The sequence below is a fragment of the Vombatus ursinus genome, unplaced genomic scaffold (assembly GCF_900497805.2).
Source record: "Vombatus ursinus unplaced genomic scaffold, bare-nosed wombat genome assembly UNPS02014812.1, whole genome shotgun sequence".
Taxonomy (NCBI): domain Eukaryota; kingdom Metazoa; phylum Chordata; class Mammalia; order Diprotodontia; family Vombatidae; genus Vombatus; species Vombatus ursinus.
In genome coordinates this window covers 16,975,712-17,119,890 of record NW_020954590.1, presented here as the reverse complement: position 1 = coordinate 17,119,890, position 144,179 = coordinate 16,975,712, and the positions used below count along the sequence as shown (strand labels likewise).

Here is a 144,179-nt window from a genome sequence, read left to right as displayed (position 1 = left end):
AATGTGTTTATGGTCCCCTGAGGCATGTTGGTCCAGGATGGCCTCAAAAAAGAACCATATCTCACTTTCCCACACATATCTGGAAGAAAGAAGCAGCCTCAGCAGACAACAGCCCTAGAAGGTAGTAGCAGCAGCCTGGTAGGGCAGCATCAAATAGCACCTTTTCAAGGCAGTCAGCAGCATAGATAGTGGAGCATCGTGGATTAGCAAAAGGAGCTCTGGGATGGGATCTCTCCTGGTGGAGCTGAGAAGCAGTAAGACAGTCATGGCTTATTGCCAGGAGATGGCGCCATGAGAAATATTCCAGCATTTAGGTAATCCTCCACTTTGGAGTTAAGTTTGTTGCCCCTTCATATATCTGAGAATAATTCTACTAGTTGAGTTTCCCTTGTAATTACCTTGTTATTTTTTCCCAAGAGAAAAAAATAATTTGAATAACATTCAATGTTCATGATTAGCTGGAGTTAATACAAAAAAGTAGTCATACTTCCAAAATTAATCCAGTGACTTAAAGCTATCCCAATCAAAATGCCAAAAACAAACTTTATAGAATTAGACAAAATAATAACAAAACTCAGATAAAAGAAAAAATTGTTAAGACTATCAAAGGAAAATTTTCAAAGGAAGAAGAGGGATTGGCACTCAAAGATTTTAAATTATACCATAAAGTAGTAATTATCAAAACCATCTGGTACTGGATTTAAAAAAAAAAATCAAATAAGCCAATGGGATAGGTCAGATAATAATGAAAAAGAACTAAATGCATACAGTACTTCAGTGTTGGATAATCCTAGGATCACAAAATAGATTGTATAAGTATTAACTATTCAACAAAAGTTGTTGAGTAAACTGGATAGCAATTTGGGGGTGGGGGTGGGCGGGGGAATGAGAACAGATCAAGATTTCATACCATAAACCACCTTACGTCCAAAATGGATCAGAATCTATTAAATATGTAAGTATATGTATGTATATATGTATTCAATTCAATAAACATTTATTAAGCTCCTACTGTGTACCAGCCACCATGCTAAACACTGGGGATACAAAAAGGGAAAAGATAGTCTCTGCCTTCAAGGAGTTTACAATCTAATGAGGAAGACAACATGCAAACAAATATATACAAAGCAAGTTATAAACAGGATAAATAGGAAATAAAAGAGGGGGAAAGACTGGAATTAAAAGAGAAAATATCTAAAGCCACCACGAAACATTAGCGGAATTATATCTTTCACAACTCTAATGAGGAAACAATTCATTAATGCTCCTTGCCTCCTCAAATTGCTTTGTATTGTTCTCATCTTAATAAATGCTATTTCTCTGAATAGAATGTAAGCTCTTTGAGGACAGGAAAAGTTTGGGTTCTTTTTTTCCCTTTGTATTTACAGTTTCCTGTAGAAATTAAATTAAATTGACTTTTCCTAACTCTGCCCTAACATGTCTCAAATTACTTTGAGGGTAATTGATAAGCTACCCTCAATTGTGTTGTGCATTTTTTTATCTTCTTTTTCTGTTCCTATGAAATAGATGGGGTAGGAGGAGAGCATAAAATGAAATACCAAATTATATCTTCAAAAGGCTTCGAAGGTCTGATGTAAAACTCAAACTCTAGACAATTCAGATATACAACACTGTCTTTAGCTCATTCATCACTTTGGTCATTCATAGAAAGAATTGCGGAGATTACAAAAGTAGGCAATTGTTATAAATTCCAATTCTTGGACACAGGTCCAGATCAATTAAATGTTTAATGTTCTCCCTGCCATCCCTAGAGGGATCATAGAATCATTAATCCACCAGGAGTCTCAAGAAACAATCTGATCCAGCCCCTAGACTGGCTTCTGAGAAACTATCCAGACCGGATGAAGGGGTCTGTAAATGTGTAACATGCTCCAGGGAAGCCTATTCCACATTCTTCCAATAACCCCCACAATCAGTAAAATCTTCCTTATTTCTATGGATCCTGCCTCGATTCAAAGTCATTTTCATTTATTGCCCTAAAGAGCATATGCCATGTGCCATTTCTCCCCTTAAGTGAAGTCTCCTCCCTCCCAACCCTCTCCATGCCACCTAATTCCAGTTCCTTTAACATTTCCCTGTACAGTCTCCCTTCCACTAGTTTAATCGTTATCTGTTAAGCTTTTCCAAATTTTCTGCATCTCTTTGGAACCAAGCTTCTACTTTTTCCTCCAGTGGGGAAAAAAAAATCAATACTTAAATCTCATTGAATTATTAAAATCCCTAGGCATTTAGGAAAACATAAAGTCTGCTATCATTTGGGAATTGTACATTCATTTGCCCTTGTTTTGCACAGAAGAATTATGCATATGTAATACCCTCTAAGAATAAGCACACAGAAGAGTGGGGAGATGCATATATTCATTTATAGGAAGACAACTGTGCCCTGGATACATGATTTTTATATCAGGGAATAGATGGCTATCAAACTAAAGTAAACCTCCTAAATTTCATTTTTATGTGTAAGTGAAGCTCTGCAGAATGATCCAGGGATGAAATGAAGTTTATGGGGATTGCAATCAAGAAGTGCATTTACAACTTGGAAACATATGGAAGGTTGCTCCCAGTATCATAACAGGTGCGAGGAGGAGGGGATGCAAGTGCCTCTATCCCGACTAAGAAATCTAAGACATCAAAACTTTTGAATTTCAAATTCTCCTAAGTAAAATCATGATATCCTAGAACATTACCACTTGACATGAAGTTCCTAAAAAGTCACTTGGTGTACTATATCTTGCTATATCAAGCTATACCTTGCAACCATACTTCCCAAGTCACCTTCATCTAGTAACATGCAGATTGTAACAAAGTTGAGTCCCAGAATTGTGTGCCATCACTTCAGTATCTATTGCTATGTGGGAGGGAAACTATGATATGATTATCAGTAGCAAGACTTCAAGACTAAGATACTTCCCTAAACTCCCTGACGCCCTGTCCCCATAACTGGCTTCTCAACAAAATTTCTTAGTCTACTGGACACCAGAAATTGGCCGAAATTATACTAGGTGTCCAGAGTCTTAAGAAAAATTACTTTAAAATAAAACAAAGCAATGACCCAGATTCACATCCCACCAATACAATAACATCAATCAAAAGTCAAGGTGTTTCTTGATATTTTTTTGTAGTGCACCAAATTCAGTTCAATTTGGTCAATTCCTTCAAAAATATATAGAATAATTGTGAAATTCAAAGTAGCTGGATAGAAATAAAGACCCTACCTGTATTATTCCATCAATGATTCCTATTACAGTATCATTGTGATGACTCGTATGTTGCTGTCATTGTTAACAAAGCAATTGATAGACAAAAGACACTATTTAAAGTATTAAATAATTTGATTTACAAATACCTTTATGTGTGTGTGTGTGTGTGTGTGTATGCAGAACCAAAACTAGCACAACCAAATAGAGTTGTACCCTAGATAGCAACATTCAGGTGAAAGGGAAGATTCCTCCACTCTCAGCAGGACTTGCTTCCTACCTTTTCCCACCATCTCCAGTTGCCCAACTAGCCTTCTTCCTTGCCCAGTCTCCAAGTATGCCCCTTAGCGTCCTGTGCCATCTAATCCATGCCCAAGGGGACCTTACCTGTGCAGGTGACTGAATACTCCCACCTACCCAACTGTTGAGCCATAGGAAGCTGCTGATCAATTCAGGATTCCCTGGAGGTGAGGGAGGGGGAGAATTCAGCTCTTAAGGCTCATTAATTCTCGGTTAATTATCATATGTATATATGCATATATGTATACATGTATACATACATACATACATACATATCTTATTTATACATAGTTGTTTACATGTTTGCTTTGGCCAACTGCTTTTTACCTTTTTTGTATCCCCAGCACTTAGCACACGGTGCCTGACACATAGTAGGCACTTAATAAATGCTTTCTGATTGACTGATTGTCTGGCCTCTCCATGAGCCCCTGTCCTCCATAATAAACTTAGCACCACCACTTTTCCTGTTGCTCTCCTCTACTACCACCCTTCTGTTTCCACCATATCCTCTAGAACCTTCTTTTTTTATGGTGCAATGAAAAGATTCACTGGATTGAAAGTCAGAGAACATGAATTTGATGAATCCTTGCTCTTTCACTTAGTACCTGTGTGATCTTAGACAAGTCATTTCACTTCTCTTTGGGACCAAATAATCTCCAAGGTCCCTCTTCCAGTTCTAAATCCATAATCCTACAACGGATCTGATGATTGATTTTTTCCTCTCCCATTCCTTCCAGCTTGGGTGCTTACTGAAACCTAATGTCACTATTTCCTGGCACCCGCTCCAAGTCTGGCGACTCCTTAGTTCACATTAAGGGGCAAAAGGGAGATATGTCACTCTCCTTTCCTCCTCACTGCTATTTTTAGATGCTCCCTCTGCCACTATTGCTCAGCAACCACCTCTCTTCCTTTAAATAATGCCATCTTCATGGAACCCCTGGCTTCCCAGTTCCTAAAACCTCTTCAACTCTCTTGATTTCTCTACTTCTAATCTCCCTAACTCAATCACCTGCAGGCCCATCCGGACTCCTTCCCTCACCACACGCATGCCTCACCTGAATTTGTTCCACATCCTATAATTCCCACTTATAACTCTGTGTGCGTGTATTATATGTCTTCCTCTTCAGCCTATCAGGAAAATAAAAACAGGACCACATACTTAGAACGTATTGAAAAATATTAATGCCATATAAGGCAGTATGGCAGTAGATAGAGGGCTGGCCTTGGAATCAGAAAGACCTGGGTTGCAGTTTTGCCTTGGGCACATGTTAGCTGGGTGACCATGGGAAAGTCACTTAGCCTTTCAGTGTCTCAGGCAAATGTTTAAGTTTCTAAGTTTCTAAATTACAGATGAGTTGCTGATAGGCATCAATAGGCATGTGTGGAAGGTGCTTCCCCACCACAAGTTCCCTATAATCATAGTTCTGGATTAAAAAAAAAATCATGTAATACACAAATGGGAAACTCAGTATAAATGTGTCATGCTTTGTATGTAGTAGGCATGTTTAAAGAATGATAAATTTCAAGTTAAAAGGAACCTTAGAGAGAATCTAATCCAGTCATCTTCATTTTACAGGTAGGGAAACTGAGGCCCAGAAGGTTAAGTAATCTGCCCAAAGTCACAGAGGTAGAAAATGACAGAAGCGAGATTTGAACTCAGGTCCTCTGACTCCAATTCCAGTCCTCTTTTCCAAACAACAATAATTATTATTATTACCCAGCATTTATATAGTACCTGCCATGTACCAGGCACTGTTCTATTTTTTATTACAAAATAAATAAAATTTACAAATATTATCTCATTTGATCCTCACAAAAACCCCATTTTACAATTGAGGAAACTAAAGCAAATAGAGATTAAGTGACTTGCCCACAGTCACACAACTAGAAATTGTCAAAGGCTAAATTTCCTCAGGTTTTCCTGACTCCAGGCCCAGACAGGCCTATCCACTGCACCATCTAGCTGCCTCATAATGTAATAAATATTTGTTGAATTAAATGGAATTGATGGGGTTCTTTTACTTTAACAATTGTATTATTAACTTAATATTGAACATCATTACAACTAACCTTGCTTAATAACCATTTAAATTTCAATTAATTTCAATGTATAAAAATATCAGAAGTTTCCAATAAGTCACTCTAAGTATCCCTTGGGATTTTTTATCCGTTCATTCCCACTCGTGTTTCCTCTTACTCGGTTGCAGGTAGTGGGTACTCTGTTCTTCAAGGCCCACTCTTTCCCCCTTTGCCTTCTTTCAGAAAGCTCTTTCCGGTTTTCTATATTTCCCATACTTGAACTTTGATTTTGCAGTTAAGTATTTTGTGTGTATCCCATCTGAAACCTCTGCTTGGTTGGTATATTTTCATTACTCCAGCTTTGTGGAAGCGACCTCTTTTCCCCTTCAGTAAATCCATTCATCAACGGTGCCGACATTTCTTTGGATCTTCCTGAAGCTGCCAGAGATTTTTTGGCTTTTTACAAGAGGTCTAATTGCAGCACATGTGACTCCCAAGGAATGAGCTCCTCTGCCTGTAAACGAGTGACTGTGAAAACCAGAGTGACATGCCCACTGATCCCGGGGCCTGAAAAGAAGCTTAAGGAAACTTTTCAGGGACACAAAGCCCAGCTGAATGACTCTTTCAGCTTCACAAAGAGTTTTCCAAACTGTTCATCTTCCTTTTGTTCCTATGAATCTGTAGAGAAGGCAGAGGGGAGGAGGGGTAAAATGAATAGAGCACTCTCTTGGGACCTGTTAACATCCAGGTTTGACTCAATCCAGCTATGCTGCTGTTCCTTTGTGCCTATTAGTTCCCTAAGAACAGAATTTTATGACTATTTATGAAAACAAACAATACTAGTCATATACTTTTTAAAAATTCATGGAACTAATATTCCATCAAAGAGACTTCTGAGTTTCCAAGAGGCAGGTCTCATATGACTTATATGGTATCATGTTTAAAACCAGGGCACAGTCCGTTTTTATAGTAGATTTACTCAATCACAGTCCCTAATCAGATTAGCGCTGCTTTTATGTCAGACAGATTTTAAAAGTTGTTGGGAGTGTGGCCATTAGAGAAGTTGTGGGTTATGAGCCTGTAGCCTTGATTATGGTTTATGGGTTAATTTTTTCATTTTAACAATTGGCTCCAGGGGCAGCTAGGTGGCTCAGTAGATAGAGCACCAGCCCTGAAGTCAGAAGGACCTGAGTTCAAATCCAGTCTCAGACCAAATATTTGACACTTACTATCTGTGTGACCTTGGGCAAGTCACTTAACCCAATTGCCTAAAAAAAGAAAAAAACTGGGGTCCTTGAAATAACCTCTTCAAGCAGTATATTTTTGTTACTACTTCTAGGATAATTCAGGAATCTAGTGCTTTATAGGGGAATAGGAGCATGGCTCTAGAGTTGGAAGGGACATTTAAAGCCATCTAAACTAGTGGTATCAAACTGAAATAGAAATAAATCCCTGAGGGCTACCTATTGACTTTGAAAACCACAAATTAACATTATCTATGTTGCATTATATTTTTATTTATTTTGTTAAACACTTCCCAATCACATTTTAGTCTGATTCAGCTTACACTCTAGTTTGTTTGTTTTGTTGTTGTTGTTTTTGCTTGGCAATGGGGTTAAGTGACTTGCCTGGGGGTCACAGAGCTAGTAAGAGTTATGTGGCTGAGGCTGGATTTGAACTCCGGTCCTCCTGAATCCGGGAGTAGTGCTCTATCCACTGCACCACCTAGCTGCCCCAATACTCTAGTTTTTTCAGGTCACTTGAGGTCAGTGGCCTGAAAGCTTAACCACTCTCATGTTAGACCAACCTCTTAATTTTAGAGATGAGAAAACTGAAACCCAAAAAAAAATCAAGTGACTTGCTCAAGGTCACATAGGGAGAAGTGGCAGAGCCAGGATTTAAATCCAGATCCTCTAACTCCAGAACAGTTAGGTGGTACAGTGGTTAGGGTTTTGAGCTTGGAATCAGGAAGTTCAAATCCCGCCTCAGACACTTATTAGTGTGACCCTGGCCAAGTCACTTAACTCTGCCTCAGTTTCCTGATCTGTAAAATGAAGAAGGAAATGTAACGTCCTTACAAGAACGTTCTATGCACACATTGAGAGTGTCCTTGAAGAGATGAGAAGGAAACAGGTCAGCTTTCACACATGAATCTTGTCAGGGTACAATTATTAGGAGTAACAAGGCTTCACAGAAGAATCTGACAAGCCCATCAATGCTGAAAGCAATAGGCCCTGTCATTTGACTCATTTAAGGACAGGTTATGTGAAACAACTGGAGACACCCAAAGGAACACCGAGGAAGAGGTAGAGACAACAAGAAGAAGGGTCCTAAGATAGGCAATGAAACTATCATACTGGGAACAGGACTGAAAGCTTCCAAATGAGTCTAGGAAAGGGCAGGGAAAGCATACAACCAGCCCAAGGAGTCTTTGGCATGATAGTCTTCAAACCATAGTATGAGGAGAGGGTCCATGGTAGATGCATATTCATTCCATTCTTCCTGCAGCTTAAAGCAGCTTCTGGAATCAGGGATGGTTCGGGTGTTTTACAGCAAGGTGAGATGTGCTACCCAGACAAATATGATTGGTTTCCCAGTTTTGAGGTCATAGGCATGGCAGTACCAGTATACTAAGGTTTCAGAGAAGGTATAAGGCAGAAAGGAGGGAATACCAGCTGAGAAAAATACCAGATATAGAGTTTGTTGGATTGAGATAAACGAGATCTGAAAGCTTTTCTTTTTTTCTGTACTACAGAAATTCTGAACAGGAGAACATGTCTTCCCAGTTATACAATTGACAGTGAAGAGGAGCAAAGAACACATAGGACCATAGATTGAGTGCTAGAAGGACCTTAGAGGGAATATAGACCAACCCCCTCATTTTACAGATGAGGAAACTGAGTCCCAGAGAAGTGAAGTGACTGATCAAAGATAAAAAGTAGTAGAGCTAGGATTCAGATTCCCATCCATGACTCCAATCAGTGTTCTTCCCACATAAATACACCTCTTTATTTTTTTAAAGGCCCAAAAAGTCAAAGACCTTTAAAAAAAATAAATAAAGAGGTAAGCATCATCCTGCTTCAAAGGAGTGTCTACCTTCTTTTGGAAGAAAAGCTCCTTAGATATAATTCATCTTTTTAAATCTCCTTTGCCTGTTACAACAGTTGGATCAAGCAAAATTTTTCATTATCCATTGTGTCTGTGGACACTAATGTCAGGGCCATAGGAATTATCCTGGAACATCTCTTAGAAAGAGCAGAGGAGATAAGATGTAGTTGGTGACTTTTGTCCCCATCCCTGCAGCTGCACCTAAATAATTTCTCTCCTATTTGTTTAACCCTTAGTGACCACAATGCTCTATACATAGTTCTAAATGTCTTTAGATAGATAAATAAATGGATTTGCATAGAAAATTATAAACAGCCTGAGCTAAATCAATAACAGCTTGGTTATAGTCATTTATTTAGACCAATTATTTTAGCCTGTTTGGTTCCTCTTTAAACTGGTGGCTTTCTCCCAAAAAAGAAGTAGCCCAGAAAACCCGAGAGTAACAAGATTAGGACAAAAATTAGATGGATTTCAATGAAAGGAAACAGCACTAAAGAAGGTATACAGCTACATTTAGACCACCTGGTTTGAACTGTGATGAATGGTAAACAAAAAGATACCCCAGACACTAATGCATTGTTGGTGGAGTTGTAAACTGATCCAAACATTCTGGAGAGCAGTTTGAAACCATTCCCAAACAGCAACCAAACTGTGCATACCTTTTGATCCAGCAATACCACTACTAGGTCTATATCCCAAAGACTTCATAAAAAAGGGAAAAGGACCTACATGTACAAAAAATATTTATAGCAGTTCTTTTTGTGATGACAAAGAACTGGAAATTGAGGAAATGCCCATCAATTGGGGAATGACTGAACAAGTTGGGGTATGTGAATGTGATGGAATACAATTATGCTGTAAGAAATGATGAGCAGGTAGATTTCAGAAATACCTGGAAAGACTTACATGAATTGATGCTGGATGAAGTGAGTAGAACCAGGAGACCATTGTAAACCGTAACAGTAACATTGTGCAATGATCAACCACAATTGACTTAGCTCTTCTCAGCAATACAATGATCCAAAACAAATTCCAAAAAAACTCATGACGGAAAATGCTGTCCACAGCCAGAAAAAAAAAAAACTATGGAATCTGAATTTTTGTTTTTGATGGCTTCTCCCTTTTGTTCTGCTTCTTCTCTTACATCATGACTAATGTGGAAATATGTTTACATGATTGCACATGTATAACATATCAGATTGCTTACCATCTTGGGGGGAAGGGGAGGAAAGAGGGAGAAAAAAATTGGAACTCAAAATCTTATAAAAAATAAATGTTGAAAACTATCTTTACATGTAATTGGAAAAAATAAAATACTGTTTACAAAAAAAAGATATGCAGGTCAGAAGGAGGGCTGGTTTACATGATTTATTCATTCTCCCTTTGGTTTATACTTCAGCCATGGAAAGTCTACTACGGAAAGTCTAGAATTACAATTTGGAAAATTGTGCTTGGAGTAAATAGAATTGCTTTCAAGGTCCAGCTTTGACACTAAATTAGATATGTGACTTTGAGCAAAGTCATCCAAGCTCTGGAGGTGTTAGTTCTCTCTCCTGTGACATGAGGGGAGGAGGAGGAACCTGGACTCTGATCTCCAGGGTCCCTTCCAGCTCTAAGAGTCATAGAACGATATACTTAGAGCTGAAAATGACCTCAGAACTCATCAAGTGCAACGTCCTCCCTCCCCATTTTATAGTTAAAGAAAATCTATAATTATATACTAGGAAAACAACAAAATACATATCACAATGTGCTGAAACTTCTTATTGAATTGTAGACGTTGCACCCTTGGGATATGAGAAGATGAGGAGAAACATCCTTTCCTTTCTATCCAGGATGTCAGGTAGCCCCAGAGCATTGCTTAACTACCATTATTGTTGCTTTGTCCTTCTTTTTCAAAGAGGACTAATGACATCACAGGATGAGTTCTTGACTTGTGCATGAATTAGGCTTAACTGAGGCAGAGCTGCAAAAAGTTATCAGTCTCACTTTCTCTTCCAGAGTCACTGAAGTCCAGTGGCAAGGCAAAAGTCAAGACTGGCAATGGGTCCCTGGATACAGTGGATATCTTTGGCATCTTCGATGCCTGACCAAGCCCTCAGCTCTCCACAGCACCTTCTTCAGCAGCCTTCATGGTCTTTGGAACAAATTGTTCTCATCTGCCCATTCTGCCAGGCGAAGCCTTCACATGCTTGGAGTAGACATCCCCCTAAGTCACCTTTGGATTTGATCACCCTCAATCTGGTTTATTTCATCTGCTGAGAATGTTGGGATGTAGCCACTGCCCATGCTACAGCTTCTCGGAGCCACGGGTGAGAGTTGAGTGCCAGGCAGACACCAAAGGCAGATGAGCAGCCCTGAAAAGGACTCAGCAAGCCCTCACACCAGAGGTGCTAGTCCTCCTTGAACACCACATACACCATTATACAGATTCATGAAAGGTATAGAGGGTCCATTCTACATACTGATTTGAGCAAATGTGCTCAAAACTCAGTTCTGGAGAGCACATACTGGGGTCAGGCAGCACAGCACTAAGATGCACTTGCCATCACTGCATACACCTAAGCTTCACCCCTTTCCTCACACTAGACCACCCTTGACACAACATTCCAAACGTGGCAGGGATAGAACAAATAGTCATATAACAATAATAGCTAACATTTATATGACACTTACCATGTGTCAGACACTATGCTAAGACCTTTACAATTATTATCTTATTTGATCCTCACAACAGAGGGAGGTACTGTTATGATTTCCATTTTATAGATGAGGAATCTGAGGCAAACAAAGGTTAAGTGACTTACCAAGGGTCATACAGCACTATGTCCATTTTGCTGCCTAACAGCCCTATCTACTTCATGTAATGTGACAAATTACTTCAAAATATTGCTTGACAAAAACAAACAAAAAAACAAAAAAAAAAACTCCTCCCCTATAAGTTTATCATTATGCTGCCATTATCCTCCTACCTGACCTAAAATTCCTACTGCTAGTCACCCTTTAGGGCATCAGACCCAGAGTGGTGGGTCTGAAATCTAGAAGACTCATCTTCCTGAGCTCAAATCTGGCCTCAGACACTTACTAGCTACATGGCCCTGGGCAAGTCACTAAACTCTGTTTGCCTCAGTTTTCTCATCTGTAAAATGAAGAGAATCTGGAGATTCTGGAGAAGGAAATGGCAAACCACTCCAGCATCTTGGCCAAAGAAACCCCAAATGTGGGCACAAAGAGTCAGCCACAACTGAACAGCAGTCTCTCGTTAGCTTTAGACAAAGCCCTAATATTGTTTCCAATGTTAAAATGTATTCATTACCAGGAGTCCTAGAAGCCTCCCCTCAGACAACACGATGTATCGAAACTAGGCAGGTAATCTGCCATCAGTAAACCCAAAAAATGTAACACTGGCCCAAAATAAAATAATAAGAGCTAGGTAGAAGTATTTATGTTCTCTTTAGAGAAAATGTGTGTGTGTGGGTGTGTGTGTGTGTGTGTGTGTGTGTGTGTGTGTGTGTGTGTGTGTGAGAAAGAGAGAGAGAGAGAGAGAGGGAATGATGAGCAACATCTACCCCAAACTAGAGTCTCTCCAAATGAGAGAAATTGGAATCTGCTTTATGCACCATCCTGCAAACTCTTAGAAGTGTATTCTTATCTTTCTAAATTTCCTAGATGTCACTATCTCAGCCCTTTAAAAAGAGAAACAGGGCCCATCTCAACTTTCCACCTCCACAGCTCCTAACTCAGAGACCTCTGTGAGTATCCTGATGGTGAGATAGCTGAGGCAGGCAAGATGGAGGGCCTAACAGACAAATGGGGAAATCTGTTCCCACATGGTGCTAAGCAAACAGCTCAAGGGGGTAAGAGAATAAATCCAGGCAGCGGTTGGTTACCCAGCCTGCTCTCTTTCTGGTGTAAGTCTTTGCCGGTGAGTGGTGTTATGAAATGGTGTGATTTTAATCAGCTTTGACTGCACCTCATTCTAATGGTTTACTCAGTGAAGTCCTTGGAGGCACATTACCAATAGGCCCCATTCCAGGGTTGAAGTCTGTTCTTCATCAGCTAGGATAGACAGGAGAGCTTTTGTCTCCCAGCTCCAGAACGAAAGGAGAACCTAAGACCCAGATGGACTTTAGCCATGGCCTCTGTCTTGCCAAACTACAACCGCAGCCATATATTAAGTAGGCCAATCTGTGACCCAAGTCTACAGCAATGACTTAGCTGAGGCAAGTCAAAATTCCAAGTCCTGGGGGCACTCTGACCACCAGCCCTTCATCCTGTAGCTTCGTAATACAGCCAAAAGTGGAAGAATATCCAGCACTCTCATAGCTCAGCACAAATAGAATCACAAAATGTCAGAACTGGAAAAGACTTTAGAAATCATTTTGTCTAAGCCCGCTTTTTTTTTTTACAGATGAGGAAGACTGAGGCACAGAGAGGTAATCTGCTATTTATTAATGAGTCATTGAAATTTTTTTTTGCTCCCAGAGATGTTAATTTCTATATGCCTAGCTTTAAAAATGACAGGTAACTATAATTTTTTAGCTATTTATCCCTTCCCCCTCCTCTGCCCTCTCCCCGGCTACTTCTGGTTAGATATACAGACAGGCTTTAGAAATTTTTTAAGGAGTTAACCAACGTTCCTCTATGCCTATATATATTCTTCCCTGAGACAATCATTCTGACTCTTCTTGTTTTCATCATAGAAAGTACTCAAGGTAAGTGGTTTGGATGAATAGGAAGGACTGTTTTACAAGGTGCTAGAGAGAGAGATGGAGGCTAAAAGTGATTGACAAACTGAATAGGTATTAGGGCAGAGTTATAAGTAGGATTTTTTTTTAATCTGGGGAAAAACAAATGAGCACAACAGGGAAAGTGGCAGTGGTGGTAGCAGCAGTGGCGACCACAGAGAACAGTCTGACCAAGGAAGAGGGGAGTCCATTCCATGGTCCTCATCCCCAAGGAGTTTGGGATGGAAGCTGCCCAGAGAGGAAGATTCCATGACAAAAGGCCCTTGGGGCCATGACCACATAGTGGTCCAGACCTACAGAGTACTGTAGGCAAAACACAGGGACAGCAGTTACTCCAGGGAGGCAGTGTACCATCATCCCAAAAGAAAGCTCCCTCCTGGATGTCAGCCCCATGAGAAAAAGTCCCATTCACCCCGGGCTAGATATGGTGCTGGATTATAGGAAGACAATCCTATATGAAATAGGCCTTGGAAGGAAAAGGGGATTTAAATAAACATACTGAGAAAGGAACTGAAAGAAATTTTTAATTCATCAATTCATTTCTCCTCCTTTCTCTGCTTTAACAATGTGCATGACAAGCAACAATAACTTATATGCTAATGAATATAATGCTAATGAACAATACCAAAAGAAAGATCCTACCACCCTACTTCTTGATCGACCCTAAGAGTTCTCAAAAGCCTTTTGTTCTGGTTGCTTAATTTCAAGGATTCTCAGTGGCTGCAGGGGTTATCCTGAAACCATCTTTGTTCCTTCCATCTCCCCTCATCAATCAATCTACAGTTTTTTTAAGCTCCTCCTATGTTCCAGCTACTGAACTAGGAACTAGGGATCCAAAAATCCCTGGGGAGGAAAAAAGTCTTTGCTCTCAGGAAGCTTACATTCTATCTTCTAAAAACCCATCCTCTAACTATCACAGAACCTTTCATAAAAGACTGAAATTATTTTATACATTCAGAGAGCATCCAGGTTGTCAGAACTGATCCTGTAATTGGGTGGACCCTTCTCCCTCTCCCCTGCCTGCCCCGCAGAACAAATTACTTCCCTAAACCTATTACAAAACTTCCCCACCCACTAACTTGAGGATGTAAACCAAAGCAAAACTGCCATGGTCAATACAAACATGGTCACGAGCTGCTTCTCCATCCTTTGCTTCCATAATGGCCACATCCTGGAAAAACTGGTGCCCAAAGAGGGCATCTAATTGCTATAGAGTAAACTTTACCTGTGGGTAGCTAGGTATCATAGTGGGTAGAATGCCAGGCCTGGAGTCAGGAAGACTAGTCTTCCTGAATTAAAATCTGACCTCAGACATTTACTAGCTGTGTAACCCTAGGCGAGTCACTTACCCTGTTTGCCTCAGTTTACTAATCTGTAAAATGACCTGGAGAAGGAAATGGCAAACCACTCCAGTATCTTAGCCAAGAAAGCCCCAAAAGGGGTCACAAAGAGTCTGAAATGACTGAAAAAGAACAACAACAAACTAACGTGTAACAATAATAATTAATAATAATAATAAATGACTTTAATATAACACTTTAAGGTTTGGGAAGGGTTTTGTATACATTATCGCATTTAAACTTCACAAGAGGCCCATGAATTAGGCACAATAGATATTATTGCTCTCATTTTACAAATGTGGAAACTGAGGCTCTGAGAGGTTAAATGACTTGCCTATAATCAAATAGCCAGCAAAAAAAACCGGATTCAAGATTTGAACCAAGGTCTTCCTGATTCCTGGTTTAGCATTCTATCCCTTACACTCTGTCCAACCACTAGATAATACCGTTGTAGTAGGAATACAACACAGCATGTTCTGGCTCCACTCTCTTGGTGCCAGGCTTGCCACATTTCCCCTCATAGGTCTCAGTTACCTCAGGTTCGGTGAAGAACTTGGACGTAACTCTCTTCTCTGCTGCCATTGCTTCAGTCCCCATTGCCTTTGTTTCCCATCCCCCCCCACATACACACCTTGCCCCCATTTTATTAGGAGCCCAGTAACTAGCACTTCTAGTTCCATTCAACCACTTAACACCAGGTAACTTTTACAAAGGTAAAATATTTTTTTAAAAAATTGTACAAATACTTTCCCTAATACCCCCAAGGCATCCTCTCCCCTCTACTCCCCTCCTACTCTCTGAGGAAGCAGGCTCCAAATTTAGCTCATGTCCTACATAACATATGTCCCAACAAGTTCATGACCAAAGTCAGCATTGCTTCTGGAGGAGATCTTCACTGGGCTAATGTCCTAAAGATCTGTCCCACAGAGAGCTGCAGTCAAGATACTATTAGGAGATACCCTGTTTTCCAGAGCCAAGGTCCAACAAGCAAGCTGTGCCCTAAGCTTGGCATAACAACAATCCTTTGCTCTCACCTTCTGGAACTGATGGTCCCTGAGCTCAGGCAAGCACCAGCAGACCCAGAAATGAAGCCCTGCTATGAAGGTACTTTTTGTCACTAGACAACCTTGCCTCACAGTTGCTGTTGCTACACTACACTGTTTGACTCTTTGTCTAGCCTAAAGTATATACATCAACGTTCAGCCCCACTGCCTCGGGTTCCCTCACTGGGATGGGGGCGGGGGTAAGGGTGGAGGTGGAGGGATATGTGTCTAGATCCCCTCCTGGCTTGCAAGCCATTTCCCTCACTTTTAAATTAAACTTCAGACTGATTCCTGTCTCTAACCTGCTCTGTTTGGCTCTGGCCATCCACAGGTTAGAGGTCAATTCTGTTTGTAGATTGACACTGCTTACTGTTTCCTCAGTGTTGGGGTAGCTGCAAAACCTGGCCTGGATTACAACTCCCAGATTCCTGTGGCTTGGAAAAGTATAAACCAAAAGACCAAGGAGACCCCATTTCTCTGGGTCTAGTGGAAGAAGGCTCAGAAGGCCCACACAAGTGAATTTTCCAGATAACTGGAATTAATGCCTTTAAGTGCCAACACTTCTTTTATTTCAACTAGTTTAAATGGAAATTTTCCTAAAATGTATTAAACATTTCCCTACTGTCTTAAGCAGTGTTTTGAACACAATTTAACCTGTTATTAATGAGTTATGGCCACCATCATTTCTCGCCTGCTGTTATAATGCTGTGTTTTTTCATGACCCACTGAGACATTAGAGCTCTTTTCCCCTACTCAAAAAGCCTTTCTCCACTGCCTCCTTCTCACCTACCTTTTCTTGACCTCCTTAATGCATCCAGCTACCATCTCATCTCTTCCTCCCCTTAACTACTAAACTTCCTGAAAAACTAGTCTATAGCCAATGTTTCTACTTCCTTACTCCATTTTCTATCCTTAATCCCTTGTAATCACCATTCTGCTCTCACCACTCTACAGAAACTGGGTTCTTAAATTAGATAATATTTATGAAGTGTTTAGCACAATGCCTGGCATATAGTAGGTACTTAATAAATGTTTGTTCCTTTCCCCTCATTCCCATTCTTAACCTGGGATCTATTACCTTGGTTCAGTTAAGGGTGTTTTTTTTTTAATTTTGATAATTGTCTTTGACCTGAATGGACACATTAAAAAACATATACTTCAGCACCACATGGTAAATTTTCAGAAATAAATTATCTGCTTTAGCACAGAGAAATTATAAATTGATGTTTTAAAAAAAGAAAGAAATACTACTCATATTCTTTGGAAACTATGGCACAGCAAAAATAGCAATTATCTCTGGAAGCATGCATTAACAAAATAAAAAGAGGGTTAACAAACTTAAAATACAATTTACAAAACTAGAAAATCAAACAATTAAATTTAAAATACGTACAAAATAATCAAATCAGAAATTAGAGGACAAAAGTAAAATGAAAAAGAAAAAAAAACCCTAAAGAAATGATCATCAAAATGAAAAACTAGTTTTCTGAAAAGAGTAACAAAATTATACTTTGACCTGAAAAAGCAAAAATCAAATTACCAAAAGAAAAATGAAAAAATGTGAAATCATAACTGAAATAAAAAATTATCCAGACTATATTTAATTATAAACTAGCAAGATCAAGAATTTAAAGAAAAAGAAATAAGTACCCACAAAAATATAAAATATTTTTTCAAATTAACAGGTCATTAAATATTTTTTTTCAAATTAACAGGTCATTAAATATTTTTTTCAAATTAACAGTTTATTAAATAGACCTCTCAAAATACTCAACCTTAGAAAATGAAATTGAACAGGCCATAAAGAAGCTACCAAAAGTCGAAGAAAAAAATGGGTCCAGACAAATTTTATCAAATATTTCAAAACAAAATAATGCCCTTACTACACAAATTATTCCCAAAAATTGAGGAAAAAAAAAGTCTACAAAAAGTCTACTTTTTCAGAAAATAAATATTGCCCCAATGTCCAAGTCAAGGCAGAACAAAATGAGGAAAAAAGACCTCTAGACCAATATTTTGTTTTTTATTGAAGCAAAAATTTAAATAAAATGCTAAAAAAAAAAATACTAAAAATGTCCCCCAAAATTCACCTGGCTGAATTGAATTTACATCAGGGATGAAAAAATGATTCAACATTATGAGAAATTAATATAATTAATCATATTAAAAGCAAAACAGTCCAAAAAACATCATTATATCAACTGATGCTTTTTCTGCCATTAACAAAATATACAGCTCATTTATGCTTGTAACAAAAGCAAAGGCCAAAAAAAGGATAATTTTTCAATATGACAAAAGTACATATTAAAAGCCAAAAACTAGGGGCAGCTAGGTGGTGCAGTGGATACAGAACCAGCCCAGAAATCAGAAGGACCTGAGTTCAAATCTGGCCTCAGACCAAACACTTGACACTTACTAGCTGTGTGACCTTGGGCAAGTCACTTAACCCCAATTGCCTTAAAAAAAAAAAAGCCAAAAAACTAGTATTATTTGCAGTGAAGAAACACTATAGAAGCTTTCCAAAAAAATACAGCTCAAAACAAGAATGCCTTCTCTCCCCAATATTATTTGACATTGTTCTAGAAATGCCATAGAGACCAAAAATAAATAAATAAATAAAGATATAAAATTGGCAAAAATAGAAGAAGGCAAAAATTGCACATCTGGATATATGATGATTTACTAAAAAAGTTCAAGAGAATCCCATAAAAAAACTAATTGAAACAATTATTAGCTTCAGTTAAGTAGCAGCATACAAAATAGATAAATAAAAATCTTCAGCATTTCCATATAACAATAACAAAAACCAGGAAGAAATAATAGACAGAGCAACCTCATATAAAATAACTACAAAACAAATAAAGTATCTGGGAGTTTATCAAAACATGCTCAAGATGTATGAACATGTGGTTATAAGACACTCTTTAAGAAATAAAGAATGAGGGGCAGCTAGGTGGCTCAATGGATAGAGAGAGCACTGGCCCTCAATTCAGGAGGACCTGAGTTCAAATCTGGCCTCAGACACATAACAATTACTAGCTGTGTGACCCTAGGTAAATCACTTAACCCCATTTCCTAGCCAAAAAAATAAAATAAAGAATGAATTCAATAATTGAAGAAATATTCATTGTTCATGATCAAGCCATGCCAATACAAAAAAATGAAGATACTACCTAAATGAATTTGCAGCTTTAATGCCTACAATAGTTCGGGGGGAGGGGGGCGGTAATTACTAAACAAATTGAGGGTAGCTAGGTGGAGCAGTGGATATAGCCCTGGATTTGGAATCAGGAAGACATCTTCATGAGTTCAAATATCGTCTCATATAGCTGTGTGACCTTGGGCAAGTTACTTAACTCTATTTGCCTTAGTTTCCTCATCTGTAAAATGAGCTAGAAAAGGAAATGGCAAAGCACTCCAGTGTCTTTATCAAAAAACACCAAATGGGGTCAAGGAGAGTTGGACACAACTAAAAATGACTGAACAACAAAAAACAAATTGGTAACAAAATTTATTTGGAGAAACAAGTTCAAAAATCTAAAAGGCAATAATTTTAAAAGTAGAAATAAAAGGAAAATAGCACTTGCAGACCTCAAAGCATAAAGTGTAAAGAAGCAATTGTCAGAATAATTTAGAAAGGTATGTTATTCAAGAAGATTTGGGTTCAAGTCATGCCTCTGTGTCTCAGAATTATGCATCTAAGATGAAAAAAAATTTGCTAAGCTGCTACAGAAGATAAAGGATTAGTGTTCTTACTACCTTTCTGTCTCACTGCAGTCCTTGGAATATGGTATTGCTAGCAGCGGTAGCTTTCTTTCTATGGTGGGTGGGGAGGGGGAGGGAAAAAGCATCCATATAGCACTTACTATGTATCAAGCACAGTGCTAAGCACTTCACAAATATTATCTTATATGATTCTCACAACAACCCTATGAAGTAAGTGCTGATATCATGCCCTCTTATATTTGAGAAAATTGAGACAAACAGAGGTGAAGTGACTGGCCCGAGGTCACACAGCTTGGAAGTATATGAGGTTGGATTTGAATTCAGGTCATCCTGACTCCAGGCCCAGTACTCTGTCCACTGCACTCATACTTGAATCCACCAAGAAGTTGACATATATAAAAATACAGAGTACGTGAAGGTGAAAGGTGTAAGATAAGGATGGAAAGATAGATCGAAGTCCAGTTATGGAGCATCTTGAATGGTAAGCTAAAGAGTTTAGAATTTAGTCCATAGGCAGTGAGGTGCCACTGAAGGATTCGAGAAGTATACATGTATGTAAACAATATAAATACCCAATAGATACCTTAAATGATTGATTCTAGGTTTTCTGAAGTTGCCTATAGCAGTTTAGGCTTCTCTGGGGTCTCTGCTTATAAAAACTCTCTTGTTAACCAGTCCATCAAAAAGGTAATTAGAGGCGAGGTCAGAGAAATCAATCTGGTAGGAAAGGATGGAAATAGCTGGTTTATAACTCTGCTGGACGCAGAAATTCGATGATGTTCACCTTTGTCATCTTGTTCAAGGCCAGCTCGGCACCCCCAAACAGAGCTTGGGAATGTCCACATTTTGAGTTTGGGGTTTCCACATTTCTGTTCCTTACAAAGACAACATACTTCCAGGTTTGATGGTTCAGTACCTAGTGATGTCCCTCCCTTCCAAGCTTAGCAAATTTAAACTCTACACCTAAAAGAATAAAGAGCCATTGCTGACCAACTCAGCTTTTGTTAAACCAAGGCTAAATGGAGAACCTTAATAGAGAGGTAGAGTTGCAAGGGTGCTAACATGGTATCCATGCACACACCACACCATTCATTGCCTTTATAGGTAAAAAATAAATCAATGCTTTTCACTCCAAATATTTCTCCCTTTTTGCTGGTAAATGGAAGTTCAAAATGGAAGGCCAGCATTTCACCATGAGGCGATCAGTTTCTTTCCCTGAGTATGATCCACACACATTCCAAAAGATTAACACATGAAAAGAAACCCTGGGTTTCACTTCTTCTTTTCCCAATGTGCACAAGCTGAGGGAGCCTTGCAACAACAGCCAGGATCTTCCAATTTTGCATGTGGAGCTTGTTAAGTGTGGAGCCAAGAGAAAACCCAGCCTGATGGGAAGAAATAAGGGAAGAGATGGGGGTGGGAGGGAGGGAGAAACTGTATTGCTCTTGACCGTGGCCGGTAGATTGCATTCAATTAACTTCTTTCATGCATAATCCATCATTGACAGGACCAATTTGTTAGTGCATGTTCTCTGACTGAATTAGGCCACAACCTGCTGCCCTGCATACCACCATATCCACAGACTCACCAACCAATATTCCATTTTTGGTTGGGCAACCCAAACTGTAAAAATCCCATGACGTTCATGAACTGCTTACTTCTCACAATAGCTATTGGTCAGATCTGTTTATAAGAAAAATAGTCAAAACACATTTCTGTGAGGTCAGTAATCATTACAATGATGGAGATTTCACAAAGTAAAAGGACAAATGCAACAGTCCCAAGGACAAACACACTTCATATACACACACACACCTACACACATGCTTTTACTTTTTCAAAAGCTGATTTATTTCCTATCAAGCCAATGCATCTCAGAGAAGAGCATAAGGAAAACTCTTATTCAAACTAAATCATCTTCTTTCACCCCTTACATTCAAATCACTTAAACTTTTAAACAAACAAGCAAAGACAATTTTTTTAAAACTTTATTTTATCCATGGCTATAAAATCAAGAATAAAGAGACACTTTGAGTAAGTAAACAGTTAACACTTGAAACCAATCCCAGAAGTCAGACGAAGATTATCGCAACCTCATCTTTTCATAAAATCTGTCATCAAAAAAATCTCAGAGTTGGAAAAGACTTTAGCAGCCATCTAGTACAACCCACATCCCAAACGGAATGCCTGGTATGATAGCAGACAACAGATAATTGGGCCTGTCCTTGAAGATCTCTAGAGAGGGGAGCCCCACTCCCTACCTCCCAAAGCAGTCCATTCCCCTTTGAGACAGCTCTAATTTGCCTAGAATTTTTCCCTGACACCAAGTCAAAATTTTCCTCTTTTTACCTTTCCCTCCTAGTTCTAGCCTCTGGAACCAAACAGAATTAATCTAACTTCTCTTTCAGATGACAACCCTTAAAATATTTGAAGATCACTATCAAGTCTGCTTCGTCTTGTCTTTTCCAGATTAAACAATCCCAGTTCTTCAACTGATCCTTCACCATCTTAGTCCCCTTCTTCTTCAGGCTGTGTTTTTTAATCTCTTTAACAGAAAATAACCCATCTGATATTTCATGAAGATGGCATGACAAACATCTTTATCCTCATTCTCTGTTCCCAGTGCTTTTAACCTCTCAGCAACCCCAGGCTTCCTTTCCTGGTGTTGTCCATTCCCACTGTTTCATATCTATTTCAGTGAGAATAGTGGGCTACAGGATAGGGGTGAGGGTTGGGGGGAACACATAACCAGGATCAATCAACAAGCATTTATTAATAATAGCTAACATTTAAACAGTACTTTAAGATTTGCAAAGCAATTTACATATATTAACTCTTTAGATTCTCACAAATCACCCTGTGAAACAGAGGGTCATTATTATCCCCATTTTACAAATGAGGAAACTGAGGCTGAGAGAGAGGTTAAATGATTTGCCCAGGGCCACAGGGCTAATAAGTGACTTGGATAGAATTTGACCTCTGATATTCCTGACTTCAGGTCTAACACTTTGCTGCATAGCTGCCTATGTGCTAAGCGCTGTGACGACAAAGACATGTTTTAATGAAGAAGACAACATAATGAAGAAGGCCTTAGGTGAGTGACTTAACCTCTCGGGGCCTCAGTTTCCTTATCTGTAAAATAAAGGGCCTCTGAGTGCCTTCTAGCACTAAATCTATGCTCCTCTGATATATAAATTAGTATGTTGTTCAGTTGTGTCCAACTCTTTGTGACCCCATTTGGGGTTTTCTTGGCAAAGATACTAGAGTGATCTGCCATTTTTTTCTCCAGCTCATTTTACATATGAAGAAACTGAGGCAAACAGGGTTAAGTGACTTGCCTACGGTCACACGGCTAGTAAGTGTCCGAGGTCTGATTTGAACTCAGAAAGATAACTTCCGGACTCCAGGCCTGGCACTCTATCCACTGTGCCACCTAGCTGCCTATAAATAAATATAGACAAGACTATTAGAGTGGATAGAAGATAAAAGGAGAGACACTAGCAAGGACTGGGAAATAGGTAGAGGAATTTTCAGGGACTCCCGAAAGAGTTAAATTTTGACCTGAGTCTTAAAGGAAGCCAGAAATTTAAGAGTTAGGAGAAGGAAAACGTTCCCCAGGCATTGGGGACAGCTAGTGCAAAGACACAGAAATAGGAGATGGTGAAGAACACCATAGTCCAGGATAGCTGAACCACAGAGTTTGTGCAGCAGGATAAAAGACTAGAAAAAATAGGAAGGGGCCTGGTACAGTATTTATTCAGCTGGGCAGCTAGGTGGTACCATAGTGTGCAGAGCACTGGGGCCTAGAGTCAGGAAGACTCATTTTCCTAAGTTTAGATCTAGCATCAGACACTTACTGGCTGTGTCACCTTGGGCAAGTCACTTAACCCCATTAGCTTCAGTTTCCTCATCGGCAAAATGAGTTGGAGAAGGAAATGGCAAACCTCTCCAGTATCATTGCGAAAGAAAAACCCAAATGGGGTCATGAAGAGTCAGACACAACTCAAATGTCCCAACAACAACAGATGCCAGAGTGATGATACAAGATTTAGAGAAATCATATTCCCTGTTCTAACGAAGTAAGTGTGTGTGTGTACTTAACCATTGTGATCTTCACTATCTTCAAACAGAATTAAATAAAAAGTGACTTTCCAAGTGCACTGGTCTTCCCTTCTCTGAATCGTTATAGTCCTTGGCATTCATTTGGCATCTAATCACAGAAACATAACTAGAAAATTTTGTACCTCACATAACACAGACCATGCCCATGGCCACTTCAGAGGAGAGCAGAGCAAAATTCAGAATAACTACTCGTGTTTGGCTAGGGAAGGGATGAGAAGAAATCAGACTATCTGGTAGTTTCCTATTTTAAATAATTCTTACTGCTAATGTAACTCAAGCCCTGAAGCTCATTTATATGGAATACCTTCCTCACTGGTGGAGATTAATGCCAAAGCTTATGTGAGCAGTGAAGGGTAAGAGATGGGGGAGGTAGGGGGAAGAACCTTAAAATCACATCCCCTAGACTAACTATAGTTAAGGAAGATCAATAGAACTCTAGCCCAGTACCCCTCTCTGAACAGCAGAGGCAGCCCTCATTCACCATAATGATAATTTATATCCCACCAAACCAAACTGTCAGCTGACTCCTTGAAACAGAAGCAGCTCCCCCTAACCTTCTCTTGCATCTCACATAGTGCCCGACATTCTGTTCTGCACAGAGTGGACACTCAGTTAAATAAATATTTTTTGTTGTCTGCCAGAATGTCCTTCAGGAATAGTCTTGCTAGAAACTTTCTCAGAAAGGAATTTGCATTAATGCTTTCAATATGTGTGGGGTATTTTTCTTGTGAAGACCTTTATGGCACCTGTTTATAGCTCTGTTTTTGCCAAGTTCCAAAGAGTCATACTAAAGCTGAGTTGGATTATCTCCTCTGTGAGGCCTAAGGAAATATCCAGAGCCAGGTCCCAGAGCTTCGGGGCAGGGGACAGGAGTTCTATCCTGGGCCTTCTGGGGGATGGATGCATAAAATCATTAGAATGTAGAAGGCGAGAATCAAAAGTTCAGCAGTTTCCACCACTCCTTTAAACCCCAAAATGTGCAGGCTGTCCACTGATCACTAGGCACATGCAACACTTCTCACTGGCCTATGCTGCTATCTTAAGGAACCCAGTAAATCCATTTGACAGACCATGTTGACTCTGAAGATTGGGAAATGTTAGAGAAAGGGTGAGGCAAATTGGTCAGAAGCTCACTCTAAATACGAGGCCCTGATTATTCTTCTTGAACTTAATCTACCACTTTCTAGATTTGTGGTTCACAAAATTAACCCATATCCATACCTTGTAACAGCTGGAAGGCAAAAAAAAAAAAAAAAAAGCCGGTATCAAAAATTTTTATTTCTTCAGAAAAGTTTAGTACAGTAGATAGAGCTCTAGATTTTAAAGTCAGGAACACTTGTGCTCAGATCTCACCTCAGACACATATCAGTTGGTACCCAGGGTAAGTTATTTAAAAACCTCTCTCTGCCTCAGTTTCCCCAACTGTTAAATGTAGATAAAAATAGCATCTGCTTTACAGGGTTGTTGTAAGAATCAAATAAAATCAAGTGTAAAGCACTTTACAAACCTTAAAAGCATTATATAAGTTTGAGCTATTATTATATCTTCCAGTTTCTGAAACATAAGGAGGAATAGACCAAAGAGATGAAAGAAATACCAATAAAAATATAAGTAGGATCATAGATTTAGAGCTGGAATTGAACCCTGAGGCCATCAGTTTCAATCCCCTCGTTTTACAGATAAGGAAACAGAAGTCCCAGGAGGCAATAAGGAGATTTGAATAGGTTCTGGAGTTGGAAACCCGAAAACCTAGATTAAAATCCCATCTCAGTTTCTTACCAGCTGTGTAACCTTGGGTAAATTACTTAACTTCTCTGATCCTCAGTTTGTTTATCTGTAAGATAAGGAAGTTGGATTTGATGGCTTCCTTCCTAAGGTTTCCTGGGCAGGTAGATAGTATTGTGGATAGAGCACCAGGCCTAGACTCAGGAAGACTCATCCTGAGTTCAAATCTAGCCTCAGATACTTACTAGCTGTGTGACCCTGGCCAAGTCACTTAACCCTGTTTGTCTCAGTTTCCTCATAGGTAAAATGAGCTGGAGAAGGAAATGGCACAGCATTGCAGTATCTTTGCCAAGAAAAAAGAGTCACATATGACTCTGCTTCCTTTCAGCTCAAAATCTATAATCCTATGGTCCTTGGACTACTTAAGGACACTTTGACAATCCCATATTACCATTCCAGAAGCTGATAACAAGGAACCCTAGTCATGCTTGCTTAAATCCCATTTCAAGAGACAGGACTGCAGGGGGATTTTGACCTTAATCCCAATCTTCCAAAACCCTAAAACAAGAGTTCTGACACTAATGGCATACACCAAGCCGCCTTGATGCATGGTTTCTAGTTGCAAAGACTTCGAAGACAGATTCCCTAGGAATATGAAGCCCAAGTAAGAATCTTCATGGTTTCATGTGGGTAGATGGTGTGTTAAACCCACATTTCTCTTCAGTGAGTGTTGAGCACATTTCCTAGTTCTATCAGTCGGGAAGCCCATTAGCGTTCTTTGTGGAGAGCTTAAGTCTGGATTGATTTAGCATTATGGTAATTAGGCCAAGGTTATCTCTGTTCCTCCTCACTCCCACCTGGGAAGCAGTCAGGAGCCCCATGTCTCTACATGTCCCTAAAGAAATCAAGTATAGGAGCCTCATTCCCATACTACAACTATGGGACTGGCCAGTGCAATCGAATGTACTTCTCACTTCTTCTGACCCAAAGATTTTTTGAAACTGAAACTTAACTAAAAACGAAATTCTTTTTAAAAAACTAACAATTTCAACAGTCTTTGCCCCTATTTTTGTCTAGAAGTTAACCAAAATAATCAGTATATCTTCCCCCTTTTCTTCTTCAAAAGGCAATACTTCTTAAAAAAAAAAAAAAACAACAACAGCATTTCTAAAAATGCCAACAGAATTATAACTCATTCTGGAAGACTGGGTTTTTCTCAAATTTGTCCACACATTATTATCTTCTTGTACGCATCATGATTCTGGCTGAACAACTGACATCACTGAGTATGAAACATGCCAATTTTAATTAAGCATGTTGGTGGGCTTAGAGATAGAGAGAGCGTTAAATATTCAAAATATATATCCTATCATCAATCACAATATGACATTTTCATTGGCAGAAAACAAGAAAAAAATTCAAATTTGTGAGCAAACCAGTGAAACAAACAGAAGATTAAAAAAACAGGCCTGTTCTAAATTTCTGTATCAGTGTCATTATCACTATATGAAAAACCAGCATTTCTCAAGTAGCTGGGGACAAGAGCTATTTGTTTGTTTTAAGTGAAAGTGGAAAAGGGTAAAAATATGTTGTCTTATACTACCAGTATTTGAAAAAGTTAGGATAGTGTGGAGTATTCTAAAGCTTTCCTACCATCATTAAAGGACGGAATTGTTTTTTAAATGTTATTAGACCCACCCAGAAAACTAGCATAATTCACTTGGAAATTGGAATCTAAAACAATGGTAGTAAGAGACAAGTCAGGAACCCTTACTTCTAAAGGGTTAAAGTGAACTTCAGTCTTTAAGTGGTCACCCTCTGGTATGGTGTCTTCATAAATTTGATCTGTTTATGGAGTGTTTTTGATGGTAGGCAATTCTTTGTTGAAAGTTAAGTGCTCTTTTATATGAATAAATAAAGAAGGCTTTGGTTTGAACTAATACATTATTTTGACAAATGTTTATTGGAAACCCAATTATGGGTCTGTAAATCAAGGCTCTTTGTGGTCCTTCAGGTGAGCTCACCAATGCCACCAGATGTCACACTGGATACCAATAAAGTAATTAAAACAATTCCGTGGAATGCTCTCCCTCTCCCACCATGCTGACAGTAGTCAAAACAGGAAGAAATTGTTCATTATATTTAATTTAATTTATTAAAATACTTGTTGTAAGATGTCATGGCCATGTTTTTTTTAAAGCCATTTGTTTTCTATTTGCAGTTGGATTAAAATGACAAGGTCAAGCATGATGCATTAAGCTGCCTGATACATGACTCTAAGAGCTCCTCACAGTCAAGAACAAAATTCATCTGCACACATTCTACGGCTTGCTCACCATTTCTCCTTCTTTGTTTTAAGGCAGTGAGTTTCTCTTTGAAAAGCTGGGACCTGTTAATATCTACCTCTCCTGACAAAATGTGCTTTCAACTGTATGTTACAAGGCCCCAAAATGCCTGGAACACCCCGCAAAGGAAGATGATAAGTCTTGTTACCCATTCACCTCCACCCTGGCCTCCTTCAAAAGGAAAAAAAAAAAAGCTAACTCAGAGTAATATAGTAAAAGACACAGTTTACCTAAAAATGCAAAAGGGCTTTTACTCTCAAAACCCCCTTTCTCTCTGCAGGTTTCCAAATATTAGAAGCAATAGCAGGGAAATCTGGCACTGGGTTGAAATCAGTGAGGCAAACAGGACTGTACAAATATAGGCATTTAGCAAAAAAAGCATCGAATACTGTAGAATTAGGACACCTGGTGTGTCTATTCTTATGATCATCATGTTACCATTATTATCATTTCTGCTCTTTTTTGTAACTCTCTTGGTACAAATTCTTTTTTATTATTAGGCAAATATGCAAATTTTTTTCAGTTCCATGCTCATCACAGATTGCTGTACTGACCACTGCATGGGATAGGGATAGGGATAGGGGTAGAGATAGGAATTGGACCAGTGACTTCACTGTTAATAAGGAACTGTCTCTACTAATGAAGATCTACACCATCTCTGCAGTTTTTAGGCTTAGAAAGTTGCGTAGAGGACTGAGAGGCTAAGTAACTTACCCAAGGTCACACAGCCAATAGGTGTTGGAAGCAGGTCCAGCTCTCCATTCACTCCACTACAATGATCACTGCATGATTCATCCCAAATGATAACAAGGAACGCAGACCAGCGCATCCTAGCTTTGCCTCCAACTCAGTTCTGCCTGGGGAGAAGGGAGGCAGGGAAGTCCCAGGGTGAAAACTCCTTACATCAAAACAGTCTTTGATTTAAAAGATAAGTACCTGAAAATAGCCTGAGCCACATAAAGACTAACTGATTTTCCCAGGGTCATGAAGCTAGTATGAAAGGTGCAACTTGAAACCAGGTCTTCCCACCTCCATACCCAATTCCTTATTTAGGTTATTTTGGGGTTTTTTGGTGAGGCAATTAGGGTTAAGTGACTTGCCCAGAGTCACACAGCTAGAGAGTGTTATGTGTCTAAGATCAGATTTGAACTCAGGACCTCCTGGGCCAGTGCTCTATCCACTGCACCACCAAGCTTCCCCTCAATTACTTATTTACTATGCCAGGATACTGCTATTATTATTGTTGTTGTTATAAAATTAACACTCAACAAATGCCAGTAAACAAATAATCAAATCAAAGATAGAGTAAACCTCAAAATAAAAGCCTAAAATTATTTAGTTATTTTAAAATGCATGATACATATTTTGACAAAATAATACAATAACAATATATTTGCTCTCAATCTCCTTCCACATCTGCTGGTGAATTCTTACTGGAGGCAGTGTAGCACAATGCAGGCCTAAGTCAAACTAAGACCTGTTGAAGACCTTAGCTTGAAAAGGCCAAGGTCCCCCAGTGCATCCTGGGTCATCTCCAGTTGTCCTGATCCCTATCTGGCCACTGGACCCAGTTGACTCTGGAGGAGAAAGTGAGGCTGGTGACTTTGTACAGCGCTTCTTCACTTAAATCCAATTCACTTGTATGTCATGGTATCACCTCCCTGATGTCATGGCCCTCTTTGAGAACAAAGAAAAACAGCAAAAGGAAAGTACAATGCAAAGCACACAGGGCTTATGTTCAGAAAGCCTGGGTTCAAGTCTCTCCTCTTTCCCTTGTTAGCTGTGTTCCCTTGAGCAAATCGCAGAACATTCTGAGCTTCACGTTCTTCATCCATTAAATTGCAATAATTCTACCTATCATCCGAAGTCATTGTGGTAATCCAATTAGATACTAAATGTAAAAGTGTCTTTACAAAGTGGAATGCAGTGGGATGCAGCAATGCTCATTATTATTACATTTAGAAAGCGTATGACTTGGAGACTGAAAACTTGACCTCTAATCCCGCTTGTAACACTTGGTAAAGTCATTGGGACCATGCCTCGGCAGCAAGACAGCAAGGTACAGATGGCTTGACATTTGTAATCCATGTGAAAGGATTGATTAATTACTCTCCCTCCCCCCAGAAGTTAATCAAGAGCAATGCTCTGAAGGGATTACACCATCCTCAGTAATCACTCTTCTTTTTCAGAAAGGTGTAAAAACACCTGCATTTCCTACTCCCAAAGGGACATTGGGGGCAAAGAACAAAATGCACACTTATTAACAAACAGTAAAGAAACATAGAAATGTTGGGTTTGGATTCATATTAGCTGAATCACACTTTCTTCTTGTCTTTAGCATCTATATCTGCCTCAAAGGGAATGGTGTGATACACATACTTATTTTAGAATGGATGAGGCATTGTAAACAGAATGTTTTATACTTTACCATACCAGAACAAGTGTAGTAGAATGAACAGCCTTTGGAGTCAGAAAGACCTAGTTTCCAGGTAGGCCTCTGACATATATTGTCTCTGTAACCATGGACAATTCAGTATGCTCTCAGAGCCCCAGGCAAGATTTAAATTACAAATGAGTCACCAATATGTGTTGGTGAAGGAAGTTTCCACATCAGAAATCCCACATCAGTAACAACAACAACTAGCATTTAGATAGAGGTTTATGGTTTTCAAAGTACTATACACATATTATCACATTTTATCTTCACAGCAATCCTGGGAGGTAGGTACTATTTTTATCCCCATTTTACAGGTGAGGAAACTGAGATAGACAGACAGAAGTTAAGTGATTTGCTGGGTCACACAGCTAGGGAGTTTCTCAGGCAAGCTTTGAATTCAGTTTTTCATGACTCCGCTCCACCCCTCTGCAGGCTATGGCACTGCCTAGCAGCCATCAATGAAATCACAGGTCCAACCCAAAACATAAATTATTCCACAATAAACCTCCAAGCAAGGGTTTCTGGGGCTTATTTGATTATTTGAAATTACTTGGAGGTGAGCACTGGAGATGAAAGAATCACTACACAGAAAAGTTCTTGGCAGACTGCTGGACTGACTTTTGTATGATTATCCCAAGTGATTCCAAGAACCCCAGGCCAGAACATCGCAGATATGCCTCCAAGACAGTCAGACAGGCCCATGTGAAGCATCAGTAGGCTGAGGCCACACATGCAGGGCTCTGCTATTACACTATATAATTCCAACCCTGCTGGCTTGGCTACCAGTGCTAATATAAACATCGGGTGAGTGACACCTTAAAATGCTGGCTGTGGGACTTCTCTCATCTTGCAGCAAGAGAAATTATGTCATCAAGGCTGCCTTAAAAAGAACAATGTCTAAATACAGCTGTTACTTGTGAAAGACAAAGAAAATGCTGTCATTGTTTTACATGCAGCGTTGTTTAGTTGGGGGGGGAATAAAAACCTGGACTGAGAACAGGACCTGCCAAGACGTCCATGAGCCCCATGCTTTAAGGAGACCTACATATAGAAAATTGTGTCCAAAAAAGTGTGTCAGCATTCCCACACTGATCCAGTAGAATGTCTTATGAGTCACAGATTGAAGACTACTGCAAAGAGAGCTGAACAATCCCCCACAATGCCAGACGCAAGATTAATATAGGGTTGAATGGTCAATTATAAACTACCTTCTAGTCTTGTATTTCACATCTATTAGTCTTGTTTCTTTTATTTATTCATTCACTTGAATCAATTATCTCTCTGTAATGCAAGATCACAGACCCACTGAAGACCAGAGTTAGCAATGTTATGCTTGCTTTTTCCTTTTCTGTACTAAAAAAAAAAAAAACAACAAAAAAACAACAAAGAACCACGGGCTCATTGCACCAAATTTTTTCACCTCAAGCCTCACCACTTCTGTGTTATCCTCTACTCCTCATTCTCTCTCACCCTCCTATATCCAATATTTCCAAGTCCTGCTGTTTCAAAGTCTATCTCTAGAACATACTCCCTTCTCTCCTCTAACACTGTCACCACTCTGGTGCAGGCCCTCCTCACCTCATGCTGGGGCTACTACAATAGCTGATGGTGGGTCTGCCTGCCTAAAGTCTTTCCCCACTCCAGTCCATCCTCCAAAATGATCTTCCTAAAGAGCAAATCTGACCTTGTCTTACACACACACACACACACACACACACACACACACACAAACACACTCAATAAATGCCAATGTTGCCCTATCACCTCCAGTATCAAACACAGAATCCACTGTCCAGCTTTCAAAACCCTTTATAACCTAACCCCTTCCTACCTTTCTAGTCTCTTTATACCTTACTCCCCAGCAAGTACTCTGTAATCTAATGACATCTGTATCCTGACTCAATGTATTTTTATTGGCTGTCCCCCATGCCTGCAATGTTTGTTTTGCCTCCTCATCTCAGCCTCTTGCCTTCCCTGGATTTCTTGGAATCTCAGTTATTAAAGTCCCACCTTCTGTAAGAAGCTTTTGCCAGACCTCTTTCATCTTAGTGCCTTCCCTCTGGGGGTGCCTACCCCCAATTTTTCCTATATAGATCTTGTGTGTACATCATTATTTACATGCTTTCTCCCCATTAGACTGTGAACTCTAGGAGAACAGAGTCTATGTCTTGACTTTCTTTGTATCTCCAGCACCAATCTGGAATCAAATGCCTAAGAGGATAGATATGGGGTTGAACATTCATTTCTTATTTACCTAAATAGATCGTAAGTTTCTTAAGAGCAAGGACTTTGCCTTTTATTTTTCCTTTCCTCCATAGCATCTAGTATATAGTTTCCAATAGCTGGCTGCTGGTAGAAAAATCCTGGATTAGCTTTTTATTTTTCCACAACAAGGCTAATCTGGAAATATGTTTCATATGATTTTAGATATAGAATGGGAATCATATTTCTTGCCTTCTCAATGGGTGGGTGGAGGGGGAGAATTTGGAGCTGAAAATTAAAATTAAAAATCAAATTAAAAAAAAGAAATTATAAAGGGGATAGTTTCAGAAAAATGTGGGAAAATGTATAATCTGATATAGAGTGAAGGGAATGGTACCCAGGGGTCAATTTATACAATGACAAGGACAGTCTAAAGAAAAACAACATTTAAAAACTTAAAAATTTTTCAATGACCAACCACAGTTCCTGGAAGTATGCTTCTGATTTCCTGACAGAAAGGTGATAGCTTCAAGGTGCAGAAGGAGGAATATATTTTTGGACATGGCCAACATGAGAGTTCATTTTGCTTGACCGTGTACTTATTACAAGGGTTTTTTTTTTGTTTTTGTTTTTTCTAATGGGGTTGCCAAAAAGAAAAGAAAGAAAAGAAGGTCATTGAAATCCATTTTTAATGCACAAAAGAGAACAAAAGTAGGTCCCAAAGGAAACACAAGCAAGAAAGATAGCTTTGGAAGTCACATGTTGAATTTATCATATTCTTTAAAGGAAATGGTATTTAGTATAGTTCATGTACAATCTTTATCTCTATTCTACTTTATTACAGAAATGCTCCTTAGAATTAATATTTGTTAAGCTGAGATAAAGAAAAACAAACAACACAATGTTTTCATATCTCATTTGTTTGACATTCATGACACTCTGTGAGGTAGACAGGACAGGTATTGCTCTCTCCATCTGACATATGGTGAAACTGAGGCTCATTGTAGTAAAAATGAATTGCACAGGGACTCACACCTAATTAGGTATCAGACCTAATTCTAGACCCCAGCCTCTTAACTCCTAATAATTGATGTATTCAATCCACCACACCATACTGCATATATGTATAAAATACATTTTATAGAATGAGACACCCTGGCCACAATCTTAGGGCTAGGCTAGTCAGGCTACATTTGTTCTTCAGGTTTTCATGGAGTAATTTTAAAGAGTTATGTACTCTCTCCTCCCTGCCATCATCAACTTGAGCATCTTTCTCATGGGGTAGCCCTGAAGAGTGGTAATGTCTCTCTTTTCTGCCACCATCCATTTGAGCCTGCACCAGCTCTGTTTTCTCAGTTATTGGGGACTAGTAACTAGCTCCTTGTATCCATTTAAAAACTTAACATCGGGATAGCTAGGTGGCACAGTGGATAGAGAACTGGCCCTGGATTCAGGAGGACCTGAGTTCAAATCTGGCCTCAAACACATAATACTTACTAGCTGTGTGACCCTGGGCAAGTCGCTTAACCCCATTGCCTAAAAAAAAAAAAAAAAAAAAACTTAACATCAATTAGTTTTACAAATGGACATACCAAAAACAAACATAAACATTTTCCCTCCCCAACACCTCAAGAGGTGTACTCTCCTCTACAATTTGTTCTATGGCAGAGTAGGCTCAAAACTTGGTTAAATTCCTACATAGCATTAGTCCCACCAAGTTCGTGTCCAGAGGCAACACGATATCTCAGCTTGTCTCAACTTCAACTGACTTGGGTCCAGAGGTCCTTCTTTGCTCTCAGAGGCGTGGGTGCTAGGCTGATTGTAACACCCGGCCTGGAACCCAGGTTCCGGAGTGCCAGGATGCTGTAGCACCCTCATGACTACATTTCAAACTCACTATGTTTTGAGACTCTACTCCTGTCACTTTAAAAAGAAAAGGAGAAACAGAGACCAAAGACCAAGTCTTGTTTCTTGAGGCCTTTTCCCTTTACAACATAGTCTCTCACTGAACAGTACAAGGTAAAGGAGTAATGGAAATCCCCCAAGATGGGAGGTAAAAGAGGACATAGCTGATACTGAATTCAACTGAAGAGTCTCCCTTTTGCCACGTGGTTACCTGAGTAGATCCAATTACAGAATGTCTACTATACTTCACAGTCTCTCAAAAGCCCTTTCCTGACTGGTTATCAAGATTTTCAGGGGCAGCTAGGTGGCACAGTGGATAAAGCACCAGCCCTGGAGTCAGGAGGACCTGAGTTCAAATCCTACCTCAGACACATAACACTTACTAGCTGTGTGGCCCCAGGCAACTAGTTTAACATTAATTGCCTCGCAAAAATAATAATAAATATCAAGATTTTCCTGGAAGCAAACTCCCTAACATCATCCACCTGGAGAGGTTACATCAGTTGAGCACACTGATGAGTTCTGTCTACACATACACCAGACACTCATTGCTTCTAGAAAAGAATTATCGCTTCCTTGAGCTGTAATTTTAAAGTAATGTAATCCAAGTTCCAAAGCCCTTTGGCGTGGGACTCTCTCCTCATCGGTAGAGATCAAGGCCCCAGGAACTGCATGAGGGACAGAATGGAGTTAGTGAGAGCAGGAGAGAGGAGAACTCTAGCAATATGCAGTCTCTTGATCTTAATAACATCTAATAATGATAGCTAGCATTTATAATAATAGCCAACATTTACATAGCACTTACTATGCAGCAAGCACTGTGCTAAGCACTTTACAATTATTGTCTCATCTGATCCTCACAAGAACCCTGCAAAGTAAATGCTATTATTATCCTCATTTTACAGAAGAAGAAATTGAGGCAAACAACGGTTAAGTTTCCTGCCTGGGGTCCCTCCACTATGAAGTACCTAAGGCTAGGTTTGAACTCAGATCTTCTGGACTCCAAGCCCAGTCCACTATCCACTAGGCCACCTGGTTGTGAATTTCTTCACTCTCTCAAAGACTTTTCAAGCTCTTTGGCCTCAGCAGTTGCTTCTGGCATGTCTGTCTTCCAGCTTTGAGGGAAAAGTAAATAATTCCAACCCCATTTCAGGTTGCTGAAGGGAGAATAACACCCTGGGATGAAGAAGGCATGGGAGGAGCTAGCAGTTTCCATCGTGTCTGTATGCCCAGCTTGCTGTACTAGAGACTTTTTCCACTTGTGAGATCTAAGACACTCTATTGTGCTGAGCTATCTTACTCTCAATGGGAAAGCTTTTTCACTCTATATTGTCTGCTGTTTGGCTATCGACTTGGAAAAATGGGTTTCTTTGCTACTTACTATGTGTGTTCATTGCAGAACCAGTATTTGGTGGGAAGTCAAGCCTTGAATACAGAGCTTGGGGTCCTCCTTTCCCCATTAAAGAAGGGCAATCAGAAGTTTACCTTGAACCTGAAAACTACATCCCCTGGACTAATAATATATGCACATGTCTATATAGCGATATGTATCTCTCTAGATCTATATTTATATGTGAAAGACAGAGAGAGAGGAATGGGGCAGAGGGAGAAGGAGAGGGAGAGAGATTCTAGCCCAGTATTCCTCTCTTTGAAGACAGCAGAGTGGCCAAACTTCTGGCCCCAACCAACTGCTTCACCTCCTGGCGGGCATTAAAGTCCTCCTTGGAGAAGGGTAGAGGAGAGGAGGCTAGAGATGTCTATTCTGCCTCCCTTCAAGCCACAGAAAGACATCCCTGCACTACACGTGAGGGACAGCTTCACTATAGTATTCTTATTCTTGTTTCTACTATTTTATCCCTAAAGAGGCAACTTGTTAGAGTGTGTGCCTTTATGACCTTGAACAAGTAATTAACCTGTCTGGACTTCAGTCTCCTCATCTCTAAAATGATGAGGTTGGACTAGATGACCTCCAAGTTCCTTTCCAGCTCTAAATCTATGAAACCAAACTAGAAATATGCTTGATAGTACTGGGGAAATGGCAAATCTGATGAAATTCCACATAATGCTAATAGTAATTAGATCAATAAGTTCTATCTTCCCTTGGAAATTATCTATAAATACTAATAAAACACTATAAGAGACAGAAAGGTACAAATAATTCCACAAATATAATCCATAAGAAAGAAATCACTCAACAATGCAACACTTAGCTTTAAAGATGTTTCAAATTCAAGGCCCCATAGAGTATAAAGACCTGGCTAGATATGACAACATGCCTACAGCTCCATCTTTTGGGGGGAGGGGTTGTTACTTCTCAGAGTGCCAGAGTGATAAACCTAATTGAACAGAATTACAGATTTCCTTTATTTTGTGCACTTGGAAAACAATTTGAACACTAAAAATAGTGTGGCACTTAGCATGCTCTAAGGACCATTTGAACATTACTTCCACAAAATACATCGTTTCTGACAGTGGTAAATATTGGGAGGAAATGTCAATGTTCTGAAATATTGGGTGCCACTTAATAAGTCTCAGGGCTCTTATAAAAAATTATGTATATATATGTATGTATATGTGTGTATATATATGTATGTGGTTTGTATATAGGATATGCATGTGTGCGTATATATGTGTGTGTACATATATATATATTTCTCTTCCATTGTCCTCACCCTGTCCCATTTAATAAAACCTAAAAATATAGGTTAATCTCATTGATTATTGAGTAAATACCCCAATTTCCTATGTAGCAGGCCAATCCTGCAATTAAAGAAGTGAGGGGCAGATGTGGTTAGAGCTAAATCTCCTGTGCCCCTTTGTCCATCCACCAGTCACAGTAGGGAAACTTCAGTTCAATGCCTAATGTGATGGTATAATGAGATGTTGGTTCAAATGCCCCTGTTACTACCTGTGTGACCTGTGGCAAGTTACCTAATCTCCCTTTGCCTCAGTTTCCTCATCTGTAAGTTGCAAAGGTTGAACCAGATGGCTTCTGAGCTCCCTTCCACCTCTAGCTTTGTGATCCTGCACTGAGTTGGGTCCAATCACACTAACTGAGAAATAGCATGTTTGCATACTACTGGCCCCATCACCCCATTTGGCAGTTCTGCTTAACTGTTTTCAGGGAATGTATTCTTGTGCAGGATTTGGATATTTGTTGGGAAATGTCTGTTGCATCGAAATTAAATTTATCATTTAAAAAAAGGAAATGCTCTATTTGTTTTTAGTATTCTGAATCTTTAAAAATAATGGTACTGGCAGCTAATAACATTAACCTGGGATAATGCAAAACAGCATCTCCTGGGTCCAGTCTTTGTGGTTCTATTGCCCCCATGTGGCTGTTCTGAAACTAGATCACTGTGACTAACCCCTCAGTAAGCCCAGGAAATTGAATTTTATTTCAGCTTCTTATGAATGTGTGTTCTGGTTGTTGGTTACAATTATCCCTCTGCTTTTCCAAGGAGCCAAAAGTATACTCAACTGTATAGAATAATACTGAAAAGAAATCATAATAAGACAAACAAAATTTTATTTTAAAAAATTAAAGAGATGTGTAGCTCATTTTAACATTGTACATTGTACTTTTTAACTGTAATCAAGGCACCAAATCAACCAATCTATGTGTCTTTTTGCTTAATCCAGAATATAAAGTCACTGGTAAGGAATGTGTTCATTGAGGTTTTAGTACAGGACTTTCAGTATTCAGACTCCTCCGTTCTTGCTAATTATACTGAGACAAATTTCCCCAATGCATTAATTGCAACAAGGGAGTGAATGGGTGAGTGAGGCCAATCATGCAAAGTAGCACTAACCCACAGGCCCCAGGCCAAAATAAACAGGTCAAACATCAAAGAATTATGGTATGAGCAGGGTGTTGTTGTTTTTTTTTTTAATTAGTAAAAATGGAAACTATCCTAGAAAAATTAGTACTATATTTCTGTAGGCTTCATTTCTGACACTAGTAAATATTAGAAAAGAGTATTGGAAATGTTAGATTGAAAGCGGAAAGATTTTTTTCCCCTGCTTGTTTGGCTATCAACATCCATAGATATATCTGTTTATCCCAGCCAAAGGCTTGGGGTTAAAATGCACAAATTCCTGCCATGCTCACTGCTGATCTAACTTTGTTCCCTAGTTCCAAATTCCCAGGCATGGGAGACTCTGAGAACATATAGGATTAAGCATATTGAACCATTACAGTGGATTCATTTACACCTATCACCAAATTATTTAGCAGATTGGTTATTAGATAAGAAGTACCTGAAGAAATGGTAGGAAGGTGATTGGGAAGTTTAGAGAACAGGACACTGTCAGTGAAAGCAAGCTCATTAACGTACCTTAGTCAGAAGCCTTGGAACAGCACAGGTCTGCCCAGGGCATTGTTGTTGTCCAGTCATTCCCAACTCTTCATGACCCCATTTGGGTCAGTATCTTGGCAAAGATACTGGAGTGGTTTGCCATTTCCTTCTCCAGCTCATTTTACAGATGAGGAAACTGAGGCAACAGAGTTAAGTGACTTGCCCAGGGTTACACAGCTAGTAAGTGTCTGAGTCCACTGCCATGCCTAGTTGACCAGGTTACTCCCCTGCCTGCTAAAGAAGCTTCCACATTCAGAGAAAGAACCGATGGAGTGTGAATGCATATTAAAGCATACTGTTTTTCACTTACTGTATTTTTTTCGTGTTTTTTTTTCTTTAGATCTACATCTTCTTTCACATGACTAATATGGAAAAATGTTTTTCATGCTTGCACATACATAACCAGTATCAAATTGCTTATCATCTTAGGGAAGGGGGAGGGAAGGGAGGAAGGGAGAAAATTTAGAACTCAAAAAAAAATTTAATGAATGTTAAAAATTGTCTTCACATGTAATTGGAAAAAATAAAATACTGTAAAAAAAAAGACTTGAGGTAAGAAGGCCAATTAGTAGGCCATTATAACAGTTTAGGCAAGAAAGCAAGAGGACCTGAGCTAAAATGGAGGATGTGTGAGAAGAGAGAAAACGTCCAATTTGAGAGATGTTGTAGAGGCAGAGACAACCGGGTTTGGCAATGAATGAAATACGCAGCGAAAGAAAGTGAGGGGTCAAGGTGAGCAGTGAGAATATGAAGCTGGGTACCTGGAAGAATTGTGGTCTTTTTGAAGAAAATAGTGAATTTTGGAAGATAGATTGGGAGGAAGTTATGGGGAGTAGAAAGATAATGCATTTTGCTTTGGATAATAATAATAACTAGCATTAATATAAAGCTTTCAGATTTGTAAAATGCTTACAATACAAATATTATATCACTTTATCCTCACAACAACCCTGGGAGGTCAACGTTATTATCATCCCCACTTTACAGATGAGGAAACTGGAGCAGATAGAGGTTAAGTGATTTGCCCAGAGTCACAAAACTAGCAAGGAGGTGAGAGAAAATTTGAACTCGGGTCCTCCAGATTCCAAGTCCAGCACTTTATCCACTATACCACTTAGCTGCCTGTGTCTCCTGGCAGCCAGGTGGTACAGTGGATAGAGTGCCAGACTTGGAGTCAGGAAGACTCATCCTTCTGAGTTAAAATCTGGTCTCAGACACTTAGTAGCTGTGTGACCCTGAGCAAGTCATTTAACCTTGTTTGCTTCAGTTTCCTCATATGCAAAATGAGCTGGAGAAAGAATGATAAACCACTCCAGTATCTCTGCCATGTGTCATGAAGAGTCAGACACGACTGAATAGCAACAACAAAGTCTCCTAGACATCCCCTTTGAAATGTCCACTAAGCAGCTGGTGATGCAGAACTTCTGAGAAGCTCAGGGGATAGACTGGGGCATACTCTAAATATCACTTGTATTTTATTTATCTGTGTTCATACTGTGTATCCCCAGTAGAAGAGATCCCTGTGGGATGAGACTATCTTCTTTCTGTCTTTGCATCCCCAATAAATGCTTGTTGAATTTTGAGTTAAATTGAATGGAGACAATATGACAGCATTAGATCAGGACATGACATGAAACAGAGGAAAGAAGACTGGACCTAGGCTCAGGAGAAACCCCTATTTGAATCTCACATCTGATATTTACTAGCTATGAGAGTGAGGCTGATGACTTGGTGTATCTCTGCCTCACTTAAATCCAATTCACGCACAAGTCATCACTCTATGATGTCATTGGTCCTCTTCAAAAATGAAGGACAAAGGGCAGCTAGGTGGTGCAGTGGATAAAGCACTGGTCCTGAAGTCAGGAGGACCTGAGTTCAAATCCGGCCTCAGACCAAACATTTGACACTTACTAGCTGTGTGACCCTGGGCAAGTCACTTAACCCCAATTGTCTTTAAAAAAAAAAAAAGGACAAACAACAATGGACCTACAAATCATTTAAACTCTCTGAGCCGTCCTCATTTATAAAATGTACCTAACAATTCTGGTGTGCCTACTTCACAAAATTGTCACGAGGCTCAAATGTAAAGTACTTTACAAATCTTCAAATTTACATAAATGCTACATCTTATTATTATTGAGGCAGGGCATAAAGTGCCGAAATGTGGGAGGTCACTGAAAGGAAAGGGATCTAACTCAACTACCACTAACTATCACATCAGCTGTTCAGTTCACAGTTCAGCCCAGAGATGACCCGACATGAGTTAATGTCACTGGTGGACTTGCCACAGTTGATCCTTCCTGGGAATTTTAAGATTAGTAAAAGATTGACCCTGACAAAAGCTCAAGCTGGACAAATCTGAAAAGCTGTTTCAGGGCTTCTTAATTCTTCTCAATAACGCTTACTGACCCCCCCCAAAAAACACACACAACATGCCTACCCAGGACAAATACACAAATAGGGATACAGTTATTTGTATATTTGTTTATTGCCTAATAAGCCAATAGGTACACTTATTATTATTGGCACCATTTCCTGAAAATTGATCTTTTCTCTGCCTCACCCTTTTTGACCTTTCTGCAGCACAAAGGGTTGACATTATAGCCCTAGTCCCAGTTAGATTGTACTGGAGGGTGGTTCAAAGCCAGAGGCTTGTTGCCAAGCATATAAATATAGTAAAGGGAGAAATTTAATACAAAGGCTTAAGGTAGAGAAGCAAAGCCTCCAGGAGCTAGGTGTTTTGGGGGGGTTTTGTGCTGTCTTCCTCCCAACCTACTCCTTTTCATTTGCATAGGAGACCAAAGGATTTTGAAGGTATTGAAAAAACTGGAGACCTGGGACCCAATTTTCCCTTGGAGGTTTGTTGGAAGGGTAGCACCTAAAAATGGTTTGAAATGGATACCTATCAGTAATTAGGAAATGATAAAAGTTACAAGGCCTTTCTTACCCTAAATCAGGTAGCTACTTGGGAAAATGGACTAAGAATTAGCCCCAGACATCATGAGGTTCAATACTAAATTAAATGCCTACTGGCTACACTTAGCTGGTTAGCTGGTCATTCTTTGTTCTAAAAAAAAAACACACACACAACATGCCCACCCAGGACAAATATACAAATAGGGACACAGTTATTTGTACATTTGTTTATTGCCTAATAAGCAAATAGGTACACTTATCGTTATTGGCATCATTTCCTGAAAATCGATCTTTTTTTGACCTTTCTGCAGCACAAAGGGGTTGACATCCTCCCAATTCTCCCACTTGTCTTGGTTACTCCTTCTTGGTCTCCTTCCATCCTTCTTCATCTTCAGGTCATCAGCCTAAGTGTGAGTATTCTGCAAAATTCTCTCCTTGGCCCTCTCATTTCTACACTCTCTCCCCTCTCAATTTCACTCCCATAATTTATCACTCTGAGGAAAATGACTCCTAAATCTATATATACTGCTCTTAAGTTCCAGTCTTGGATTCCATAGATTTATAAATTATTAGGTCTGATTGGACTCTTAGAGATTGTCTAGTCATAGATTCATAGGGTCATACGATTAGTAGGCAATCTAATCCAACATCCCCATTTCACAGAAGATGAAAGTGAGGCCCAAAGAACTTTAGTGATTTGTCTAATGTTACACAGATGCTAAATGGAGGAAAGTCTGATTGTCCCATGGGCACCTCAAATTTAACATGTGCAAAACTGAATTCAGACTCCATCAGTTCTTTCCCGGGAGGTGAATAGTATCTTTCAGCATAAGTCCTTTGGAACTGTCTTGGATCATTGTATTGCTGAGAATAGCTAATCATCACATAATATAGCTGTTACTATGTATAATGTTCTCCTCATTCTGCTTGTTTCACTTTTCATCAATTCATATAAGTCTTTCCAGGATTTTCTGAAACCCTACTGCTCATCATTCCTTATAACACAACAGCATTCCTTGACAATCATATACCACAACTTATTTGGCCATTCCTCAATTGATGAACATCCCATCAATTTCCAATTCTTTGCCACCACAAAAAGTGCTTCTACAAAGAACTGGTTTTGTACATATAGGTCCTTTTCCTTTTTTTTTTTTAATCTCTTTGGGCTACAGACCCAGTAGTTCTATTGCTGGGTCAAAGGGTATGCATGGTTTTATAGCCCTTTGTGCTTAGTTCCAAATTGCTGTCCAAAATAGTTGAATCAGTTTACAACTCCGCCAATAGTGCTTTAGTATCTCAATTTTCCCATGTCTCCTCCAACATTTGTTGTTTTCCCTTTCTGTTATATTAACCAATCTGATAGATGTGAGGTGGTACTTCAGAGTTGTTTTAATTTGCATTTCTCTGATCAACAATGATTTCGACTTTTTTTTCACATGACTATAGGTAGCTTTGATTTCTTCATCTGAAAATTAGTTGTTCATATCCTTTGACCATTTATCAACTGGGGAATGACTTGCATTCTTAGAAATGACTTAGTTCTCTGAGAAATGAGGCCTCATTTCTCAGAGAAACTTCAGATAAAAAATTTTCTAGTTATGATTACTATGTATTTCCTTCCATCCTATTTTCCCTGTTTTTCCTTCCTTCTCCTTTTACCCAGTCCCTCCTCAAAAATGTTTTGCTTCCCACCACCACCTCCCCCGATCTGCCCTCCCTTCTATCAGTCCCCAGCCCCTTCTCTTATCTGCTTTCCCTCCTACCTCCTGGGTGAGGAAAGCAGGGTAAGATAGATTTCTCTACCAAATTGAGTGTGTATGTTATTCCCTCTTTGAGTTGATTCCAATGAAAGTTGTTGTTTGTTTGTCCTCCATTCTCAATTCCAATGAAAGTTGTTGTTGTTGTTGTTTGTCCCTCATTCTCGAAGAACACCATGACATCAGGGAGGTGATGCCACAACTTACAAGTGAATTGGATTTTAAGTGAAGAAGGGCAGTGCATAGTCACCAGACTCACTCTCTCTTCCTGAGCCATCTGGATGCAGTGGCTAGATGTCATCAGGATGGCTGGAGATGGCCCCGATGCAGTGGGAGATCTCAGCCTTTTTAAGCTAAAGTCTTTCCCACATCTCAGTCTGACCCAGGCAATGCCCATTCAGTGAGTAAGGCTAGGTAAGAAATGAGGCAAAGAGTGACCTCTTTTACCTAGTCAAAAAAAAAATCAATCTGGGAGAGGAAGACTCTCAGGGTTTCTGGACAAAACAGAATTGCTATTTACACTCACTCTGAACCATCAGAGCCCAAACAATGACCAAATGAGGCTTGGGCTGGGACCTACTGTTGGCCAATCAATAAGAGCCAGAGTGCTTTGGGTTTAAAGCTTGATCCTTAAAAAAGAAATCTAGCCCATAAACCCCAAGATATCTTTTGAGGTTTCAGTGATCAAAATTTACATTCCTTTGGCCAGACCATCCACAAGTAAGGGTATGATTTCCTACATGGATGGTGGGGAGAGAAGGAGAAAAAGAGGGAAAGGGGAAAGGAGGAAACTAAGGAAACAAGTAAAGGAAGAAGGAAGAAAGGAGGGAAGGAAGGAAGAAAGGAGGGAAGGAGTAAAGGAAGGAAGGAAGCAAGGGAGGGAGGAACAGAGGGAGGGAAGGAGGGAGGAGCAAGCTGTGTTGCCCAACAGGAACCGGCCAGTTGGGTCCCCAGTTGGGCACTTACTAATACAGATTGTTGACTGTGGTTTGTCCTTCATTCTTGAAGAGGATCATTGTCCACCACACCCCACCCCCATCTTCCCCTCCACTGTAAAAGCTCTTTCTGGCCTGTTTTATATGAGATAATTTACCCCATTCTACTTCTTCCTTCCCCCTTCTCCCAATGCATACCTCTTTCTCACCCTTTATTTTTTTAGATATCATCCCATCATAGTCAACTCACAACTGTACCCCCTGTCTGTGTATACCATTTCTAACAACCCAAATAATATTGTAAATCAATCTTTACCTCCCAGGCCACACTCAGGTGCCACCTCCCCCAAGAAGCTGTTCCCATTCTCCCAAACAGAATGTGACCTTTAAGTCTTACTTTGCGTGGACCTCTCCTTTGCACTTGTCACATTCTATGCTGTCACACTGATTTATGACCATCTCTTATATCCCCCTTCCTTCAATAGCCCTAGTCCCAGTTAGATTGTATTGGAGGGTGGTTCAAAGCCAGAGGCTTGTTGCCAAGCATATAAATATAGTAAAGGGAGAAATTTAATACAAAGGCTTAAGGTAGAGAAGCAAAGCCTCCAGGAGTTTTGGGGGGGTTTTATGCTGTCTTCCTCCCAACCTGCTCCTTTTCATTGGCATAGGAGACCAAAGGATTTTGAAGGTATTGAAAAAACTGGAGACCTGGGACCCAATTTTCCCTTGGAGGTTTGTTGGAAGGGTAGCACCTAAAAATGGTTTGAAATGGATACCTATCAGTAATTAGGAAATGATAAAAGTTACAAGGACTTTCTTACCCTAAATCAGGTAGCTACTTGGGAAAATGGACTGAGAATCAACCCCAGACATCATGATGTTCAATACTAAATTTAATGCCTACAGGCTACACTTAGCTGGTTAGCTGGTCATTCTTTGTTCCAAAAGAACTTGGCTACTGGAGGTAAAGACTCTCCTTCTAGACATGAAAAGCCTCCCACAAGCAACTCCAGGAAAGGACAGATTTCTCTCTTAATGAATAAAAGAATCAGCAAAAGGTTTCATTTAGTCTGATTCCAGGTTCAGGTATGTGAAGGCCTTGCCTCTAAGAGACAAAGCTAAAGCCTCCGGGCTTTAAGCTAAAAGAGAGATGACTGATAGTACTCTTCCCATTTAGGGAATTCTTCAGGTGAGAAATTCAGCTAAAGCAAAAAAGACAGAAGTCGAGATAATACACTTCAATTTCTGTACATCTCTTAGATACTACATACTTAGTGGAATCATGCCAACCTAGCACATGTGAGATCAGAAAGGAGCAATACCGAGCAGAAACTATACACTTATTAGAGACTACAGACCAGTGGGAAGCAAGACCAATTGGAACAAGTATGATGACCCCATGAGGCAGCAGGGAAACAGCAGGGATCCCAGTTACATAAATTCCCTACTCACAGGTAGGGAGTACCCCCATGTACTACAATTATAAGTTATTAGAGGAGAGCACGCTGGGTCATGTATATACCTCAAACTCATATAACATAGGGAATGGGGCATGTAATGGGCATTCAATAAGCATTTGTTGAACTGATTCAATTTTCAGGGTAAATGGGACCTCAGTAATCTGCAAAAGTTAATACTCCATTAAAATGCTCAGGTAGGTGGCTCAGTGGATAGAAAGCTGGGCTTAGAGTCAGGAAGACCTGAGCTCAAATATGACCTCAGTCACTTACTAGCTGTGTGACCCTGGGCAAGTCACTTAATCCTGTTTGCCTCAGTCTCCTCAACTATAAAATGAGCTGCAGAAGGAAATGGCAAACCACTCCAGTATCTTTGCCAAGAAATGGGGTCACAAAGAGTTGGACACAACTGAAACGACTGTCCACAAAAATAAAAGTGCTCAAAATTCCCAGGAAGTAGTTTGTGTGCTGGGAAAATGTAGTGGAATTTTATTTGTTGTATAAAATTATAAAGATACAAATATTTTCATTGCTTCACATTTATTAGCTTCATTTACTATGAAATGCAAATTCTTATAGTAAACAATTCTAAAGATAATGTGCCAGTTTCTGTAAACACTTCTGTTGGAAAGTCCTTCCAGGATAAGACCAACAGGGTTGACCAAGCAGTAGGTACCTGATGATGACTAGGCCTTGGATAGACAATTAAGTTGTTTCATACTTCCTGGTGATAAGCCCCTCCTAAGTACTGTTTATACTAGGACATTACTATTACTTCCTCATAACTTTCAAAGTGAAACAAAGCATGGTTAATTCCTCTCCCTGGGAACTCCTGAAAACCCTGAAATACAAACTATTCAAACACATCCCAGAAATGGATAACTGAATATAATCACTGCATTAGGAAATGTCTTATTCTACAGGCTCTTGGAGGTGTCCTTCCATCTAATTCATCAAATATTTTCTTTTCTTCACTTCTGTTGGGGTGAAATGAAGTGTAATAAACAATAAGAAAAAGAATTCCAAGTAGAAGAGCCCCAACTATGATGAGGGTGACAGCTCTGAAGAAGTCTTGATGTTCATCAGGTGGCGTGCAGAACCAAAACACAGCCAAGATCCCCAATGTGACCAGCAGCCTCATGATATAATAAGCAGACATAGGGAATTTTGTATTTTCTCCTTTAACGTTAAAAAAAGTAAAAATCAGAATGAATCCAACAACTACTCTATATAAAATTTCCATACCTTTGGAGGTACAAAATGTAGTTTGCTGTTTACAAGCCCATGTTATGCCTGACAACCAAAAGATAAATAGCAGAATTAAGCCCAAATTAACATTTAGCACAGTTAAAAGAGAGACACTGAGTACCCAAGATACAAATGTTAATAGCTTATAGAGGAGGTACATTAATCTGGGGCGTGCTCCACTGAGGAGTTTTTTATCAGGTAAAGATTTTCTTAGGGTGATGTGATAATCAACGGTTGACCAGGAAATAGAACAGCAAGAGATCACAATAGCAGCAACTAAAAGATAAAAACAAAACAAAATAAATTCTCACCATGGAAATGTCATAATGTTCATTCATTCAACTAATATCATATTGAGTCCCTCCTATGTGCAAGACACTATGCTAGGCACTGCAAAGGATACAAGAATAAATATGGCAGACAGTTCCTGTTCCTTGTGGCAGTTAGAAGAGCATTGGGCCTGGAGTCAGAAAGATCTGAGCTCAAAACTGGCCTCAGTCACTTACTACCTGTACAACCCTGGACAAGACACGTCTGCCTCAGTTTCTTCAACTGTAAAATGGAAAGAATAATAATATCATCTACCTCCCATGGTAGTTGTGAGGATCAAATGAGATAATATTTGTAAAGAACTTAGCACAGTGCATGGCATAGTAAACACTTAATAAAATGCATGTTCCTTCCCTTGTAAACTACATGGAGATACCTGAATTATATGGCTTTTTCTTGAAGCATTTAGTATTACTAAGTTGTTCCCATTTCATTACAAAAAAAATTTTTGGCAGCATAATACTTGTAATTACTTATCCAGATTCCAGTAATTTCCATTGGATATGATTTTCCTGAATACACAGTCATACAAATGAAGGCTTTTTTTGAGTGTCATGGACCCCCTCTGGCAGTAAGTCAAACCTACAGACTCCCTTCTCAGAGTCATGTTTTAATCCCATAAAACAAAATACATAGGATTATTAAGGAAACTAATTATATCAAAATACAGTTATCAAAATATTTTTAAAACAAGGTGATGGACCTCAGGTTAAGAACCACTGATTTAGAATTACTATCTTTAATTTCAGTATCACCTTTGATCGTTTCCTCCCCCCACACTTCAAATCAGTTGCTAGACCCTGGGTTCTTCCTCAGTGCTCTCTCACACACATTCATCTCCTCATTTAGACCCTTATTTTCTCACCTAGACTATTAAAAAGTATCCTTTGACACCCGATAGATCCATAATTTCATCAGTGGGGGGATTCCCACCCCTCTGTTAATCCATGTTGAAATCGCTCCATTCTTTCTCATTGTATACAATTCTTATTCATGTCTTTCCATCCAACTGTGCCGAGGCACTGCTTTGGTTCTTTTAATAATATGGGTGTGTATCAATGTACTACTTATGCTATTCATCTGCTCTGTCTAAATCTCACTACATGAACTGAACAGCCCACTTCCTCTAATGATTATATATATTTTATATATATATATATATATATATATATCCTTTGTTTTTCCTCACTTGTGAAATGAGACTGTTGTATTGGCCAACCTCTACAAGGCTCTACATCTATAATTAATAATTTTTCATGTCACTCATATTCAAGTCATCATTAGGAAGATACTGCAACCTATTTAATACAACCATGTAGCTTCCCACTGTCCTTCAGTTACATGTAATTTTGATTCCTTTAAGATCTGGGTGGTTCCAGGACTCACAGCCATGTGGCACCACTGGAAGAATACTAGTATGAACTTTTGCAAGACCAAGGAATTTGGAATCACTGGAAGCATGGTATAATTCACAAATGTAATGTCCCTTCCCATTCATCTGCGTGTCTTCTCGAGGGCAGTATTAGTTCTTAAGCTGCTTTCTTTTTCCACTGCAGGTGGTTAGACTAATCTAATGTGGTTTTCACTAAGAGGTTTTGTAATATTCCAGTACATTGTTATCTCTCCATCACAAGAAATGGAAACTCTTGCTGCCTAAACAAAATTCTTCTTTTATTTGGGGAGAATTTCCCATGACAATGGCAAACACTTTTGGTGAGCAATATGCCTCTCCCCTCATTTCACCTCTTCAGTACTCAGCAGATTCCTGAACAGAGTTAATTTCATAGTCCAAACAATAATAACAAGAATAACAACAACAACTCACATTTATCCATACAGCATTTTTAGGTTCACAAAGTGCTTTCCTCTCACCAGTCCTGTGAGATGGGAAGTACAAGCATTAGGATGTCCATTTTATATACAAGGCAAAATCTTATGGGACAAAGAAGGATGAAAGGGGGAACAAAAGGGCTAGAGAAAGCTTGGTATGAAGATAAATTATACCAGATCATCCTCAAAGCATCTATAGATGAAACCGGGAGAAAAACAATGGGCAAACACAAAGGAAAAAAGGAACAGATCCATCAGCATTTTTATAAGAGAATTTACTGTGAGATTCTTAAAGAAGAGGTTTGTTTTTGCCTTTCTTTGTATCCCCAGTTCTTAGCCCAATGCCTACAAGTTGTAAGTGCTAAATAAACACTTGCTGCCAACTTAAATAGGAAGAAGGCAGCACACCATTAGTTCCATGTGACTAAAATTGATGGAACTCTTCATTATCCACAAAATCAAAATTACAAGTGACTCAAAGGGAAAGGAAAGATATGGAATAGATATAAGAAGACCATAGATGGTGCCTTGAACACAAGTGACATTGAAGAAGACACTCAGAAAACATACGATGGAAAAGTAGATGGGCTGAGCACATGCACATAGCAAAAAAAAAAAAAATTACATGCACCCATCGGAGCATTATTGCCCTGGTACTTATAAAAGGCCTCCAGACATCAGAGAGATCACAATACCATAGGTAAGGCCTTCTGTGAATGATACGTAGAGGATAGACAAGAATTTTATAGGGTGAGATGGCATGGGTGGCTTATGATTCGTCCCACCGGAGGGCAGGCCCATTTCAACGATTCACTGAAGCATTTCAATATTAAAGATGAGGAAACAGGTTCAGAAAGTTTCACTGAGTTGCCCAATGTTATATACCAAAGCAAGTGTCTGGGACTCAAGTGGGACTCAAACACAAGCTTCCTGACTCATCACCTAGTGCTATTTTCACTACACTTAAAGTACTATAACACCCTCTTAACTGGTATTCCCCTTTCTGCACTTTAACCCCTTTAATATAACCCTCAAACTATTGCACAATATAGAATACTGCTCTTATCACGTCATTCCCCTGCTCAAAAATCCTGAGTAGCTCCTCTTGGTATGTAAAGCCCTTCATCAACAAACCCTGACCTACCTTTCCAGCTTCATTCCACACTACTCCTTTCCATAGACTCAACGCTCTGCCCAAAATAGATTGTCCTCTGTCTCCCATTCTAGGGCTGCCTCCTCCCCATTTTGCTTCTGCCTTGGTCTACGTCATTCCACATGCATCAAGGACACATAACTATTGGCTGCAGGGTCCTGGGACCCCTCATGCAGGCACACTGGAGAGAATCAGAAAGCATTTGTAAGTTGTCAAGGATGTAGTTGTCACTGACCTGATACTATGTGGTCATCACCACTCTCCCCTCTGACACATGCTGGTGCCTAAGGCCTCAAGAGGCTAAAAGGATATTCCAATGAATAAGGCCTTCACAGAGCAACACAAACAATCGGGGTACCCAGAGAAAGCTGCTAGCTAACTAGAATCCAAAGAGATGCACAGCACTGCCAAAAAAAAAAAAAAGATATTGCCTGGTTCTTTTTCTTCTCCTCTACAACCACAGTTTAAGGGTGGGTTTAGGAATGCTAGTCCAGAAATCACAGCCCCCCCCCCGCTTTTTTTTTTCTCTTTTAATACTGTCTATAAAAAGTGGGAAAGAGGCTGATGCCTCATAAAGGTTATTTCCAAAATCTAATGGCTTCCTAATCCTACAGCTCAATTGTCCCGCCTCTTCCTGTCAATAGGCAATCACAACTTCACAATGACAAGTTTAGGGGACCCCTTAAAACTCCCTCATTAAGGCCTAGAACGCCCCCTCCTCATCTTTACATGCTGAAGTCCCTCCCTTCTTTGAAGGTCCAACTCCAATTAAACTTCTTCCATGAAGCCTTCCCTGACACTCCACTAAGCTAAAATTGATCTTTTCCACTTTAAATTTCTTAGACCACTTTGCCTGGATCTCTCTTTTGTACTTAACACATTCTCTCCTAAAGTAAAGTTATTTAGGCGCATTATATTGCAAATTTCTTGAGAGTAAAATGGGTATTATAACCTAACTGTGTATCTCTAACACTTAGCATACTGCTTAAACATCAGCACTAAATAAATGTTTGTTGAATTAAAGTGGATTGAACTGAAATGAAATGAATTAGGTTTTTTTTTTTAATTGAAAGAACAGTAGATATTAGGGCTTCAGAGTTATTTTCCCAGCTCTATTTTAATTTGTTCTTTCACGAAGTCTTACTCTAATGCTTCATCACTGAGTGGAGGAAACCCTAGGTTCTGGAAGATTATGTTAATGGAGCACAAGCTTTGCCAGGTTTGACCATACTGGAATGGCTTCAAGTACAGTCTCAACAACAAACTGAATCTGTTTTCTGAGGTTAAGTACAGAAGAGATAATCACTATATTTCATCTACTATTTCTGTGTTTCTCTAATATAGCCTTCAAACCACCACCTGCATGACCTAGAGGACTGTTTTGAGCTAAAAAATAACCTTCAGTATTGTCCCATTTCTACTTCTTTACCAAGCAGAAACATGGTACCCAAGACCAACACTGGCTTAGTCTGTAAAGTCATTTGTAAAATCTTAAAGAATTCTCTAACAGATTAATGTTCAAAGAATATAGGTAGTCTTCAAAAGATTTGCAAAGTATAAATAATCATGGGGAAGAATGCTATAAATCACTAATAGTAAAAAATATGCAAATTAGAACATCCTTTAAAACTTTCACCTCACACGATGCAAACTGTCAAAGAAGAAATAAGAAAAGCACCCGTGCCTTGGTGCAATGGGAAGATGCACACCTAGCTAGTAGAGCTATGGAGTGGTCTGACTATTTGGATTTCAATTTATAATTTTACAAGGGTCTATCTATACCCTTTAACCCATTAATATCACTACTGAAAACACACCCCAAAAAAGACAAAGACAGAGAAAAGGTTCAATACATAACCAAATATTCACAGCAACATTCCTTGTGATAGCAGATAACTGGAAACAAAATGGGTACCCATCAATTGGGGAATAGCTAGTATTTAAATGTATTTTAGTACATATGAATGTAATTGAATATTATTGGGAAATCTGAAAATACAACTCCTAGTAATTCTAAGAAATATGGAAATGTTTATATGAACTAATTTTATTAAATAAGCAGCACCAAGAAAATAATATATAAAAATGTAAATTAAAAGATCATCAGAATATAATGGAACTCGGAGTACTGGGGAGGAGGGATAGCTCGAGGAATGAAGATCTTGGAAAAAAATAATAAAACAAACTTCCTTCCTCATGGCAGAGAGGGTGTAGAACACTAAGACAGAATATTGTATATACTATCAGACAAGGTACCTATGTAAAATGTTTTTGATTGTTTTTCATTATCACAAAGTAGGGTTCAATTTTAGGGTGGGGTAGGAAATGACTTCAATATAAATAAACAGCGAAAAGCAACAATGAAAAAGGAGACATAAAATGAAAACTTTTTACAGAGAATAGTGAAAGATTATGCACAGTTAGTTATCACCTCATAAAATAGAAAAACAGTGAAGAGTAAAACTAGTTTAAAGAACAATTAAAGTATACAAATCCATTTTACAGACACTTAAGGATGAAATTAGAAGGACAACAAATAGAGGGGAAAAGATGGAAAAGATCTGCAAATGAACCCTTTTCCAACAAACTCTTTTGACCATCAAAGCAGTGGAGGCATCATACTTAGACTCTAACATCACATTACCAAAATGTGCTTATAAAGGAGATAGAAATGACATTAAAGGGAACAAAGATGGAAAAAGAAGCTAGATTAAGACCCATGTGGGAAGCATCTAACAAAGTAGAATACGCCAAAAGACTAGGAAAATTCTCAGATCTTACAACTATCAAAAAAAATGACCTGGGCAGCTAGATAGCACAGTGGATAGAGCACCAGCACTGGAGTCAGGAGGACCTGAGTTCAAATCCGGCCTCAAACACTTGACACTTACTAGCTGTGTGACCCTGGGCAAGTCACTTAACCCCATTGCCTAGCCAAAAAAAAAAAATGACCAAAAGAACATCAATAACTATTAACCTCAAGTCTACTTTCCCATACATACAAAATCTTTGTGAGAATATACACACATGGGGGACATCCTTTACAAGAAAATTAGAAAGGAACAGACAACTTTTATATTCTGCAATATTCTGTAACAAACCACATCTTTATCATTATATAACTAAAAGATATCTATATATTTATTCTCTAGAATAAAGATCTCACTGTACATGTTATTTATTTGTTCAATCTAAAAAAAAAAAAAACCCCTTTTGACTCAGTAGACCAAAACACAACCTTAAAGGTTCTCTTCCAATAAAGTGTCTCCTGAGCATAAATTCCTTGAAAGGACAACAACAAAGGAAACATGTTTGACAACAGATCTGATCATTGATACCAGGTGGGGTACAAAACTGAAGAATATTTGCTTGCCAAAAGTGTTTGCCACTGCCATGGAGAAAATCCAGCACAGAATACAGGTTGAAGAGGCATTTCTGATATATGGTAAGGTCCTCTAGATGCTTTTGGGTGTATATGATCTTGTACTGGTTGTATCAAACATGCAAAATCACAAAGGCTCCTGGAATAGATGTATAACAACTCAAAAAATTTGATCTAACTACCCACATAGGAAAAAAAGGAGATTAAGAATGCCTATTGCCCGGCCTCAGACACTTGACACTTACTAGCTGTGTGACCCTGGGCAAGTCACTTAACCCCAATTGCCTCTCCAAAAAAAAAAAAAAAAAAAGATGCCTACGGCCAAGTCCAAGGGAATGACTTTTACTATATGGTCAACCTATACAGCTTATCTATCAATGAAGATATCTTAGCCGGTCACTAGAAGTGAACAGGTTGGGCCAGGAGTTAAGTAGGAGGTAGAGAGCAAGTTGGAATGCCTTGGGCAAATTACAAGACTTCTTTAATGATCCCAAATTTCTTCCTGAAACTAAGATTCATGTTTTCATATAGTCTCTCAGTGTTGTTGTGTGGTTCTGAGTCATGGAACATTACAAGTCAGTTAAGAATTAAAAGCCAATCCACTCAGAGATCAATGGAGAGGTTCATGGTGGGTGTGAGTTGAATACACAAAACAAAAAAGAAATCACGAAGAACGGGAGTCATCAAAAATGTATGATAAAAAAGAGTAATATATAGCAACAGCAAGGAATCACAAATGTACTGCTCAAATGCTCCATCAGTATTCACAGAAGGCAAAGTGGGAGGACCCCTTGTCCAGACTTAAAGGAGGACACAGACAAGTACTGAATATAATGAACAGGTTTGAGAAGTTGTGATCACCATCACTGAAGAAAATGTCCATATTGATGAGATCACAGATCCATCTAAGCTCCGAGTTCATACAATCACTAGGTGATAAATACCTATATTATCTAGCTCATAGTAATTCTGAAAAGCTTTAAGAGAAATATCTGTAAAAGAGTGAATACCTCACAGAAGATGAGTATGACGTAGTGAGTTCAATTGTGCTATTTTTTTAAAGTTTGGGGCAGATCACATGAATCTAAGACATTATAAACATATTTTAAACTGCATTTTAAGTTATGACCACATTTACTCCAAGTACCTGAACATTTTTGCCCTTTATGTTATGGGAAAATCCATTCATTAATTAATTCCTTTGTCTCAGACATAACACCCTACTAGCTCCCTCAGTCAAGCTGATTTACTGTTCTAGATTAGAAGCTTCAATTACCTTCTTTCAAGGCTCAATTCAGATGCCACCTCCTACATGAAGCCTTTCCTGATCTCCCTAACTGTTAACACTCTCTCCTCAATTACCCTTGCACTATTAGGCCCAAATGAGATAACATATGTAAGGCACTTTGCAAACGTTAAAGTGCTATATAAATGCTAGCTACAGCTAATTAAGTAATTAATATCTGCATATACATTATATCCTCCCAGGAGAAAGTAAACTTATTGGGGGTCTATAGAGGAAATGTTTCATTTCTGTTTTTTGAGCCCCAAGAATAAGCAAAATGCCCCAGACCTAGTAAGCACTTAATAAATGTTTGCTGAATTAATGAGGACACAACCCAGAAGAAAGCCACAGATATCACTAGATTCCTAGCAATTAAATAAAAGTTGATCCAGATACTTTTGGAACATTTGGAAACTTCCTTAGGTTTTCATCTATTCCAAGAGTTCTTGACTCTTTTGGTGTTACGGACCCCTTTGGAAGTATGCTGAAGTCTATGGACCCCTTCTCAGCATAATGATTTTAAATGTGCAAAATAAAATACATGGTTCTGCAAAGGAAACTAATTATATTGAAATGTAATTATAAAAATATTTTTAAAACAAGCACACAGACTCCAAGTTAAGAACCCCTGATAAAGCCCGTAAGCCCTAGATTTTCGATCCCTGATTTACAAAACTGGCAATTGGAGCAAAACAGTCCAGTCTTAGGTCATGGGTACAAAGCACCATGGGGAAGGAATAGTTGTAGATACCAGGTAGGTCCGCTTCATTTCCTACAACAGTCCCAGCTGGGACTTAAGGAACCCACTACTAAAACAGATTTGGAAACCAAGCCTCTTGCTCCCATAGATGATGGTCCACATCAAAGACGTTGGTAGAATACAACTGAATTCAATTTAACAAACATCAGCGAATGAGAACAGCTAGCACTTACACAGTGCTGTAAGGTTTGCCAAGAGCTTTATGCATGTTGTCTTCTATGAGACTGGTTACTACTGACTTGCCTGTGTCTCAGGCAGGATTCAAACCAGGCCTTCCTCATTCCCAGTCCAGCACTTTGTCCACTGCGCCATCCAGCTGCCTTCACTTACGCTGTTTCATATTCAGTGCCCCTACCACTGTTGCACTAACTACATTTCTTTAAAATCACACATTTTGGAAATTTGTACAAATATGACAAAGAAAATACTGTAGGCAGTCGGGGAATTTTGTAATGGGCACACATCCTCTAGAGTGTCCCGAAAGGCTTACCCTGAGTGAAGCCAGCTGGACCAAATTCCATCAGGACATAGAGCTGAATCATGAGCTGTGGGGAGGCCTCCAGGTATGTTTCAAATAGCCTGAGCATACTCAAGTCAGCCGCTTCATTTATTACTTTTTGGTGTAAGTCAGTTGGTTCTTCTCTACTGGGAGTGGAGAAGTTTGTGGGGTCTTGTCTCAAGGTAGGCACACTAGAGGGGTCATCTGAGCTGCCGCATTGGAAAGCCGAACAGTATCCCTTTCTCAAAGCAAACCAATACCTGGAAATATACAAATATTATTATTATATCATCAGTAATTAACATATGAAGTATTTGGACTATAGACTAAGAGAAGCCCTAAAGGTAAAAAGCCAAAATAAGAGATTAATCCAACTACTCCAAGAAGAGCCCTAGAGAAAATGTGGTTTCTCCACACATACTGTAAGAGTGGGTAGAAGAAATAAAGCAAGAGATTTAAAAAATGGAACTATAGAATCTGGGAGGAAAAAAAAAACAAATGAAAATAAACATCTTAAAAGAGATGGTAGAAAAATCTCCCCAAGTGGTGGATTCCCTGAAAAAACAAAATGGCACACTATTTGGCTTGAGAAGTATGTCTACAATCAATGTTTCCACTTCCTTTCCTCTCACTCTCTTCTTAACTCTCTACAGTCTGGTTTCCACCCTCACCATTAAACCAAAACTGCTCTCTCCAAAGTTACCAGGAATTTCTTAAGTGCCAAATCTAATGGCTTTTTCTCAATCCTTATCCTTCTTGACTTCTCTGAAGCCTTTGATATTGGTGATCACTCTCTTCTTGACACTCTTCTCTCTAGGTTTTTAGGACATCATTCTCTCCTGGTTCTCCTCCCACCTATTAAATCACTTCTTCCTTCTCAGTCTCCTTTGCTGGATCATTATATATGTCACTCCCACTAACCAGAAGTATCCCACAAAGTCTTTCCAGGTCTGTCTTCTCTTCTCCCTCTATATTCTTTCACTTGATGATCTCATCAGTTCTCATTAATTCAATTATCACCTCTATGCTAATGATTCTCAGATCTATTTATCCAGTCCTAACCTCTCTGCTGACCTCCAGTCTATTAGACATCTCAAACCAGATGACATCTTAAATTCAACATATCCAAAATTTAACCCATTATTTTTTCCCTAAAATTCTCCCCTCTTCCAAACCGGGGCACCACCATCCTCCTAGTCAATCAGACTCACAACTTAAATGTCATGTTTAAAACATCTCTTCTATATGCTCCCTTCTCTCCTCTGACACTGCTACCATCCTGGTGTTGCCCTCCATCACCTCACACTTAGACTACTGTAATAGCCCACTGGTTGGTCTCCCTGCCACAAGTCTCTCCCACTCCAGTCCATCTTCCTCTCAGCTATCAAAGTTTTAAAGCACAAGTCTGACCAGATCACCCCCTACTTGGTAAATTCCAGTGGCTCCAGGATCAAATATAAAATCCTCTGTTATTCAAAGCCCTTCATAATCTGCCCCCTCCCCACCTTTCAAGTCCTCTTATACCTCATACCCTAACGCAATACTTTGCAATCCAGCAATGCTGGCTTCCTTGAAGCCAGCATTGTTCCATGAACGAGACATTCCACCTTATGACTATAAGCATTTTCACCCCATGCCTAGAAGGCTCTCTCCCCTCATCTCTGCCTCCTAGCTTCCTTCAAAATCCAGCTAAAACCCCATGTGCTACGGAAGCCTTTCCCAATCCCTCTTAATTCTAGTTCCTTCTCTCTGTTAATTATATTTCCGATTTATCCTGTATATAACTTGTCTGTAAATAGTTTTTGAATGTTGTCTCCCTCATTAGAGTCTAAACTCCTTGAGAGCAGTGACTGTCTTTTACTTCTCTTTGTATCACTAGTGCTCAGCACAGTGCCTGATACATAGCAGGTATTTAATAAATATTTAATGACTGGCTGTGAATCAGTGCTAATGCCTAAGCTGCTGCTAGACTGTGAATCAATCCAGCAATTATGTAAGCAGTTTGAAACTATACCCAAAGTCACTTAAACGGTGTGTATTTTTTGACATAGAAATACCACTACTAGACTTATACCCCAAAAAGATCAAGGAAAGAAGGAAAAGATATACAATACATGTACAAAAAAGTATTTATAGCAGCACTTTTTGTTCTAACAAAGAACTGGAAATTGGCGCCAATTGGGGAATGGCTGAACAAATTATGGCATTTAATGGAATATTACTGTGCCATAAAAAAATGATGAAAGGGACAGATTCCAGGAAACCTGGGAAGTCTTGTATAAACTGATACAGAGTGAAATGAGCAGAACCAGGAGAAATATTTATATATTAGTTACACAACAGACTACAAGATTATAGAGGAAAACAACTTTGAAAGATTTAAGAACTCTGATCCAAGAAATAATCAATCATAACTTCAGAAGACTGATGATGCAGTATGTCTTCTACCTCTGGTAAATTGGTGATGGTTAATAGGTACAGGAGAAGACATATATTCTCACACTTTACCTACAAAACATACATTTGCTTTGCTCAACTTATCTGTTTGACTTGTTTTTTCCACATTCAATTGTTACAAGGATGGGCTTTTATTTGAGAGGGAGGGAAAGTTATGGGATTAGGTAGTAATGATGATACAAAAACAAAGAAAAACAGAATTGACAAAACATCTAAAATACACAGAAAAGAAAGCAGTTCATAAGGAGACAGACAAGTAGGGTAATAATATTCGTACTACCACATTAAAAAACAAGCTTATAGTAAATGCACAGTTTCATATGTGGCCTTCTTTGTATTTGTGAATGTTTCAATTTGTTGGTGATTTTCTAGTTCACAGTAATTTTTTCTTCTTAAGAGGCAGTAAGATTTCATGGAGAATAGGCTATGCCAAGCTGTCAGGACCCTTGTAGTAAACTAGCAAATCACTGCAATGCTCTAGCAGCAGCTTACACATTAGCAAAATATTTGATAAGGCATTTCAGGAGCTGGAGAGATGAGAGGTAGGCAAGAGTAGGATTAGATGGATTCAGGACTGGTTAAATAGCTAGAGACTTACAGAGTGCTTATTAATGACTCAATGTCAATTTGTTTGGTTCAGTGGAGTGAATACTTCAGCAGTCTGTGCTAGGCTCTGGACTGTTTGACATTCATGACTGAGAGAAAGGAAAACATGGCATGCTTGTCTTATGTGCAGATGATGTGTGTTAGGGGTAGATCTGATTCAGGCTGGTACTCTGTTGGGACAGTCTGAACATTAGTCCAGGTTTATTGTTTGAATGAAAGGAGGTACTTGTAATCCATTCAATGGTTAATAAAAGGAAGCTTTCTTAGTAATAACTTTCAAAGGCTATTTGTTTAACAAGGCCAGTCTTAACACTTAGCTTGAATAGATATCTCCACTCACCTCCCTGTGGTTAGCAGAGCAGGGTATAATAACTCTTATGGTCTTGGAATATCTGCCAAGTATAAAAGGTTCCAACTACACGTTGAGGGAAACCCAACTTGAGCCTTAGCCCCCTGGGCTGATCAGAGACGGCTTTGTGGGCTTTCAGAGAAAAACTAGCTTAATATTCTTAGGAGAAGGGGTTAGAATATTGTTCTCACTACAACATGAAAGTAGGAAGGACAATCAATCAACCAATCAATAAACATTTATTAAGTCCCTACTATGTGCCAGATACTATGCTAAGTGCTAGAGATATCCAAAAAAATAAAAAAAGGGCAAGTCCCTGCCTTCAAGGAGCCTACAATCTAATGGGGTAGACAACATGCAAAAAAATATACACAAAGCAAGCTATATACAGAATAAATAGAAAATAATTAACAAACAGAAGGAAATGCTAAAATTAATAGGGGTACCAAGACACTGGATTAAAGGGTAAGGATCTAAAAAGATTTTGACGTGTTAGAGTCTAATAAGGTGAAATTCACTAGGGAACAATGCAAAGTGTTATACTTGGGTACAAGAAATCAGTCTCACAAGTACAAGATAAGAGAAACGTGGGCTGGTAGCAGATTGCATGAAAAAGACCTGGGAACTTTAGTGAGTTGTTCTACATGAACTAAGGGTGTGATACGGCAATTAGAAACTGCTAATATAATCTTGTACTCCAATAAGAAATGCACAGAATGCAAGAATAAAAGGATTACAGTCCCTAAATACTCTGCCCTAGTCAGACCATATTTAAGTATTATATTCAGTTCTGCATGTCATAGTTTAAGAAAGCTATTGATAACCAGTTGATTATACAGGGGAGAGTAATCATGGTGGTGATGGGCCTTGAATCCAAGCCAAATGAGCATCAGTAGAAGGAAGTGGGAATACTAGAGAAGAAAAGGTTCAGGGGGGCATGAAAGCTATGACAAAAGTATTAGACTTATCTTGTTTGACCCTGGAGGATAGGAAAGAAGGAAACAAGCATTTATTAGGCACCACTATATGCCAAGCACTATGCTAAGAGCTTTACAAATAATGGATGCAAACTGGAAAGAGAGAAATTTGGTTATGATATCAGGAAAAACTTGTGAACAATTAGAGCTGCTAATAGAACCATGAGATTGTGACAAGCAAGAAAGAAAGGTCAGGATCACATCCCCTTCTATTTTAAACAGCAGAGAGACAAGATTGGATTTGTGGAAAAGTGGCCTCCACAAGAGGGAGGAAATAAACATTTATTAAGTTCTGGGCACTGTGCTAAGGTCTTTACAAATATTATGTCATTTCATCCTCACAACAACCATGGGAGGCAGGTGCTATTATTATCCTCATTTTACAGTTAAGGAAACTGAAGCAGGTAGAGGTTAAGTGACCTGCCCAGAGTCACACAGCTAAGAGTGCGAGGTCATATTTGAACTCAGGTCTTTCTGACTCCAGGCCCAGCAGTCTATCCACTGCACCACCTAGCTGCCTTTCATACTGCAAGTATGGAGTGTTCTTGTACTGCCAGCAACACTGGAAATTTATATACCTTTTATGTAATCTATATAAAATTATATATATAATTATATATTATATTATTTATTATATTATATTATTTATATTTTATATAAATATATTTATAATTGTATTATATATAATTATGTATAATTAAACATAAATATAACTTTATATTAAATTAAATATATAATATAAATTAATATTTAATAATGAATATAAATAAAGTAAATCTGATGTTAAAATTAAAAATAAAATTATATAAAATTTATATATATTTTACATTTATATGTCTTATACCTTTGGAACTAATGGCTGCTTATTCATGATTTGTATCTCATTTTCCTTCTTTTAATAAAACTTTCCTTTGAAATATTGTGAATTTCATGGTTTTAAAAAGAAAGTTAATCTCAGTATAGTAATGGGCATGCACATATGTTTATAAGTGTCTTGTGTAGCATTTATAAGTCAAGAGAATGAGAAAATCTTCCAAAATATATTTGGGACATTGTAGCATGGGGAGAGTCTCTGAGACAGGGGTTACATGAATATTTCCTTTGTCCAGCTGTGTTTGAACTCCAGGCTGTGGACTTTTCTCTTTAATCTATTCCTTTGTGACCTCCAGTTAACTGAATAAGCTGTAATATACTTGGGCTATATTTGGAGATCATCTGGAATCATCAGAGCACAAAGCGGCATTGAGAACAGAACATTACACCTCTTTTCCCCAGTCTGCATTGGCTCCAATTAATTTGTAATTTCAACTAAAAGTGGTGTTTCTAAACAAAGCACTACTTAATGTAGGCTAAGATGCCCTAGAAGAAATCATCTATTCCATTAGCCATATGGAATTGGCTCCAATTATCTTGGAAATTTTTCCCATAAGCAAGACATAGAAAGGATATTTTGGATTGAGATAGCATTTTTAAATGATATTTTTTAGCTCAGTGCTCTCTCCATTGCACTTTCCTATTGTGGTATAAATATGTAAAGGAAAACAACACTGAAAGACTTCAGATTTCTGATCAATACAGTGATCACAATCATAATTTTAGAGGATTGTCAGTGAAGCATGCCTCCTGCCACTCTGATGAGAGGTGCTGGAATATAGGTGGAGAATCTTCCTAAAATGCAGGTCTGTTCATACACCCTATGCCACCTCACATTCAACAGACTTCAGTGGTTTCCTATTATCTCCAATATCACAAAAGGGCTTTTCAAGCCCTTCATAGCCAGGTCCCTTCCTACCATTCAGTCTTCTTATACCTTACTCCCTTCCACAAACTCTATAGTCCAGTGACACTGGCCTCCTTGCTTCTCCTCAAACACAACACTCCATCACCCAACTCCATGAATTTTCACCCGGCTATCTTCATCTCCACCTCATGGCTTCCCAGGGTTCCTTCAAATCTCTGCTAAAATTCTACCTTCTACAAGAAGTCTTCCTTCATCCTCCTTAAACTTAGTGCCTTCTATAGATGTTTTTGATCCAAGAAAAAAAATTTTTGGTAAGCCCCTTAGAAGATTGATGCTTTTGGATAGAGTAAAAATTCTGTGGTTTCGTTTCCCTTGCTTATTAGATTTAACCTGAAAAAGCCACAAAGGTGCAGACAGCTTCAGTCTTTGTCATAGTACACTGAAAATTCTGACTTCAGAGGGAGGCTGAAATTGAAGTTGCTTTTTAAGGAAAAAAAAAAAAGAAGAAAAATCTCCTGATTATTCCCCTGAAATTTCTGCCCTTTGGTCCCTGGCACCTGGAACCACAATCAAATCAACTCTGCCATCGATCCTGAAAGGAGTATGTCGGTCTACGCCCCTGTGCCCCAATCACCATCTTTCCTAAGCAAAGTGCTCCTCCTTGACCATCACTCTCCTACGTGTGTTGTCTCCCCCTGTTAAAATGTAAGCTCCATGAGGGCAGAATGTCTTTGCTTTTATTTCTCTCCACAATGCTTAGCACAGTGCTTGGCAAATAGCATGCACTGTTTTTTTTTTTCTTCCAAGTCATTCAATATAAAAATAAAATATTCAGGGGGCAGCTTGGTGGTGCAGTGGATACAGCACCAGCCCTGGATTCAGGAGGACCTGAGTTCAAATCCAGCCTCAGACACATAACACTTACTAGCTATGTACCCTGGGCAAGTCACTTAACCCCATTGCCTACCAAAAAAAAAATAGTCTAAAATAGTAAAATATTCTCAAAGACACATCTATACTTATTGGTGCAAATGAAACACTTCTATGCTACAGATGATCCCATTTTCTATTAAATGTTTACTGTCTCCTTTTTAACACTGGTGTTATATTAGATGCTCCTTTCTCCCTTATCTCTTATATTAAAGTTGTCACTTATTTATGTTGGTTCTGCCTTTGAAACACGTCTCACATCTGTCCCCTCTTCTATTTCCATCACCCTAAAACAGACTATTATTACTGCTTGCATGGACTATTGCAATAGGACATCCATCCCTTCCTCACCCCAAACATTCCTCCCTACCTCTGCCAGAATAAACCCAAATCATGCCCTTACTCCAAATTCTTTAGCTGCTCTGTTATTGCCTATTGAGGATATTTCAGACTTCTTGACTGGCATCCAAGGACCACTAGAGCCTGGGACTACCCTACCATTCTAGCTTTATTTCTTACTCTTCTCCTAAATTTTATGCTGCAGACAAACTGGCTCAATACGTACCCTCAACATGCCCTGCACCTTCCCACCTCTATACCTTGGTTCACATGATTGACTACACCAGAGATGATCTCCCTTCTCTGCCTCTTACCAACCCTTTAAAAATCAATTTAAGTATCATCTGCAACATAACGCCTTCCCTAATTTCCAATCCTTCTCCAATAAATACCAGAACAAAAACACAAAGAAACAAGGCCTACTCACAAAAAGTTCTCCTTATTAGAGGCAGCTAGGTGGCTATGTAAATAGGGCACAGGACCTAGAGTCAGGAAGGCCCAAGTTCAAAGTCTCAGACACTTACTGCTGTGTTACCCTGGGCCAGTCACTGACCTCTGCTTCTGTTTCTTCATCTGTAAAACAGGGATAACAATAGCACTTATGTCCCAGGAGTATTGTGAGGATCTTAATTGATAATACTTGTAAAATACTTTACAATCCTCAAAGCAGCTATTATTATTCTATTGAGGGAAACAGCATGTATATATACAAATAAATAAAGGATAAATATATGCAGTTAGTCAACAAGCAGTTATTAAGTGCTTCCTATATGCATAGGGCAGCTAGGTGGTACAGTGGATAGAAAGCCAGGCCTGGAGTCAGGAAGACTCATCTTCCTGAGTTCAAATCTGGCCTCAAGACACTTACTAGCTATGTGACCCTGGGCAAGTCACTTAACCCTGTTTGCCTCCCTTTCCTCATCTGTAAAATGAGCTAGAGAAAGAAATGGCAAAGTGCTCTAGTATCTTTGCCAAGAAAAACCCAAATGGGGTCACAGAGAGTCAGACATTATTGAAAAATGACTGAACAACAACAATATGCCATGCAATGTGCCAAGCACTGAGGATACAAAAAAAAAAAAAGGTAAAACAGTTCCTTCCCTCAAGGAATTCACATTCTAATAGAGGAGACAATATGCAAACTATGTGCATACCAGATATATGCAGGATAAATTGGAGGTAATCTCAGAGGGAAAGCACTAACAGCACAGCAGACTGGGAAAAACCTTTTCAAGGTGAGATTTCAGCTGTATCTTAAATGAAAATGGAACCCAAAATGCAATCAATCAATCAATGCTAAAAAGTTAAATGCAAGGTAGTTAGGAAGGGAGGGCACCAGGGACTGGGGAGACTGGTAGAAGCTTCAAGAAGATGGTGTTTGAGTTACATCTTGAAGGAAGAAAGGAATTCTATTAGGCAGAGATGAGAAGGGAGTGTATTTCAACCATGGAGGGTGACCAGCACAAAGGTTCAGGTATGGGAAGGTGGAATTCCACATCTGAGGAAGAGAGAAGACAGTCTGGCTAGATTGTAGTGTGTAGGAAGATGAAATGGGAATGACAAGGCCGGAAGGCTAGGTTGAGGCCAGGTGGTAAAAGGCTTTAAAAGCCAAACTGAAGAATTAAAATTTTATCCTTAAGAAAATAGGGAGTCACTGCAATTAAATAGGGGAGTGACCTGATCAGATCTGCTCTTAAAGAAAACCATTTTGGCAGTTATGGCCACTCTTTTGTTCTTCCTCAAACTCCACTACTGATTGTCAGAACTTCCTTCTTTACAAAAAAAGTTCATTCCATCCCAGAATTCCCTCCCTCTGATTAGTCAGTTTCTCCCTCCATTTTAAGGAAAGTGCCCAGCCCGGTCATGTTCATTCCTTAATTCCTCTCTAGGCACTGCTCCAGACTCAGGATTTCTCTTTCCACCATGCCTCCTTGAGGACGCCTCTTCCCAACCTTCTTTCATCTTCTTTTTATGTGGTTTTTTTTCCCCTTGTTAGAAAGTGTAAGCTCCTTGAGGTCATGGACATTTCTTTTTGCTTGTTTTTGTATTCTCAGCACTTAGTACAAGGCCTGGCACATAGCAGAAACTTCAAAATTGCTCACTGACTTAACTAACTTGACAATTCGTGGAGGGTGGGTTGGAGTAGTAAGAGACTTGAAAAAGAGAAACCAGTCAGGAAACTACTACAATAGTTCAAGTGAGTTATGAAGAGGGCCTGACATAAGATGGTTACTAAGAGGGGAAAACAGAAGAGATGTTGTAGAGGTCTGGCAATTAATTAATATGTGGGACAAGAGAGTGAGGAGTCGAGAATAACAGTAAGGTTACAAATCTGAGAGACTGAAAGAACAGGGGTACCTTGACAGAAATGGGCAGGTTTGGTGGGGAAATATAACAAGTTCTATTTTAGACATGTTGAGTTTGAAATGTCTTCAGGACAAGCAGACTGAAATGTCCAATAGGCAGCAAGAGGCACAGGAGTGAAGTTCAGGGGAGAGCCTGGAACCAGACATCTAGATGTGAGTCATCTGCACAGCAATGATTATTAAAGCCAAGGGAGCTGAGCAAGTAACCAAGAGACAGAATGTAGAGAGAGAAGAAGGCCCAGGACAGAACCTTGAGCATGATACAGGTGATGAGTCAGAAGGAGCCTGAGACAGGCTGGAGAACCAGGAGAGTGGTGACAGGAGAACCCAGAGAGGAAACAATCTACGAGGAGAGGATGGTCAAACACTAACTACTATAGTCTACTCATCTTCTCAGATTTTGAATTTATTTTAACAGAATAAAATCCTTAGTAAACAATGTCATAGTCATGCCTGGAACAAACCTTAAAAATCATCTAGTTAAACTTCCTTGTTTTATAGGTGAGAAAACTGTCCTCAAAATGGTGGCCTATTTAGTAGATTAATACTAAAAGCAGACAATATTTACAGCTCAGGTGAAAGATGTTATAATTTCATGCCAGTAAGAAGCTCCAGAACAGGAATGACATTTTAACTTATCACACTATGAAATTACCTATATCCAAATATAAACTGAAATGTTTTATAAATACACCTTGAAAATTCTGTAGATACCCCACTGTGTTAAGTCAGCATTGGTTGCACAGAATGAATGACCTTTGCACATCATGCAAATAGTGAACACATTTGAATGTTTGTCAACATTAGTTAAAATATAAGTCAAAAACTCCAATAAGGATGAACAAAAGGGGGAAAAAGGTTTTATTAATGATCAAAAGTTTAAACTTACCTTGTAAAAATTCCTCCCTGAAAGCAATGAATTAGAAGACTACAACTCAGCCTTTTCTGACCTGTTTTCTGAAAATCTTCCTTGTACCACATAAAACTAAAACACTGGACCACCCCTGCTGCAATGAGCACAAAGCTCACTGCTAAAATACCAAAAATATGCTGTCCTTCATAGAAAAAATTTACAGACACCCAGATATCCACTATTAAATCAGCCATATAGATTAGATTACCAAGAACTAACATCACAAAATTCCATTTTGTAAATCGCATTATGAGACACTATAGTTCTTGGCTGCCTGCTTCCTATTATTTCATATATTTAAAAAAATGTGGGCAATTAATATTAATGCATTCTTCACCGTAGTACTGAATTTTAACATCTATTGACTCAAGTCATAAGAAAATTAATGAGACTATAATCTTTTCTAGAGAACCAGTTAGGACACTAGATGCTGAGACGGAGCATTCAATTGTCTGTTTCAAAATAAAGATGATATCTGCCCTTGTCCCAAATGACTGCACCTAAAGAAAAAAAAGAAGGGAAAGCTCATGAGAATCTTGAACATGATATTCAAAATACTAAAAACTAAGAAAGCAAACATCCATGGAAACATAGCTCCAGAGCTAGAAAAGATCTCAGAAGTCAGAGGCATCAATGCTCACTTCACTCCCTGGTATGGCCTGAACCTGATTAAAATGTGGAAATACTTAATAAAATAAATAAAATAAAATAAAATAGAATATACAGAACAGTAATATGTGGTTTTCTAAGTTAATATGCAGCCACAAGGATCCTTATATAAGGTTTGTCATGTTGTTTCAGTCGTGTCTATCTATGATCCCATTTGGGGTTTTCTTGACAAAGATAGTGGAGTGGTTTGCTATTTCCTTCTCCAGCTCATTTTTACAGATGAGGAAACTGAGGCAAACAGGATTAAGTGACTTGCCCAAGGTCACACAGCTCGTGTCTGAGGCCAGATTTGAACTCAGGAAGGTGAGTCTTCCTGAATCCAGGCCTGACACTCTATTTACCTCCACCGAGATGCCCTATGTAAGGTTTATTGGCCTCCATCTCTATTTGAGTTTGACATCACTGATCTAGACCAATGACCTCATTTCACAGATGAGGAATCACAGAGGTTGAGCGACTGATGTGAACCTCTTACTCTTGCCCAACTAATATATTGAGTTAATCAATTAATTAACAAACACACAGTAAACGCCTACTATGTGCCAGAGATTGTACTATTTCATAAACTTTTTCTGCCTGTATTTACCTTTTAATAACACAAATTAATATACCCATTTTTTAAATGATTTTTTTCTTGTTGCTCACAGTACTTCACTTCTGGGTCCTTTTGCAGAATTTTACAAGGAGGTCTCACTGCTCCTAGAGAGATACTGTTAAACCTGAACTTTCAAAAGTACGAATCTTCCTGACAGCAGGTTACAGTGGTTAGAATGATGAAATTCCACATGTACAAAAATATTTATAGCAGCTCTTTTTGTGGTAGCAAAGAATTGGAAATTGAGGGGATGCCCATCAATTGGGGAATGGCTGAACAAGTTGTGGTATATGAATGTGATGGAATACTATTGTGCTAATAATGAGCAGTAGGGTTTCAGAAAAACCTGAAAAGACTTATATAGACTGATGCTGAGTGAAGTGAGCAGAACCAAGAGAACGTTGTACACAATAACAGCCACCATTGTGAGATGACTAACTTTGCTAGACTTAACAATGCAAGGATCTAAGACATCTCCAAATGTCTCATGATGGAAAATGCTATCCACATCCAGAGAAAGAACTACGGAGTTTGAATGTAGATCGAAGCATACTATTTGCTCTTTTTTTTCTTCTGGTTTGTTTTGTTTCCTGTTTCTGGTGGTTCCTCCTATTGGTTCTAATTCTTCCTTACAACATGACTGTGAAACTACGTTTAATAGAGGAATATATATATATATATATGTAAAGCCTATATCAGATTGCGGGCCATCTTGGGGAGGGGGGAGGGAGGGGGAGAAAAATTTAAAACTCAAAAGCTTATGGAAATGATTGTTGATAAATCAAAATAAATTAATAAAAGTTTTTAAAAAATGATGAGGCTCTGAAATCTTAAAACTCAAAGCTTCTCCAGGGTTGCCTTTGCCAAGACTACTGGTTCGGTGACCTTTTTGTGTAGCAGCTTCCTCATCTACAAAGCAGGAAGAGTCATACTCAATATAATACAACTCACCAGGAGGTTAGAAAGATTGAACAGAATGAGAGAGTTCACAAATTATTATATATATTGAAACTGTGTCCCATAAAAAACTAGGTTCCACAAGATACGACCAGAAGCTCCTTGAAAAACCAAAGTATAGTCTCATAATCTCAGGGTTATCTTGGACTTCTCACTCTCACTCCAGCTGGCTCTGGAGGAGAAGGTGAGGCTGGTGACTTTGTGTAGCTCTGCCTCACTTAAATCCAATCCACCTACACGTCACGGCATTACCTCCCTGAAGTCATGGTCCTCTTCGAGAATGAAGGACAAACAACCACCAGTATCTACTCAGGCACCAACTCATGTTGTTTCTACGTCCACAATGCTTCTTGGACCCAACCCCTCTGGACCACTAACATGCCACCACCCCAGTTGAGGTCCTCACTGTTTTTAGTCTAGACTATTAAAATGGTCTCCCTGTCTCAAGTCTCTCCCCTCTCTGATCCACACTCCATACAGCTACCTAAGTGATTTTCCTTACCAACTCCACTAGCTCCTTATAACCTCTAGAACAAAATGTAAAAAACTCTTTTGTTTGGCTTTTAAAGCCCTTAATAAATTGACCCTGGCTTATATTTTTTTTCTTTTTTTTTGGTTAGGCAATGGGGTCAAGTGACTTGCCCAGGGTCACACAGCTAGTAAGTGTTATGTGTCTGAGGTCACATTTGAACTCAGGTCCTCCTGAATCCAGGGCTGGTGCTCTGTCCACTGAGATACCTAACTGCCCCTGACTTATATTTTTGGCCTCCTTTGCTCCCCTTCCTGGAATCTATGGACAAGTCAAATTGTCCTCTCTGTTCCTAAAGCTTGACATCCATCTCCCATCTCTGTAAGCTTTACACCAGCTATCCCCTATGCCTAGAATGCATTTGCTCCTCTGAGAACTGCTAACTTCCTTTAAGAGATAGCTCTAACAATAATTATTTTTTTAAAGAGGTAGCTCAAGTCTCTTACTCTACCTGATGCCTTTCCTGATTCCAGCAAGGTTGCTGGGGCCCTCCCTTACCAACTATCTTATATTTAACTACCTTTTAATTTATATTTATTCTTCATATCCCTTATGTATATACTTATATACATATCCTAGGCCATCTCCAGTTATCTTGACTTTGCCACTGGACTCTGATGGCTCTGGAGACGACAGTGAGTCTGATGACTTTGCACAGGCCTGCCTCACTTAAATCCAATTCACTCGCAATTCAAGGCATCACCCTTATGATATCATTGGTCCTCTTCGAGAACAAAGGACGAACAACAGCAAAGTCATATATGTACATGTTGTTTCCCTAGATAGGCTGTAAGGCTCTTGAGAGCAGGAACTGTTTCAATTATGTCTCTGTATCCCGGTGCTGAACACATAGAAGGTACTGAATAAAAGCCTGTTGATTAAATGTTTGGGGTGTAGCATGGAAGCCGTCTCTACCATTATATCCAGGATGTGCCCTAATGTTAGAGCTAGAATGTGACTCCTTTTGTGCACTAGAAAGATAAAATTGCCTATCTAATGGGAAAGGAGCACATCTTCTAAAAATTTTAAGGTAGAAACAAGTAATTATAATAGCAGTTTCCAGAGTTTAAGAAATGAGCAGAATATATCAGTTTATAGATCCCAAAATGAGGAAGAGAGTATGGGTTGTTTTTTCTACCTTTAGGGAAGGAAAATATAGGGGAAATATCTTTTCAGAGGGAAATAGCTACTCAAACCATTCAATATGACAACAGCCAAAAAAATTCATTTACCTCCAGTTTATTCTCTCATCTAAATGTTATAATCTGAATCAAATCTGGAAGAGCCACAGTTTAAAGAAACTGCAAGAAATGTAAAGCTAATCTTTCCATATATACTTGAATTCAAGTATATTACATATATATTGTATATTACATAACTATAATTTTTTTTTTATCCAGTGGGAGACTGAAGCCTGCCAAGTATATTTCTTTTAACTTCTGTATCCATAAAAAGACTTTCCATTGTCTGACCCTGACAGGGAAGCCAGCAGCCACTCTGGATAAGAATAGCTTTTAAGAAAGTGAAAAGTAATTTCTTAGAAACTATAGGGGAAATTGCAGCATTGGCAGAATACCAGACGAAGTAGACTGATCTAATATGATGACTCCTAGGTTTCTAATTCAGTTTCGAAGAAAGCAATTACCTGATTAGAAATAAACTAATACACAAAGTGAATATGGCTGCTCTTGCTGGAAATGCCACCGGAACATGGGATGATCACACAGTTATATAACTTGTGTGAGGGGCACTACCAATGAGCTCTAATCATTACACTAACGTACAATTCCAATATGTAGTCAGGAAAACTACAATCAATAATAAAGTTCTGTAGCGTAAAGTCCTTCTGAGATTCTTACAACGTGTCACTTCTACTATGAACCAATATTGAGAGATGATGGAATCAGTCAGGCTATGTGAATCCCCAGCCAAAGTAAATAACCTTTGCACTCCGAACACAGTCCCTCTGAGATAACACAACTCCTGCTTTGAAAAAAAAAAAATCTAAACAGGATCTTCACTAGTTCAACAAATTTTTTAAATCATACAAAAAGTAGACTTACCTATCACAAATGTAAATGTTCTTTATCATTATAAATCTTCCTTTAACTCAGATTCTTCAGAAAAAAATTATCCTTGGCCACATTTGATTTCCTTCAAATTTAAACCAATTGTAATTAAAGAGGATATAAGTCTTTAAGATGAAATACCAAAATGAAACTCAAATCACCTGTTAGTCACATGTTCTACTATCCAATCTGCTGATGACATAATATCTATGATAAGCCACATTAAGAATACACCCCCTTTGTAACAACAGCTGGGGGCAGCACTAACATACACATAAGTTTATACCAAGTTTTTCCTTTACGTTCCAGTCCTCTTCCAGAGAACATTATTTTGTGTACATTTTAACCTATCTGATGAAATCATAATAAAGGACATTTATTTAGCATTTTGAAGTTTTCAGAGCACTTTATACCAATTATCTCAGTTCAACTTCTCAACAACCCTGTCAGAGAAGTACTGAAGACATTATTATTGAGGCTCAGAAGGTTTCAGTGACTTGCCCAAAGTATAAGAGGTGGTATTTGAACTCAGGTCTTCCTGACTCCCTGATCCAGCATTCTAGGCATACCATGCCGTCAAATTCTAATAAATCTTATTCTAACAGAATTCTACTGCATTTGAAAAATAGTAAGAAAATTTAGAAAGTTCGGAGTATGACTTCTTGGGAGGGGATTTTATTTAAACTTTTAATTTGTCATAGGATCATGGCATCATATAATTTAGAGCTAGAAAGGAATTTAGAGATCATCTAGTCCAACGCAAAGAAGTTAAGTGACTTGCCCAGGGCAATGAATAAATCCTAGGCATGAATAAGTTTTACCATATTAACAATGAACACTTATTCACAAGAAGCTGTATTAAAAATACCATCAAAGATATTTGTGAACAGAAGAAGAGGTAGGCTGATCTATTAGCAAAGATGAGAGTTCACTAATTGTTATATCCTATCAAAAGAACCAGAGGGAAGGTATGTAAATATTTTATGGGGGGATGGGGCAGCTAGGTGATGCAGTGGATAGAGCACTGGCCCTGAAGTGAGGAGGACCTGAGTTCAAATCCAGCCTCTGACCAAACACTTGACACTCACTAGCTGTGTGACCCTGGGCAAGTCACTTAACCCCAATTGCCTAAAAAGAAAAAAAAAATTTCATGGGGGGGCTGGTGACCTCCTTAAGGATTGGAATTGTTTTTGTCCTCTGTATACCCAGTGCTTAGTACAGGGCTTGGCACATAGAAATCTATTAATAAATGCTTGTTAACTGGTTGACTAACATGAATAGGTGTTGAATGAAATGAACAGGTGTGGATGGGTTGTGATCTGTACCACTAAGGGGGCACTCACACCAATGAAATCAACAGTCTGATGAGACCATATATGCATTGAAGAATTTTAAAATTCTCTCTCTGAAGAATTTAAAAGAAGGCATGCAGAAAAAAAACTCTTACCATACCTCCCCGCTCCCTTGCTAAATGGGAGCACTGAAAGGCACTCCTTATCAGGACATAAGAGAGGTAGAATCAGAGGTCATATACAAGTGATAATTTTGCTCTTTGCATGGTAAGTCATAGATCATGGAATTTTTGAGTTGTAAAGAGCCTTATACTATGACCACCACCACCCCATCCCTCCCAGGACCTTGCAAATTCTTCAAAATCTTCCAAACAGCTCAGTAATCATATGTTGGTTGTGTCGAACTAATTTTTTTAATTAAAATACAAACTGCTAGTCTTCCCATATGCAAAGAGGAAACTTGATCCCATCAGTTCAACAAAAGTCCTTAAAATATTTTTCCAAGAAAGGAATATATTTAAAAGGGGAGGTGTGGTATAATGGATAGAAAGCTGACCTTGAAGTTAGGAAGATGTGAACTCCACTCTTGCTTCTGAAACACTCTAGCTATGTGACCCTGGAGCAAATAACTGAAACTCTCACTGGTTGAGATAATTCTCTATATAGACTGCAGAGAAGATGCCAACCTTCATGTATAGAGGGAGTTTCCACAACAGCAGTCCCTTATGCTAATGAAATCGTAGGTCTGCTCCCCCCTCAAAGGTACATATTTTAGACAAGAGTCAAGAAATTACATATCCCACCAATAACTGTCATTCTATTTAAACAAACTCAGTATAGGAATACTAGATTTATAAAGAAGATAAATTAGGATCAGATTATATACTTTACATGCTTTTTTAATCAAGAGATTTCTTCTAAATAGCAAGCTACAAGTAATAACAAAATAATTCAGTTAATAAAAATTTCATAATCCTGGGAGATCATATAAACTAATCTTCTCCTTTGTATATACTTAAATCAGGTCTCAAAGGGATTAAGTGATTTGCTCAGAATCACAACGACAAAGCTGAAATTGGAACCCAGTTCTTCCAGTCCTGTGGGGCATTCACTATGGTCACCACAAGTAAACACATCCCTTGCTTAAAACAAATATACTAAATAAATATACATATATATAAATATATATATAATATACACACATTCCTAAAATGATACCCTCTCTGTACTTTTCCTGCATCAAGAAATGATAGGATGGTTATCCAACTGGAAACCTTATTTTAAACCTGAACAGATGCCTTTTCCTCATCTACATATGGAGGGGGGCAGTGCTAAATTCACATGATTCTGCAAAGTTCTTCGGACTAAAGTCTGAGGTTTCACCCACAGTAAAAAGAACAGAACTGGGTGAGTCATTAACAGCAAGGGCAGAACCTTCTTGGCACGTAGGAAAAGGCCTGCTTAACATTCCACATCTATAACACACATACACTCTCTGGAGATGAGAGTTCCTCAGCACCAGACCATCTCTACAATGCCGGCTACCAGGACACCAGAGGAGTAACCAGTTAGTCAATCAACATGTAACATGTGCCTGTCAAAGTGCAGAGGAGTAGGAAGGTGTAAGGGAGAGGCGCATTTAAATTCTAGGACTCTATGCAATTCTGTTCCCCGAGTGGTTGGAGGTGGGTTTGAAACATGCACCAAGTTATAATTCCCAAACGGGAAATTAAGTTGACTATTGTAAAATTATTACGTCTATCTTTTGTCCTTGCTGCAGATTTTCCATCTCAAAAAACCCCAAATAACCAGAGAGGTAGAGCAAACCCCCTTCCCCAAGATCACTTGCAGCTGTGATTTTATTATTCCGTGATAATCAGTAAAATGAAATACCCACCACCAAAACCCAAAGTGAAAACGATGAAAATCAGGAGAGCTAGCCTCGAGCTCCCTTTAAGTGCACGTGGCCACACCCAGCCCGGCCCCCTCCACTCCCTCCTCCCGGGCGAGGGCGGGGAAGGAGGAGCTTGCCAGACGGGGATCACGTGGTAGTCCTAGCCCAACCAATCGCTGCCCGCTCTGTGCGGCGGCGCGGGAGGAGTCCGGCCTACTCACCGCTCTGGGCCGGGCCTTCCCGCCCCCGCCGCAGGGCGGCGCCCCACTCCGAGGCGTCTTCTGCTGGGCTCGGTCACCGGAGCTGGATCAGGGGACAAGATGACGGCGGTCCTGCCGCGCATCGAGCAGCTGTCCTCCCGGGTGGTGCGGGTCCTGGGCTGTAACCCCGGACCCATGACGCTCCAGGGCACCAACACTTATTTGGTGGGGACCGGCCCCAGGTAACGGCCTCCCGGGCCAGGCTGCTGCGTGAGCTGCGGGGCCGGGGCCTGCTCCCTGCTCCTGCCCCCACGGGGGAAGGGGTCAGGCCGGGCCGGGGAGCGGGCACCCCCCCAGGTCGCAGTTACTGCTCAGATGAGACGCAGGGAGCCCCCCCCAACCCTCAAGTACTTTTAAAGAGCGTTGTGTTTTAGTTGGGGGGGGCAGAGGACCCCTCCCCGCTTCCGGCTACTGAGAGGGGGCAAAGGACACCCCTTTCCAGCTGCTGAGGGAGGCAGAGGACACCCCTTTCCAGCTGCTGAGGGGGGGCAGAAGACACCCCTTTCCAGCTGCTGAGAAGGGGCACACTTTCCCCCCCTCCTCCAACCGCTGAGCGGGGTGCCCGGGACACTAATGCCGCCGGAGCCGTGCCCCACTTTCTGTTTCTATGCGCACTTGGCTTGACCTCCAACTTCTCGGGGTGCGATCGTGGTGGATCCTTCCTAGGGGGTCCTTCTCTACACCTCCCACCGGAGGGCACTATCCTCCGCCTTCCCTAAGATCGGCTCGGTTGTAAACCCCGAAGGTCCCGCGTCAGCCCCGAGGGAGGAGTTGCAGAATCTCCTATTGTTTTCCTTTGCAAATATCCCTTGTTTCTGAGGATGTTCTCCTTTGTTATTTGTAGGCAATGCCATAGGTTCATATTTTGGTTGTGTTGCATTTTTAACTGTGCTTCAAATAAAAGGAGTAAATGAAGGTTGAAATTACGGGTCATATGGGGCTTACTTTCGTCAGCATAAAGCCTGATGTTAGAGCAGGTGGTGAGCTCTATCCGTGTTAGTTAGAATACAAGAAAAATTAGGCTTTAGACGAAAAGGTAAGCCGTTGTTCTCACCACCTTAACAAAGGATCAAAATAACATGAGAAAAGTTCACCAAATTTCCTTGAACTGTTCTGTCTTGTTACTGTGGAATCCTGGTGTCCTGGTGACAAGTAAATTTCTGGCATTTTAATGGATCATTTATTGAAATGACTTACTGTGTACTTTAGTACTGAGCTAAGCACCCTGAGGGAATGCAATGAAATAATTAAATAGAGGCCCTATTCTTAAAAAAGTTTAAAATCTTAATAGTGTGGGAGCAGTGCCCATACAATCTAAATTATGTGCTTTTCACACAGTAAACCCTTACGGTAGGGTGTGATTAAAGTTAGTGAACAGTAAAAATCAGCGGATGATTCTGAGCACCTATAAGTCCTCAATGTCTCTTTGATTTTCCCCTTCTTGTCACAATTAGAGTTGTGTGACAAATGGAAGGAACTAAAAGAAGGCTAGCTAGGGGGCAGGTAGGTTGCGCAGAGGATGGAGCACCGGCCCTGGAGTCAGGAGGACCTGAGTCCAAATTTGGTTTTAGACACATAATACTCACTAGCTGTGTGACCCTAGGGAAGTCACCTAACCCTAACCCTGATTACATCCCCCCCCCCCAAAAAAAAAAGTCTAGCTAGAGGAGAGGAGTCCAAAAGGTATAGTGTGATCAAGCAAGCCTTTACTTGATTCAAGGATACCAAGCAGGTACTAGATCTGAGGGTAGTAGTGTGTGTAATCTGGAAGATGTGTTTTTATGCTCATTGCTGTAGGTCAGCATTCTTACTGCTTCATTCCTAGTGTAGCCTCATCATTTCACACCTGCACTGTCTCTTAGCTGGTCTCATTATACCATCTTTCAGCACAGCAGTTATTCCATCCTGTATACTACTGTCAGATATTAATTTTCCTAGAGCACAGCTTTTACATGTAAAAGGAACTTTTATCTGTTTAAAAAAAAAAAGGTTGCTCAGGAATCTCTGATGGTTTGCTGCAATCTTATGCTCTTCTGAAGCACTGATTATATAACAGACACTCAATAAATACTTACTGATTATGGTAAGAGTTGAATTTTGAAGAGTGAGAATTTGGAATTTGCAGAAAGGAGTAAGTTCAATAAATCTTAATGTGCCTCTGAGTGGAAAGCTGTTACTGCTGCCTCACCCTGACCAGAGTGGGTTGAGGTTTTTTTGGTTTTCTTTTGTTTTTAAGCAATGATGAATTTTATTCATTTACAAAACAGGTGTTCATAAAACTTTTGCCATGTGCAATGAACATTGCATTTGGGGAGCTTTTCTTTATTTGTCTAAACCTTCAATTTCATCCTGTAGAGATTTCCCTGTGAGGCAATTCCCTTTACAATGCAGATCAGGAATGAGTGCCACAATTTTGAATTAGAGTCTTATTGTTCACTGAGAGTTTAAGTGTTTGCTATTATGTGAGGGAAGAGACTCAGTGCAAGGAGATACAGAAAGGACTATTAAGATGTCCACCTCCCACAGAACCAATCACAACATTTGCAAGAAGGCTACTTAGGTTAGGAGTATAGTTTAACCAGTGGAATAAAGCAAATCGAACAACTATGGCACAGAACCTTGTTCTTTTTATTTTTAGCTTCTTATCATTAATACTAACCAATCAGACTTTGTAGAATAGTTATTTCTTTTTCCTACGGAAATGACATACTTCCTCTAGATTTTTAAAAAATCCATTGATATAAGTTAACCCCTTATAAAGGATAATTCTAGTTGATATTATGATCTCTTTCCTCCTGTAAGTGTGGGGAAATTAGAAAAAAAAATTTTTTAAGCAAAGGAGGTTTAATTTTTTTTTCCCTAAAAGCCATCCTTTGTAACTAGATAATTATTCTTGGAATCCTGACAACAGTGTTTCCTTAGGCATTTTGGCCATATGCAGTTTTATAAGTTTGAAGTTTCAGGTGATTCCCATTACCAAAAGGCCTCAAAAGCAACCAAGGGTGTTGACACTGTTAAAAGAGCAACAAGAACCTCTATTGTTTATACAAATAAAATTACTATCCTCCCCTTCAGGTTTCCTTTTTCAGAAGCTACTCAGTCCTAAATACAGAGAGACAGCAAAAATCTGGAATGCTGAATTTAGGGATCCCAAAATATAGGAATGTCCATAGGAGGAATAGATCTTAAAATTACCTATCATACTTGATGCTATGTGCAGAGAAGTAACTGTACAAAGTAAATTAAAAACATAAACACCTAGATGTTTACTCTATGTCCTAGCACTGGAGCAAATGTGATAGGAAGAAAAAAGCAATTGGAAGAGTATGTCCAATATACATACTGTACACCAGAGGGTTCACACATGCAGCTGACAAAAGTCTCACATGAAACCAGAAAAAGATTAAATGTAACAGGAAAATATTTAACTAAATAAATAAAACAGTTAACATACATTTTAAAACCAAGTCAATATGTGGCTCACAGGGATTCTTCTGTACCAATTAGTAGACCCCATTTCTATTGATACCACTGATGTAGATGACAGTATAGCATGATGATACAACAGCATGAGCAAGTCCTGTTTATATTAAAGCTTCACTAATTTGAATTTCACTATTTGACGTTTGAGATTATTCCAACAAACTGTTGGAATTTATTTGCTTAGAAAACCTTTTCAAAATTCAGGTAATATAAACAGGATTGTAGAGAATTATTTAAAATTCGAATGTAAAGGAGAGAAGCTGGTAAGGATACAAACCTCCTTTAGGAGCTTTCATTTATATGTAAAAAGCTTATATTCTAATAAAGGATTTTTAATATCTTCATTAAATTGATTTTTTAAGAACTCTACTAGTCAGCACTGTTAGACTTTATATTTATAAAGTTATATTCCTGTAATTGACATTTTACTAATTTTAATTTCCTTCAAATTAATATGAATTTAGTTTTATTATGTAATCAAGAAAGAATCAAACAGAATGTGAAATGATAATTGAGAAGGGAACTATAAACCTAAAATTACATAATGTTAGAACTAGAGGTTTGAGAAATTAACATAATTCTACCATTTTAGAAATGGGTGAACTGAGGCCTAAAAAGAGATGTTTCCCTTAATTTGTGGTAGAAAAGGAGATTTTAAAGTAGGACTTACTCTTAAGAATGTTCAGAAACATAAGTGGAAATATCAGAGAGAAAAATTAACTTTAGTTTAAGTGGGGAAATTTTACCTATCCTATTTCCCATTTCATGCCTGAAAATGAAGTTATGGTTCATAACAAGCCTATGTAACTTAGTCACTATACCTAGTGTAGAAGAACAAACTTGTTTAGAGAAGCTATTCAGTCAAATCCTTTGGCTTCTGTTGGACACAAGACTATTGTAAGAGGTCTCTGAGTTCTTTGGTGTTTGCTTTGAGGATTGTAAGGCACTTTTCTTGTTATCTCACTTGATACAACAACATTATGAGGTGTGTGCTGTTGTCCTCATTTTACAGCTAAGGGAAGCTGAACAGAGGTTAAGTGACTTGCCCAGGGACACACAGGTAGATGTTTTGAGGCAGAATTTAAGGTTTCCAGAAGCTTAATAATAGTAGCTAGCTTTTATGTAGCATTTTAAAGCTTGCAAAGCACTTTACAAATACCATCTAATAGCTACCATTTATATAATGCTTACTATGTGCCAGACACTGTGAATGAGGAAATGGGTTAAGAGAGGTGAAGTCACTTGCCAGGGTCACACAGCAGCCAAGTGTCTGAGGCTGTATTTGAGCTCAGATCTTCCTGACTCTAGGCCATGTGCTCTATCTACTGGGCCACCTAGCTACCTCACTACTTATTTACCTCTCTTATAGCCTTCAAGAACTCAGGGTTACCTGTATGCCATGATAAGTTACTAGAATAGGATTTTAGTAGAATTTTCCTAAAATTTAGCTTAATTATCTGAAGGGCCAACATGCTACTATTATCTCATACTTCATAATTTTATGTCTATTTCTATCGTTTGATTCCATTGTTTAATTTGTTTTTTTAGGAGAATTCTTATTGATACTGGTGAACCATCAATTCCAGATTATATCAGCTGTTTAAAACAAGCACTGACTGAATTTAACACATCAATCCAAGAAATTGTAGTGACTCACTGGCACAGAGATCATACTGGAGGAATATTAGACATATGTAATAGTATCAATACAGGTAAGCAGAAATGTTCATTAATCCTATTAAGAAAACTGGTTTTAAAAGTCTTGTTTTAGTAAGCTGTTAAAGTGTTTACTGAGCTTTTCCTGTGTACATACTACTTCTGGGTATTATTTAATATTTATATGCCTGTTAAGTATTATTCTTGTTTTAATATAAAAGGAAGAGAAAAAATACAGTTTACTACTTTAGATGCCCTGCCCCTGTCCCCTTGCAGAAGAGGAAAAGATACCTTTCCACTTGGCGTAGGCTAAAGATTTATCACTCTGCTAAGCCTCTCCAAACTTGTTAGGCTGCTCCTTGGACTACAGGAATACAGGCCTCTTGCACCAGGCCTCTGCTCTTAAGTCTTTCCTTCAAGGTAGAACCTTCCAGAGCTTATATTCCACTAACATAGACTTCAACTCAATGTCACCTTCATGGCATAATGAGACATCAGAATAGCACATATGTGAAAAAGGTATACTATTCCAAGAATAATCTTGGAGTTTGAACTGAGCTTTAAAGGGAACTAGAGATATTAAGAAGCCAGTAATTAACACTCTTTGGGTGGTCATTCAATCAGCTACAAATTCATCTGGCTTTATTACCGTTTGAACCCATTTGTCCATCTTATCCACAAAGATATCATGAAAAATCTTGTCATATGTTTTACTGACATCAAAACTTATTACATCTGGAGCATTTCCCTGATCTACTAATTTATCAAACTGTGACATGAATATAGTTTGGCATGTCTTCATAATGAGCCTATGCAGATTCTTCATGATCATCACTTTATTTTGTATTTACTTACAAGCTATCCGTTAAATAATATATTCTGGAATGTATCCAGGAATAAATGTTAAATTCCATGTCTATAGTTTTTGGCTTTCCTATTCCCTATTTTAAAAAAGCAGAATGCTGGACTGTCTCTAGCCTTCTAGAACTACTCCAGTTCTCTAGAGTTCCTCAAAGATTATAGGCAGGAGGCAGCTAGATGGCCCAGTGGATAGAACACCGGCCCTGGAGTAAGGAGGACCTGAGTTCAAATGCGGTCTCAGACCAGACACTTGACACTTGCTAGATGTGTGACCCTTAACTGTCACTTAATCCCAATTGCCTTGCCAAAAAAAGGAAAGAAAGAAAGAAAACAAAACCTATTTTAAAAAAAAAGATTATAGGCAGCAGTTCTATAATCACTTCTTCAGCTTTTTTCATTTCGCTAACATATATTCATCTGGGCTATGACCAGTTCTCATGTAATGTAGCCATGTCAGTCAACAAGCACTTACTAAGTCCTTACTCTCTGCCAGACATTGTGCCAAGCATTGTGGATACAAAGAAAAGCACAAAACAGCCCTGGCCTAAAGGAGCATGCATTCTAAAAGGGGAAATCACATACATATGTCAATATACATGCAAAATATATACAGTTAGATGGAAAGTGATCTGAAAGGAATTGCATAGTAGTTGGAGGAACTGGGAAAGGCCTCCTTCAGAAGGCAGGCTTTGAACTCAGTCTTGAAGGAAGCCAGAGAAAACAAGAGGGAAGGAGAAGGGGCAGAGCATTCCAGGCATGGATGATATTCAGTAAAAAGGCACAGAGACAAGAGATAAGAGCGTCATGTTCAGCTGCAAGTAGGGCAGTGTGGTTGGATCAGTGGAGAGTAATAAAGTGTTAGAACACTAGAAAGGTAGGAAGGGGTTAGGTAAAGAATATGATTAAATATGATCCTGGAAAAAATAAGGAGCTTGTTACTAGACTACATTGAGCAGGGAGTGACTTGGTCAAACGAACATTTTAGAAAAATCACATTGGCAGCTAAAAAAAGGATGGATTGAGAGACTTGAAGCAGGTAGACCAGTTAAAAGTTTATTGAAGTAGTCCAGGTAAGAAGTAATAAGAGCCCAAACTAGGGCTTTATGACTGAAAGAGATACTGTGAAGGCAGAAACAATGTGTGGCCGCAGATTGGATATGTGTGGTGAGTAAGGAGGACAGTGAAGAGTAAAAGATGACAATGAGATTTCAAGTGGGTGACTGGGAAGATGGTGCCCTCAACAGTAAGGAAAGTTTGGAAAGGGGAAATTTTGGGGAAGGAGGAGAAAAAACAAGTTATGTTTCAGACCTGTTGTCTTAGAGACACCTGTTGTAGGATATCCAAAATGAGACATCTAAGAGGCAATTGGAGATGTAAGCCTGGTTCACAGGAGACTGGGTTTATGTGTATAGATCTGGAATCATCTACATAAAAATGAAAATTGAATGAGATCACCGAGTAATATAGTAATAATATTTTTTGTATCCTCAAGGATGAGTGTTTCTCATCGTGCCTGGACATATTTCTTCTATAGAATTTTCATCTATTGATGTTGTCTATCTTTCCTCTGAACACTTTGAAATCTGCTGTCCTTAAAAATAGTGCATCTCAAACGATGCCTAGCTTTTTCTCCTCTTTGACAAATTGAGGTATTGTAGCCATTTTCCCCAAAAGTTTCTATCATTTCCACCTCAGCAATTAGCTCCTCATTATTATTAAGAATTCAGAGTAAAATTTCCCTTTGTTGGTTTCTACATTTTTTTTTAACAAAGAATGAAATTATCAAGTTATTAGCTGCTCTACTTGTGGCATAGAAAGGAAGTTCCAGTGGATGTCTGGATAATTGAAGAATTCCATCCCTTTGATATCATGCCTGTTGTCAGGCTTATGATTTGTTTTCCAAACTCATCTATTTTCTCTTTCTGTTCAAGTTGTCTGTATGTACTCTAATGACAAAGTTACTAATACTTCTCCCCTTACTAATCCCACCCCAGGATTCGCTATCATGTTTTCCTTTTCTGTTTCCTGATTTTCTCACATGAGTCTACCTTCTTAATATATTACTGTTCCCTCCTTATGCTTTCTTGTTTGTTTTGAATAAGGTTATATCCACTGAGGGCCATATTCTAATCATACTTCAGTGATGCCTATGAAGGCACTTCTGCCTCCTGGCATTAGGATCTCTAGCTCTCTTACTTGTCACCTAAATTTTGTGGGTTTGTGTACAGATTTTGGAGCCTTGTGTTTTACTAATGGCTCATTTCTTAGATTCTTGTCTTCTGTGACCTTTCGGGTATCTGAACTGTTATTCTTCCTGCACTGTCGCTGTTATGTTTGGTATCTACTTTGTTGGAGATGCAAAGGTAGTTTTCTTCCTCTTCCATTTTAATTAAAATCCTTTTGATTGTATTCGAAAAACATCAGAAAAATACATTCTTACCAGCTTTTATTCGGTACATTCTGGCCAGGAGACCCATTATTCCTATGTACTATAAATCCAACTCCCAGTCTCAACACCATCTTCTTAGCCATCTATTTGTTTCCTAATTTAGCTTTTTTTCTGTATCCATTGTCTTCCATGGACAGCAGTGAGGGGGAAAAAACAAACTTGTGTCTCTCTAACCTTTACTTTCTTGCCTAAAACTTAATAATCTTTGTCATTGCTTTCTAGATTCCTTCTGGTACTTTGGTTTATGCCCACGTTAATCACCATAAGTGGTTAGTAGCCATGTGTTTAACAAGTCTGGGGGGAGGGATTCTTTATTTTGCCTGGGGCCGGGGCATACACCCCAGAAAGATTGTAGCCTATTTATTGTTATTAAGTCAGTAAGTGCTCCCTTAGCAAGGAACCACCTATCACTATTACAGTGCTCTTTTTCCTCTAACCCTTACTGGATAACCTATTCCTGAAGCCTTCCGTGACTCTTACTTTATCATTTATTTGGTGGAGCACAAGAAACTATTTCTTCCTCAGCCATCTAGTTCCCTTCTCTTCAGGAAAAAGTTCACATTGTTTTTAGCATCTACTGTGTGACAGTCACTCACTCTCCAACCTCATAGCACAGGTCAGGTTTACTTTTGCCACTTAAATCCCTCCATCTATTGCTTCTCCCTCCACCTTCCCCCACTGAAGTCTTTCAGAGTATCTTCTTGACCTGCACTTTATTCCCATTGCTACTGCTTTAGACCAGAAGAGCATCATCTCATACCTTCATTTCTATATTAGTCACCTTTCTGGTCTCCCTGCCTCCAATTTTTCCCTTCTTTGATCCATTCTGTATTCTGCAGCCAGATTAAGCTTCCTAAAATACAGCTTTCTACATTTTATTCTCTTATTCAGGAATCATGATACGGTGGAAAGAGCACTGAACTTGGAGTCATGGAACCAAGTTTCAAAACCCAGCTTTGCCACCTACTTACTACTGACTGTTGGACCTTAGACAAGTCATTTCACATCTCTAGGCTTCAGCTTCCTCACCCATAAAATTAGGTATGAACTAGATGGCCTCTTAAGATTCTTCTACATTTAGATCTCTGATCCTATGATCACAATTATCTATAAAATCAGTTTTTAAAAAATCAATTTCAAATGCTTCTGCCATTCAGGGATCTCCAATAGCAGCTCAATTTTATATATCTAATCTTATATTCTGCTACTCCCCAACACAAAATTTCTGCTTTGAACAAGCTAATCTCTTTAGTGTTTTCTACATATTCCATGCTTATTCTTCAATTAATCAGATATTTATTGAGCACTTACTATATGCTGTGCATTGTACTAGACACTAGTGTTAAAATGGTGAAACAAGCTAGTCTTGGGGCAGCCAGGTGGCACAATGGATAGAGCTCTGGTCTCGGAGTCAGGAGGATGTGAGTTCGAATCCAGTCTCAGACACATGACACTTACTAGCTGTGTGACCCTGATTGCCTCACCAAAAAAAAAAAAGATAGTCTTTACTTTAAAAGCATTCACAGTAGGATAAGACCAAGTACATATGCAAGAGAGGTTCAAAAAGACTGAAGAGGAAGAGGTCATTTGCTGCTAGGGGGATCAGGGAAGGTTTTTTCTTCTTTTTTAAATTTTATTTTATTTTCAATTTCATATGCTCTTCATTCTATCCCCTCCTCCCCTACCCACTGAGAAGTTAAGAAAAATAAAACTCATTACAAATATGTATAGTTATGCAAAATAAATTCTTGTGTTATCCATGTCCAAAAAAGGAGGGGAGGGGATTATGCTTCACTTTGTATTCTTGAGTCCATCAGCTCTCCATCTGGAAGCAGATAAGCATGTTTCATCATGGGTCCTTTGGAATTGTGATTGATCATCGTGATGATTAATTCCTAAGTCTTTCAAAACTTATTATCTTTACAATATTACTGTTATTGTATAAATTGTTCTCCTGTTTGTGTTTACTTCACAATATTTCATACAAGACTTTTCTGAAATCATCCCCTTCATCATTCATACAGCATAATTCCATCACATTCATATTCATATGCCATAACTTGTTCAGCCATTTCCCAGTTGATGGACCTTCCCTCAGTTTCCAACTCTTTGCCACTACAAAAGAACTAATAGAAATATTTTTGTATTTATGGATTCTTTCCCTCTTTCTTTGGTCTCTTCTTTGGGATACAGACGTAGTAGCAGAATCACTGGGTCAAAGGGTATACACAATTTTTAATTTTGGGGGCATAATTCTAAATTGCTTTCCAGAATGATAGGACTAGTTCACAGCTCTACCAACAGTGCATTAGTATATGTTTTCCTACAACCCCTCCTTCATATCATTTTTCTTTTTTTGTCATCATAGCCACTCTGATGGATGTAAGGTAGAACCTGAGAGTTGTTGTAATTTGATATCTCTGTTAGTGATTTAAAGCATTTTCTCACATGACTATTGATAGCTTGGCTTTCTTCCTCTGAAAATTGCTTGTTCATATCCTTTGGCCATTTATCATTTGGGAAATGGCTTTTTTTCTTGTAAACTTGATTCACTTCCCTATATATCTCAGAAATAAGAGCTTTATCTGAGAGTCTTGCTGCAAAGATTTTCCCCCCGGTTTTCTGTTTTTCTTATAATTTTGGCTGCATTGGTTTTGATTGTGCAAGATCTTTTCAATTTTTATCTAATCAAAATTATATTTTATCTCCTGTGAACCTCTCTATTTTTTGTTTAGTTAAGAACTCTTTGCCTCTCCATAGTTTTAACAGGTAATTTATTCTGTGTTCCACTGATTTTCTTATAATACCACCATTTATGTCTAAATCATGTACCCATTTTGAGCTTATCATGGTAGATGATGTGAGATGTTGACCTTTACCTAGTTTCTGTCAGACTTCTTTCCAGTTTTCCCTTCAGTTTTTGTTGAATAGTGGGCTCTTGCCCCAGTAGTTGGTGATCTTTGGGTTTATCAAAAACTAGGTTACTATGCTCATTTTCTTCTATATATTATGTACTATTTGTTCTACTGATCAACCTTTCTATTTCTTACCAGTATCAAATTGTTTTGATTATTATAGATTTGTAGTATAATTCAAGATCTGATGCTGATAACCCTACCTGTTCTTTTTTTCCCATTGTTTCCCTTGCTATTCTTGATCTTTTGTTCCTCCACATGAATTTTGTTATTTTTTTCTATAAAGTAATTCTTTTGTAGTTTGGAATGGCACTGAATACATAAGTTAATTAGGTATTATTATCATTTTTATTACATTGGTTTAGCCTACCCATGATCAATTAATATTTCTCTAGTTTTTTTTTAGATCTGTCTTTATTTGTGTGAAGAGTGTTCTTTAGTTCCTATGTATGTCTTTACCAGTAGACTACCAAATATTTCATACTGTACTATATATTGTTATTTTCAATGAAATTTCTCATTCATTTTCTCCCAGGTAGGTTTTGTTGGTAATATACAGAAATACAGGGGCAGTTAGGTGGCGCAGTGGATAGAGCACCAGTCCTGGATTCAGGAAAACCTGAGTTCAAATCCGGCCTCAGACACATAACACTTACTAGCTGTGTGACGCTGGGCAAATCACTTAACCCCATTGCCTAGCCAAAAAAAAAGAAAAGAAATGCAGATGATTTGTATGGGTTTATTTTATATCCTTCAACTTTGCTGAAGTTGAAGTTTTTTGGTTAACTCTCTAGGGTTCTCTAAGTAAACCATCATATTATCTGCAAAAAGACATAGTTTTATTTCCTAAGCTTATTCCTTCCATCTTTTCTTTCTTGTATTATTTCTATAGGCAACTTTTTTATTACAATATTGAATAGTAATGATGATAATAGATCCTCGCTTCACAAACCCTGATTTTACTGGTAAAGCTTCTAACTTATCTTCATTACATATAATGCTAGCTCTTGGTTTTAAATAAATACAATTTATCATTTTAAGCAAAACTCCATCTATTCCTATGCTTTCTAGTGTTTTTAACAGGAATGGGTGTTATATTTTGTCAAAAAGTTTTTTCTGTATCCAGTGAAATGATCATATGATTTTTTGTTGGTTTAATTATTAATATGGTCAGTTATGCATATAATTTTCCTAATATCAAACCAGCCCTGCACTCCTGTTTTAAATCCAGCCTAGTCATAGTTTATGTTCTTCATGATACATTGCTGTAGTCTCCTTGCTTATATTTTCCCCATGTGGTGTATATATTTTTAGTATTGGTATTAATTCACTGGCTATAGTATGTTTTAGCAAAATGTAGTTTTCCTGCTTATCTCTTTTAATTAGATCTATTTTTGCTTTTTCTTTGTCTGAGATCATGATTGCTACTCCTGCCTTTATTACTTCAGATAAGGCATAATAGGCTCTACTCCAGTGCCTTATTTTAACTCTATGTGTCTCTTTTATTTGTTTATTTTTTATCTTTCTTTTATTATTTATTTTGAACATTCTTTTATTTCAAAATTTTGAGTTCCAAACTATCTCTTTCTTTCCCTCACTCACTGAGAAGGCAAGCAAAATGATATCAATTATACATGTGAAATTATGCAGAACATATTTCCATATTATCCATACTGCAAAAAAAAGCAAGAAAATTATACTTCAGTTTCATTCAGTTCATTAGTTTTCTCTCTGGAGGTGGATAGCATTTTTCATCGTAAGTCCTTTGGAATCATCTTGGATTATTGTATTGATCAGAGTAGCTGAGTCTTTAACAATTGATCATCATTACAACATTGCTGTTAACTGTCACAATATCTTGGTTCTTCTCATTTCACTTTGCATCAGTTCATATAATTCTTGCCAAGTTTTTTTTTCCCTGACATTACCTCCCCTCTTCATTTCTTAAGGCACAATAGTACTCCCATCACAATCATATACCACAACTTATTCAACTATTCCCCAATTGATGAGCATCCCCTTAATTTCTAAATCTTTGCCACCAGAAAAAGAGCTGCTATAAATATTTGTGTACATATAGGTCATTTTCCTTTTTCTTTGATCTCTTTGGTGTACAGACCTACTAGTGGTATTGCTGGGTCAAAGGGTATGCACAGCTTTATAGCCCTTTGGGCCTAGTTCCAAATTGTTCTCCAGAATGATTAGACTAGTTATGTATGTCTCCTTCAGTTCCAAATGTGTTTCTTGTAAATAACATTGTTGGATTTTGGTTTTAATCCATTCTACTATTCTCATCTGATTTATGGGTAAGTTCATCCCATTTATATTCACTGTTATGTGATTGTTAACTGTGTTTCTCTACATACTGTTCTTTTTTTACTTATCTATCTTTTTTTCCCCAGTCCCCCTCTTTAAGAGTCTGTTTTTATTCTGACTCATTTCTCCTTTAATCTGGTCTCCCTCTTATTCTCTTCTTTCCCCTTAGCCCTATTTTTCCTGTTTGCCTGTTGGGTAAGATGTGTTTCTATATCCATGTGTATATGTTTTCTTCCTTCTTTTAACTAGTTTTTATGCAAGTGAGGTTCAAGTATCATCTGTTCCCCCTGTCATTACCCCTCTCCTTGTTGCATAAACTCCTTTTTGCGCACACTATTTATGTGAGATAATTTTTCTATTCTTACTCTCTCCTCCTTCCTCTCCCAGTGCATTTCTCTTCCCCACTCATTCCATTTCTTTCTTTCTTTCTTTTTTTTGTCAGATCATCCAAATACAACATCCAGGTCTTCTGTCTAATTACATACCCTCAGTGACCTCTGGTGTTGATAAAGTTCTGAGAGGCTGTATATATCATCTCCCCACATAAGAATGTAAACAGTTTAACCTTATTTAGTCCCTTTTGATTTCTCTTGTGTTTCTTTTGACTCCTTTGTGTGTCATGTTTTCTACTCAGCTCTGGCCTTTTCATCAGAAATGTTGGAAGAGCTCTGTTTTGTTAATGTTCCATTTTTTTCCCCTGTAGGATCATACCGTTTGGAGGGTAGGTTATTCTTGGTTGTAAGTCTAGATCCTTTGCCTTCTAGAATCTCATTCCAAGCTCTCCACTTACTTATTGCAGTGAATGCTAAATCTTGTGTGATTCTGACTGTTTCTATGGAACTTGAATACTTTCTAGCTACTTTCAGTAATTTCTTCTTGAACTCTGGATTTTGGCTATAACATTCCTGGGAATTTTCTTTTGGGGATCTCTTTTAGGAGGTGACTGGTGGATTCTTTCAATTTCTGTTTTTCCCTCTAGTGCTGAGATATCTGGACAGTTTTATGGTTTCTTGAAATATTATTTCTAGACTCTTTTTTTGTTTATGACTTTTAAGTAGTCCAGTGATTATAAAATTATCTCTCCTCAATCTATCTTCCATGTCAGTTGTTTTTCTTATGAGATATTTCACATTTTCTTCTATTTTTTTTTTCAGTCTTTTGACTTTGCTTCGTTATTTCTCAGTGCTTCATGGAATCATTAGCTTCCATTTGGCCACTTCTAGTTTTCAAAGAGTTTTCCTTGGTAAGGTTTTGTACTTCTATTTCCAAGCTATTAGCTCTCTTTTCATATCTTTCCTCCTTAGCCCTTATGTCTTTTCTCCATTATTTTCTCCACTGCTCTCACTTGATTTTTAAAATCATCATTTAGTTCCTTCTTTAACTCTTCTAGGAATTCATGTTGGACTTATGTCCAAGCTGCATTTGTAGATTTTTTTAATTGTTTTTATTCCCTTCTTTGTTTATGTCTTGAGCTTCTCTTTGCCATAATAGCTCTTTATGGTCTTATTCTTTTTTTGATTGCTCATTTATCAAGCCTACATCTTGACTTTGGACTTTATGTTACTGCTGGGCTTTGTACAGTTCTGGGTGTAGGAGGGTGTCTGTCCTGAGCTTCTGTCTTCTTATAAACTTTTTCTGCTTTCAAAGCTCTGTCTGGAGACCTACAAGCTTTTGATACTTCCAAAGTGGTATTTTCTGGGGAAAGGTCTGTTTACTGCCCTCTTGGTCTGAGTTCTGCCGGTACCTGACCCAGGTTTGAATCTATCAGCTTGTTTCTGGTTGGGAATTTCAGCTGATTGCTTTTTGACTCAGCCACTATTGTCCTGGGGTAGTCTTTGCCGATCCAGAGTGACTGAACTACCATCCCCTCTTTGCTCTGGGATGCTGTGTCCCACTCTTGGGTTCAGAGACACACAGCTACCATGTGCCTCTAGGTACTTGTTCTGTGGTCAATCACAGACAGGGCCAGCACTCACAGTTATTCCTTTCTGCCCTGGATCTGTGACCTAGCACTGTGTGGTAGACAACAGAGCTTGCTCAAGGATTCCGTAACATCCCTTTTGGGTACCTTCTCTCAGTCCCTGGACACTGGAATGCTCTCTACCCTCACTGTTGACACCTTCCCCAGTACCTAAAGACCTTTCTATCTCCCCAACCCACTCAGGGCTGGAAAAATGATTCACTGTGGTTTCTTATTGGCTTTCCTGATGAGAATTCAGTCTGGCACCTTCCCTAATTCTTTGTCAAAGAAGTATGGGGAGAGAACTAGACTCTTATGCTTCCTCTCTCTTTCTCTACCAACTTGACTCTGCCCCTCAGTCAAAGTTTCATGGAGGTTTTTTGCTTATGCTTTCTTTGAATGATAATAGTGATAGCTTATATTTATATTGCAGTTTAAAGTTTTTACAAAGTATTTTATATACACTACTGTAATCTCATTTGATACTAACAAGTAGGGAAACTAAGATTGTCAGCTGACTAAGACTTTCTAAGTGACTTGCCAATGGTCACACAGCTAGTGCATCCAAGTATATCACTCTTTCTGCTGTGTTATATACATCCTCTGAAAGAAAGAGAATTTGAATAGGCTGTTATGTCAGGAAAAACTTTTCTATGTATAAGATATAAGGCAAGGAGACGGGAGTGGGCAGGAAGAGATTCATGGAATGACAAGTAGTCCAGTTGGGCTGGAACATAGTCTGTGTGAAGGAACATAATACACAGTAAAGGCTGGAAATGTAGATTGGATTCAAACTGTGGACGATTTTGAGTACTAGGCTAATTATATTTTATGTGATTAGCACTGAAGAGCCACTGAAGGTTTTTACCAGGAGAATAAAGCGATCACACCGTTTAAAAGAAAGGTAATTTTGGTGTGGTATGAAAAGATAGATCAGAAGAGCAAGATACTGGAGGCAAGCATACCAATCATGAGGTTATATTGGAAAGGCAAAAAGAGTCTCAATTAGTGTGATGGTAGTAGAAGTGGGAATTAATTTGAGGGAAAGAGGCTGCAGAGATAGTAACTCTGTGTGTGTGGAGTGTGTGTGTGTGTGTGTGTGTGTGTGTGTACTACTTAAACAGACTATACACTTTTGAAAGCACAGTATTTTTATTTCTCTATCGTCCCAAACAATTCACTCAAATGCTTATGGATTAATTGATTTCTTTTATTTTTAACCATTGGAGAGAGAAGAGTTAACATAGTCCTACTTGTTATAAGAACTGACATTTAAATAGAACTTTTTAAGGTTTGCAGAGTGCTTTAAAGGCACTATCACATTTGATCTGATTGGAGTTGATCTTCATAACAATTCTGTGGGGTAGACATTAAATATTATGAGGCTTACAAAGGTTGTGACTTTTTCAAGATCATGCAGCTAATAAATTTCTAATGTAGAATTCGAACCCAACTCTCCTTAACTCCAAGTCCAGCATTATATCTGTTAAACCACATTACAGCTCAATTGTCCAGTGTTAGCACTACATTGGTATCTTTCCTTCAAAATTCAGAATAGGGAAAACCTTTGTTTCTTCAACCTTTTAATATGGTAACCCACTTGAGATTAGATCTCTTTCACCTATGTATAGGTGTCAGCATTTTATTAGAGATTTACAAACATGATTCCTAAGATTCTATATTACTGTCTCATCATCAATACCTAGAAATTTGTTTTGGTTTGGTTTTTTTTTGGAGGCAATCAGGGCTAAGTAACTTGCACAGGGTCACACAACTAGTAAGTGTATGAGACTAGATTTGAACTGAGGTCCTCCTGACTCCAGGGCTGGTGCTCTATCCACTGTGCCACCTATCTGTCCCCATACCTAAAGTTTTCAAAGCTGGCTAAGACTTGAGAAGACTATTTCTTGAATTTTATGTTAACAAAAGGGAATGTATTTATATATGTGTATATATAGAGTGGCTTAGACAATATAGAGTTCCTCTGGGCAAAGTATCTGTAAGATGTAAGAAGCAGCTAGCATACCAGATGCTTGCTGCTGTATGCAAAGTGAATCTAAGAATTTCTGCATCTAAGGCACCTAAATACCATAAACCACACTTAGGGCAAGCTCACCTTCAGATGGCAGGGATGATGCAAAGTTATTACTGAGGGAGAATAGGGTGGAGCAGAAGATGAACTTTGCTTTATCTCAAAATCTAATAACCTATTTTGAAAATTATTTTTGCCAGGGGCAACTAGGTGGTGCAGTGAATAGAGCTCTGGCCTTGGAGTCAGGAGGACCTCAGTTCAAATCCAGCCTCAGCCACTTAACATTTACTAGCTGTGTGACCCTAAGCAAGTCACTTCACCCCAAATGCCTCACCAAAAAGCAAAAAAAAAAATTTATTTTTGCCAACTGGATACTAAGCTCTGTTATTTTTTTGCTGAAAAACTATGAGTATTATTGATGCCCTCTAAATTCAGTGCTCCATGAGACAATTCTGGTTGCCTCATTCTAGGTTTTGTCTCTGGCATAGTATCTCCTGTTTTCCTGGGTCTCCATCACTTCCTTGGAATGTAAGGAAGTAACCTTTTCCTTCTGATAACTGCAAGTATCCCACCCTGAGTGCCCCCTAAAGTACATAACTTTGAATTTTTTTTTAATATGACTTATGTATTTTGTGACCAGGCACCGCATATTGCATTAAAAAGCTTCCACGCAATCCCTTCAAGGAAGAAGTTATAGGAAAGGAAGAGCAAAAATATGTTTATCTGAAAGATGGAGATGTGATTAATGCAGAAGGAGCCACTCTCAGGTAAATACTTGACTGTTTGTGAGTTGTTGTTTAAAAATCACATTCTACCCAAGGACAACAAAAACCTTATCAAAGCCAAGTTCTATCCACCTACTTTATACAGATCTACAATTCTATAATCTGTTGTGCAGAAAAGTAAAGTTGAATTAATGGGTACCTGTGCATTTGCCTAGGGCTTCTCTCTCTTCTAGTCCAGTGTTCTTTCAACTATGTGAATCACAAAATGTGGTTTAGTAGGATCTTCCAAGGGATTATGGATGGGTTTCTTATAATTATTTTCTTAACATAATAATGTTGATGCTTTCGTTTCTCATATGAAATAGTCATGTACTGATTCTGAATAAAAAATAGACATTACTTTGATGATAAGGCAGTATATTGGGCTGTTCAGGCTGAGCCTAATACTATACCTGCATCTTGACAGGATTCATGTATTCGGGTCCTGGTCTTCAATTTTGCAGGTTCAGAAACTCAGTTTATTTTAACCATTCTAAGTCACAGCATGACTTAGCTTAGGTTAACCAAACTCAAAATCAGTCAGGCTATATAACCTACACTTTTTATTAATTTTCATTTAAAAATAAAGCTACTAAGTAGACTGGAATATTGGAGTAGGATGGTCAAGGCATTTATTTCCCAGTAGGAAGGTCCTCCTAGGAAAACCAAATCAGTATCAGAAAGTTGCTTCCTAAACATAGAATCAGGGCAGAAACAGACATAAGAATTCAAGAAACATGGCAGTTGAGGACCATCTCATGAAGGAGTAAGAAGTCTTACACAGATCAGTAGCTCCCAAGAGCGTTTATTATACAACTCTATAGGAACTTACTTTCCTAAAGATGACACTGAATAATCAAGGAAAGATTAAATCATGTTTGGTGTACTCTGTTTAATAGTTAGGGGGGTATCTAATAAGTTAGCAAAAAGCTGAAAACAAAACATGCTCAAGAATTGAGAGATGGCTGAAAAAACTTTAGTACATTAAATATTATTGTGGCATAAGGAATGACAATTATAATAAATTCAGAGAAACATGAGAAAAAGTGAACTTGCTGTTCTTTTTTTCTAACTTTTAATAGTATTTTTTCCAATTACATGTAAAGCTAATTTTCAACATTCATTTTTGTAAAATTTTGAGTTCCAAATTTTTCTCCCTCCACTCCCCAAAACAGCAAGCAGTCTGATGTGTTATACATGTACAGTCATGTTAAACATATTTCCACATTAGTCGTGCTGTGAAAGAAGAATCAGAATAAAAGGGAAAAAAAAAAACAAAAAAAAGTGAAAATAGCATGCTTCGAGTTGCATTCAGACTCCATAGTTCTTTCTCTGGATGTGGACAGCATTTTCCATCATGAGTCTTTTGGAATTGTCTTAAATCCTTGTATTGCCGAGAAGAGCTAAGTCTGTCCTAGTTAATCATCACGGAGTGTTGCTGTTGCTGTGCACAGTGATCTCCTGGTTCTGCTCACTTCACTCAGCATCAATTCATATAAGTCTTTCCAAGTTTTTTCTGAAATCTACCTGCTCATCATTTCTCATACTACAACAGTATTCCATTATATTCACATACCACAGGTTGTTGAGCTGTTCCCCAATTGATGGACATCACCTCAATTTCCAATTCTTTACCACTACAAAAAGAGCTGCTATAAATATTTTTGTACATCTGGGTCCTTCTTCCTTTTTTATGGTCTCTTTGGGATACAGACCTAGTAGTGGCATTGATGGATCAGAGGGTATGCACAGTTTGGTTGCCCTTTGGGCGTATGAACTTGCTGTTCTAATATATAGCATTCCATGTGGCAGACAGCCTGTCTAAAGGTTAAGAGAAGGAGATAAAATGCCACGTGGGAGGAACAGTAAAGCCAGTTTGGCTGGAAGGTACAGGGTAAGGGGGAGTAATGTGAAATAAGTTTCATTTAGAGCTTACCTTACTTTAATTACATTTTAGGCTTTTTGGTAATAATACTTTATATTCATTTGACATTTTTTAAAATATGTTTTATTGGTGCTTTTTTTTAAAACACCTCAGGCACTTCCCAGTACTTCCCATAGAAAACTCCCTTATAAAAAGACAACTAAACAAAGCAGATTGTCACATCTACAGCACCTAACAAGGGATGCAAAATTACACAAATGTAACCTGCCACTTCTAAGGGCAGATGTATATTTCAGTAGCTCCTCTGGAACTAAAATTGGTCATTGCATTTAATATAAATTTAAATACAATTTTATTCATATCTTTTGTTTCTACAAAGCCTAAAACTCTCCCTGTCACCTCTGCTACTGCCTCTCGGTAAGCCTGCTCATGTACTAAGTACAGTACACTTACAGTTCAAGTATTACTACAGTGTAAGAAGGAATTTTTTTAAAAAACAAGAAGAGGGAAAAAATCCATAAAAATTATCAATACCTCAAAAAAATCTGAAACTATGTGCAGTGTTCCACACCAGTAGACATTCCACTCCACCCCATTTTACAGAATAGGGGGAGTTGTCTTCTTATATCTCTTCTTTGCAGCCATGCTTGTTCTTTGTAATTTTACAACATTCAATTTCAATTGATTTGTGATTGCTGTTTCATTTACATTGTCATAGTTGTTATATTTATATATTGTTTTCTTGACTCTTTACTTTGCATTATAGTGTATATATTTTCATATAAAGCTTATATCTTTTCATGCTGTTCTTATATTCATCATATTCATTATTTCATACAGCATCCAATAATCCAACAAATCCAATACAATAAACATGTATTAAATGAGTACTATGTGCCAGGTACTGTGCTAAGCACTGGGGTACAATTAATAAAAAGAAAGACAGTCCTTGCCCTCAAGGAGCTTCCAGTCTAAAGGGAGTGGACAGTACACAAAATGAGGCAGGAAGTGGGGGCAGGGACATTACACCAAGGGGTTCCTGGGTGGGAAGGAGGGGGCAGGTGTGAATTTTGTTCTATGGAGTTGAAAACAGGGCAGCAGAGGCAAAGTAGAGTGATACTTCATTGTATTAATTTACCATAATTTGTTTGGGTGGCTAGGTGGCATATTGGGTAGAGTACCCAGCCTGGACTCAAGAAGATTCCTTTTCCTGAGCTCATATCTGGCCTCAGACACTAACTGTGTGACCCTTGGCAAGTCATTTAACCCTCTTTGCCTCAGTTTCCTCATCTGTCAAATGAACTAGAGAAGGAAATGGCACACCACTCCAGTGTCTTTGCCAAGAAAACCCCAAATGTGGTCACAAAGAGTTGGACATGACTGAAATGACTGAACAATAAACCACAATTTATTTAGCTATTTCCCAATTGATGAACATCTTTGTTTCCACTTCTTTACTACCACTTATATAATATTTTAAAGCTTTCAGAGCACTTTCACATACTTTATCATATATGATCTTCACAATAGCTAGTCCAGTCAAGTAAGCGGAGATTTTTTTTTATGCTTTTAAAGATGAAAAAATTGAAGTCCAAAGGTTATGACTTACCCAAAGTCATATATATCTAATATGTACCAGAAGTTGGGACTCAAACCTAGGCCTTCTGACTTCAAATCCAGTAAATATGCTTTCCTCTGATGGTCATGACTGCTCAGGAGATGCCTTAGTCTCTTAAACAATTCATTTACAAATCCTCTCTTAAGGCAGGATAATTGTGCAAAAAAAAAAATCTCCTTTATTTTTATTTCTTTTTAGCTGCAATTTCAAAGGGTAATATTTTTGGCTCACGTCCTTACATTTTAGTGGTATGCTACCTCTAGGCCTGCAGCCTCTTCTTATACAAGGACTTTAGGTCTTTCATCGTGTACCATTGGTATTCCAATGATGGGGTAGGGGTTGCCTTGGCAAGCAGGTAGGGATAGAAGTAACTGCTTCACTAAGTCCTTTGTCTCTAATTAAAGAGACTATATAAAAGAAATCACTGCACTTAGCCTACCTCTGAATAATAATAATGACTAGAAATGATCTTATTTCCACAGTAAGCATTTAAACGATCTCAAAGAGGTCTTAATTCATCCATCTGCCTTAGACAAAACTAATATTTTAACCTGTCCTAGAGAAAGAGACTTTCTAGGTTCCAGCATTGTGGGAAATATCCTCTGCCCTTCATTTACTACTTGAATAGTAGCAATCTTTAAATTATACTACATACTATTAAAATTTAATATGACATGCAGTCATCCCATTTTTAATAATTGTATTATAAAGAGATCCCATCATATTAAGAGAAATTTAATATAGATTACAATGGTAGGTGACTATGTGTCTTGCTAATTTTTTTAACTGTAAATTCCTCCCCACCCCCGTTGATTAAAGGTTTCATAAATGAGAAAGAAAAACTTTTTTTAAGTTCTGACATTGGCTCTCTTACTGGAAAAAATACTGTATTTTAATTCAGGAGACCTGAGTTTAGATCTAAACTTTGATGCTTATTACCTTTTAACCATAAGCAAGTCATCAAAATTCTCAGCTTGAGTTTCCCTGTGTTTAAAATGAAGATAATTCTACTTGGACTACCTACTTTACAGGGTTGTTGTAGAGGAGTACTTTGTAAACCTTGAAGCCTGCCCAAGTGTTAAGAAGTAGTAGTGGTGGTGGTAGTGATGGTGATAGTAGTAGTTACATGGCTGCTGCTTATACTACAGATTCTTGGAACCACAGTTTAGAATTGAGAGGTGGACACCAAAGGTAGGTGAGCAGCCCTGAAAAGGGTATGACAGAGGAGCTAGTCCACCATGAGCACCCCATTCACCTTCTCAGTAGGTGGGCTGAACCAGGTTAAGGTTTACCAACAGGTTTCAAACCCATCCAGTGAGTTAGAGCAATATCTATTCCAAACAGGTAAAGACTCCCCAGCAGAATGGGCAGATGAGAACAGTTTGTTCCAGCAGCCATGAAGGTGGCTAAAGCAGGCGCTGTGAAGCACTTAGAGCTTAGTCAGATATCAAAGACGCCAAGGTCATCCACGGCATCTCAGATGTCCTGACTTTTGTCTTGCTACTGGATTTTGATGACTGTAGAAAAGAAAGAGAAGCTGACAATTTTGTGCAACCCTGTTTCATTTAAATCCAGTTAACTCACAAGTCAAGACATCATCCCCTGATGTCACTGATCCCCTTCAAAATGAAGGAAGAACAAGAGTAGTATTACATGTGACTCTGGAAAGGTATAATGGGCAGCCAGCCTGAAGAACTCGGAGCCCTCAGAGTGGAGAGCAGGGAAGTGTGTAATATAGCCTTTTTTTTTTTTTTTTTTTTTTGCAAACTCAGGGGAAAAAAAACCTCTCAACAAGTCTCCATGCCTCTGAATATCACCTTGCATTTTATTGGTAGTAATAGCAACAATAATAGCTGACATTTATAGAATGCTTTAAGGTTTGCAAAGTACTTAATGTGTGTTACCTCATTTGTCTTCACAATTACCCTGAGATAAGTACTACCAGTATTTTTTCATAAATATATAACCATAGACTTAAACCTGCCTTTTCAGAACTTTTTAAAATCTTTTCTCCTACAGTCTAGCATAAGTGTCTGATTATGCTCAGAGAACTTATAAAAAATACATATCTGAAATATTCTCACATAACCTCACGTATTTTTAAGGAAACCTAGCAGTTGACTAAATAAGACTAAGGAAATATTTGCTATTGCACATTTTTATGAATCGCTCTTCAGTTTCCACTGGATTCAACTGATGTGTACCCTAGGGTTATCCTATGCCACATTTGTCTTGTAAAGCAGAAAATTTGATTCATGTATTTGCCAGACATCAGTTCTGAAAAAAAATATTATGTTTCACATTACATTGGCATCTATGTGTTATTTTTTATCTTCATATCACACTTAAGTACAAAATTTTGGTAAACCATCTTACGAGGGGCTTGTTAAATACTTAATAGAATGATTTTTAGCATTTAAGCAAAAAGGAAACTCCAAATCATTTCAGTTTCTTAAAAGCCTTGAGGTTTTGGCAACAGCCTTTAAGATCTTTATAATGTAGTTTTGTTTGCCTACCAGTAATAGAGTTCCCAGAAAAGCTGTCTAGCCAAATAACCTTTGTCACTGGGAGGTGTTGCCTCAGGCCCACCTAACCATCATCACCTCACATGAAGTCTTTGTCCCAAGTCAGGCATCCCAGCATTAAGGTGACCTGGGATCTCAAGACTATGGAAAAAGCATAAGCTCTGACTTGTGCTATCAAGTTGAAAAGGCTTTAAACATGGACCCAGTAATGAATAATGTTTTTCCTGGCCAGGAACCAGCCAAGCTAAGTTGACCACTAGGTAATGATTTATTTATTCAGCCACAGCAATTATGAAGACATTCTACTAAGAAGTGGCAAGATTGTGTAATATAATTATCTCTTTCCCCATTGTATGAAAGAGAAGATGTAACAATATGATATAGTAGATAGGGCACTGGACTTAGAGTCAGAAAGACCCAAGTTTGAATCCAGTCTCAGACATTCACAAGCTCTGTGACCCTGGACAAGTCACTTAACCTCTAAGGACCTCACTTTCCTTGTCTGAAAAATAAGGAAGCTGAACTCAATCCCTAAGGTCCCTTCCAGCTCTAAATTTATGCCTATGTACAACAATGTAAAATGTAGTAAGAATTCAGAAAAGGAAAAGAATACTCCTGGCAAGGGGGTAGGGAGCAGGGAAGGCAGTGTAGCTTAGAAGAAATAACATTTGACTTGGACCTTGAAGAGTGAATGATATTTCAATGAAGATAGAAGGCATCCAAGTTCTAGTAGGCAGGGTATAGTTTGAGCAGATGAAGGAAATTGCAAGCTATGTTTAGGAATCATCAAGCAATGTAGTTTGATTAGAGTGTAGAATAAATGAAGAAAGTATTGGACAATAAGGTTGGAAAGGTGCATTGGAGGCAGATTATATAAGGCTTTCCTTGCTTGAAATAGTTAGGGAGTTTGGTATTTATTTGGTAAGTAATAAGAAGTTAATGAAGGTTTTTTGTTTTTTTTTTAAAGCAGGGCAGAAAGTTGTTTAATAGGAAGAGTAATTTGGTTGCAATGTACAGGATAGATTGTAGTGTAGTAAACAAACCGGAGAGAGGTTAAGAGGCCATTATAATAGTGCAAGTGAGAGAGAATAAGGCACTACACTCATGCTGGTGGTTGTAGAAATGGAGTCAGTTCAGATGAACAAGGGTTTAAGTATTTACTAAGTACAAGGCACAAGTTCTAAGCCCTGGAGATACAAAGACCAAACCAAAGAGTATCTATGGGAGGATATGACATATATACAAATCAGTATGGTACAGAGTAGGAAATGAAAGGACAAAGCAGAGAACACTTTTCTAGGAGTATTCAAGGAGAGAGAGAATACTTTTATGTGGGAAGGATTAGGAAAAGGTGTCATCTATGCTTTGAAAGAATATGAAGACTGGCAAGGACAGACACAAGAAGAGAATACATTCCAGGGATGAAGGATGGTCTGCATGGTAGTAGTTTGTCAGGAGAGTAAAATACATACAGGAGAATGGTATGAAGCAGGTTGGAATTACATTCTAGATGGCCTTAAATGCCAGGCAAAAACAAACAAAACTTCTGTTTTATCCTGGAAGTCATAGAAGATTCTGATCAGAACAGAGATCAGATCAGAGCTGTGTCCTAGGAAGCTTATTTTGGCAGCTGTTTGAATGAGAGAGAGAAAAGAGACTGGAATCAGGAAGATTATAAAACTTTAACATTAGTCCAGGAGATTGACAATAAGGATCTGAAATAGCATGACAGGAATGTGAGTAGAGGAGATTCAAAAGATATAGTAAAGGTATAGTAAAAGATAGAGCAAAAGATACAGTAAAAGAAACAACAGGCCATGGCAACTGATTGGACAGAGGGTAATGGAAATAGGAGTAAAATTCATCGAGTGACTAAGAGAATGATGGTGCCATCACCAGAAATAGGAAAATGTAGAGGAGATAATTATTTAGGGTGGGAAGATAATTTGTTTGGTTTTAGACATGGTTAATTTGAGGAGCAGGAGAGAAATACGTGTAAAGATGACCATCTGATAGTTGGAGTTCAAGTAAGAACCTTAAACTTTGATGAATTTAGAATTCATCTGCATAAATGCAATCATTGACACCATTGGAATGAGTAAGATTGCGAAGAGAGTATTGAAAGAGAAGAGGTCCCAGAGCCAGACCTGGGGGGACATTCACACTTAGGGTGCAGAAAGTAAATGATAAGCCAGAAAAACCAACAAAAGAAAGCAGTGTCACAGAAAGTCAGGGTTATTGCAAGAAATGGGGATGATCAGAAGCTGAAGAAAGTTAAAAGAGGGTGAAAACAAAGAGCCCATTAATCACCTTAAAAGAGGAAGGACAATGCACAGGGTTGTATAAAAGTAGACTTAACAGGACTTGAAAACTAATTTAATCCCAGAAGGAGAGGAATAAGTCACAGGCAGCTTCAGATCGTTGTGTCTTAATGATTAGGACAATAATAATGCTATTAACAGAAATAGATGATACAGAAAGTCAGGAGTAGGGAGAGGTGTGGGGGAAAATATGTTGAATTTGGTTTTGAATATTTGGGGTGTGAAATGAAAATATCTGTGTAAACAGTTAGAAATGGGGGTCTGACAGACAAGACGCTAGTGTTGTACTAAAAAGCCAAGAATAAAAATACGTTTTTGTTCATACTTTGGTTGGAAAGGTTAAGAGAATTATAGACAAATGGTAGATGTTTTTTATCTGAACCTTTATTTTTTTTTAATTGAGCAAACTAAATGTTGAATTTTTTTGTATTATGTGAATGTTGTCAAACACAGAAAATAAATGACCGAAGAGCCACAGAGGTTATACAACTGCTGCTAACTCTGGGAAAAGAAAAAAAAGGAGCTCACAGTAGTTATAAGCAAAATTTTTTCTTGATTCCATTGGTGGAGAGAAACTAGACACGTGCTGAGATCTGCTCTGATACTGAGGAGATTCCCCCCACAGCGAGGCCAGAACTTGATACATATAGCAGCAGCTATGCAGTGAGCTATAGATGTGGCAGTGAGGGTGTAACAGCAAAAACGAGCAAAAAGCTTGATTCATAGCAGGGTTTCATGACCAGAACATGGTTCCTGCAGGTACTTGTCCAAGCTCAGGGACCACTTGGGGCTGATGTGAAACAATTCTGGGATTTTGCTACAACAGAGTTCATCCAACGGGTGAGCGCAAAGGATTGTTGTTATGCCAAGCCTGGGGCACAGCCTGCTTGCTGGGCCTTAGCTGTGCAAAACAGGGTGTCTCCTAATAATTTAAAAAAAAAAAGAGGAGTGAAAAGAGAAGGGTGGTCTTGGCATAGGAATCCTAACAACCTGTAATTATATGCTCAAAAAAATTCAGTCATTAAGAAGCTAACTTCAGTACTTAAAAGATGTGTTATTTCATCTGTTCAGGTGCCTGTAAAATCTTAGAAAATGGTCTTTGAGGGGCAGCTAGGTGGCATAGAGCACTGGCCCTGGAGTCAGGAGGACCTGAGTTCAAATCTGGCCTCAGACCAAACACTTGACACTTACTAGCTGTGTGACCGTGGGCAAGTCACTTAACCCCAATGGCCTAAAAAGAAAAATAAAATGGTCTTTGAGGTGTTGTGACCAAAGAAAATTCATCACCTGGTGGCCAACCATCCGGTAATGAGCCTCTCCAACCCAGGCTGGGTTTTGAGAGAGGAACAGTGTTTTCATCTGGCCCACATTTAAAACCTTTCCAGTTTGGCAGAATCTACTAGATCACAGACTCTACTGCCATACCTTCAACAAATCAGGGACAATTCCACAATAAGATGAGGCCCTGGAGGGGTATTAAATATATATAGAGATATAGATAGATATAGTTGGATAGATAAAGATATGTATATATATATAGATATGTATATATGTGTATATATGCACACTTACACACATGTATATATACCTGTCTAGTTATAGTAAAATTAAATGTTTTCAAAGATGACTAAAGGTATTTTGATTTTAAACTAAGTAACTTTGCTAAATAAAATATACTTTAAACTAAGTAACTTAGCTGAATAAAATATACTTTAATATTTTCATAAAGTATATATATATAGTGTGTGTATATGTAGCCCTGAGGTGAAGAGGATATCTTAACTAAACCCACTTAACAGTTTAACCAAGCAGAAAGATCAAAGGACAATCTGATTTTTAGCCACACACACAAGAGCCTTCTAATGCTGTCCTTAGTGTCCTTTGTGTGGGACTGTTATATAGCACAGTGGTACTTTACATACTTCAGTACTTTGCTACTTTGGATGAGGTCCAAGACAGTTGTGAATAGATGTGTAGTGAGGCTTATAAACATATGTGTATTGCTCTTACATAGAATAAGGACTAGGTAGTCAGAATTTATACTGAGGATTTATCAAAATGAAATTAATGGTACAACAATAAGATACAGATTATGTTAGACACAATCTTATATTAGTCAACAAGGTGTTGCAGTGGACAGAGTACTGAATTTGAAGTCAGAAAGACCTGAGGTAGTCCAGACGGGCAGCAAGCATTTATTAAGTGCTACTGTGTGCAGGCACTGGGCTGTCCCTGTTCTCCAAGAGTTCCATTTCTAATGGAAGATACATATAAAGGAAAGAAAGTACTCATGGGACTGGTGTCAAAAGTCCTGAGTGAGAAGCACCACACAGTCAGGAAGGGAACAAAGCAGAACCTTCCCATGGAGGCTCCACAAAGAACTTGCCAGGGGTAGAAGGGGACTGGCATGCTGTACTACTCCAGTGAGAAGGTAGCTTTGTTGTGGTATCAAAGTCCTAAGAGTCAGCACAACCAGGAGGGGAAAGATAGAATCCTGCCTTAGATACTTACTAACAGTGTGATCCTGGTCAAGTCACTTAGACTTTCAACCTGTTTCCTCATCTGTGAAGTATGCATAATAGTACTCACCTCACAGGGTTGTGAAGATCAAAAGGAGATAAAAGTAATTTGCAAACTTTAAAATGCTATTTAAACGCTATTATCATTTTAAGCCTTTTGAGGGCAAAGATAGTATGTTTCACTCTTAGCACTAACCATTGAGTAAAAGAAGAGATCTTAGGCTCATAGATGTCCAACCTGCTTATTTTATAGATGAGGAAGCTGAGGTCCAGAGAGGTTAAGTAACTTATCCAAGTCACAAGGCTACTAAATGTCTAAGGTGAAAGTCCAATGCCCTGTTTACTATACCACATTCCCCATACCACATTCCCCATACCACATGCAATTGATTCTTTTGGATGGTGACAGTTGCTCATCCCCAAAGGGGTTTTCCAGGTAATGGTATAACTGCCACCTTTAGAAGAAGGTAGTTTTTTTGGCCTTTCCTGATGACAAGGGTGTGTATTAGTTGATTTCTTATTATTGCTGCTAACTCTAAGGTGCCATGATTGCTTATGACTATTTGTTTCTTTTCTTAACCAGAATTCTATACACACCTGGACACACTGATGATCATATGGCTCTACTTTTAGAAGAGGAAAATGCTATCTTTTCTGGAGACTGCATTCTAGGAGAAGGAACAACAATATTTGAAGATCTTTATGATTACATGAATTCCTTAGAAAAGCTATTAAAGGTTAAACCTAATCTGATATACCCAGGTAGGCAACTAGTTTCAACTTGGGTACCCATTTGTCAGGTAATGGGGTGAAGTTTTTTAAAGATATACAATAATAAATGTACTTTATTCAATTCCATCCATAAGAATGTCCCATTTTGTTAAAAGTATCTAAAAAGAAGTCTGAGGGGTAAGTAAATATCTTTCTACAAGCATAAGAGGGTTATAATATATTGATAAAAATACTGAACAGCTCTTGTCATTTTCCAAAAAGTACAAGGGAAAAAGTCTAACATTGCTAAGAAGTCTGGCTTAAATAAATATTTTTCTGGTATTTTGATTCCATAAATCCTCTAGGGCTTTATAAAATGAAGCAGAAAGAGAGCTAAATCAGGAGTCAGGAGACTTATTCAGATCTGCAACTTTGAGCAAGTTACTTAATTTCTTTGAGCATCTGTTTTCTCATCTGTAATATGGAATAATAACATGTCTTGCCACCACACATAGTGACTGTGAGGGCTATGACCTGTAAAAAAAAATCTATAAGTTACTCTCAACCCCTACAAAAAGAAGCCCATTGTTTGTCTCATAGGTATGTCAACCACCAAACAAGTCTAAAACTCTATTTTCCCTTTATCTTAAAGACTGGGAGAAAGGGAATTCTTACAGAAATGATCTAGAAGATAAAGAAGATAGGATCTTATTCTTAAACAGGGCTTTCATGAAACAGTTACTAAGAAGCATAGTTTCTGCCACCCCCTGAAATGCCCTGTGATTCTCCTGCTACTGACAATGGACAAGAAACAAGCAAGGAAAGGAGCAGTTAAAAGGTTAACGGAAAGGAGAAAGACCAACTTGTTGCAAGTTCCCAAAGTATCAGACTGTGGAGCAGCATCCTCCCAGGGAGTAGCTACGCAGATACTTATGTTGCAAGAAAGGATGAAATGGGCAATTACAGCAAAGCTAGGAAGACTTGTGAACTGGTGCAGAGCAAAGGGAGCAGAATATTTTATACACTGACAACATTATAGAGGAAAACCTGGAAACCTTTAGAATGCTCATCAATGCAGTAATCCAAAAGATGTAGAAGGAATAACCATAGTTATAGGAGAAACAAGTCAATTAAAAATACTTAGGAGGAAGAAGATAAGCTCTAACAAGTGTTTTTATACTCTATCAATATATAGTAAGCATGAACTGTGTGCCAGGCACTGTACTAATACTGGGGATACAAAAAGAGACAGTTCCTGCTCTCAATAAAAATCTGCAAATAATGTTAAGATAAAAGACTCTTGGACAGATACCAAAGGAAATTCATAAGATTGAGAGTTAGAAAATATCTTAAAGGTCATCTAGACCACCCTCTCATTTTACATATCACTCAAAGCTCCAGGGGTCATTCTGCCTTGCTGACAGGCCTTCGTCTAGTCCTGAGGACCCTACGGGCTCAGATTCTCTCTCTGGTTTATTGATTCTTTCCTGAAACAAAACTTGCAAGAAAATATGAGTAAAGCTTAGATATAATTCAAGTCTAGGTTTCCCTAAATGTGGGTAGTGCTCCTCTCCCACAAAATTACGTAGTGTATGAGTATCCAATATGTCATCCACCACAGAAAATGCCTAAGATATAAACTCAAGAACAAATATGAAGAACATTAGACGTTCGGATATCCCATGAGCCTCTACCTCATCCAACTCCACCCATTCTTCAGAAGGTAAAGCCACTTTGTGTGAGTGTTGAACAAATACCCCCCCATTACTTCAAAACAACATTTTACATTCATAACAATAAAATGAAAAATTACCAAGATTTCCTAGCCTCTCATGGCTTAACTTAGTCCTTCAGCTTAAGGCCAGTTCTCCTTTGAAATCCCCTTCTCAGAGAAATATACTGTGAAGGAACTGTTTTCACTCCAGAAGACTAATGCCTGACTCAAATTCAGGGACTCTTGCTTTCTTAGGAACTCAAGCAAGAACTTTCATTTTTAGGAACTCGGGATACAAGAATTCCCCTCTCAGTCTTACCTGAACCAGCTTAGATTTGTCACCATATGCTTTTCCTACAAGTTACTTTTAAGGAGGATAAATCAGAGGAGACCTTAATCAAATTGAGGAATTTCCTAAATAACCTGATAAGTTTATAGGATGTGGGATCCTGATCAAATTGAGGAGTTCCCCCGTCAACTAGATGAGATTATAGAGCTTGGGCCATTGTTTGCTGGCAATTGATGGAACACAAGGAACTCATTGATTGGCTGACAATATCAGGCATACTTCATTGTCTATTAAAACAAGTTGTCCTCAACCCCAGGAACTTTTTTGTTTTATTGTGAACTTATCAACAAACTAATTATTAACTTAATTATCAACAAATACATATTTCAACATATGAAGAACAAGAAAGAATTGTTAGAGAAATTGAACTGTTTTGTACAGTTTGTTTTTTTAGAAAGTATGTATATACGCATATATAAAATTCAGCAAGGTAGTAACAGAGCTACTCTGTGTCCCATTCTGTGCCTTTTTATTTCCATCTCTGATTGTCTTACTAACTTACCATCCTATTACCTCTTAACAAGATGAAGCTTCTCTCCTCTACCCACCTTTAACAAATATGTATCATCCAGCAAAGCATTGGCCATGCCTGAGAATGCATATCTCATTCTGCATCCTTGGTTCATTACCTCTCTGCTCAGAGCTCGCAGGTAGATTTCACCAGGAATCTCTTGGAAGTCACTATTGATTCAGTGTTACTGAGTCCAGGAGTACGGAGAGGGGAGTAAGACTACAAAGACTGGATTTCATCAGCATAGGGAACTGCTAGACAAGAAACTCCCTCTGCTAATAAAGATTGATAGCCTCTCCAACTTAGGATCTTAAAAGAATAAATATGTTGCCTGGGGTCACTGAGTCAATACATTGCCATTTCTCATGGCACAGTAATAGTACATTCATGTGTGAGAATTTGTTCAGCTTTTCACCCAAAAGATGGGTACTATTTTGTTTCCAGTTCTTCACACTACAAAAATATGCTGCAGTAGTTCCTATACATATAGATTAAGATTTCAAAATAGTAATTGTGGGAGGGGTTGTGAGGGAATGGGCTCATAATGCTCTGTTGGAGGAGCTATTCAACAATTTTGGATAGTCTTTTGGAACCATACCCCTCCCTTACTTTTCTTTCAAAGATCCTAACTGTCACCATCTATTTCCAAATGGGATTTCTCTTCCCCCTAATCCTTTATAGAATACAATGCAACTTATAATTTTTCCCCTATTTTCCCAATCCTGAAGGAAACATATAGTCAATTTGAGGCTTCCTACAAGTATTTAGGTTTTTCTTTTGTTTGTTTTTGATAGAAATTACAAGGAAACATGGGATAATGGAGTTCCTCTTTTGATGGGGGAAAGAGAATCTCTCTCATTGTATACAGATGTTAAAATGAGGTCTTTGGATACAAAAAAAAAGACTAAAGCATTAGTCATCAGTATTTCACTTTAAAAAATTTACCTCACTCAACCTCTCCTGAACAGTCAACCTTAGGTCAAGGGCTCTGGACAGAAGAGCAAGATGAGGCCAGGCATGGAACGTAGTTGATAGAGTTGGAATGGGGAAGGGCAGACCAGGACATTGAGTCTGTGATGATGTGTGCTGGGGCTGGAGAAATAGCAGTGGTGTTGGAAAAAAATGGAGACTCCATTCCTCTTTCCCCTATCCTGCGGTTACTGCTTATTCAGCTACTTCAGACCCTGTCATGGATCTGCACAAAACTGGGATATAGAAGCCTCAGGCTTCTAGAAGCGAGCTGAAAGAAAAGGGAAAACGAAGCAGGGGTTCCCAAATTAGGGAAGGAAGGAGTTCTAATAGTCACCATTCCAACAAGGTAAATTAATGGTTCCTTAGTAACTATACATGATGGAGTTACCTACATGCATTTTGTTAAAAAAAAAAAAAAATAGAAACCAGAAGCTTAGCTACTATGCTTTTTAAATTTTTCATTGCTTATTTCTAGTAAGTATTTTATACAAACTCATTTACATGAAAGATTTTTCTGTGGAACTCTGGTAAGTCCCTTTTACACAATAATCTTCAAGCTGGAAGGGATCTCAAAAGTCCATCTAGCATAGCTCACATCTAAACAAGACTTTCCTCTACCTATTCAACAATTCGTCCTATAGCCTTTACTGGGAGACAGTGACATCATCATGTCTCTAGATAGTCATTCTGCATTTGACAACTTTGATTGTTGAAATTTTTCCGTCTATCAAGCAAAAACTGGCCTATTTACAACTTCCTCCTATTCTGTCCTGTGGAGCGGGACAGAAAGGTGGATTTCCTCTTTCAAATAATTGAAGATAGCTGACATAGCCCCCTAAGATTTCTGTTCTTTAGGGGGCAGCTAGGTGGCCCAGTAGATAGAACACCGGCCCTGAAGTCAGGAGGACCTGAGTTCAAATCCAACCTCAGACCAAACACTTGACACTTACTAGCTGTGTGACCCCGGGCAAGTCACTTAACCCCAATTGCCTATTCATCTATAATTCCTTTATCTGAACTTCATGTCTTAAATGACTTCACTATTCAAGTCACCCTCCTCTGGACACTCTCCAAGTTAACATTATTCCTAGGATTTGGCACCCAAAAATGAACACAGTATTTTAAATGTGGTGTGACTAGGTCAGAATACAATAGCACTGTCACCACCCTCCCTAATCATGAATACTATACCTCTCTTAAACAATCTAAAATTGCATGTTTGGGGGGCTATCATATTATAATGTCAACTCATGTTGAACTTTTACTCTCATAAACCACTGCTTGCTGATGCTTCTTCCATATTGTACTTGTGAAGTTGATTTCTTGAACCCAAGATTAAGATTTTATATTGATCCTTATTAAATTTGATCTTATTACATTCCATCCTGTGTTTAGCTTTTCAAGACCTTTTTGGGCCCTGACTCTTTTATTCAGCGTGTTAGCTGTCCCTTCTAGCTTTGTGTCATCTGCCAGTTTGATAAGCATGCCATCATAGCTTTTGTCCAAGTCGTTGATAAAGATGACGTGTCTTGGACATTTATCACAAGCCCAAGATTATAATAAAAATAGTTAACATTTGCATAAGGCTTTAAGGTTTGCGGAGAGCTTGACATATATCATCTCATTCCATCTTCACAACAACACTTGGAATTAGGAGCAATTATTATCCTTGTTTTACCAATGAGGAAACAGAGACAGACAGACTTTAAGCAACTTGCCCAGAATCACACAGCTAATAAATATTCAAAGTCTTCCTGACTCCAAATCCTGCACTCTGCCACCCACCTTACTACAGATTCCTGGGACACGCCACTAGAGACCTTCCAAGCAGACTTTGAATCATTAATAATAACTTCTAGCCCACATTTCTCTGTCTTTTCCATAGGAATAGCACAAGAGACTGTTAAATGCTTTTCTAAAATCTAAGTAAACTGTATCTTCTAACCCTTACCAAAAAAAAGTAAAAAAAAAAAAAAGTAAATTATGATAATTTGGTATGACCCATTCCTGATGAAGTCATACTGGATTGTTTTGATCCTAATACATGACAGAATTTTGCCAGGAATTGAAGTCAAGTTAGTGGTTTGTCATTTGCAGACTCCATTCTCTTGTTCGTTCTCTCTCTCTCTCTCTTTCTCTCTCTCTCTCTCTCTCACTCACTCACTCTCACTCTCATGCTTTCTCTCTCATTTGGTGCAGAATTTGACCTTCAGGCTTGTAGTATTGATTGCCACCATCTTCAGAGATCCCTGGGAGTGACTCAGCAATAACACCTGCCAGTTAGTGCCTGGTGATGTAATTCATCTGAGCCTAGAGATTTATAATTATTGAAAGCAATTATTTATTCTCTTCCTACCTACATCCCTATTTGGGGGACAATTTCTTGCTATTCGGAATGGAGGGATGGTATTTTCTCCGAAAATAGGTTGTTTTTCATTACCTTTTAAAATGTCACTTTTTTAAACCAATCATGCATTTTAACCTGCATACTACATTATATTCACTTGTTAGTTTTTATCTTGGATGTATTCTTTTACATCTTAATGCTATAGGAAAACTACACTCATTGAAACAAATAGAGAGGAAAGTTAATGTGAATTAGAGAATATTATAAAGAAGTGTCTTATTGCCTCCTAAAGAACTCAAACTAGGTTAATGAGTTGGTGCTTAGACTATGCCTATTTTAATAAATAGAACAACTTGTTCTATTAATATAGAAATGGTACATCTGTGATTTAGGCCTTTTGAAAATATTTTGTTCTCAAATATTTTAAACATCTTTCCTATAGTCTATTGTGTAACCAATTAATTTGTTTCCTTTATTTAGAAATGGTTTATGAAACACAACAAATACCAAATTGCTTAGAACTATCCAAATTTCTAAATTAGTAAAGTTCGAATATGAGGTATTGCCTTATGAGTTATTTTAACAAATCTCAGTCACTGATAGGAAACATGATCTTACATTCTCATTATTCATTCTATATTTATTGCTTTTAATGTGCTTAAGTACATTTTTACATATTTTACTTTACCATAATTCTATTCTTTTAGATTATCCTTTAAAATGTATTACAATTTTATAGCAGTCAGAAAGATTCATATCTCTTAGAATTATGATAGGTTGCTTCAGGACATCTAAAATTCTTTTAAAATTGGTTGAATAAATAAGTTCTTTTTATCTAAATGGTTTGTGTTTTGTAAATATATTTTAATTTAGGACATGGCCCAGTCATCAATGATCCTGAAGCTAAAATTCGAGAATACATTGCTCACAGAAATGCACGGGAACGTCAGATCCTTAATTTTTTTCACGAGAATGCTGGAAAGTTATTTACTGAAATGGACCTTTTAAAGATTATTTATAAGGTAATTCAAATTTATTATATGGTTTGTATAGCTCCAAAATTGTAGACAAAATTTCATTACTGTTATGCATCATTGGCAAAGTATATAGTGGTACTAAGCTGACTATACACAGTCACAACTCTCTCACTAAAAGTCACAACTTCTAATAACTCCAGTCATCCAGAACACAGCCTTTATGTGGGGAGTAAGAGAAAAAAGGCCTCTGCACACAAAAACAGCTGTCACGAAGCCAGGCACAATAAAACCTACATATTTTACTTCCTGAAAAAGTCAACTTGACTTAAGTCAGTGATATCACATATAATTCTAACAAACAGTCATCAAGTACCCAACCTACAACAGATTAGAGGCTGCAAATTATAAAAGAATCTAGTAAAAGCAGAGTCTCTAACAGCATCCAAAAGTGACTGTTGGCAGCTTGCTAGTGGAAGGAAGAGTATAAAAGACCAGCATCCTATATACCTTAGAAGTCCTGAAAGTATTACTATGTTATAGCACTGTAATAATGATTGAAGATGATGATGATAAAGATTATAATGCTGATCATGAAAACATTTGTGTTCATTATATTCTGAGAGGTAAGGGAATAGGTAATATATTTTAGACAGATTTTCATAAAGAATAGTTTTAATTGTTAATATTTTGATACTTCAAAGTAAACTTCAGTCAGATGGAAGATCTGTTTGTGTGGGACATCTCATTTTCCCCATGATATCAGGTAAATAAGATACTACAGTATCTCACAGTGTTTTTTCCTGAGGAAATCAGTCACAGTCACTCCTTCTTACATAATATAGCTAAACAACCTGTCAAACTTAACTAAAAGGTACTAGCAAGTAATTGAGAAAAAAAACTCTTATCACAAGGAAAATAACTTAGGATTAAGAGGTAGAAGTATTAAAGACCAAATTAAGTCAGCAAAAAATTGGGAGCTTACCCCATTACCACCAGTAATAATATTTATCAATCAAATTTTAAAGAATGATAATACATTCAAACTAAGCAAAAGATAAAGGATGAAGGGAACGTGAATATATTTACAAAAATAAGATTATTTTTAAATGGAATACTTTGGTATGGTTGTTTACAAAAACCAATAACTAAAACTTCATAGAATAAAAAAGTTGGAAAGGGCTTTCCGAGTCCATTTAGTGAGTCCAGTCTTTAGCTTAAAAACAATTGCTTCTCCAGTATCAGCTGTACTTGAAAATCTTCAGTAAGAGGAACCCCACTACTACTCAGAGCTTCCCATTATAATTTTAAAGTTTTTCCTCAAGTAGTGCTAAAAATCTGTTCCACTGTAACTTATACCAATCATTTCCTGATTTTATCGGCTGGGGTTGAGAAATCTATTCCTTCTTCCAACATAAAATACCTGAAGACAGCTATTGTCTACCCCTTCATTTTATTTCTTCTCCAAACTAAATAACTTCAGATCCCTTAGTTAACATCCCTCCATGACCTCTAGTCCCCTCATCACCCTGTCCACCTTCCTCTGGATGTACTCTGACTTGTCAATGTCCTTCCTAAAATATGGAGCCTAGAAGTGAACACAGTATTCTCACCAGTGCAGAGTAGGATAAGACTATCACTTTGTTCAGGGAAACTGCTTTTCAATGCAGCATTAATTTGGGGGCAGTCTCACAGTGCGGCTTCATATTGATTTGGTAGTACACCAAAAGAAGAAGAAAAAAAAACCTCAGACTTTTTTCACAAGAAATATTGCCTAGTCAAGTATATATATACCCAATCTTATATTTGAGTTTAAGAGAATTAATTTGTAATATTTCAAATGTATCCCTATTTCATATGAGAGTCAGTTCAATGTTGCCTGTCAAGATCTTTATCTGGATCTTCACTCAGCTGGGAGCCCAGACTCTCATCAACTACAAATTAGATAAATATACCATCTGTACATTCATCCAAGGCATTGATAAAAATGTTGGGAAAGCTCAGATCCTTGGCAAACTGCAGTAGAGACCTCCCACCAAATTAACAATTTGCCCATTGACCACTCTTTGAGTCCAATCATTAAACCATCTTCCTAACTGTACTGTCATTGAACATAGCTTTTTTTCCATTTTTTTTTCACGATAGTATAGGAGCCTATGCTAAATACTTTGCTGAAATCTAGGTAAAGTATACAGCATTCTCCTGATCTAATGCTTACTACAGAGCCTGGTACCTGGTAGGCATTTAATAATTGCTTATTGGTTGACTGGTCTACCAGCTTGGTAACCTCATTAAAAAAGGAAATGAGTCATTCTGGCATGACTTGTTCTTGATGAAGCCATGCTGGCTTTTGGATGATCTGTTCTCTCAAGTGCTTAATTTAGTCATTGGTACTAAATGAAATGCTTAGGGAGATTATTAGTTCCTACACCAATACCACTTTCAATACAATGCACACTTTTTTTTATTAAGGTGCTTCAAAAGCTAGGCAGCAGTGTACTATCATTTAGCCCACTTAATACATTGCAACTCACTAAAAGCAGCCTCTTGAATCATTTAACATACATCTTATTGATATATTTGGGAATGCTTTAGGAATGAAGGAAAAAGATTGTCATTTGATCATAAATAGTAATATACTGGCTAAGTGGTATACTGGTAACAAAGAAATAGTGAGGCATACTCTCAGTTACTAAACAGGGACACTGGGAAATTAATCTTAGTATTCAGTTTTTAATATGTGCATATATTTGAAAGCTTTAGCACATGCATAAAATGTACACCTGAAAAACTTAATATTTAATGTCTTTACTGCTGTTTGTCAATTTGATTAAAAAAAGGTAATATACATTTATTATTTAATGGATATAAATAATTTGACCATCCCCAAACTGCTAACAAATACAGATTCCTCCTATGAGTTACACCTTCATAGTTTTTTCACAACCATTTTTAATTTTTTCAACACAATAATTTCATTGCGATAAAAATCCAAGGAAAAATCAGTTTTCAAACTACTGAAATTGTACCATATTAACAAGTATTGAATATTGGTATGTTCTTCTTGTAAAGAGTGGAATTTTTTTATTATAACAGTATTTATTATAAGGAGACATGCATTTAACTTAATAAATTTTGCTAATAACTTTCACACATCAAAATTCTGAATACTTATTTTTATTATTAGCTCATCTGTTTCATGGGAAAATAATTTTTCCCATTAAAATCATTTAAAATATAGATTAAGCTTCAGAATAGTTGATCTAAAAAGAAATTTACAAACTGTAACAAATATTTCCTTCTACTGTGTACTGAGCACTGTGCTAAGAGCTAGAACCCTGCCCACAAGTAGCTTATAATACATGTTGGGGATAAGATACTCATCAACACAGAGAGTTGTCATCAATAATTTTGCATTAAATACATTAGAGAGTTACAAAGCAAAGTTCTATTTGAGATTTGAGTGAGAAAATCATTACCAACAACATGTGATGGCATTTAAGTTGGACTTAAAGGAAGGGGAAGGAATTCAGCAGATGAATGATGAAAGGAAACATTCTAAGCATTGAAAAAAGCTGGGAAAGTGTAATGCATGTCTATTGGGCAGCATATTTTCATTTGCCTGGATTATACATTTAAAAATAATTACTTTTAGAAATCTTTCTTTTTCTATTATTCATGTGAAACCCCTTTTGTGACAACTACCAAAATGACACACATTTTAAAATAATAAAGTTGAAAAATATTTATGCAAAAATATCAAAATACTTACATGTCAAAATACTTGCTGAAATGAGATGACAAATGTGACAAATGAAATTATTGCACATTTCTATTTTCCTCTGGTTGTACCTATTTGACCACTTCTTTTTCCATGTTGTCTTTCCCATTAACTGTGAGTTCCTTTAGAGCAGAGAATTTTTTTGTTTATTTGTTTTGCTGTGTTGTGGAGTTTTGGGGTTTTTTTCCCCCTTTCTTGGGATCCCCTTAGCACAGAGCCTGGGACATAGTAAGTGCCTAATAAATGTTGGTTGATTGACTGCAAAACTAGATGTTTCAAAGGTAGATTCTCAGTCATAAACATGTAGTTGAAAGGAGCCATAGAAACACATGTGCCCACCACTGCCAAACACACCCTCATTCATCTTAGAGATAAAAGAAACTAGGCCCAAGAAGGTTAAATGATTTAGCCCCGGTCACACAATTAGACTTTCAGAGGAGGTATGTCCAATCTAACGCTTTCTTTTGGAGAAAAATGGTCAATTTATAATATGCAATGTACTTTAATATTCTGACAGTCAAGGCCACTTTATCCATTCAGGTCACCCAAAAGGCATTTTTGGTATACACTGAATGGCCAATAATAGCCCCCAAACCAAGCCCTTGTGGCTCTTTGTTTAGGTTCTGATGGCTTAGAATGAGTGTAAATAGCATTTGTTTTCTTTTCTGGACAGAAACTCTGAGTCTTTCCCTCCAAGACTGGTAGTTTTATGACAGTAAATTGTCTCAATTCTTACTTAGCCCTTAGTCATTGAATGGGCATTGCCTCAGACAAACCAAAACCTGGGAAAGACTTTAATTTAGAAAGACCAAGGTCACCCACTGAATCCTGGGCCATTGCCAGTGTTTTTGTCTTGCCACTGGACTTCAGTTACTCTGACAACTTTGTGCAGCTCTACCTCACTTAAATCCAGTTCACATGCAAGTCAAGACATAATCTTCATCATGTTATTGATCCTCTTAAAGAACAAAGGACGAACAATGACAATAGGATACATAGTGTTTATATGACAGTACTAGCCTAGGTTGCTGCAAACAGTCATTTATGTCAAGATCATAGGTGATTACCTAATAGATGCAACAACAAAAATAACTTTGTTCAATCAGGCCTTGGAGTCAGGAGGACCTGAGTTCAAATCCAGCCTCAGACACTTGACACTTACTAGCTGTGTGACCCTAGGCACTTAACCCTGATTGTCTCACCAAAAAATAAAAAATAAAAAAATAAAAATTTTAAAATATCAAGTAAAACACAAAAGAAGGAGAAGTATACTAGTCATAGATGTATGCCACTGAAAATTAAAGGATGTGTTGAAGAGTCCAAAGAAAGTGGCCTTTCCTTATAAATTAGTATCTCCAGATTTTCTTATTTTACTGATGCCATTGTAGTGATTAGATCAAGACCTAGAATACTGCAGAGCCATAAGCCCCACTCAAGGGGGCATCCTAATAACATACATGAAAAACCAAGTAGATAAAGAATGCCTATTGTGCAGACTATACTGTGCCTTTGGGTGAACCATAGAGGTGATCCTTTGGTACATATATCTTGGACAGACATCGCAGATGGACAGTGATCTGGGCCAAGAATTCTATAAACAAACTAAATTGCACTGAGAAAACTATGCAGAACTTTGAATGGCCCCAAATTTCTACAGGAAACAAAAGCTCATCTTTTAAACAATATTCTTCCAGTGATACCATGTGTCTGTATGAATCATCTCTGAAAAATCTAATTGCACATCACCCAAAAGGCAGTGGAGAGATAACTGGGCATAAAAAGTGTCATAAAAGATACATAATCAGAAAAGGAGGGTGCCAGTCATGTATGAAAATCAAAAGTTAAACCATGGATAATCTGAATGCTGTTCTGAGTATTTGTCCTTGATAAAAGACCAGTGACATCACAGGGTGATGTCTTGACTTGTGAATGAATTGGATTTAAGAGAGACAGAGCTTCACAGAGTCATCAGCCTCACTCTGTCTTCCAGAGTCACTGAAATCCAGTGGCAACAAAAGTCAAGACGACTGGAGATGGCCTGGGGATGCAGTGAACGACCTTGGTGTTTGATGTCTTCCATGTCTGACCGAGCTCTAAGGGCTCCACAACCATTGGAACAAGTTGTTCTCATCTGCCCCTTCTACTGGGGGGAAGTCTTCGCATTGCTTGGGTTAGATATTCCCTCTCAACCTGGTTTAGCCCATCTGCCAAGATGGTTTTACTAGGGTGTGACTGCTTCACATGCTACAGCTTATGGGAGTCACAGGTGAGAGTTGGATGACAGGTGGACACTAAAGTAGTGGATGAGCAGCCCTGACAAGGGCTTGGCAAACCCTGCCAACAAAGGTGCTCATCCTCCCAAAACATTCCGTACATCCCTGTTCTGGTACTCAGTCTGGAGAAAATGGAGACCTCTAAGACAAGAGTTGTACAGGATGAGAGACAGTGATTGGGTTGCAATCTGCATGCCTAGAGGAAGTGTTTATACTTAAGAAGATTAATGAAATCACTGATCCACACAAATCCTACTTTTAGGCTTCTCAGTTCCTTCTGCGTTCACCTAGGTGGATAAATTAATTTTTCTCTGTTATTAATTTATTATCTTGCCATTTCTGTAAAATACCAGCATGTTCTCTTCTGTTCCTCCAATCTCTCTTTGTGGGTATGTCTGCATTTGTGAATGTGTTTCTGTGACCCTATGCCTTCTCCCTTTTATCCTACCACCCCTTTCTCTGATTATATTCGAGTCACTTTTTTTCTGTAGCTTTCCTACTTACGGGGAGCACAAGCCCCCCACCCCATAATAGAGAAAACATTAATACTTTCATTTATTCACCTGTGTGCCAGGAATTGTGATAGATGCTAAGCAGATATATAACTCATTCTTTGTTAATGCTCACCAATCACAGTTAGGTGGTTATTAAATATTAGATCCTATCAAAAAATTTAAGTGTAAAATTTGAGTCTCAGGTACTTATTAAATATAAAAGTGTGCAAAGATATTTTCATGTATAGATGGATGTCCTTCTCTATGATCAAGACTACTCAAAAACAATACTTTAGGGGTTGAATATGTCAGCCTAAAACAGAAAGCTTAACAATGTGAAATACATTCATGTCACTGTAGTAGCATCTCCAGATAAAACTTTTCTCTATATCACATTGTTCCTAAGAGGTTTTATAAAATATACCTAATGGGTTTGCAAAAGTAATATTTTTCTACCACTTTTGTTTCCTATTAGAAAACTCCTGAGCATTTATATAAAGCAGCTAGTATTAACCTCTCCCTTCATTTGAACAAATTAGAAAAAGATGGAAAACTGTGTAAGTATTCTCTAAAAGTGTAATTCTACTCTATTTTTTAATATTCTGTCAGTATTTCCACAGTTTTTTTATCACTTGCTGGTGTAGAAAAAGTAAAGTGAGTTCACTCAACCCAGTTCTTTCCGAAATCCAACTTCTAACCCTCTGGCCAACCTATTATATGTCAGAGGCACAGATGGTAGAACTGGCCAGTTGCACAGACCCAGAAAAATACAGGGGAGGGAGGGAACACAGAGGGAGACTGAGAGTGTGTGTGTATATTTGTCTGGGGGAAACAAAGTCTTACAAAGAATCAAAGTCATTCTTACTGGTTTTTTGAGGCAGCTAGGCCGTGCCATATATAGAGCACTGGGCCAGAAGTTGGGAACACAAGTTCAAATCCAGACTCAGACACTTACTAGCTGTGTAACCTTTGGCAAGTCACTCTGCCTCGGTTTCCTCAACTGTAAAATAGAAATAATAATAGCACCCAACTCTCAGGGTTGTTATGAGGATCGGATGAGATATTTGCTTAGCACAGTGACTGGCACAAAGTCAGCACTATATAATATTAAGTTGTTATTATTGGTCCTATTACATTAGAGAACCAGGTCAGCCACAGAAGGATATCTTCAGTTACTAATCTATCCTAGGTCACAGAAGGTATGTTTTCTGAAAATAATTGGGAACAAGCCTTAGTTACCCAGGAAATAGTGAAATGGTTACTCTGGTATTTATTTGCTAAAAATGAAATTAATCTATTAAAACAATTCCGTGATATTTATGGAAGTCTCAGTAATCTATGAAAGACTGCTTTCTAAGTACTAATCTATGAAACATTACTTTGTGATTCTTCATGAATTGAAAAGTCTTAAAACACTTTCTAGAGAAGTTTCAATATTATCTATATCTACAAAATGATGCAGGTTTTCACATGAGGCATAAAACATTATTTTGTAAATAACATATCTTTAAGTTAGTTTAATAAATTTCTATTCTCTGTCTTTTCACAGCAAGCACAATGACTCCTGAAAAGAAATGGAAAGCTAATCTCTAGTTTCATGCTAGTGAATAAAGAATAAATAATCTGAAGCTTTGACTGAGGAAGAATATTGAAAAAGAAACTAGCTACAAATAATTAACATCATATCTGCTCCATTATCAAAAACATAAGAATTCCACAATCTATATTTAGAGTATTCACTGTAATTATAATTCATCTAACTTTTTATTTTCAAGACTTTATGAAAATAGATTATAATGATTTGTGAGTTCTTAACAGACTAATTAAAACTTCTGTACTTTAAAATTAATAAAATCAGCTTATTTTAAACAATCTGCTTTGAAAGTTGTCCACATGATCCAGTTGTCAGTAGCCAAAAGTAGCAATATATTTTTCCTCAGTTACTCTAAAATAGGTCTACATCTTTAATCCTTCCTACTTCTTAAACTCTAATTGTTAACACTTATGTCTGATAGATCTATGTTATCATACATTTATCATTTTTATTATCTTTTAATAAAAGATTCAAAATAACAGGCCCTTGTCTTCAAAGAACTTATTCAAGATACATTTCCTATCTTTGAGGCAGCTAGGTGGTGTAGTGGATAGAGCACTGGGCCTGGAGTCAGAGTCAAATCCAGCCTCAGACACTTACCAGCTGTATGAGCTTTGGCAAGTCATTTAACCTCTGCCTCAGATTCCCCAACTGTGAAATGGGGATAGTAACAGCACCTACCTTGCAGGGTTGTTGTTGGGATAAAATGAGATAGTATTTGTAAAGCTCCTAGCACAGTGCCTGGCACTAGGAGGCATTATATAAATGCCAGCTATTATAATTATTTACTCCAGGAAAGAGATAGAATATTCACAAATAAACATGGTATGAGGTAGAATATGATAATTACATAATGCATGTGTTATTGGAATCCTAAGCCCTGACAAGAGATCTGGGTACAATTTGGGAGGCATCTCTCATATAATACCACTAGTTCATGTATAAGAATGTCACTATCTGACTTGCATGTACACACAAAGCACACACAAATTAGCTCATATACCTACCCCAAGCTTTCCTAGGAATATCATTATATCTCTCACTGTTTTCTCCTCAAAATGACACTGGTCCCCTTTTATTTATTTTTCTGAGGAGCTGGGGTTAAGTGACTTGCCCAGGGTCACACAGCTAGTAAGTGTCTGAGGTCATATCTGAACTCGAGTCCTTCTGACTCCAGGGCCAGTGCTCTTTCCACTCTGCCACCTAGCTGTCCCTTCTGGTCCCCTTTAAGCATTCAAGCTAAGAAGACATCACACGTGGAATAAATTTTAATTAACCTAACAATAACACAAAGTGGGCTCCTAACCAAGTTCCCTGACTGTTAGGAAGTCTCTCCTCCCTTTTCCAAAAGGAATCCTCTTGTCTGACGGATTCCAGTTTCCCTCTGAACCTATACAGTTCACATGACTCGCAGTATGAATGAAATAGGGCTGAATTGCTCCTGAGTGCACTTGGCTCCCTGTCAGCGTAAGCTGTAGTACCTCGCAAAAGCAAGGTCCGTGGGTTTCTAATCCTCCCTGATATTTGTGGCTCTGCCTTTTTGCTCTTTGGTACATCTTTCCCAGCTGGGCCTCTCTTCCTAGTACTAGCAAGGGCAAGGTCTAAATGTTTGTTTCTTCCCTTGTGATTAGGTTAACCATTTTCTCATCTTTCTAGCACTACCACCATGGTAGAAGTGATTCCCCATAGAAACCACAAGAATTTTCAGGCCTCTCCAGGTACAGTATGCCCAGCATCTATCTATATGTCTTATCATGGACCACATGTTCCCGCATATCTATAACAGATGCTTTCTTGGCATGAATCCAGAGTATGGCTATGAATAATACAGGAAGAGCTAACCTGCATATCTACTACAAATGGTATAAAAGAAATTGGGAAGCAGAAGAACCACAAAAAACTTTCGTGAAGGAAGCAGCATTTGAGAGAGCTTAAAGGATAATCAGGACTCTGACTGGCAGATTGGGTGGTGGAGCAAATGATCACTCCACAGGGAGGAAGGGTTGTGAACAAAAACAAAGAGATAGGAAAATATCAGGTATGTCTACAGAAAATCTACTTTAAAGCACAAGGTGAATGAAGGGAATAATGATGACCTCAATTTTTTTTTCTAGATTTTTTTCCTAACTAAAATGCCAGTACTCTGCTGTAATTACCTTTTTTCAAATTACTAATAATGGAATTTTTGGTTTTCCCTCTACCAGTGTACTTTAAGGTTACTTACTTTTAATTACTATTACATAGTTGCTTTTCCATAGAGAAGTTTTGAAATATAACTATCTTGGTTATGTTAAGGTTATCTCTACCAATGACTTTTAAAACCAGATTTTTTTTTTCAGTTATATAGACACAAATAGGTTTTAACAACTAAGAACAAGTCACTCAGTAGGCACAATTGATTTTTAAAAATCTACCAGTGGTCAAATGGAATCCATGACCAAATCTGGCCCAGAACTGGAAGGTCCCTACTCCATAGCTAGCACAGAAAAAAGAAGAAAAGAATCGTCCTTTTCTTCTTGTATTCTGGGCTCATCACCCTTGAACATATCAAGACTAAAAAAGGGACAAACCAATAGCTTATAACTATGATAATTCAGAATCACAGGATTTGAGTTGCAAACAATCTCAGAAGCCAGCCAGTCCAAGGCTCCCAAACCTTCCCTCCAGTAGTACAGCAGAGATTGGCCCTAAACCTCCAAAATCAGAAAAGAGGCTAGAAGCACAACAAACAACAACAACAAAAAAAAAAAAATCCCACCATCAAAAGCTAACAGGATGACAGGGACATTGAAGACGCAAACAGAAGAGAATAACTCTAAAGCATCTACATGTAAAACCTCAAAGAAAAACATAGCTTGGGTATTTCTACTCCTACCACTACCACAATTACTACTACTACTTTCCAGAATGGCTGAACCAATCTACCATTTCATCAATAGTGGATCTATGTGCTGGTTTTTCCACAAAATCTTCAACATTTGTAATTTTCTCCCCTTTTTTTTTTGACCAATTTTGCCAATCTGATGGGTAGGATGTGGAACTTTAGAACTGCTTTAATTTGCATTTCTCTATTATTGCTTTGGAACATTTGTTTGTCATGTGGCTATTCACAGCTTGGATTCCTTTCTAGGAAAACTATGTATGTATATCCTTAGACTATTTATCAATAGGCTACAACAACAACAACTACTACTGTTACTAGTACAAATACTACTACTGCTACTATACTCTGAAATTTTTTTTTTAAAAAAAGAGGAAAAGGAGGTACAAAAACGTGCAAAAATAGCCCTTTTTGTTGTAGCAAAGAACTGGAAACTAAAGGGTTACCCATCAATTGAGGAATGGCTGAACAAATTAGGGTATATGAATCAATACTACAATGCATTAAGAAATAATAATAGCAATAATAATCGCTAACGTTTATATAGCATTTTTGTGTTTTCAAAGAACTTTGCATATGTTAACTCATTTTTTCCTCACAACAACACCACACCTGCAATAGGTGCCACTATTTTCTTACAAATGAGGAAACTGAGGCACATAGAGGTTAGGTGACTTGCCCAGGACCACACAACTAATAAGTATCTGAAGCTGGATCTAAATTCAGGTCTTCCAGTCTTCATAAGGAATACTCTACCCAATACAACCTAGCTGCCTATGGCAAGAATTTTCATGGTTCGTGCTAACCACTGCACAAATAAGACAGCAGAGGTTACAGACAGGTACACTATAGTTTATCCATTCATGAGTGTGATAAACACCAATAAAAGGTGATGGACATTTGTGTTTCACAATTCCAGAGATCACACACACAGACAGAAACACACATACACACACAGACATACACACACAATTATATGTTGTCTGAGGAGAGATCAGGTAGGTCAAAGCAGTTTTGAGTAAGATTAGGTAGGATGTGTAAACAGTATGTTTTTAGTAAAAGAAAAAGGATGCTTAAACTGTTAAAAAAAAAAGGCCTTTAGCATAGCTCTTCACAACAGAGCAAAGAAAATTGTATCTTCCTTATTAGTTAGTTAATTAACTTGTGTTAAGCTTCTACAATGTGTCTTATTAGATAGAATAAAGAGAAGTGGGTGAATTCCTGGAATTATTCAAAGTCCTATGAGTCCTTCTTTTGTTACTTTACAGTTAACTGAGGGAAGAGAGGTACTGAAGGAGACAGTACATTTAGTGTCACACAGAAAAAGAAATATAATAACAGCAAATATAGCACAAAATGGAGTCAGTTGCATTCTCCCCAAAACCCCTAAATGATGATGGGATAATCTGATGATCAAAGGGATCAAATGATGAAGGTTTCAGAGAAACCTGGGAAAACTTGTATGAACTAATACAAAGTGAAGTGAGTAGAACCAGGAGAACAACTTATATAACACCATTGTAAAAACAAAAAACTTTGAAAGCCATAAGAAATCTGATCAATACAGTGTTCAACCCTGATTCTAGAGGACCAATGATAATCAATTGGTGCTACTCACCTATTGACAGAGAGGTGGACTCAGGGTGCAGAATGAGATACACATACACACACATGTACATATGAGAAATGGTGGCGGGGCAGGCAGAGAGCCCAGTTGCACAGCAGATCACTCAATGACTTCTTCGTTTTTCCATCTAATGTATGAGCAGGTTCTTCTGACAAAAGCAATGCCAACTGGGCCTAATCTTGATAATACATTTCTTTTTGTTTTGTTTTTTTTAGTTTTCAACATTCACTTCCGTAAGATTTTAAGTTCCAAATTTTCTCCCCCTCCCTCCACTCCCCCCTCCCCAAGATGGCATGCAATCTGATATAGGCTATACATGTACAATCATATTAAATATATTTCTACATTAGTCATGTTGTAAAGTATTAGAACCAATAGGGAAAACCACAAGAAAGAAGAAACAAAAAAGAAAAACGGTATGCTTCAATCTGTGTTCAAACTCCATAGTTCTTTCTCCGGATGTTGATAGCATTTTTCATCAATACATTTCTTAATGTCAGGAGTAAAATACTCTCTTACTACATCTAACGCTAGCCTCAATGCCTCTGCACAGGCGATCCCCCACATGTAGGACGTACCCCTTGCTGAACTCTACATCTTAGACTCCTAGCTTTCTTCAAGACACAACTTGGATACCATCTCAGCTTGGATGTGACATGTCAGTTCAGGCGCACTTTCAACAGGCCTTTCCCTCCCCCCAAAAAACTCCTTTGCCTTCTTTTCTAGATTTGTTGTATTTACTCCATCTGTCCCAGAGCCTGCAGCTCTACCACTCTAAGCCAGCAGAACTTCCAAGATGGCTGATAGTGTCTGAGCCCAGCTGCAGTCTGTTGTTGCTTAGACTCAAACAAGATTCAGGAACTTGCAGAACTCATGCCAAGGAACAGCAATCAGACTTTATCCTAAATCAGACCACTTTAGGAGCATCTCAAGCTTGCAGGTCACCAGCCTAAGCTGTACTGGAATAACACAATGCTTAATACACAAAAAAATGAGTCACAGAAGCCCAGACCTTCCCTCTAGAAGTTCAGCAGAGGCTAGCCCTAATCAAATTCAAAGTCAGAAAGTAGGGGGCAGCTAGGTGGTACAGTGGATACAGCACCAACCTGGAAGTCAGGAGGACCTGCAGATCCGACCTCAAACCAAACACTTGACACTTGCTAGCTGTGTGACCCTGGGAAAGTCACTTAACCCCAACTGCCTAAAAATAAAAATAAATAAATAAATAAAGTCTGCAAGTAGGCTGGAAGAATGACAAACAGAAAAAGAATACCCCCATTAAAAAAGATATTATGGTGACAGGTGCTGAGGTTTAGGGGTGCTGGGATCCCGAAACAGCAACACGTAGGTCCTGCCCAAATGAATTCAACCCAAGCCTTCTTTCAGCCAAAAACAAGGTTTATTAAAGATTCACCATATTGGCCAGACTCTTAAGGAATCTGAATATTTGTGATGCTCATATTGACAAGCCGACTAGAGTGAAACTCAGCCACTGATTACATGTTAAGAATCTGAGCACCTTAATGGACAGGAATCTAGGAGTGGCTAAGTAGTTTGAGGTGACTGGAGAAGGGGTCTAGAGAGGATCTTGATGGGAGTGGCCAGTAGGCTGAGGTGACTGGAGTTCTCTAGATAGGATCAAGGGTGGGAAGTAAGCCTGAACCATCCCAAGGTAACAAACAATGGAGGGTTGGGCTAGGTTAAGGGCAACTGAGAATTGGGAGTTTGGGCATAGTACCTTACAGACTCCCTTGATGAAGTGGAAGAGTTCAAGGAGAGTCCAAGGTGGAGTTTTCTAGGGCCTGTAGACAAATGGGACCCAAATTCTTTTTGGGGTAAGGGGCAAAGGTCTCAGCTTGGGCCCATACCCCATCAACAGGGACACTCAAGACACAGAAGCAGAAAAGAATGATTCCAAAATATCTACAAGCAAAGCTTCAAAGGAAAACATAGCTTGGGCATAAATTCAACTAGAATTATTGAAAGAGATGAAGCAAGAGTTTAAAATGTTTTTGTCAATTAAATCAGAATGCTAAAGGAGAAAATCAGAAAATAAAAAATGCTACGGAAGAAAGATTTGGAAAGAGAATTAATGGTTTTGCACAAGAGGTGCAAAACCTTGCACAAGCAACAAACTCCGAAAATTAGAATGGAACAAACAAAAGCAAGTGATAATATGAGGCAACAAGAAATATTATAACAAAGTCAAAAGACTGAAAATAAAAGAAGAAGAAAATGTAAGGCTGCAAAAACAACAGACCTGGAAAACAGAACAAGGAGATAAAATTTAAAATCATTGGGCTACCTAAACATCATGACCAAAACAAGAGCCTAGACTTCATAATTCAAGAAATTTTTCAAAGAAAACTGCCTAGCCTCTTAGAACCAGATGGCAAAGTAAAAATCCACCAGTTACCTCCTAAAAGAAACCCCCAAATGAAAACTTCCAGAAACATCCTAATCAAAATCCAAAGCTTCCAGATCAAAGAAAAAACAAATATTGGAAGTAACTAGAAAGAATTTAAGTCCTGGTGAGTCAGTCAGGATCAGACACAATTTAGCAGTCACCACTACAAAGCAGAAGAGAACTTGGAATATCATATTCAAGAAAGCAAAGGATATAGACTTACAGCCGAGAATAATTTACACAGCAAAACTGACTATAATCCTAAAGGGGGGAGAAGGGAATGGACCTTTCATGAAATAGAGAACTTTCAAACGTTCCTGAAGAAAAAAGAAGAGCTTTGCAAAAACTTGAAGTTAAAACACAGGTGTTAAAACAAACATAAAAAGGTAAACACCAACAAAAGGTGACAAAGGTCTAAACAAGGATAAAGTGTTTATATCCAGCTGTACTGATTTTAGATTTCTTTGAATTTTCTAAGCTTCTTTAGGTCAAGAACTATCTTTCTTTTTTGTACTTCTGTCCCCAGCACTTAACACAGTATCTGGCACAAGTAGGTGCTTAATAAATGTTTATTGACTATTGATAAAGGAGAGATGTGCCCTCATCATCAGAGGTCATGGAGGAAGTCTAATTATTGACAGAAAGCCTGGGAATAGTTTTGTCATGTTTTAATGACCTTAAAAGATGAATGGAAAGAGAAAGAAAGAGGAATCCACTAGGGGGAGGAAGTTTAGGGAAAATTATCTCACATAAGGTACAAAATGTAGACATGTATACCAAAAGGACAGGGGAAGCAACTGACACTTGAACCTCACCCTCGTCTAGACTGGTCAAGGAAGGGAAGAATACACACACCCATACACAAAGTGGGGTTAAAAAATTAATTTTATTCAACAGGGAAATGAGAGAAGATGGAATTAGTAGGAGAGTAAGTTAATGGAGGATCTTAACTAGGATCTCAAGCAAAACAAACTCTAAGATATACTCTTTTTACAGTAGCAAAGAATGTGAAATTGAAGGGTTACCCATATGAACAAATTATGATATATAGATGTGATGAAATATATTGTGCTATAAGAAATGATGGAGGAAATGGTTTAGAGAAATCTGGGAAATCTTGTATGAATTTTTGCAAAATGAAGTGAACAGAACCAAGAAAACAATTTATACAGTGACAGGAATATAGTAAAGATAAACTTTGAAAAAATTAAGAACCAATTAGTGTAATCACCAACCACAAATCCAGAGAACTGATGATGAAAAATGTCACACACCTTCACATAGAGAGGTTAAAAATTCAGAGTGCAAATGAGATAAGACATACTTTTTGGACATGGCCAATGTGAAAATTTGTTTTGTTTCACTAAAAATGTTTGTATTAACAGTTTTGTTTTTCTTTCTCCTTAATCAGGAATGGGGTGGAGGGTTGAGGTAAGGAGAGAAGGCAGATTTTTTTCCCATTAAAAAAAAACAAAACATATATACATATATGTGCATGTACATATGTACATACATACACATCTACTACAAGCAAGGCACTATGCTAGAATCTGGGGAATACAAAGACAAAACCCCAGCATCTCCTGAACTCCAATCATATGTCTCCAACTGCTTTTTAGATGTTTTTAATTGGATGCTCCTTCCACAGAGATCTCAAATTTAACATTCCAAAACGGGACTCATTATCTTTTCCCTTAAACCAACGCCTCTTCTGAATTTCCCATTTCTGTCAAAGCCTCTATTAGCTTTCTAGTAAACCAGGTTTACAACCTGAGAGTCATCCCTCACTCCTCACTCTTCCTCAGCCTACATAGCCAATCAGTTGCTGAATCTCGTGGATTCTACGCCTTTTATCCTCTTTTTGCCACTCACACCATCACCACCCCAGTTCCAGCCCTAGATTGTTCTCATAGTTCCTGATTTCCTTGCCTCATCTCTTTTCTCTCCAATCTGTCCTCTACACTACTGCCAAACTAGTCAAAGGAACTGACACAAAGTAAAGAAAGAAGAACCAGGAAATATATGCAAATATCTCCTGGTTTTTCTTTCATTACTGTGGTCACTCCCTCTACCACCCCCTCTATGCTTCCATAAATAGTCATACAGAGTTTTTATAACCAAAATATTAACAAGTGTTTGACTAAAATAGTGATGAGGTTCTCTAAACTCAGCTAGATAATGGTTCTTAGATGACAAAAAATTAGTCTATCAGTGGACCCATACACCAAACTTTTATCAAAACAAAGAGCTGGAAGAGACCCCAGATGCCAACCCATACATGAACAATGATTTCTCTACATAATAAATGGCCATTGAGCTTTTAAGATCTCTGCTAATGGGGAGCCAGCTAACTCCTACGCAGCCCATTTCATTTTTAGATAGCTCTAATTGTCAGGAAATTTTTCTGCACCATGAACTGATATTGGTCTCCCTAAATCTTCTATTATTACTCCTAGTTTTGGGGCAGAGCAAATACAAGAATAATCCCTCTTCAACAAATATTTAAAAATAGCTATTATGTCCCTACCTAAGTATTCTCTTCTCCAGGCTATCCCCAGAACCTTCAACTGATGTTTGTATGATATTGAGAGAAATTATTATTTCTCCCTCATATTAATAATCAATTATTAAATTAGGATCAGGATTTTTTCAAAAGCCTCTAGGTTGTCCAGTCTCTGAAGGACATTGTTTATAAAGACATTGCATTAACTTTCTCCTCAATCTTGTTTGGACCTCACCTAACCTAACCAGGAATTTAATCTAAGGTGGAGAAGCCCATTGTGCTCTACACTGGTATGGGTGGGGATAAATTCTTTGATCAGATTGCCCAAGGCTGGGCAGTTTAGAAATAAATGACATAATCAAAGTTACAGACTCACCCACCCCAACCCCGTATTAGAATAGGTCCACCTCTCATTATAATATTCTATCTCACTGTTAACCAGAGTGGACCACCAACTCAGGAACACCCCCTCTTCCAAGGGCATATAAACTGTGAGTCTAACACCATGAGAGGTCTTTGGCATTCGAGAGTATCACTGACCCATTTTATTGGTAATATGTTAGCATTATTAATAAAATTATTAATTACCTAGAAATTATGTCTCTCAAACTTTTTAACTGTATGATCTTGAGACCTTTTACTATCCTAGTTGCCCTCAACTAAAGTTGAGAGTCAGACACATATAATCAAAGGTTTAGATCTGGAAGGGATCTTAGATGTCACATAATCAAAAGATCATAGATTTAGAATTGTAAGGGACCTTAGAAGTCATCTAATTCAATCCTCTAAATTTACAAGATGAAAAATCGAGTCCCAGAGAGTGATCCAGTCTGATACGTGATAAACAGCCGAGCCAGGAATTGAATACGGATTCTTTGACACCAAATATAGAATTCTTTCCACTGTACACTATGGATGCTCTTGACACTTTTGAACTTATCAAATTATCTACTTCAATTCATAAATCAGCTTCTAAAATGTGGTATCCTGGAACTCTGCTCTGAAGTGAGCAGAATACAGTAGAACTGTCATCTCACTGGCGCTAGACATTATGCCTCTCTTTATGCAGCCCAAGACTGTTAGATTTGAGAAACAGTAACACTTAGGGAGTACAGGGCCTGCCTTGGAGTCAGAAAGACCTAGGTTCAAGTCCTACCTCTGATACATAATATCTGTGATCATGGCAAGATATTTAATCTCTCAGAGTCCCCAAACAGCCTTCTAAAATTACAAGTTACAGATGAATAGCTGATCTGCATTAGTGTCAGGAATTTCCATATCAGGCATCTCCTACATGGAGTAGAGGGGACAGTACTGATGAGGTGCCATGGTCATATAGTGTTATAGGGAATTCTCTGTGTTATAGGCACAACCACAGCTCTGTCACTGTGGAGAAGTATGTTTCTCCTTTCTTTGAGGTAGCTAAGTGGTACATTGCTGGATTTGGAGTCAGGAAGAATTGAGTTCGAAACCAGCCTCAGATATTTATTAGCTATGTGGACCTAGGCATACCACTTAACATCTCTGGGCCTTAGCTTCCTCATCCTTATAATGAGGGAATTGTATTTGATAGTCTCTACAATCCCTTCCAGCTCTAAATGTTTGATTCTATGAAATCCCAAGGATGGACCCCAAAATAAAAATAAAAATCATTATTGATTCATAATATAGTCTGCTAAAACCCTCAGATCTTTTTTCAGATGCACTGCTGCCATGGCACTTCTCCATGTAATGATCTTGCTCTTATACCTGTTCAGCTAACTTTCTGTAGCCAAGTGAAAGATTTTACATTTCCTTATTAAATTTTATCTTATTAGATTCAGCCAACATCTTGGCCTCTAGAGATGTTTTTGGATTCAGACTGCCATCCAGCCTATTAGCTATTTCTCCTAGTGTCATCTGCAAATCTTGACAAATATGCTATATAGAACCTCTTTGCAAATCATTAATAATTCAAGTTATTTTTGGCTTAGTAGGACATTCTAGAGCTTTTGCTTTGTAGCAGAGCTTTCAAGAACCCATTGTTACTTCTTTGCTGCTATAAGGCACCAAAGAGGGACTTTAATGGAATAAATAAAGCTGTAAAGCAAGATTAATGGATCAGGACCTAGTTTGTTCCTGTTTCTCCTATAAGAGTCAAGGGACCAAGGCCATAACTTAAGCATACAGTCCTCACACATATAGTAACACTCCATTGATCCAAAGGTCATACAATCAACTTTACCCTCCATAACACAAGCCCTGATTATGAAGAAAGTCTCTGAACATTTACAATAACTATCATGAAGCCCATTCACTAAAAATTTTCATTCCCATAGGAGACATCATTAGAGAATTTCACATGGATGTATGCAATAATCTGCCTAGTTTCCTGTAACTGCATTCTTATGACTTTCAAGTCTAGGGCCAAGTTTATAAAGCTCTCAGGCACAACCTTTCCCTATACTCTTTAAACAATCCCATTCCTAGCTAGAGGGAATTTAAGAACTCCTAGGCTATTAATGCATTGGGTGACCTCTGTTGCTCATCTCAATCTGACCATGTACTCTATTTCCAATTTACTGGGTTCTTACCTTGTTCTCTATAACCTCCACTGCCTCATAGCCATTCCAGTAATTAAGAGCCTGATTTATGTCCTTGTGACTGACTCCCTGGCTTTGATTGCCTGACTAGTACCCAGTTCTTCCAGGGCTAGGGTCCTGATTCCTAGAGAAATCTAGTTCTTCCAAAGGCTGAAATCTTGTCCCTAAACCTCTACTACCATGCTTCTGTAACAATGACTACCAGCCTGGCTGCATTCAGCCAGGCCTGATAAAAACTGGGAATGGAGCCTCCAGTTCTGCCTGACCCCTCCCCATGTATCCAATTTTTATATGTATTTATATATATAAACACATATATACATATCACAAATGTGTACGTATATATAACACACACACACACACACACACCCCTTTTTTCCCCTTTCAAAGACATCTCCTTTCATAGTTGTAGAATATATTCATAGGCAGTCTAATTTGTGTCAACATAAGTAAAAAATATAGAAAACATGGAGTTGGGACAAATGAGGGGTTTTCTAGAGGGAGGTAAAACGGAGAACAGTGAGAAATAACAGCTGTCTGTAGCCAGTCTAACAAGAAAAATAGATGTCAGACCTTGAGTTACCATGAGATGTTTAAATTTTGCTGATCTTAATTTCCTCTGTTCAAGAAGGATGGCTTACAGTTTATATTTTCTGCCAATAAAGGTTAAAATAGACAAAAGAAAGGTAAGTTCTAATTCTTAATACTGTTTAATGATCACATAAAGGAGTCCTTATTGCACTGCCTTTGCTTGGCTGTAATTCACCATGCTTTCACATCCGTGTTTCTTTTGGGACACCCTTTTGTGGTTGTTGCTTTTCCAGTCCCCCATTAGGTCTTAAGCTTTTTATTTCCTTTCTAAATCTCCCCACAGCAGTTAGCACAGTCCTCCAGGATTTATAAGTGCTGTGCTGACTGGGCGCTAAACAAATGCTGACTTCACTCATGAGTTTCTCCGAGGCTCCAGTTTCTGGAGTGGGAACCATCCATCTCCCAAGCCTTCTTGCTTAAGCTAACCTCGCCCCGTGAAAAATGGAAGAATGCCCTTTATAGTAATAATAGCACTTATACCATTTCGTGGTGCCAAGCATCAAGGCGAGGGCTGAAGGTGGTGTTGCCCAGGCCCAGTGGCAGCTTAAAGAATTTGGGAAATTATTTTAATAGCCATAATGCCTCCCTCCACCCGGGTCCCCCCGCAGTGCCTCGAAGATGCCAGGCCGGCTCCGCCAGCGGCACGTGCCCGACAGCTGGTGGTCCACGGCCCGCCCCAACCCACGGAAGTAGCCATGGCAACTCAACGCTCTAGGTGGGCTCTGAGTCGGTGGGGTTGGAGGCCAACATACGTAGAATCCCTGGAGGAGGAGGAGGAGGGGGAGGAGGAGGAGGGGGAGTAGGAAGAGGAGGAGGAGGAGGACAGCGGCTGCCAAGGGAAAACCAACACAGAGGAAGGTGTTGGTTAGTGCCAGAGCCCAAAGCGTGGGCCCATCGGGGAGCCAGAAGGAGCCTAAGGCAGGTTTGGGGCTAGGTGCGCCTGCGCAGAGCAAGCTACAACCAGCAGCAACTTCACCATCAAAGGGGCGGAGGTGCTCGCCGGCGGTAAAAGAGCACCTACTCTCGCTTTCCCTCCCTCCCCTTCCAGACGGGTGCCCTAGGGGCGTTTCCTCACCCAGAGGACTACCGCCCTCCAGACTGCAGGTGGCGCTGCAGGCGAGACTGAAGGGTTGGGGGAAGGGGGAATGAGGGAAAGTGCTGCGAGCGTCTTAAACCCAAAGTTTGCGCGTGCGCGATCTCAATTGCTTTCCCTCCCTCTTTCTCCCTTTTTTTTCTCTCCCCCCCCCACCCCGGGCCGCCCCGGCGGCTGCGTAGTAGCTGTGGGATGGGAAGTGAAGTCCCTGCGAGCGGCTGTGGCGGGGCTGAGAGCAGCAGCCAGGGGGAGGGGACAGAGGCGGTAGCAGCAGCCCCAGCAGCAGCAGCAGAGGCTTGCCGTTGAGGAAGAGCACAGCAGGAGCATCAGCAGGAGCGGCGGCGCAGGAGGAGGAGAGGAGGGGGAAGGAGAGGACAGGGACCGGCCCTCACTATGGCTATCCGAAAGAAAAGCACCAAGAACCCTCCCGTCCTGAGCCACGAATTCATCCTGCAGAATCACGCCGACATCGTCTCCTGTGTGGCCATGGTCTTCCTGGTGGGGCTCATGTTCGAGGTGAGACGGGCAGATACACACCCCCTCGGCCCCCACCCCCTGCGCGCCTCCCGCCCAGCGGGGAGCTCCCCCGCCCCATCCTCCTCCTTTCTTCCCTGCTGGGGTTGACAGTTTCCCCCCTGCCCCGTCCTGAGGGAGCTGCGGACAGAACCCCCCTCCCCTGACCCCGAGGTGTATGGGCCGCATCTCTCTGTCTTCCCCCCTCCCAGGAAAAAAAAGGGGGGGATGCAGCTTCCTGCTCCCCCACCATCCTGCTGGGGAGCCCCGGAGCGGGGCAGCGGCGCGGGAGGCAAAAGGAGGGGAAGAGAAAGCCGCTTCTTCGGCCTCGGGTTTTTCGTCACTTTGCCGGGCGGGAAGGGGAGCTGGCGTTCTGGGGCCGGCGCCCCCTCTTCCCCTCCCCCCCTTCTCCTTCTCCTTCTCCTCCTCCTCCTCCCGCCCGCGTCGACGCCGCCGCTCAGTTCCTGGTTCCCGCGAAGGGTTACGTGGCAGTGAGCGAGGCGCTGGGGTCGGGGGCGGCCCCTCGTCGGAGGGGAGGGGGCGGGCGGAGGGGATGAGCCCCCCCCCCGGGCCCGGCGGCTGCCTGGAGGCGGGGTGGGGGGTGTGCTGGAGAGGGAGCCGGGAAAGCCGAGCGAGCGGAGCAAGGCCTCTCGGGAAATGTGTCCCCCCCTCCTCGGGGCTGGGCGGAGGGGCGGCCTCGCAGAACTACAAGCCCCATGCGGAGCTGCCCCTTCCAGCCCCTGCTGCGCGGCCGGCTGGAGACGTGTCCATCTGCGAGCGGAGCCCGAGCGGCGGGCGCTGTGCGGGGCTGGTGCGGGGCTCAGCGGGGGCCGCGGCGGGCGGGACTCCGGCTCGGGCTGTACGCACATCACTCCCTTCGTTGTCTGCGGGCGTTTGGCTTTAGTTTCGTTTAGTAAATGCTTGTCCACCTCAATGCGGATTTCGTCCACTAGGAGACCACTGACGTGCCCTGTCACAACATAATCAAATTAATTAGAATGGCCCGAATAGGCCAAAGAGTGAAATAGTTTTGGTCCCTGGGGAATTAGACGACAGGAAATTCTGCGACTAAAGGATGGAGAGGTGCAAGCGACCTTACAAAGGCGCTCCCCACCGATGGGGTATTCCGATGGATTATTTGACTTGGCATTGAGTGGCTATTATGAAACACAATGGACGTTTAAAACTTGGCAAGTGAAGATACAGTATCTTCAGTACTTTTAACATTTTTTGTTTAGGTTTGAGGAATCGGTCTGATTTGTATGGGACCCAGCAGAAATTGAACTCACCATTTTCTTTTAGTGTTCTTGTGTAACGTCTGCAACATTGGAAAATAGTAGAGAACTCAAATACAAAAGCTTGGGCAGCAGATGGAATAAGGTCTTGGCAATAAAGAAACATCTATTTAAAATTTAAAAGTCAAGAATCTCAATTCTTAACTACTTTCCTTTAACTACCTGTTGAAATCTTCCATGGTATCCTTACCCCTTAAATGTTGCGTTTTCTAAGACACCCTCCCTGTTCCACCCTCTCCCAAAGCTCACTGCTGGGTTTCAAACTTCATATTAAAATTACTTACATGTGAATTATATTTCCCTTCTAGATTATGAACTCCATGAGCTCAGGAGCCTTACAAATCATCCTTGAATCTCTCTTAGCACCTACCACATAGATACTTAATAAATAGAATATAATAGTTTAAAGTTTTAAAGTTCTTGTTTTCTTATATTACTATTGTATAGGTACTTCCTAAAAATTTTTTGCCTCCAAAATTTTCTAGAACTTAGATTGTTTATTCTTAACTTTATTGCTGTATTACTTAATTCCACAGTATTAATGCAAAATTAAATGATTATCTAATATGTTTAATGTTAGTAATTATGCTTAGGTTTCATGTTTTTGTGCAGTTTCTGGTTTCCTACTGATAAAGCTTAACTTGCAAATAGCATATTTGAATAAAATCAAGGGAGATTATCATAGTTTTGAATGAGATATAGGCAAATTTAGAAACCAAAGAGTGTACGGAGATTGGTAAGATTATACTTTTATGTGAAACATTGTTTCACATTCTTTTCTACATAGCTTTCTGTTGATAAGAATTCACGTAAGAATTTGCATAGTGTACGTTGAGTAATTTTTAAAATAAGGGTAAAATATTTTTATTTATAAATTTGAAGGGTTTTTAAAATATTAGTATGGAACAATAAAAGTGCTAAACATGTTTTTAGGATAAATTCAGGACACCAGACTTATGTATCATACAGACAAGGTATAGTTTTTTTACCGTATGTTAATAGTTCAGGATTTTGAATTGTACTATAAAAGCAAATGTCACAGGATTCATGTTGATACTATTAAGATAATAGCAAATATTTTACTGGTTTGTGCGCAACTCATCCGAATAGATGAGAAAAAGATTAGCATATTGGAGAGAAGGGAACCTGTTGGTAGTTACTAGAAAGGAAGGAGAAAGATTGGCCCTTATTTCCTGTGCTTTTGATCTGATCCTAGCCCCTTTTGTGTTTTGCTGCATTAATATTCCCACCCCATCCTCCCCACCCTCATCTACCCAAGCATCTTCCATCGCTCCCTTCCTTCCCCGTCTCTATTAGCTCTTTTTCTGTCTTCAGACATCCATGTTTGGTCCAACTCTCCTGTCCTAAGAATTACTTCCACTAATCCTCCCACAAGCCCTTCGAGTTACCTTCTCTGTCCTCTGGGGTACTTTAAAAAGTGCAATCAGTGACAGTTTATACAGAATGAACATGGAGAGCTAACAAAAACCTTTCAAATACAGTGGTCAGTGTTAATAACTATACTATCAAAAATAAAACTCATAAACATATCAACTCATAAACTCAAACTTATCAACTCATAAACATGGAAAGGGGCATGCTCTTAATCCACTAGGGATCTGTTTGGTTCTTTGTTGGGAAGTGTCAGTATCCAAACAATGTGTCATGGTTTGGTTTGGTTTTGTTGCTTTAAAGAAAGCAAATGTGGGCAGTGTGATATAGGAAAAACTATTCAGAAAAGTAAATGTTGAAGGTGGTTTGGTGTTTACAGGATTAATGTGCTAACAGACATTTTTTTTCCTACATTCTTAATAGAGGATTGAGGGTGCATTCTTTCTTTTGCTATAAAAGAGCCATCTACATTCAAAACCTCTTATTTCCTCACCTATTACTTAGTCCTCCTATAAAATCCTCCCACCATCCAACTGAAACCACCTTCTCCACAAAGATGATCATAGTAACATCCTAAATGCCTGATGCAATGACATTTTCCTAGTCTGCATCCTCTCTGAATTCTCTGCCTATTTGACACTATTGACCATTCACACAAATATCTTAATTTCATCATGCGCAAAATCTTTCATGGAAAGACAGGGACTGGACAAACCCTACAAGCTAGGTGGTTTTGGAACTAGTTGAATGGCTAGAACCTACAAGTAGTCATTAATGATTTAATGTCGTCTTGGAAGGAGGCCTCCTCTCTGAGTTCCCCAGGGACCTGTACTGTTCTAACATTTTTAACAGTGACTTCGATAAAGGCATTGTTGTAATACCAGATTTTCAGATGGCACCAAGCTGGGAGGAGGAAGAAGCAACCCAGGTGTTAGATTGTATCAATGGTGTAGAGACAGCAGGATGAATTTAATAAAAATGCAACGTCTTACAACTAGACTTTTTTAAAAAATTGGTGTCACAAGTACAAGATGGGAGGCATGGTTGGATAATTAGTTGGTTTGAAAAAGATCCAGGAGTTGTAGACTGCGAGTTCAATATGTGTCAGCAGTCTGTAGGATCTTAGCTTACTTTAACAGAGGCATAGCCTCTAGGTCTAAGTAGACAGCAGTGCTGCTCGCTTCTGCTTTGGTCAGATCATACCTGAAATAACAGGTGCCACATATATGATAGGTGTCAAGGTAGGTGGTACAATGAATAGTGTTGGGCTTGGAGTCAGGAAGATCATTGGAATCCTGACTCAGAAACTTACCAGCTGTGTGACCATGGGCAAGACATGTAGCCTCTCAGTCTCAGTTTCCTCATCTGTAAAATGGGTATAATAATAGTATGTACTTTACAGTATTGTGAAGGTCAAATGAGATAACATTTTGCAAACCTAAAAGTGTCAAATACTAGCTATTATTATAAGCCAAAAAGTATTCAGAGATGGATGATCAGGATAAGCCGTGACCCCGAGCTCATGGCAAATTAAGATAAGATCAAGGAATTGGGAGTGTTTAGAGCAGGACTTCTTAAACTTTTTCCACTCTTCTTGACTCCTTTAGCACTTCTTAAACTGTGGGTCGTGACTCTATGTGGGGTTGTGACCCACAGTTTAAGAGCATTGGTTTAGAAAAGATAGCTGTTTTCAAATATTATGAAGGCTGTCATATGGAAGAGGGATTCAATTTTGTTTGACTCCTAGAGTGCAGAACTGGAGGGCAAATTGCAGAGACTGAAATCAGCTCTATGTAAGGAAAAACTTCCTGACAGAGCTATCCCAAAGTAGAAGAGTCTGCTTTGAAAGGTAAAACAGGTTCACAGAATTGTAGGTTTAGCAATAGTAAGGACCTTAGAGGTTGTGTAATCCAACCCTCTCATTTTACAGAGATCAAACTTGTAGGCCTACAGAGGTTAAGTGATGCCCACGATCAGTAAGTGGCAGAGCCAGGATTTGAATCTGGGCCTTCTGGCAACCAATCATCTATTTACCTAAGGTTAAACCAGTAATGAGGGACAGGAATTTGAACCTGAGTCCTCTAATTCCACCACTACAACACTCTAGAGATCTTAAAGCAAAGACTGTGGATGACCACTTGAAAAAGTATGTTGTAGAAGGTATTCTTGTTCATGTATGCTTTGAGCTCATTGGTCACCATGGTTCCTACCACCTCTGAGTACATCTGACTCTATATTTACAGTTATCCCTTCCGCATTGAGATTTTCCCCATAGCAGTTTCTGTATATCTTGGGTCGGCAAAAGAAATGGGAATTTTGGGGAAGTTTTGCGGAAGCAGCAGACAACACATGAAGGCCAGCAGATACAGAAAAAGTTTAGAAACTCAGAAATGTATAAAAATATATGTATGGTATTATATAATATCAACCCAAATTTTACAATAAGGTACTGCAAGTACCCCATAAAAGAAAGAGAAAAAATTCAGATTTCTTCTCTGGTACAAAGGGAAAGCCAGAAATTTTTATGCAGATTTTCCAGATCACAGCCCCCACAATGTGGAAGAGATAACTGTATTAGCTGTTCTTCACTGTTTCTGCTGATTTTTTTCCATCATCATATCTTTGTTTGCACAGTCTTTATGGAACATCTTATTCTATTGACTTTATCCTTTCTCCCCTTCCAGCTCCATGTGAACTCTTCCTTTTCACTCAAGGCTTAATTAAGGTATGGAGCCTTTCCTAGAAATTTTCTCTACCTCCTCAGATTTCTCAGAGCGCTTTGTTTGGACCTCTCCTTTGCACGTAACACATTCTGCCTAAGATTACAGTTATTTGTGTACCTGTTCAACCTTATTTCACACTACTTCCCTTTTTGTAATTGTCTACTCCTGATTTCTTAAAATGTGAGCACCCTTTGAGTACAAGGAATGTTCAATTTCATCCTTTTTTTACCCCTCAGTATCTAGCACAATATTATTTTTAAAGTATGTTTATGGAATTGAACATGTCCTTAACAACAGAAAAAGGAGAATTATAGATTGAGAGCCAGAAGGAACTTCACGGTCATCCTCTAGTCTAACCTTTTCACTTTGAAGTTGAGAAACTCAGATCTTGAGATGTTTAAGGTCACAAAAGCTAGTATGGAGGCAGAACCAGGATATGAACCCAGGTCCACTGACCCCAAATCTAGCACTCCTTCTACTATACCAGTTACCCAAGGGCATCATTTCTCAAAACTTTAGGGTTTTAGGACCCCTTTATACTCTTAAAAAATTAAGGATTCCAAAGAGCTTTTGTTTACGTGGATTATATCTATTGATATTTTCCATATCAGAAATAAAAACTGATAAATTGTTAAGTATTTATTAAGTCATTTTAAAATAATAACAAATAAACCCATTCCATTTTAACATGAATAATGTTTTTATGGAACAATAACTTTTTTAAAACAAAAAAGTTTTAGTGAAAAGAGTAGCATTGTTTTATGTATTTTTTGCAGATCTCTTAATGTCTGGCATAAGAAAAGATTATTATATCTGCTTCTGTATTTAGTCTCAGTATGTTTTAGTTGAATCATATGAAGAAAATCCAACTTTACATAGGTGAGTAGTTGGAAAAGGGTAGCAAACTGTAACAGATAAATAACATCTTAATATTGTTATGAAAATAGTTTTGACCTCACAGACCAGTGGGGTCAGTGAACCATCACTTTGAAAACCACTGCCCTGGAGGGAAGATTTGGAGAACATTATTGTAGAAGAGAAAGAAATGTCCTTTGCGAAAGGAAACAGTTCTGAGGGATGGTGTATACCCCAAAATGAAGATTAAAGGAGCAAGTATCAAGGGATAAGGGGGTAAAATTGTCTCCTGGCTACATCTTTCTGAGAAGAATGTTCAGTAATTTGAAGCTTGTTTCCCAAAGGTCATGGCCATATGCTAAGGGTTAGTGCTTCAATAATAGTTGTTTAATTTTCTTTGACCTCAGGTCACACTAACTAGCTTGGAACAGTTTAAAAGGTTTAGTTAGTTCAACAAACATTATTAAGTAGGGGATATTCAGTGCTAGGCACTGAAAGATAGGAAGATAAATAAGATAATAATCTTTTTCCTCAAGTGAAATGTAGTAACTAACTTACATAAAAATTTAACTTACAACTTTTAAGGCCAGCAAAATAATAATAAATAAGCCCTTGATTTTATAATGGAAATTAGTAAGAAAATAAGATTTGACATTTGGAAATTTACTTTATAAGCAGCTTCTTCAGAATGCATGTTTTACTATAAACAGGTCAAATCCTGTGTTAAGAAAAAACAAATTTTTGGGGGGCAGCTAGGTGGCACAGTGGATAGAGCATCAGCCCTGGAGTCAGGAGGACCTGAGTTCAAATCCTGCCTCAGACACATAACACTAGCTGTGTGACCCTGGGTAAGTGACTTAACCCCATTGCCTAACCAAAATAAATAAATAAATAACTTTCTACATGTAAATGAGAAAAAATAAAATTTAAATTTTTTAAAAAGTAAAAAAAAAAAACCACCGTAAATGTTTCTGTAACTTAAGAGTCCCAGTACAATGAATTTGTGTGATCATTTTGACGTCGTTAACAACCCTGTTTTAAGATTTCATGGATACAATTTTCAGTTACTAAGAGGGACTTTGGCAAAGTGAAGCATAATCCAGGAACCAGAAGAGTAAGGGAAATGGAATGAAGGAAGCAGGAAAGAAAAGAATGAGGATTTGTGAGCTGTTCTTCCAAAGCGGGAAGGAAGGGGAAGTGGGATGGGATAAAACTGACTTGGACTACTTCAGAAGCCAAAGCTGGGACTAACAGTAGCTAGAATGACCCAGAACTGCCAATCGGAAAGCAGCTCCAAATAAGGAAGGCCAGGTCACCTGGTGGGGCAGGGAGCTTCTCCATTGATGGAAATCTCCAAGCTGTGATGACAACCAGTGGAGCATCATAAAAGGGATTTCTGCAATCAGAAGGAGATGGAGCCTACGTGACTAATAATGTTGTTTTCAACTCTAAGATTCTATGATTTTAGGACACAATATATTTCTTAATCAGACTTAACCTTCTCAACTAGTTTACTTAAACTGATCTTAAATTAGTTTGCCTTCCTTGGCAGATACAGATGAAGGACAAGGTAGCATGGGAAAGGCTCAGGAACATGCTGGATAGAATTTCGTTTTCTACAGATTTCTGGTTTGTTATGCTTAATGACACATGTAAAAGCCACCTATGTGAATGTAACCCATTGGGATCAATGTGGGTTAGTGGATAGGAGTGCTGAACTTGAAATCACAAAACCTGGGTAGAAATTCTGGTTCTGCTATTTACTTACCAGTAGGTTCAAAGACTTGGTAGTTCAGTAACTTGGGTAGTTTTCTTATCTCTGCAGTGGTGGTAATGATTCTTGTAACCCAATTGCAACTTTGTTGTGCAGATCAAGTAAAAAGATAAATAGAAGTCACTATCAATTTAAGCTGCTCTCTTAGTCTTTTGTTTTCCTCTTTTTGAAGGAAACAGTACATTCTAAACTAAAATTCATTTTTGAAACCTAGGACAAAATAATGTGCCTATTCCTGTTATTTATAGGATTTGGTGTTATGTTTTGGTTTGGTTTTTTTTTTTTAACATATCCCAAAAGTTGGAAGGAACCTCATAAACCATTTAGTTCAGCTTCCTCATTTTCTAGATGAAGAAACATGGAGATCAAGTGAATTAGGGTCATAAGGTAGGAATTATTAGAGGAGGATTTTGAACTCAGGTCCTCTGCAGAGCTCCCGAAATATTTTTTCCCCTATTGTTGTTGATCAGTTGTGTACAACTCTTCATGACCGCATTTGGGGTTTTCTTGGCAAGATGCTGGAATGATTTGCCATTTCCTTCTCCAGCTCATTTTACAGATGAGAAAACTGAAGCAAACAGGATTAAGTGACTTTCCCAAGGTCACACAGCTAGTGTCTGAGGTCACATTTGAATTCAGGTCTTTGTAACTTCAGGCCCAGTACTCTTTCCACTGCGCCACCTAGCTTCCAGTCTCTTGAAGATTATCTAGCTGCTAGTCTAGCCTAAGGATCTCATCCCCTTTGCTATGAGCAATCAGTGCAGAAGCAAAAATCACACAGTTCCTACCCCGAAAGAGCTTATATTCTTTCTATCTGAACAGCCCTGATTATGTAATCAAATCAACAAGTCTTTGTGATAAGAAATAAAGATTTAATTAAATAATGTATATTTTAGTGAAATTTAAAAACATTTATGCTTAAACTTTGTAGAATAACACTTGGAACTTTTTGGTTTTACCACTCTTTCTTTCCTGGGCAGCCCTGTATTTTTAAGTTTTTCACTTAGTCTGAATCCTAAACAACTTATGTAAGTGGAATGGCTATTGTGTAGTTGTAAACATGGGAATCATTCACTGTTACCTATGATTCTAATGAGTCTCTTCTCAATAAAGTGTCCGTCCTTATGAAACAATGTAATTTAAGTAGTTTAGACAGAGGATACTTTTTTTTTTTTTTTGGCAGTGGGGCTAAGTGACTTGCCTAGGTCACACAGCTAGTAAATGTTATGTGTCTGAGACCGGATTTGAACTCGGGTCCTCCTGAATCCCAGGCCAGTGCTCTATCTACTGCGCCACCAACCGGCCCGAGGATACTTCTTTATAACTTCTTCCTCCAAACTCTTTTATGTAACCCACTTTTTCCTTTAAACTTTCATGTTAAAATTTGTTTTAGCAGGAAATTCAATGGTCATTAATGAAATACCTGATGGTTAGAAGATACTTTGCTAGTCTCCAAGACTGAAAAGACAAAAACAAAATTACATCTATCCTCAAGATTACATTCTTTAAATTTCTGTGCAAGTTTAGGAAACTAGAGAATAATAATAACCAAGTTATGCCTTTTGGACAAGGGCTGCTTACTATAGTAAATTAGGAAATTCTCACTGCTCTATTGAACTGTAAGGAAGTGCTTAACCCTCTTCCTGTAGTGATCAGGAGTCACTAATTATGTCTACTGGTATCGTATGGTCTGAGAGTTGGTGCTTCCTACATTTTTTCTGCAGGTGGAAGGTAGAGACCTATTGTTATTTGGTTTGGAGAAGCCTCATTAAAGAAAATGTCTATGAGAGAGTATTAAGTTTTGTTAAGAGGCAACAAGATGTTA

At 38.6% G+C, this 144,179-nt stretch overlaps 3 protein-coding genes across 5 annotated transcripts in view; 2 read left to right on the top strand and 1 right to left on the bottom strand.

The window, feature by feature from the left end:
- Nucleotides 1-46,201: 46,201 nt before the first annotated feature.
- LOC114054312 (XK-related protein 9-like) lies at nt 46,202-67,077 on the bottom strand. 2 transcript variants are annotated; one of them, XM_027877530.1, is made up of 4 exons: nt 66,806-67,077; nt 56,368-56,411; nt 56,143-56,322; nt 46,202-47,188 (listed from the first exon to the last, which is right to left on the bottom strand). In XM_027877530.1, exons 1-4 carry the CDS (start codon nt 67,075-67,077, stop codon nt 46,557-46,559), a joined length of 1,128 nt encoding a protein of 375 aa, XP_027733331.1. In that variant the 3' UTR covers nt 46,202-46,556. The 2 variants fall into 2 exon arrangements, with proteins under 2 accessions (XP_027733331.1, XP_027733330.1); XM_027877529.1 differs by having other exon boundaries at nt 56,143-56,411.
- An 8,017-nt stretch (nt 67,078-75,094) lies between these two features.
- Nucleotides 75,095-120,396, top strand: LOC114054085 (endoribonuclease LACTB2-like). The gene is made up of 7 exons (XM_027877188.1): nt 75,095-75,276; nt 80,126-80,289; nt 93,407-93,533; nt 104,982-105,160; nt 111,876-112,024; nt 119,000-119,081; nt 120,074-120,396. The coding sequence occupies exons 1-7, from the start codon at nt 75,155-75,157 to the stop codon at nt 120,115-120,117; spliced, it is 867 nt and encodes a 288-aa protein (XP_027732989.1). The 5' UTR covers nt 75,095-75,154; the 3' UTR covers nt 120,118-120,396.
- Nucleotides 120,397-134,012: 13,616 nt separating this feature from the next.
- Nucleotides 134,013-144,179, top strand: part of LOC114054179 (translocating chain-associated membrane protein 1) — a 40,604-nt gene continuing 30,437 nt past the window's right edge. Inside the window, exon 1 of one of the 2 annotated variants that reach the window (XM_027877341.1) lies at nt 134,013-134,318. In XM_027877341.1, coding sequence (XP_027733142.1) covers nt 134,196-134,318 — 123 coding nt within the window. In that variant the 5' untranslated portion in view covers nt 134,013-134,195. The remainder of the gene's footprint in view (nt 134,319-144,179) is intronic. The other variant, XM_027877340.1, reaches the window with a different exon arrangement.

What these genes read in the sequence shown, in the direction of transcription:
- LOC114054312 (XM_027877529.1), bottom strand. Translation starts at nt 67,077, where the DNA reads ATGCGATTTACAAAATGGAATTTTGTGATGTTAGTTCTTGGTAATCTA. An exon ending in CAGGGAGGAATTTTTACAAG is followed by an intron (nt 56,412 to 66,805) that starts GTAAGTTTAAAC and finishes GTATATTTCCAG; the next exon opens with GTATTGGTTTGCTTTGAGAA. An exon ending in TCCAGCTGGCTTCACTCAGG is followed by an intron (nt 47,189 to 56,142) that starts GTAAGCCTTTCG and finishes TTTATCTTTTAG; the next exon opens with TTGCTGCTATTGTGATCTCT.
- LOC114054085 (XM_027877188.1), top strand. Translation starts at nt 75,155, where the DNA reads ATGACGGCGGTCCTGCCGCGCATCGAGCAGCTGTCCTCCCGGGTGGTG. An exon ending in TTTTAAAGATTATTTATAAG is followed by an intron (nt 112,025 to 118,999) that starts GTAATTCAAATT and finishes GTTTCCTATTAG; the next exon opens with AAAACTCCTGAGCATTTATA. An exon ending in AGAAAAAGATGGAAAACTGT is followed by an intron (nt 119,082 to 120,073) that starts GTAAGTATTCTC and finishes GTCTTTTCACAG; the next exon opens with CAAGCACAATGACTCCTGAA.